This window comes from Hermetia illucens, chromosome 4 (genome assembly GCF_905115235.1).
Source record: "Hermetia illucens chromosome 4, iHerIll2.2.curated.20191125, whole genome shotgun sequence".
In the NCBI taxonomy this organism is placed as follows: Eukaryota; Metazoa; Arthropoda; class Insecta; order Diptera; family Stratiomyidae; genus Hermetia; species Hermetia illucens.
The window spans coordinates 80,282,007-80,405,252 of NC_051852.1; the positions used below are offsets into that span (position 1 = coordinate 80,282,007).

The 123,246-nt window shown below is 42.5% G+C and overlaps 1 protein-coding gene across 2 annotated transcripts; it reads left to right on the top strand.

Moving 5' to 3' along the window:
• Nucleotides 1-35,592: 35,592 nt before the first annotated feature.
• On the top strand, nucleotides 35,593-117,692 carry LOC119656117 (integrin alpha-PS2-like). 2 transcript variants are annotated; one of them, XM_038062441.1, is made up of 15 exons: nucleotides 35,593-35,861; nucleotides 48,777-48,895; nucleotides 70,023-70,114; nucleotides 70,175-70,295; nucleotides 83,930-84,000; nucleotides 84,088-84,142; nucleotides 84,303-84,682; nucleotides 84,807-85,147; nucleotides 85,213-85,376; nucleotides 91,886-92,234; nucleotides 100,078-100,312; nucleotides 100,391-100,560; nucleotides 100,698-100,876; nucleotides 116,962-117,500; nucleotides 117,565-117,692. In XM_038062441.1, exons 1-15 carry the CDS (start codon nucleotides 35,695-35,697, stop codon nucleotides 117,631-117,633), a joined length of 3,051 nt encoding a protein of 1,016 aa, XP_037918369.1. In that variant the 5' UTR covers nucleotides 35,593-35,694; the 3' UTR covers nucleotides 117,634-117,692. The 2 variants fall into 2 exon arrangements, with proteins under 2 accessions (XP_037918369.1, XP_037918370.1); XM_038062442.1 differs by having other exon boundaries at nucleotides 83,945-84,000.
• Nucleotides 117,693-123,246: the final 5,554 nt, after the last annotated feature.

Sequence of the window (123,246 nt, forward strand, 5' to 3'; positions counted from 1 at the left end):
ATTATATTTTTTATTTTTCTTGAACAAAATTTAATGGAATTAAAGTTTTACTTGTAGATGAATACATAAAACACCATCAAAGAGCATTTGACTTAACAACGTGCACCGTTGTTCCTGTGAGTCCGCGCTCTATCAGATGCAAGTCCAAGCTTCGCTGGACTGTGTGGTAATTTTCTTCAAGTAAATGAACAAACCCAAAAGCAACGGTTTTTTTTTTGTAACCAGTAAGTTAACATTAGCAAGGATGGCCGCTATTGAAGCTTGTGCAACGAAATGAACTTAAACTATTGATTAGTATTCTTTTGAGGAAGAAATTAAAGTGAAACGTGCAATCTAATTGCATTTGTATTCATATCATCATCGACGGCGCAACAACCGATATCCGGTCTAGGCCTGCCTTAATAAGGAACTCCAGACATCCCGGTTTTGCGCCGAGGTCCACCAATTCGATATCCCTAAAAGCTGTCTGGCGTTCTGGTCTACGCCATCGCTCCATCTTAGGCAGGGTCTGCCTCGTTTTCTTTTTCTACCATAGATATTGCCCTTATAGACTTTCCGGGTGGGATCATCCTCATCCATACGGATTAAGTGACCCGCTCACCGTAAACTATTGAGCCGGATTTTATCCACAACCGGACGGTCATGGTATCTCTCATAGATTTCGTCATTGTGTAGGCTACGGAATCGTCCATCCTCATGTAGGGGACCAAAAATTCTTCGGAGGATTCTTCTCTCGAACGTGGCTAAGAGTTCGCAATTTTTTTTGCTAAGAACCCAAGTTTCCGAGGAATATATGAGGACTGGCAAGATCATAGTCTTGTACAATAAGAGCTTTGACCTTATGGGGAACGTTTCCAGCGCAACAGTTTTTGTAAGCTGAAATAGGCTCTGTTGGCTGCCAACAACCGTGCGCGGATTTCATCATCGTAACTGTTATCGGTTGTGATTTTCCCTAGATAGGAGAAATTGTCAACGGTCTCAAAGTTGTATTCTCCTATCTTTATTCTTCCTGTTTGACCAGTGTGGTTTGATGTTGTTGGTTGGCTCGTCTTCGGTGCTGACGTTGCCACCATATATTTTGTCTTGCCTTCATTGGTGTGCAGCCCAAGATCTCGCCTCAATCGCCGCCTGCTCGATCTGGATGAAGGCAGTTTGTACGTCTCGGGGAGTTCTTCGCATGATGTCGATATCGTCAGCATAGGCCAGTAGTTGGGTGGACTTAAAGAGGATCGTACCTCTTGCATTTACCTCAGCATCACGGATCACTTTCTCGATGGCCAGGTTAAAGAGGACGCATGATAGGGCATCCCTTTGTCTTAGACCGTTGTTGATGTCATGATTGATGGTTGGTTGATGGTTTTGAGAGTGATCCTGCTGCTTTTATCTGGCCTCGGACATTGGTCAGGGTCAGCCTAGTCAGTCTTATCAATTTCGTCGGGATACCGAATTCTCTCATGGTCGTGTACAGTTTTACCCTGGCTGTGTTATCATAGGCGGCTTTAAAGTCGATGAATAGATGGTACAACTGTTATCCATATTCCAACAGTTTTTCCATCGCTTACCGAAGAGAGAAAATCTGATCTGTTGCTGATTTGCCTGGCGTGAAGTCTCTTTGGTATGGGCCAATGATTTCTGGGCGTATGGGGCTATCCGGCCTAGCAAGATAGCGGAGAATATCTTATAGATGGTACTTAGCAACGTGATACCTCTATAATTGCTGCACTGTGGGATATCTCCCTTTTTATGTATGACACAGATAATGCCTCGTTGCCAATCGTCAGGCATTGATTCGCTGTCCCATACCTTGAGCACAAGTTGATGAAGCACTTGGTGTAATTGGTCGCCTCCATATTTAACGAATTCGGCTGTAATTCCGACTCCTGGCGACTTCTGATTTTTTAGCCGATGAACTGTACGGACTGTTTTTTCTAAACTTAGTGGTGGCAGTATTTGTCCGTCGTCTTCAGTTGGCGGGACCTCCAACTCGCCGATGTTCTCGTTATTCAGTAGCTCATCAAAGTACTCGACCCATTGCTCCAATATGCCCATTCTGTCGAAAATCAGATTTCCCTTTTTGTCTCCGCAGGATGAGCATCGAGGTGTATAAGACTTCATCCTGCTGACTTGTTGGTAAAACTTGCGCGCCTGGTGCGGTTGCATCCTGTACTTTCATTCATATACATCATTTAAATACAAAGACAATATACATCATTTAAATACAAAGACAAACTACCACATAGTACTTGAAATTTCAAGATAATGTTGCCTATCTTGTTGTTGACATACCATGTGCTTAAACCCAAGAATAATTTTTAACTTACAACTAAACAAACATAACACAAAATAATACTCCGTACTAGAAAACGAGAAAAAGGGAGTTTTTAGGCACCGGTGGACAGGGTCGACGGATTTGGAGTAAAGCGCAATCCTTTCTCAATCTGAGAAAGGGCTACTTTTTACTCGATTTGGAACTGTGCAAGGACAGTGACCCAAGGCGGGAGGAATGAAGAGGACTGTGAGATTGGGGGGCATGTATTGAGGAGCCTAATTGGTAGAAGGAGGGACCTTAATTTAGGGAAGAAGTTAATATTTGCAGATACCACATATTGTACAGGCTAATTAATGTCTATTGTTTTCATCTGATGATGAAAGGTGATCTACACCTGCGCCGGGATTGACTGCTTGAATTTTGAACTTACGTGGTTAGACTCCGTGAAAGTTTGGGGAGGAGCTTTGATAAAAGGAGGGGATGAAGGAGGAAAGGGAGCCGTGATGGTTAAGAGGAGAATTACTGTCCGAGAGGAGAGCCAGCCCTGACAAGTAGTACATCTGCTCGCGTAATAATGCATTGCGTTTAGTGAGATTTTTTATCAGCGGGTTAGTGTGGGACAGCCACTTTTTCAGTCTGACGCGCGAAAACTTGACCATGTGCGGAATTATGGGGCAAACCCCGAAAAGGTCGTACAGGAGAGAGTTTTGGTGAAATTTTAGGTTTGGGCTTCTGTATTTGGCCGTGCATTTCCTGAGTATCGTCCTTTCAAAGCGTTGGAGGGCTTTTGCTACGTTCGGTGACATGGTAGCCCATGCTGAGAAACCGTAGGCCAGGATTCGAGGAATAAGAGTTTTGTATAAATGGGTTTTGGTGGCAGAGAATAGGGCCCGGGATGAGAGGAGGCCACAACTTTGAGACCGTTGATAATTTCTCCTATTTAGGGTCGAAAATCACAACCGATAACAGTTACGATGAGGAAATCCGCGCACGGTTGTTGGCAGCCAACAGAGCCTATTTCAGCTTACAAAAACTGTTGCGCTCGAAACGTCTCACCATAGGGTCAAAGCTCTTACTGTACAAGACAATGATCTTACCAGTCCTCATGTATTCCTCGGAGACTTGGGTTCTTAGCAAGAAGAATTGCGAACTCTTAGTCGCGTTCGAGAGAAGAATCCTCCGAAGAATTTTTGACCCCCTACATGAGGATGGACGATTCCGTAGCCTACATAATGACGAAATCTATGAGCGATACCATGACCGTGAGGTTGTGGATAAAATCCGGCTCAATAGGTTACGGTGAGCGGGTCACTTAATCTTTATGGATGAGGATGATCCAGCCCGAAAAGTCTATAAGGGCAATATACATGGTAGAAAAAAAAGACGAGGCAGACCCTGCCTAAGATGGAGCGATGGCGTAGACCAGGACGTCATACTGCTTTTAGGGATATCGAATTGGTGAACCTCGGCGCAAAACCGGGATGTCTGGAGTTCCTTATTAAGGCAGGCCTAGACCGGATACCGGTTGTTGCGCCGTTGATGATGAGGCTTTAGAGGCATTGGCAATAGCAGATATGACGTGAGGGTTGGATTTAAGTTGTTGTTGAGGGAGATTCTTAAGTATTTAATGTTTGGTTTCGGCTTGAGTGTGTGGTTGGCAATGCGTAAATGCAGGTTTTAGCTTTCTGGCACTGTGCGGCAGTGGCACTTCCCACTGGGGTTTCTGAAGCAAATAAGCTCAGACTTAAGGGTAACGGTAAGGGCCCACCAGTCGAAATAAGCGGTGACCCTATTGGTTAGGAGATTGACAGAGAGGGAGGCTAGTGAGGGCCTGAGACCACTCGCGTATAGGATGGTGTTATTAGTGAAGAGGATTCCTCTTGACGCGCATTGTCGTTGGAGGAAAAGGGCGGATGAAGGGCTACCTGAGTTGCCGTTGGCGTGGGGAATAAGTTTACTGGAAGGGGGGGAATATTGTGGAGGAAGATGTTTAAAAGTTTGGCACCTAGAATAGATCCTCGAGAGGCTCCTGAGTTTATCGGGAAGTCGATGGAGCGAAATCCACCGAAGCGCACGTGGCAAGTTCTGTTGAAATGAAGTCTGCGAGGATTCTGAATAAGGGGAGGGGGCAATTGGACTGAATGTGTTTGCAAAGCAATCCCTCTTTCCAAACTGAATTAAATGCCTTTTCGAGATCTAAGGCGCAGGCTGTGGTGCAATGCATGTTTTCCAGTTGATTGAGGATATGGTCTTGCAGGTACAAGATTGCCTGCTCGGTGGATCTGAGGTTTTCGAAGACGAATTGATTAAGCGGAATGATAGTGGACTAGTATCTATTGAGGTGACTTAGTAGGATACGTTCGAAGATTTTCGAATATTGGAAAGAAGAGAGATAGGCCTCATATCTTTGAGATCGTCCTTCTTAGGGATAGGTATGAGGAGGGCTGATTACCAAGATACCGGGAAGTGGCCGTTGTTAGGCAGTTGTTGAAGAGGATGGCGAGACGTTCACTAATCGTAGGCGCACACTTCCGCAGAGCAAAGTTAGAGATGCCATCGGGGGCCGAAGATTTTTTTATTGTTGCACCGGGAGATTGCAAGTTCGACTTCTTCTAGGCAGGTAAAGAAGGAGGCGAACGGGCCTGTTCTGACTATATCAGCCGAGCATCTAGGAGAAAATGGGCAAAGGTAAGACCCTTCCAAGCTCAACCTTTTATCGCTGACAGTATTGGCGACTACCGAGTTCCAGATGGGGTCCGCTGGCGATTTGGCTCTGAATAATTGGCTAAAATAGTCTACGCAGGCGAATATTTTTTCCTCAGGGGAGTGACACTGGAGGTTACCTATTTTTATCGGGATTTGGCTAAAGTTAATAGGAGATTTTTTTCTTCCAGCCAATCGATTAATTATTGAGAAAACTTGTGGGCCAGCTTTGAGGGATTTGAGGAGTTTCTTGTAAGATGCATTCAATTCGGACCGAATAGCTCCACTGATTTTGATGGATAGGTGTTTGATGATCTCGGAGAGGAGACGGTAGTCAGCGTTGTATCTGTTAAGTAACCGGTGAAATAATCCTTTCCTGCGCTGCAGTAGTCTGTTTCTATCGCGGACTAAGAGGAGGGTTGAGAGAGAAAGGTTCTTGAACTGGAGCTTGTTTATCAATTGTAGTTTCGAAGGCAGAATTCACTTTCCGGATTTATGTATCTAGCTCAACATTAGAGTGGATGCGGGATTTGTCCAGGGGAAGGCCCAGGGTTGGAAATCGTCTTAGTTTGTGGGATTGAAGGATCCCCATTTATACGGATGGTGGAGTGAAGGGAGAATTTGCTGTAGATGTAGAGAGAGACTAAGGGCATGATGGCCCGAGTGGGCTGCTAAAGAGGAGCAGCTAGTGACCCATGCTGAAGGATTGGACGAGATTATGAAGCCGTCTAGGAAAGAAGACCCACGAGGAAAGGATGGCACTCCCGCCTTAATGATGTCCGCGCTAGGGAATGGGTCTGACTGGAACCAATTGAAAAGCACTTTGCTGTTTTTATTGTTAACTGAGTCTCCCCAAGATACGTGCCTCGCGTTGAGGTCACCGCTGAGAATGAAGGCATTGAAACTGGTTTGCGATTTCCCAGAGTTCGGCCCGAATGGGAGTGAGGTGACGACCTGTGCCGCTCGGGAAGTGGAAAGAGCCGATTATGACTCAGAGGACGCCACCATCCCTGACAGGAAGTCTGACTACTGCTAACAGGCAGTTTGATGCCAGTGCGCCGATGGGATTCTATTTGCCCTTAGTCCCGCTTTGACTAGTATGGCGGTGCCTCTACCCGCGTCGTAGCGGAAAGTACTATAACTGGGACCATGTAATTTTATGTTGGGGCCCTTCCCCCAGTCTGGTTTCGTTTAGGAGGGCGAGGTTAGGATCGAAATCCTCGAGGAGCTTGTGGAGAGGGAAACGTTTGTCGTTAGAAATGAGCGAATTAGTGTTGAGTGTGAGCACCTTCATTTTGGTTGTCTAGCAATTTAAAGAGGAATTGTAAGTACGGTTTGGGTTTGTCTTCAGGGGGGAAACGGGGATAGTTGCGATAGAAGCCGAAGATTGTGTTCCACAGCGTGGAGAAATACATATTGGAAAAACTTTAACCTATTATTAATAATAATAATCGTTGGCACAACAATCCATAGTGGATCAGGGCCTTGAAGTGTCTTAGAGCACTTCATTCAAGACCGTAACGGTACACTACAGAACACTGTAGGAGGCAATGTGGTCAGTATTACGCTCGCCCGAGATTATTACCCTGATTTGACTGATTTGACTCAGCTGAGTGGACTGGTATTACGAAAATAATTCTGGAGTTCAGAAAGTACAGATAAAGCTTCACCATATGCAGGAGTTAATTTTATATTTTCAACGCCTGGTGTTGCATTCCACTGCTACAATTTCTTCATCTCTCCATAGCACTCAACATTTGTATCGCACAGAAGGTATTCTCTAAATTCATATCCGAAATTAGCAAATCAACAACTTCTTTATTGACAAGGACAGTTTTGTATTGCGGTGGGCGAAACTAACCATCAAAATCTTTTAGCAAACTTTACAGCTTCTAAGATGGAAGTTGTTTTTGCAAAAATTGACAAATGTTCTGTTTATTTTGCTGCGTTGACCACCATAAGCAATTTAATTATAATATGGTACAGGGAACGTCTACTTCTACAGAACTGAAATTGTTTTGCACGGTAGTGCAACAGTAAGGGTAGTCTCTGCATACACATTTTTATCCATCCATACATTGTTGTATTTTGTCGCGCTGTAGTTTAATCTTAGTTTAAGAATATGAGGCCAGACACTACTACAACGCTCACTCTACGAAAAAAACCAGTAAATAAACAAGTCGGAATACCGGGAGCTCGCGCTTCGGGTGTAAATGTTTTGTTTTCATCTTATGTAAAAAACTTCAACGCACATTTTTTTATCCGTATATAGCTACAAATCCAGCATATTCCCTCATATTTTTCCAAACTACAAGCCATACGTACATATTACAGCCATACATAATAACCTTACCCTAAACAAACTGCCTATTTCTGAATCATCATCAACGGCGCAACAACCGGTATCCGGTGTAAGCCTGCCTTAATAAAGAACTCCAGACATCCTGGTTTTGCGCCAAGGTCCACCAATTCGATATCCGTAAAAGTTGTCTGGCATCCTGACCTACGCCATCGCTCCATCTTAGGCAGGGTCTGCCTCGTATTTTTTTTTCTACCATAGATATTGTCCTTATAGACTTTCCGGACTGGATGATCCTCTTCCATACGGATTAAGTGACCCGCCCACCGTAACCTATTGAGCCGAATTTTGCCCACAACCTCACGGTCATGATATCGCTTATAGATTTCGTCGTTATGTAGACTGCGGAATCGTCCATCCTCATGTAGGGTGCCAAAAATTCTTCGGAGGATTCTTCTCTCGAACACGGCCAAGAGTTCGCAATTCTTCTTGCTAAGAACCCAAGTCTCCGAGGAATACATGAGGACTGGCAAGATCATTGTTTTGTACAGTAGAAGCTTTGACCCTATGGTGAGACATTTCGAGCGGAACAGTTTTTGTAAGCTGAAATAGGCTCTGTTGGCTGCCAACAACCGTGCGCGGATGTCATCATCGTAGCTGTTATCCGTTGTGATTTTCGACCCTAGTGTGGTTTGATGTTGTTGGTTGGTAGGTTTTTGGTGCTGGCGTTGCCACCATATATTTTGGCTTGCCTTCATTGATGTGGAGCCCAAGATCTCGCGCCGCCTACTCGATCTGGATGAAGGCAGTTTGTATGTCTCGGGTTGTTCTTCCCATGATATCGATATCGTCAGCAAAGGCCAATAGTTGGGTGGACTTAAAGTGGATCATACCTCTTGCATTTACATCAGCATCACGGATCACTTTCTCCAGGGCCAGGTTAAAGAGGACCCATGATAGGGCATCCGTTTGTCGTATACCGTTGTTGATGTTGCATGGTCTTGAGAGTGATCTTGTTGCCTTTATCTGACCTCGCACATTAGTCAGGGTCAGCCTAGTCAGCCTTATCAATTTCGTCGGAATACCGAATTCTCCCATGGCCTTGTACAGTTTTACTCTGGCTATGCTATCACAGGCGGCTTTAGAGTTGATGAAAAAATGGTTTAATTGATGTCCATATTCCAACAGTTTTACCATCGCTTGTCGAAGAGAGAAAATCTGATCTGTTGCTGACTTATCTGGAGTGAAGTCTCTTTGGTATGGGCCAATGATGTTCTAGGCGTATGGGGCTATCCGGCCTAGGAAGATAGAGGTAGATGGTACTCAGCAACGTAGTACCTCTATAATTGCTGCACTGTGGGATATCTTCCTTTTTATGTATGACACAGATAATGCCTCGTCAGGCATTGATTCGCTGTCCCATACCTTGAGCACAAGTTGATGAACCACTTGGTGTAACTGGTTGCTTCCTTATTTAACCAATTCGCCTGTAATTCCATCTGCTCCTGGCGACTTCTGATTTTTTAGCCGATGAATTGCACGGGCTGCTTCTTCTATACTTGGTGGTGGCAGTATTTCTCCGTGACTTCAGTTGGCGGGACCTCCAGCTCGCCGATGTTCTGGTTGTTCAGTACCTCATCAAAGTACTCAACCCATTGCTCCAATATGCCCATTCTGTCGGAAATTAGATTTCCTTCTTTGTTTCGGCCTCCCCCTCGGACACCACCTTGTCGTGGTGGGGGAGCTTGTGGTAGTTTACTACTACACTAAGAGTCTCCAAAAACACATGAACAAATGGAAACAAAGGAAATCTGTGGAAGACAGGCTCTCCACTTCAGTGGAAAACCTACACCTGGTGTCTACGACGCTGGGAGGGCTTCTAGCCGACGACAACGGAAGGCACTGCGAAAAAAGGCGAAGTTTCTGGCGAATGAGGACATGGCCGTTGCTACCCCACCAAGCGTGGCGATATCCAGAGAAATCGGATATAAGAAAGTGGAACTTTCGGTGGAAGGTGAGGACAAGCTGGTAACCCCGGTGAGATCCACACTGAACGCAGTAGACTTTTCAGTTAGCGGCGGTTTTCATAGTAGACTGCACTTACGGCTACAAACATAAGAGTTAGTCGAATCAACCCGCAGCATACCAAAGCTTCTTCCTATCTACTGCCGGCAAAGCTGGCAAAGTTGCAGGACTGTCCTTATATATTTCTGGTTCAAGAGCCATGGGTTCGTTTTAACAGAATCTGTGGCATTGGATCGGTCATGGGGACCAAGATCTTCTTCAACGAAAGATCTTCGAGACCGAGGGGCTGCGTTCTGATATCAAAATTGTTAGAGGAAACCGTGCTGGGACAATTCTGTTCACAGGATCAGCGGTCAACGTACAATACCAGGTTAATGGTAAGAGGAGAAATGTTATAGTTGCCTCTGCCTATTTACGCTATGATTATTAGTGCCCTCCGCCGAAGCAAGAGTTAAGGGATAGTGTATGCGGAATCAAGTGGTCTTGAACTTCTAATAGGTTGTGATGCGAACGCTCAGCATATTTGTTGGGCCAGTAGCAAATTCAATCCTAGAGGAGAGAAGCTATTTGATTTTATCACTTCAGCTGGTCTGATGACCGCGAACGTAGAGTGGGGCCAAAAAGAAGTGAAGTAATTGACCTAACAATGTGCACTTAAAAATTGTTAGAGTTGATTAGAAACTGGCGAGTACTAGATGAAGTCTCACTCGCAGATCTCCGTTACTTAGAATTTAGTCTAACTATTGCAGACGAACAGTCCGTAATACAAAGACGGAATCCTAGGAAAACGGATTGGACAAAGTTCGATGTACTTCTTGGCGACAAATTTGAGCTCTCTAGGCGACTAAGAACTCCTTTGGAGATAGAAGATCAATTGAAAACTCTGAATCTCACACTTTGGAGATAGAAGATCAATTGAAAACTCTGAATCGCACACTTTTAGAAGAGGCTTGTCCTATTTCCCGAGGCCAAAGTGGTAAAACGGTTCCGGTAGAACTGCAGAGACTCAGGAAATCAACCAGACGACTTCTAAATCGTGCTTGTAAAAGAAATAAAGATTTACCTGGCCTCGCACATTGGAGAGTATCCCATCGGAGAAACTTCTACCCGTCGGACGCAGTTCGTACGAAATGAAATTATAGCGGAGTGGCATGATAAAAAGGCGGCTTGAACCACAGTTCGGAGATAGATCGAACGATCATACGGCCAAGTAGTTATCGACTTAACACAGGTTTTGAGCGGACATGGGAGTTGTCGAGCATATCTCTATCGATTCGGCCATGACTATTCGTCACATTGCCCAGGAAGAAGGAACTACGGAACGAAGCGGATTATGACCCATCCCCGCGATTTATAGGAATCTCCCGGTCAGAGTGGAAGGAGAATGAGTTGGTTTTAGTGGGTTCCACATAACCGTCTTGCAGGAGTTAAGAATAACTTTTGAAGCTTACCGATTTTAGCACGGGTTTTACTTCACACAAAACCCTAAACAGTTTGTGTTATTGAAAATAGATACAAAGACGGACAGTGATTATTTTTTCTTAATTAATCGATTACTCCGTTTGTAATTGGTAAGAAAGTGAATATTAATGAACTCGAAAATGAAAAATGAACTCGTCCAACTTAACAATGAATACCGGTATTTAGAAGCATGCGACAGTAGTTTCATGTGTTGTAGCAATTCATGGTTTGCATATTGTTCGTGGCACAGTGCGGAATTAATTTATCGGACAAAGGGAAAATTTTGGATAAAATAATAATACTTTAGAATTTTTTTGTATTAAATTTGGTAAATGAGAAAAATTGAAAAGATTTTTCTATTTCCCAGTATTAACGAACCCACTTCTACAATAAAAAACATTTCAGAAGAGATTCAGAGATTATTTTGATCAATCGATGCTAAAGGACTTGCCAGTGTCACGTGCAATATACTAAAATTGACGTTGATTGATTGAAAGTGCAAATTAAAACAAATTACACAATTAGGAAGGGCAACTGAACAAACTAAGATAACTGAAAAACTGGTAAAAATTGTACTTGTGATCAGTAAAATCAAAATTGACTAAAACATACATTTCAGATTACTATTCACCAATCTTAATGGTGGCTCCAAACAAAGTCTAGGCACCATAGGCAGTAACTGCGGGAGTGTGTGCTTATCAGTCGTCAGGTCTCGATCCATCGCAAATGCAAAGCTCTGTTTACAAATTTTATCTGCTTCTTTGCATCGCAATATGGCTTCATTAAAAAAGTCTAGTCTCGGATACTCACCAACTTAGTGCAAACCAAGAAACAATACCGGGACAAAGTATTCCAAAACTAAAACCGCCGCCAATATATCTGAGGCAAAAAAAATCCAGTGAACTTGTCGGTAATCTTACAAGATTAATTGGTAAAAACACTTCCACTCGTCAAAGGCATCAAACAAAAATTGCAAATATACGACTAAAATAACTACAGAGGTAATAGCCAGCTTTGACAAATAATGTAAATGAAATGTGATGAAATAAATTTAAACAAGTCGGGAAACCGGAAACTGGACGCTTCAGGTATGAAAGGTTTTGTGTATTTCTTTTATAAAGAGATTTGAGTGTGTATTTGCCAGATTAGCATATAGCACGTAAAATATGCATATATTATGTGAAAATAGCCACTTTCAAGTGATATTGATATTCATAGTCTTGAATTTGCAGAGGAGCGACAGTTTTGACCTAGTATAACTTTGTTAGTAATAGTGCGATTTTCACCAAATTTGGCAGGATCATGCTCTATAGTGTAGCCAACGTTGCTGCAAAATTCTGTGATTCTAGAGTGAACTTCAGGGGGGTTTTCCTGTCAATTACTGAAAATTATAGTGATGTACTATTATTAACCTTATTTGAAGAGGTATCAGTATGGAGAGTATTTCGGAGCCTAGGGACCATATAGTGGCAGCCCCCTGATTTTTTTCAGTTTTTTCGGTTGGGTAGTTTCTGAGAATGGGTTCGTTAAACAAAATGACCACTTTCACCCCCCGCACTCCCCACCTTGTCAACAAATGTCAAAACTAAGACTGGCTTCGAAAAGTACTAACCGAGACCTTTAATTTGATACCCCACATGACTATATTTGATGAAAAAAAATTTACACCCCCCTTTTGTATGTATGGGGACCTCCCACTAAATTCATCGTAAAATGATGTAACTCACTATATGCGTGAGTGTTCACAGTTCCCACCCTTCTACCAAATTTGGTGTCAATCGCTATAACCGTCTCCGAGAAGCAGACAGACAGACGGACAGACAGACAGACGGTAAACCGATTTTAATAAGGTTTTGTGTTTACACAAAACCTTAAAAAGAGTGAAACGCATCCAATATATATAACATAACACAAAAACATACTGCAATCTACCCAGTGTTTGCGTCAACTAGGGAGGATGTTATTGCTAAAAACTGGGGCGATTGTGTAATAGACCACACACAGTTGACTGCCCAGTTCATGCTGAAATTAAGCAAAATTCGCAACCAGTTACTCCCACTAACATATCTGCCGTCGAAGGCTCTAAGGACAGCTCGAAAAGCCGTGAGCTATAATCATCATCAGCGGCGCAACAACCGGTATTCGGTCTAGGCCTTCCTTAATAAGGAACTCCAGACATCCCGGTTTAGCGCCGAGGTCCACCAATTTGCTATCCCTAAAAGCTGTCTGGCGTCCTGACCTATGCTATTGTTCCACATCAGGCAGAGTTTGCCCCGCTTTCTTTTTCTACCATAGATATTTCCCTTATAGACTTTCCGGGCTGGATCCCACCGTAACCTATTAAGCCGGATTTTATCCACAACCTGACGGTCATGGTATCGCTCATAGATTTCGTCGTTATGTAGGCTGCGGAATCGTCCATCTTCATGTAGGGTGCCAAAAATTCTTCGGAGGATTCTTCTCTCGAACGCGGCTAAGAGTTCTTCTTGCTAAGAACCCAAGTTTTCGAGGAGTACATAAGGACTGACAAGATCATTGTCTTGTACAGTAAGAGCTTTGACCCTATGGTGAAACGTTTCGAGTGAAACAGTTTTTGTAAGCTGAAATAGGCTCTGTTGGCTGCCAACAACCGCGCGTGGATTTCATCATCGTAACTGTTATCGGTTGTGATTTTCGACCCTAGATAGGAGAAATTATCAACGGTATCAAAGTTGTATTCTCCTGTCTTTATTCTTTCCGTTTGACCAGTGCGGTTTGATGTTGTTGGTTGGTTGGTTTTTGGTGCTAACGTTGCCACCATATATTGGGTTGGGGAAAAAGAAATGTCGTATTTTGTCAATAGATGGCGACACTTAAACATATCTTGTGTTGTACTAATCGCACCGCGTCACACTATACGACCATTCAAAGACGACAATCTGTACTACAGTCTGTTACATAAGAGCGTGGTCACTGTTACACGTAGATAAAAAATCAGAGCGTCCTGTTTCTTTTTCTATGACATAGAGGGCACCTCAGTCCTTCATGCTTCTTGTAAAAAGTCAGCTCTCTGTCAAATTTAGTCTTCAATTGAGTGGCTTTTCGAAATGAGTGCTGTTTACGCCTCTCGCTTTGAGGCATTTTTTCTATGTTTGCATGAAAAAGGACCCAAATTAACGCAAACTGCTGCTGCGAAATATATGGGAAAGTCGAAGCAGTTCGTTAGCAAGTGGATAAATCGCTATAAAACGGTCGGTAACGTTCATGATTTTGCTGATCGCGGAAGTGCAAGCAAAGTCTCAAGAAAAGACGAAAAAAGATTCTTGTATTGTTCTCGAAAGATCCAACTTTGACTTTACGTGGAGCTGCTGTGAAATTGAAAGCAAAAGGTGTTGACATATCTTACGGAACGATTCGCAGGCACTTGCTTGCCAATAAACTGAAATATCGCAGTACTTTGGAAAAACCAATGTTGAGTGCAAAACACGTTGAAAAACGAATGGAATGGGCGAAGGAAAACTTGGACCGCGATTGGAGCAACGAAATTTTTTCTGATGAATCCTCCTTCTGGACATTTCCGAGCATCAAACACGCCTGGACAACCTCCACCAGTAGGATGCTTCAACGGACTGTTAAACACTCCGTCAAGGTCCATGTTTGAGGGTGCTTCTCAAACAAAGGTTTCGGTACTTTGTTCTTATTTACCGAGAATTTAAATGCCTAAAAAAATGAATAAAATACATCAAAAGGCTTTGTTACCATCTGCTAAGCAATGGTGTATCAAGAAAAATGAAGGCTGGATCCTTCAAGAGGACAACGATCCGAAACATCGGAGTCGAGCGTGTAGCGAGTGGAAGGCACAAAACGGAGTTGTCACTTTAGATTAGCCATCTCAGTCACCGGATGCAAATCGCATGGAAAATGTGTGGGCTCTGATGAAAATGCAGCTTCGCAGACGCAAGCCATGTAATTTAGATAAACTTTCTCGACAAATTCGGAAAATTTGGAGGTCTTTTCCGGTAGAATATGCAGAAAAACTACTGGAAAGTATGCCCCGACGGTGCCAGGCCATAATTGACAATGCAGGAGATTGACTCGCTACTGAGTATTTGCATTGAGTATTGGCAACCAAATTATCAATAAATTTACGAATTTTCGAAAAATCAATTGTTGTTATTATTTAACAGTGACCACGCTCTTATGTAACAGACTATACAAGTGTCTTTTTGACAGTGTTGTGATCTTACGTTTCAGTCTCAAGTTGTAGTGCGTCAAAGATCGAGTCCACCAAGCAAGAAATTCGTCATATTTTACGTTTTTAGTACCTGAGAGGTAAAAATGCAACGAAGGCGGCCGAAAAAGTTTGTGAAGTTTATGGGCCCGATACTGTAACGATTCGCACAGCACAGCGTTGGTTCGATCGATTTCGTTCTGTTGTAGTGCATGTCGAAGATACACCTCGTACTGGTAGGTCAATCGTCGTAGAAACCGATAAAATCGTCGAAATTATCCAAGTAGACCGGTATGTGAGCATTCGCTCCATTGGCCAGGAACTGGATATAGACCATAAAACCGTTTGGAACCATTTGCAGAAGATTGGATTCCAAAAAAAGCTAGATGTTTGGGTGCCACACGAGTTGACGCAAAAAATTCGACCCATTTTTGAAACGGATGGTGAAAAGTCGATGAAAAGTGGATCACCTGAGACAACCTGTGTAACAACGAACGTCTCAAATCTAAAATTTACCGCAATGTCGTCCGTCCAGTCGCTCTCTATGGTTCTGAATGTTGGCCGACCATAAAAGACAATGAACAGTGTCTTGCGGTAATGGAGACGAAGATGCTACGTTGGACTAGTGGCGTGACACGTTTAGATCACATCCGAAATGAGGATATCCGCGATCGTTATGGGGTTGCACCGATCGTGGAAAAGTTGCGAGAGAGGCGTCTTCGATGGTATGGTCACGCAATTCGTGCAAACGAGAATTCACTTGCCAAGATTGGTCTGAACATCGAAGTCGATGGTAAACGACCAAAAGGCAGACCTAAGCAACGGTGGCTTGATACGCTGGATGGGGATTTGAAAGCCTCGAGATTGCACCCAGATCAGGCATCCGATAGAGCCAAATGGCGAAGCTTATCACGACGAGCCGACCCCGCTTGTGAACGGGACAAAGGCTGAAGAAAAAGAAGAATATGCATGGGACAGATAATGCCTGGTTGTCAGTCGTCAGGCATTGATTTGCTGTTTTACACCTTGAGCATAAGTTGATGAACTGCTTGGTGTAATTGATCGCCTTCATATTTAACCGATTCGACTGTAATGCCATCGGTTCCTAGCGACTTACGATTTTTACGCTGATGAATTGCACTGACTGTTTCTTCTATACTTGGTGGTGGCAGTATTTGTCCGTCTCTTCAGTTGGCGGGACCTCAAACTCGCTGATATTCTGGTTGTTGTACAGTTCATCAAAGTACTTAACCCATTGCTCCAATATGCCCAATCTGTCGGAAATCAGATTTCCCTCTTTATCTCGGCAGTGTAAGGCTTCATACTGCTGACTTGCTGGTAAAACTTCCGCGCCTGATGCGGTTGGTCCCTGTACTCTTCGAGTTCACAAACTTGTTGGTTCTCCCAGGCTTCCTTTTTCCATTCGCGATAAGTCCCCGCGCGTACACGCGTCCTTTGAGAATGCAACATTACTCGGTATGCAGCGTTCTTCCGTTCCGTTGCCAGTTTACATTCATCGTCAACCGTTCCGAATTTTTTCGCGGATAACATTGTTCTGGTTCTCTGTTGACTACAGTTATTGCGGGATTATTACCCCTGTGGTTGTGCTGTGTTGGGGATGGTTTCAGTGTTAACTCTCACCTGATTGTCAGAGGAGATTCTGGGCGGTGTTGTTATTTGAGCCTCCTCCCTCCCTATATGTTTTGACATTCATCAAGGTTGAGAGGTGTCGGTGATCGATCAACTCGTAGTCAATTTGGCTGAAAGTGGTCCTGTCTAGAGAGGCCTACGTTTATTTGTGGACCGCTTTCCGCGCAAACCCGGTACTTTCAGCAACTATTTCGTGCGACACTGTCATCATTTGTATGCTATGGGAGCCGACGTATCGTCTGAATAAGGGCTCTGTGCTACTTGACTGTTAAAATCCCCAAGTATAATTTTGATATCATACCTTGGACAGACTTCGACAGGGTTCGTTCTAATGCCCTTCTCCGATTATGCAGTCTCGTCTATAGGGGCGTGAATGTTAACGGGGCTTATAGTTCTACTTTTACCTCGCAGGCGCAGAGTGCATAGCCGTTTGCTTATATTTTCAAAACCGAGCAGGTTTCATTTTTTGGCTGATTAAGAAACCTACTTCCAGCACATGATTTACTGGATGGCCACTATAATATGTGGTGGAGCGACTCTTCTCCTGGGAACCGGTCCCTGTCCAATGCATCTCCTGCAACGCTGTTACATCAGCTTTATAATGGGTATCGGCTAGCTGCTTGGCAGCTACATCTCTGAACAGGGAGTGCACGTTCCATGCTAAAATGCGCAAATCGCTATTCTGTTGTCGTTGCCGGGTTCGTCGTTGTAAAGTCCATCTTGTCCGAGGCTCCTTCTGTGGCTTCGTAACGTCGGTTTTTAGTGTAGGGTTGTCAGCTACGATTCCGCAATTCAAAGCCAAGAAAAAGCAAGTACCCCATCCGACAATCTGAAAGAGCTTCTCCTTACACTGACTCAAACGATGAACCAGTTTATGGTCTCAATGCAAAATATGATGCATAAGCAGACAGGTGCTTCTTAGAAACAAATAAACCAGCTTGAAATATGTCTCTGGAATGCAAACTGTGTCAGCCAGCATAGGAATCGACATAATGCTTATATCTGAAACGCTTCTGACAATTTTCAAATTGATGGGTATTGCTTCTATGACACCGAGCATTCCGAAGGAAAAGTCCTTGGCGTACCAGAGTAGTACAGATCTTGTATTAAACACATCTTTTAGAAGAATACTGCGATCCGGCTAATGGTGTAGACCAGCGAAATAGTCATCACTTCGATCTACTGTTCTCCAAAACTTAAACTGATTTCTCAAGTGAAGTGAAGAATTTTTTTAATACACTGAGGAAATTGGATGAAAAGATGACCGTGGCAGCACAGCTCTCCACCACACGCCCATGCATCTGAGCAATTTAAATATCTCTACATTACTCTTCTCTTCACATAGGGAAACACAAAACCTTTTATACCTGAAGCGTCAAGCTTCCGGTTTCCCGAATTGTTTAATAATGTACTTTGCAGCACTGGCGAGGAATACATCTGAAGTTTAGCTCGAAGATTTAATGCTTATTATTCGTTTCTGTTCTAGAAAAATTCAATAAAACAAATATTATTCAAGGTAGGGTTGAAGGGATATTCAAGCATCACATCAAATATAAAATGAGGTCTTCAGGGCCTCACCATTTAGTCCGTCAAAAATTAAGCAGATTGAGGCATGAAATACGATACTCTGGGAAGTTTAAAGGACTTAACTAGTGTGCTTGCCTTAAAAAAGGTAATTTTTTGAAATTGTTAAAAAAAAAATAATAATGGATGGAATGTTCTGAAATTTTGAGGCTTTATTTCTGGATAAAAAATGTGTAAATTGCGATATTTTGGAAAGGAAGGAAGGGTTCGGAGCCTTCGATAAAAGTTCCCCCACTGCTGTAATGATTGTGGTTGTGGTTAGTTGAGGGAGAGGGGCAACTTTGATTTACTATAACTTTGTTAGTAATTCTATCAAACTTTCCAGTATGATGCTGCCGAATAAAACTTTATTGCTAAATTTCGCAGAACTGGAACGAACTTAAGGGCAGACCAGACTCAAAAATGACCAAAAATTTGATTTTTTTTAATGCGTTGAAAAATTTATCTTTTTTTTTCTGCAAATTTTGACTTAAGTATTGTAAAGATCATAAAACTGGAACGGCTTCAAAAAAATTATTGGTCGCCCCATTCCACCAAACAGAAATAAACAAGTCGGAATACCAGAAGCTCGCGCTTCGGGTATAAAGGTTTTGTGTTCATCTTATGTAAGAAACTTCAACGCACATTTTTTTATCCGTATATAGTTACAAATCCAGGATATTCATTCAGATTTTTCCAAACTACAAGGCGTACGTATATGAAACAGTCATAGATATTATGCTCACCTTAAACAAACAAACTGCCTACTTCCGAACACTCTACATATACATGCACGTAAATAAATTGATCGTATTCATATTTCCTATGTACTTCGTGCACAAAAGCATACATATGTACACATATAGTACGTATATTAGATGCGGCTGGTTTAATGTAGAGATATATCTATCTGAACTAGATACTACCCGCAAGCTTTATTAGCACGCATATACTATATACCTACATACACACATCTCTGTTTGAAGTAATTGTGACTAAAAAACTAAAACAAAATAATTCTTTGCGACCCCATTATTATTATTATTCTGTTAAGGGAAAGTCGCACCGCGTCCTTGAAGAACTATTGTGCCCCTTTTACTGGTTATAGTGTACCTATTGATCGTAGTATCTCAAGCAGGCCTATAATCGTCAGGAAATTTTGTATGTTCCCTACTTCCAGATCTTTCAGCTTTGCATCTGGTATTAAATGTTCTCCCAGATGCCTCGACCTACTTTGCACAAGTGCCGGACACTGTCCCAGGACGTGTATAGAGGTTTCGTCCTCCTCCTCACAAAACCTGCAGGCAGTGTCCGTAGATATCCATAGCTTCCCTAGGTGATAGTTCAGCCGACAATGACCAGTGAGAATTCCCACTATGATTCGGAGGTTCTTTTTGGTGAGGTTTAAGCAATCCTTTGTGCGTATGCGTTCGGATCCCCCAATAAACACCCTGAACTGCTCCATCCCGGGTAGGCCCGCCCAATATAGTTCCCTCAACCGTTCCTCTTCATTTCTTAGAGTCATAGCCATGAAACCGTTTCCAATTCCACAGAAGGGTTCTGGCCCGTGTAAGGCCGTCCGTGCTCCTTTCTTGGCTAGTTCGTCCGCTGCCTCGTTGCCTTCCAACTCAGCATGGCCTGGAACCCAAAGTACCCAGACCTTGTTGGACGAGCCGAGTGTATTCAGTCTTTCAAGGCATTCCCATACCAGTTTAGAGTTCACCTAGTTGGACCTAAGTGCCTTGATCGCTGTTTGGCTATAGGTGAGAATAGCTATGTTCTGCCCCCTGCAGTTCCTTTGCAGATTAAAGGAAGCACATTTGTCTATGGCGTAAATTTCCGCCTGAAATAGGCTAGTGTACCTGCCCATTGGCTCGAAGTACATTTTCCTTGGACCAATGACACCGGCACCCGCTCCCTCTGCTGTGAGGGATCCATCAGTGTACCAAGTAATCAGTTGCTGGTTTAAGCCGTATGTCGCAGCCACGCTCTCCAAGTTTGCCTTGTTACTCCAACGTGTTTCAAACTTCTTATGGAAGTGAAACCCCGTTGTCATGTTATCCCTTTGTGTCCGTAATTCGAGATACCGCCTAGAAAGAATATCAATCTTCCTTCGATTTAGGCAGCTCCCCGCCTCACTCATACTACCGGCCATTCTGAATATTGCCCTCCTTGCCTGCATCTGTATGTGCAGATGGAGAGGGGTTAATCCCAGGAGGACCTCCAGGGATGCCGTTGGGCATGTCCTCATTGCCCCACTGATACACACGCAAGCCAGCCTTTGGAGCTTCGGTTCTTTCTGCCCAGATTACCGCTCCATAGGTAATCATTGGCCTTACTATTGCAGTATATATCCAAAGTAGTATCTTCGGGTTGCAACCCCATTTTTTTCCTGCTATGGATCTACAAGTCATCAGAGCCCTCATGGTTTTCCGACATGTGTCTTCCAGAGTAATTTTTGGTCTAGCGTGATTCCCAAATATTTGACCTCTGTTTCTCGTTTCACCTCCATATCATGTAATGTTATGGCTTTCAGGTGATCCGGCTTACGCCTCCTAGTGAATGGTACTATAGTGGTTTTGATTGGGTTGATCCGCAGTCTCACCTTCCTGCACCAGGCACTAGTAACCCTTAGTCCAGTTTGGATTCTATCACATAGGGTATCTTCATATTTGCCCCTACAGATTAGAACAATGTCGTCCGCGTAGCGCTGGACTTGTATTCCAGTATTTGTTAACACGTCCAGGAGTTCATCCACTACCATACTCCACATCAGCGGCGATAGTACTCCACCCTGTGGACAGCCTTGAGTGGTGTTCATGATAATGGAATTTGTACCTGTTTGTACCTCTATTTGTCTGCTTTCTAGCATTTTACCCATCCAGAGTGCCAGGGTGTTTCCCACTCCTTTGCGGCTCAGGGCATCCTGTATCTCTGTGTGCGATGTGTTGACCAATGCTCCTTCGATATCCAAAAACGCGCACAGTGCAATTTCTTTTGTTTCTATGGCGTCTCGTAGTACCTCTGTCAGCTGATACATAGCAGTTTCAGTTGATCGTTCTGCCCGGTAAGCGTGTTGACAGTGATGTAGGGGATTACGCTTTAGAACGTTAGTTCTAATGTAGTTGTCTATGACCTTCTCCACCGTTTTGAGTACGAACGATGTTAGGCAGATTGGTCTGAAAGATTTAGGGTGAAAAGGATCCTTTTTACCGCTTTCGGAATAAAGACCACTTTTGCCCTTCTCCATGCCCTTGGTATGTAACCCAGTGCTATGCTCCCCTTACCACCCTCAGAAGAGACTCTAAGATAATACCTAGGCCTCTCTGGATAAGTGTTGGAAAAATGCCATCTACTCCGGGAGATTTCATTGGTTTAAAAGTTCCCGCTGCCCATCTTAGCCTAGCTTCTGAGCATACCTCTTTTGCTAGTTTCCAGCTCTCTTTCCTTCCCCTTTTATTCGTTGTTGGGGTGTCAGGCAGATTGTTGTCGCCTGCCGCCGAGGGGAAGGACCCCGGGAAATGAGTTCTAAGAAGCAGGTGTACCCTGTTCTCCTCATTCTCGGTGAATGTCCCATCTTCCTTTTTCAAGCAGACAGAGGATATTCCCCCGTCTTTGGCTACAGCCTTGTACAGCCTGGTTGCCTCTGCGATCTGTTCAATCCCTTCACAGAATTCCCTAAAGCTGTTCCGTTTCGCTTCCCTGATCGCGTTGCTATACGCAGTCAGTGCATTTTTATACCTCCGCCAGTCCCCGGTTTGTTTTGCCTGGTTAAAGAGTTTTCGTACCTCTGGTCTCATTCTGGCTAGGTTGTTCCACCATGGTACATTCCTTGATGACTTGACTGTCTTAGCCGGACAGCTGGCCTCATATGCGTCAATGACGATTGTGTTGAGGTTTTCCACCAACGCTTCTAATTCCAGTTCGTTCCTGATGTCACCGCCCCCTTAAAGGTGGGCAATGTTGTTGCTCAGGTGCGTTGTGTAGGATTCCCAATCCGTTCTCTTGGGATTCCTTATTATTCTTGTTATTTCGGAGTTACCCTCAATGTCGAATCTGATTATCCTGTGATCAGACATTGAGGGTTCATCCGACACCCTCCAATTCCTGACTATCCCGTTCATTAGGGTATTTCCTAGAGTTATATCTAGTACCTCTTGTCTGGTGCTGGTCACAAATGTTGGAGTGTTCCCTACGTTGTATATTTCTAACTTATTGCTAAGAATAAATTCGAGCAGGTACTCACCTCTACGATTAGTGTCACTGCTTCCCCAGACTTCGTGGTGGGCGTTGGCATCTCAGCCGAGAAGAAGTGGTAACGCCCTCTCCTCGCAATACTTCGTCAGCTTTGAGACTTGTTCCGGTGGAGCCCGGCTCTCGTCTCCTGGGAAGTACCCCGATGCTACAACTGCCTCTCGAGTGCTCCTCCCGGCTTCCAATGAGACTTGGATAGCCACAAGGTTAAGAACTTTGAAAGACATATGTATTTTAAATTACGTTTGAGAATTATGCAAGCTCTTGGTTTTTCACAAGAGGAGTCCCAAATTACCTGCATGTCTCCTCCTTGCAGACCGCGAATCTGCCCCCGGTACACCCAGGGCTCCTGCGCCAGCAGTATTCCAATGTTCTCCTTGGAATTTGCCCTTGCAATCACTGCAGATGCAGCTCTCGCATGGTGGATGTTTATCTGGGCTATCTTAGTGCTAGCCATTGGCTCCGTTATTGTTTGGAGCTCTTCTCCACTGTCGGAGTTCACCCTCCTCCTCCGACATGGCGCTTTCCTGCGCGTCGCTGTCCACCCCGAGCTCTAGGAGTCCTAGGTCTAGGTCGTCCGGCTTCTGCTCTTCACTGGGCAGCAGGTCTATTTCCCTGGTTGATCCAGTTCTTTTCGCGTCGATGGCTTCCGCGACTTCTTCAGGGACCTCGGTAAGTTTTCCACCCGATGCCTCCTCCGTTGGATCCGTTATTGTTTGGAGCTCTTCTCCACTGTCGGAGTTCACCCTCCTCCTCCGACATGGCGCTTTCCTGCGCGTCGCTGTCCACCCCGAGCCCTAGGAGTCCTAGGTCTAGGTCGTCCGGCTTCTGCTCTTCACTGGGCAGCAGGTCTATTTCCCTGGTTGATCCAGTTCTTTTCGCGTCGATGGCTTCCGCGACTTCTTCAGGGACCTCGGTAAGTTTTCCACCCGATGCCCCTCCGAGGTCTCTTTCCTTGGCTTTTCCTTGTGCACATGCACGGGTATGTTGCCAAATCGGTAGTTGATATGACAACTTCGACGTTTAATGGCCTCCAGGGATCGGTCATCTACCCCGATCGTGAAGAGTTTACCCTTGCCCTCCACCTTGCTTCTGAAGACTCTCCATAGTCGAGTATCATCTTCATTCTGAGCAATTAGGAGTCTCATAAAGTCTTCCGTTTCTATTGCCGCGGCCTTTAGCAGAAAAACTGTCACCATGTGACAGTATATCATCCCCAGCTCCTGGTATATCATCCCCAGCAGATGTTGACAGTTCTATCCCTTCCCAGATACCAGGAGCCCGCATGGTGACGGTTTTTCTCCCAAAGGCCGCGGCAATAGTAACAGAAGACCTCATGAGACTCCTAATTGCTCAGAACGAAGATCTCCATACTCGACTATGGAGAGTCTTCAGAAGCAAGGTGGAGGGAAAGGGTAAACTCCTCACGATCGGGGTAGATGACCGATCCCTAGAGGCAATTAAACGTCGGAGTTGTCATATCAACTACCGATTTGGCAACATACCCGTGCATGTGCACAAGGAAAAGCCAAGGAAAGAAACCTCGGAGGAGGCATCGGGTGGAAAACTTACCGAGGTCCCTGAAGAAGTCGCGGAAGCCATAGAGGCGGAAAGAACGGGATCAACCAGGGAAATAGACCTGCTGCCCAGTGAAGAACAGAAGCTGGACGACCTAGACCTAGCACTGCTAGGGCTCGGGGTGGACAGCGACGCGCAGGAAAGCGCCATGTCGGAGGAGGAGGGTGACACTCCGACAGTGGAGAAGAGCTCCAAACAATAACGGAGCCAATGGCCAGCACTAGGATAGCCCAGATAAACCTCCACCATGCGAGAGCTGCATCTGCAGTGATTGCAAGGGCAAATTCCAAGGAGAACATTGGAATAGTGCTGGCTCAGGAGCCCTGGGTGTACCGGGGGCAGATTCGCGGTCTGCAAGGAGGAGACATGCAGGTAATTTGGGACTCGTCTTGTGAAAAACCAAGAGCTTGCATAATTCTCAAACGTAATCTAAAATACATATGTCTTTCAGAGTTCTTAACCGGGGACCTTGTGGCTATCCAAGTCTCATTGGAAGCCGGGAGGAGCACTCGAAAGGTAGTGGTAGCATCGGGATACTTCCCAGGAGACGAGAGCCGGGCTCCACCGGAACAAGTCGCAAAGCTGACGGAGTATTGCGAGGAGAGGGCGTTACCACTTCTTCTCGGCTGCGATGCCAACGCCCACCACGTAGTGTGGGGAAGCAGTGACACTAATCGTAGAGGTGAGTACCTTCTCGAATTTATTCTTAGTAATAAGTTAGAAATATACAACGTAGGGAACACTCCAACATTTGTGACCAGCACCAGACAAGAGGTACTAGATATAACTCTAGGAAATACCCTAATGAACGGGATGGTCAGGAATTGGAGGGTGTCGGATGAACCCTCAATGTCTGATCACAGGATAATCAGATTCGACATTGAGGGTAACTCCGAAATAAAAAGAATAATAAGGAATCCCAAGAGAACGGATTGGGAATCCTACACAATGCACCTGAGCAACAACATTGCCCACCTTCAAGGGAGCGGTGACATCAGGAGCGAATTAGAATTAGAAACGGTGGTGGAAGACCTCAACACAATCGTCATTGACGCATATGAGGCCAGCTGTCCGGCCAAGACAGTCAAGTCATCAAGGGATGTACCATGGTGGAACAGAAACTTAGCCAGAATGAGAACGGAGGTACGAAAACTCTTTAACCGGGCAAAACGAACCGGGGACTGGCGGAGGTATAAAAATGCACTGACTGCGTATAGCAACGCCATCAGGGAAGCGAAACGGAACAGCTTTAGGGAATTCTGTGAAGGGATTGAACAGATCACAGAAGCAACTAGGCTGTACAAGGCTGTAGCCAAAGACGGGAGAATATCCTCTGTCTGCTTGAAAAAGGAAGATGGGACATTCACCGAGAATGAGGAGGACAGGGTACACCTGCTTCTCAGAACTCATTTCCCGGGGTCCTACCCCTCGGCGGCAGGCGACAATAATCTGCCTGACACCCCAACAACGAATAAAAGGGGAAGGAAAGAGAGCTGGAAACTAGCAAAAGAGGTATGCTCGGAAGCTAGGCTAAGATGGGCAGTGGGAACCTTTCAACCAATGAAATCTCCCGGAGCAGATGGCATTTTCCCTGCACTTATCCAGAGGGGCCTAGGAATTATCCTAGAGTCTCTTCTGAGGGTGGTAAGGGGGAGCATAGCACTGGGTTACATACCAAGGGCATGGAGACGGGCAAAAGTGGTCTTTATTCCGAAGGCGGGTAAAAAGGATCCTTTTCACCCTAAATCTTTCAGACCAATCTGCCTAACATCGTTCGTACTCAAAACGGTGGAGAAGGTCATAGACAACTATATTAGAACTAACGTTCTAAAGCGTAATCCCTTACATCACTGTCAACACGCTTACCGGGCAGGAAGGTCAACTGAAACTGCTCTGTATCAGCTGACAGAGGTACTACGGGACGCCATTGAAACAAAAGAAATTGCACTGTGCGCGTTTTTGGATATCGAAGGAGCATTCGACAACACATCGCACACAGAGATACAGGATGCCCTGAGCCGCAAAGGAGTGGGAAACACCCTGGCACTCTGGATGGGCAAAATGCTAGAAAGCAGACAAATAGAGGTACAAACAGGTACAAATTCTATTATCATGAACACCACTCAAGGCTGTCCACAGGGCGGAGTACTATCGCCGCTGATGTGGAGTATGGTAGTGGATGAACTCCTGGACGTGTTAACTAATACTGGAATACAAGTCCAGGGCTACGCGGACGACATTGTTCTAATCTGTAGGGGCAAATATGAAGATACCCTATGTGATAGAATCCAAACTGGATTAAGGGTTACTAGTGCCTGGTGCAGGAAGGTGGGACTGCGGATCAACCCAACCAAAACCACCATAGTACCATTCACTAGGAGGCGTAAGCTGGATCACCTGAAAGCCATAACATTACATGATATGGAGGTGAAACGAGAAACAGAGGTCAAATACTTGGGAATCACGCTAGACCAAAAATTACTCTGGAAGACACATGTCGGAAACACTTGTCGGAAAGCCACGAGGGCTCTGATGACTTGCAGATCCATAGCAGGAAAAAAATGGGGTTGTAGCCCGAAGATACTACTTTGGATATATACTGCAATAGTAAGACCAATGATTACCTATGGAGCGGTAATCTGGGCAGAAAGAACCCAACTCAGCACACAAGCCAGGGAATTACATAAGCTCCAAAGGCTGGCTTGCGTGTGTATCAGTGGGGCAATGAGGACATGCCCAACGGCATCCCTGGAGGTCCTTCTGGGATTAACCCCTCTCTATCTGCACATACAGATGCAGGCAAGGAGATCAATATTCAGGATGGCCGGTAGCATGAGTGAGGCGGGGAGCTGCCTAAATCGAAGGAAGATTGATATCCTTTCTAGGCGGTATCCCGAATTACTGATACCGAGGGACAACATGACAACGAGGTTTCACTTCGATAAGAAGTTTGAAACACGTTGGAGTAACAAGACAAACTGGGAAAGCGTGGCTGTGACATACGGCTTAAACCAGCAACTGATTACTTGGTACACTGACGGATCCCTCACAGCAGAGGGAGCGGGTGCCAGTGTCATTGGTCCAAGGAAAATGTACTTTGAGCCAATGGGCAGGTACACTAGCATATTCCAGGCGGAAATTTACGCCATAGACAAATGTGCCTCCTTTAATCTGCAAAGGAACTACAGGGGGCAGAACATAGCTATTCTCACCGATAGCCAAGCAGCGATCAAGGCACTTAGGTCCAACCAGGTGAACTCTAAACTGGTATGGGAATGCCTTGAGAGACTGAATACACTCGGCTCGTCCAACAAGGTCTGGATACTTTGGGTTCCAGGCCATGCTGGGCTGGAAGGCAATGAGGCAGCGGATGAACTAGCCAAGAAGGGAGCAGGGATGCCTTTATACGGGCCAGAACCCTTCTGTGGAATCGGAAACGGTTTCATGGCTATGAATCTAAGAAACGAAGAAAAACGGTTGAGGGAACTATATTGGGCGGGCCTACCAGGGATGGAGCAGTCCAGGGTGCTTATTGGGGGATACGAACCCATGCGCACAAAGGATTGCTTAAACCTCACCAAAAAGAACCTCCGAATCATAGTGGGAATTCTCACTGGTCATTGTCGGCTGAACTACCACCTAGGGAAGCTAGGGATATCTACGGACACTGCCTGCAGGTTCTGTGAGGAGGAGGACGAAACCTCTATGCACGTCCTGGGACAGTGTCCAGCACTTGTGCAAAGCAGGTCGATACATCTGGGAGAACACTTAATACCAGATGCAAAGCTGAAACTTCTGGAAGTGGGGAACATACTAAAGTTCCTAACGGTTACTGGCCTGCTTGAGATACTATGATCAACAGGTACACTATAACCAGTAAAAGGGGCACAATAGTTCTTCAAGGACGCGGTGCGACTTTCCCTTAACAAAATAATAATAATAATCCCTTCCCAGCCTGGCAATTTAGGAACTATGGTTCTAACCCATTCTGCGGTGCCTTCCGTCGCGCAGTCCACCAGTATAAGGCCTGGTCGAAAGCGTATCCCGATGAATATCAGTTTCGACGTCCAACACTTGATCATCTGTTTGACGACAAGTTCCTCAATGATTTCCTGTTCCTCCCGAGTGAGTATTTGCTCGGGAATCCTTTTTGACAGTATGCCAGTCGAATGCCCTTGACCGCACTAGCATAGCTAATGGCGGGCTTTCTGGGCCCTGCCTTCACTCCTGACCTGCCCGGGTTTTCTTGTCCCTTGGGTCCAGGTCTGGATTTTTTGGGAGCATTCCCTTCATGCGGGCTGATCCCTGCTGCTCCCTGCTTTCTCGGCTCCGGTCGAGATGGTCCTGAGCCTTCTTAAGGGCCTCTTCTGGCTTCAGGCCTTCCTTCAGATAGCGCAGGTACCATTTAACCCCGGCGCCACTGAGACCTGTCTCCTTCCTGACGTTTGTTATATTTATCTCAGACGTGCTTTTGCTGGTCCCTGCTCTTTGAGCAGTGGTGTTCGTTGGCTGTAGTCCACGCAGTATACCACTGCTCACCTTGGATCCACTGCTTGACGTCCCAACTTCTCCCTTCTTGGGTGCAGTCACCTGGCTCTCAGTAATTCGGAGACGTGCCTCCGCCTGATTAACCAGTTTTGGTACGGTACGGGGCCCCGCTTGTTTGGTTTTCGTTTTCGTTTCTTGTTTTGTACTCATTTTATTCCCACGAGTATGGGGGTTAAGAGGTCCGCCGTACCATAGCCCCCCGTAGCACGGTAAGGTCTAACTTACTCACTGAGGCGACCAGGTATCAGTGAGGCTCCGTTCGAATACAGTCAGTTACCCCCGACTGCAAACTATCCAATGGGCACGGTTCGTATGACACCCTGGATTGGGGGAGGTGTTTTTCGACACCCTAGTCTAGATCCGTAGCGTTTTGTAAATAGTAGGGTCACCTCGTACAGGGTGTGGCTATCACCACTCACTAACGGTCTTGGTAGACGAGAGGCTTGGCCCCTGAAAAGGCACACACCGTCCCAGAGGAGAGACAGCTCATCCTTAGAGAGAAATAGGTTGGCCTCAGGGAGCTATGTTCCGCATCAGTCTATCCTGCAGTGCACTGCTTGACCCCCTTGCGACCCCATTGGTAAGAACTCATTTCGATGTGGTATTGATGAATTGATATGTGATGATGACGTCATACAGGCTGCAGAGTGCAGGAAATTCACAAAAAATGGCAAAGTTTCACACCCTACAACTTTGTTAAGTTTGATTTTCAAACTTTACCAACTTGTCCATTATGTTCTTCGTTACACCCATGCCAAATTTTATAATTCTGGGATGAACATAAGGGGGGTTGCCGGGTAAATTTCTAAAATGTGAAAATATACTATTATTAACTTTCTTTGTGCAGATATCGGAACCGGATATTTTGAAGCCTAGATTTCGTAGAGATGCACCACTGTGATTTTTTTTCAGATTTTTCGGTTGGATAGGTTCTGAGAACGAGACCTGTTACACTTTTTGGGGGTCACATTGTGAACCCTCACTCCCCTATGTTTCACCTAATATCAAATATGGAACCAGTTTCGAAAATTCCCAATTGAGACCTTTAATTTGATACCCCACATGGCTACATTTAATGAAAAAAAAAATTTGCACCCTCCATTAACATGTATGGGGAGCCCCCCCCCCTTAAACTTGACACAAAATGGCGCTACATGCTGCATGTAAAGGAAACAACAGATCACATACTCTTACCAATTTTCGTGACAATCGGTCCAGCCGTTTCCGAATTAATCAGCTGTAACAGACAGACTGACAGACAGACATCGACTCGATTCTAATAAGGTTTTGTTTCACACTAAACCTTAAAAAGACTGTAGAAAGCGGAAGACAAAAAAAACGAGAAAAAATTTTTTTTCCGAAAACGTTAAAGAATATTTTTCGTTATAACGCCACATAAAACAACTGTAAAGTGAAGATAATGTGAAGGCTACACCGAGGGTGAGTAGTAAATTACATATAGAAGTAACTCGAAGACGTAAAATATCGATTTCAGAAAATTGGCCATCCTGAAAAATCGTCTTTTCTCAGAAACGGCTGCATGAATTCAATGAAATTTTGATGGTACATAATATGAATCAACAGGATACTACAGAAATCTCGGCGATGCCAATAGCTGAAAGTGGTTTATGGAAAAAAATAATAATTCTCCTTTTTCTTCAACCTTTGTCCTGTTCACAAGCGGGGTCGGCTCGTCGTGATCGGTTTCGCCATGTGGCTCTATCGAATGCCTGATCTGGGTGCAATCTCGAGGCTTTCAAATCCCTATCCAGCGTATCAAGCCACCGTTGTTTAGGCCTGCCTTTTGGTCGTTTACCATCGACTTTGATGTTAATATGTTTTTTTTTGTTGAGGATGTTGGGAGTCCTGAGTCCGCAGCTACTTAGTGACGGACCGAGCCACTTGGGAAGCAACTTACTTCCTCTTTTGCAGTTCACGGACTCCTCTTTTTTGAGTTAAACCCAAGTTTTCAAAAAAGCAAAAAAGTTGACTGACGGTTTTCTTATGGTTTGGTCCGTCACTAAGTGGATGCGGACTCAGGACTCCCAGCATCCTCAACAAAAAAAAAATATATCTACTTCGGCCTGGTTTAGGTCAACCATTGGTTAATAGCATTGACTGGAGATATTTAAATCGCTCAGTTCTGTCAGCGGCAGTGACCTGCCCAGAACTGAGCGATTTAAACATCTCGTGTCAATACTATCGGCCAATGGAGAACTGCGTAATGAAATTGCTTCGCACATTGCCGCAACGTGGATGAAGTGACGTTCCACAACTGGTGTTCTTTGTGATCGACGTATCAGCGAACGTCTCAAATCTAAAATTTACCGCGATCGATATGGGGTTGCACCAATCGTGGACTAAATTGCGTGAGAGGCGTTTTCGATGGTATGGTCATGTAATTCGAGCTAACGAGAATTCGCTTGCCCATATTGGTCTGAACATCGAAGTCAATGGTAAGCGATCAAAAGGCTGGCCGAAACAACGTGGCTCGATACGCTAGATGGGGATTTGAAAGTCTCGTGATTACATCCAGATCAGCCATTTGATAAAATAAAATGGAGAAACCGATCACGACGAGTCGACCCCGCTTGTAAACGATACAAAGGCTGCAGAAAAAGAAGAAAATGTGAGGAGCGATGAGTGCCTGACAGTTCCGTGTCACTTAATTAAAAATTCTATTGGCCTCTATTTTTTAGAAATCGATTTTAATAAATCATTTAATGGAAAGCACTGTATTGATAATAGTCAACCTTATACGCTTCTCACTCGGAATTTAATATTATTAGCAAATGTGAAGAACTTAACCCACGACAAATACTGGTCTGGAGAGAACTAGTTTCTTCATGAGTGGAATTTTAATATTTCTCTCGAATATCAATTATTCTCGTTAATTATGCCGTCAGCATCTTATTTGTATGGGTTGAGATGCTGTTGATATGCACGAAATTGATAAGTTTGAATTTCTATAAGTTTGACACTAATTCTTGGATTTTCATGAGGACAGTATCATACTTGGCATGCGTATGCTCGATAATATCCTCTTTGTCGGTGCAAAATTTAGTACTCCTAGGATGAACTTAAGGAGAGTTTTTCAGTCAATTTTTAAAAGTTGGTAATATACTATTGATAAATTTATTTGAGCAGATATCGGAATGGAACATAGTTTGAGGCCTAGATTTCATCTAAGTACATCACCCTGTTTTTTTTCGGATTTTTGGGTTGGGTCGTTTTCGAAAATGAGTCCTGCCTCACTTTAAATGTGTACATGTTGACTCCTTACTAGTGCACTTTACAATCCACGTCAAAACTAATATCAGGTTCGGAAAGTACTAATTAAGACCTTTCATTCGATACATTTTCACATCCCCCCTCTACATGTATGGGGACCGCCCCTTTAAACTCAACTTAAATTTATGTCACTCACTGTATGCATGGGAGTTCATAATTTCCGTATGTTCACCAAATTTCGTTTGGATCGGTTTAGTCGTTTTGGAGAAAAATGTGCGTGACAGACAGAAAGAGAGACAGTGAACCGATTTTAATAAAATTTGATTTTCAACAAAAACTAGTTTTGTGGTTAAAAATGTGGTTTTGAGAAAAACGCGATTAAAGATGATTTCATTGTTGTAACTCGATAAATTTAATAAGTAATATAAACAATGTGCAAAAAATGCCTTACATTGTGATCTACTGATACATATCTCTGATTATTTACAACGCCCATATAGCCCGAGCGATAAGTTAGGGACAGCCTGCTATGGTAGGGTGACTGTTACGGGGCGGACGGAGAGGGTGATGGTATTCGTGGAAAATTTGCATACCAGGGCAGAGAAATAGGGTGTTTGTCAAACATTCAAAGTATTCCAAAGCAGTGACTCGAAACATACAGTGGATGACAAAATTATTAGAGCCGTCTCTGGAAAAATAGATAATTTTAGTTTATATGCAAGAAAAGGTAAGAAAGATCATACCAATTTTTACAAATTATTTATGTTGCCAAGCAGTATTGAGTAGACATTTCAAATATACTTGAAATAGTCCCATAACGTTAAAAATAAAAAAAGTTAATAATTATTCACGCCGCTTTTACTGGATTCATAAGTTTTACTCTTCATGGCATACTTTCAACATATTTGATGCAGTTTCTTTTTATTTCATCGCTTTTATGCTTAACCAGTTAATTTTTGTGTTTTCCTTTGATCTCCAAAGGCTTTTAGTGGGGTTAAGTTCCGGTGAATTACCATGTAAGTTAAGTGCTCTTGTTTAGCATGTTTCTAAAAGATATGTCTTTTTGGCCTTTCAGCATGGAGCAGAGTCATACACAAATATAAAGTTGCCATTTGATAATCAATCGTGAATTTCGACTATCATTCTGGTTTCCAAGACCTTTATATATTGGTTCTACCTCATTGCCTTTAAGGCAATTCATAGCCGCCCTGCACTTTTGTTGACAATCATTGATCAGGCTATAATACTGAATGTATTGTTGACTCTTTTTATGATGGAATCTCCTTTCAATTTTCAACCACGTCTTCTTCTCACAATACCTGAGCTATCATTTGATGCATATGCCGATGATTCGTCTGAATGGCAAGCTCGGAAAAGATTATTGAATTTGGACTTTCCAAAACGGATACTACATGGAAGCTAAATGGGTGACTATTTTTATTAAAAGGAAGCTTAGCTTAGTGTTATTAGCATCTATTGAGCCACTTCATCGTCATCGCGGGGATAAGAAGTGATTTCTTTAATGAATATCGACATGAAAAAACCCAATTGCTTTACTCGACATTGAGCTGACCTGACTGATATTGCAATGCTGGTATCCTGAATCTGCACCATTATGGCCACTTAAGAAGACTTTCTATTTTCAATGCAAATATTCTTCATTTTTCACTCATTTCTAGGCGCGGTTAAACTTTTATAACCACACTTGCCATTCCATTTCTAATTTTGCATCAACTTTCTGTTTAATTCTGTCTACACCTCGGCCGCAAAACATTTGATATCAACTCAATTGAGTTGTCAGTATAGGTTATGAACTTTTTTATCTCAAAAATCAACGTTCACATCTCAGACATTTTCCGTGGGAGAAATCTTAATTTGTCTTCATAATAAAAACTCATAAAATAAAAAATATATACCTAACTGTGTCATACATAAAATAATTCTAAAAAATTATTAACTAACAGAATAAATAGGTACTTACCACGGCGTAAAACCACAAAACTTAATTAAAAACAACATAAATAATCTTAAAATCAATGTAGAACAGGTGCACGCCCAAACAACTATTATATCACAAAATAGCCGTGGTCACTATAAACTATATTCAAAAATGGATTGTCACCAGAACATTGAAAAAATATGACAAAGTACAGTAGAAACACATATCCTGCAGAAACAATAATAATAGCAACTGAATAATGCGTACTTATTGGGTATAAATATCATGTTCTTAAAATTAGATGGAAATGTGTGTGGCTCTAATAATTTGGCCACCCTCTGTAAAGCGTAAAAAATACGCATGGGGTAGTGTTCAAATATACGAAGCAATCCATGAAGTGCAATATGATTGAGAACCTGCAAGATTATGTCAACGGTGGGCTTCGCGGAAGTCCCATTTCGAACAAAAAGCGCTTAATGGAGAAAATTAGCCGAATATAGCCAACATTTGGTTAAATCCATGTCACTACCCAGTGAAGGATCTATATGAGGCTAAAAGCCTCCATACGGGGTATTAACAAGTCATTTTTTGGGTTTGTAAATTCATTATTATGATTTTTGTCACTGTGCGGATTTCAATTTTGCATACGAAAATAGAGTTTCTTTTGTTTTACGCTGTTAACAAGGGTTTTATTTTATCATTTTTCGTTGATTCATTTTGCATTGTATCCAACAAACTGTACGAAACGTTCCTGTAAAAAACAAAACGCGTACGGTGTCGGCATTTCACTTTTGCTCACTGTAAGTATTCAGAAAGGGGGTTAAAAGTTGATTTTTTTTTCAAGAACGTAAAGTGCAGTCTGTTGGATATCATACTAAGAAAATTCACGAAAATGGATCAAATAAAATCCTTGCTAAGAAAAGAAACTCTATTTTCTTAGGTAAAATTGAAATCTGGACAGAGCTAAAAAAATCGTAATAGAGACATTAAAACTCAAAAAAAAATGATTATGGAGGCTTTTAGCATATATCGATCACTGGCCAGAATTCGACCAAACGTTGAACATATTCATATTCCGCTGGAATTTTTCTCCATCAGTCGAGAGGACGTTCCATCACATGCTATTTTTTGTTCGAAATGGGACTTTTTCGAAGCGTATCCTGCAGTTTCTCACTAAAATGGCGGTCCGAGGATTGTGGAGAGGTTTGTAGTAGCTTCGAGCAATTGGACACTACCACGCTATATGTTTCGGGCATATCTTGATTGTTTGACAAGTACCAAATTTCTGTGCGGTGACAAGCATTTCATAAACATGGAAAACACCTATGTGGTAGTGTTGAATTGTCCGAAGCTAATCAAAACCTCTCGACAATCCTCGGCTGAAGAAAGAGAGAGTTTCTTCGGTTATTCGCCCTCAGCAAGGGTTTAATTTGATCCCTTTTCGTGAATTTTCTTTGCATTTTATCCAACAGACTGTACATTACGTTTTTATAAAAAAAACATACAACTCCTTTTACGCACTGTCTAAACACTTTGTTTTTCCCACGACGGTGTCCGGGTTTCAATTTTGCTCACTGTATTAATATGACCTCACATATGTGCACGATGCTACTTACGTATCTGAGCCTAAATTAGTATTTCTTCTGAAATTCTTGATATTGATAAGCTTTCATATTGGAGGCATATCTTACATTCTGCTTCATAGTGTGAAGCTAGATATTATTTTAAGGGAAAAACAAATGTTTCTTATATGCGGAATACGGGGTTTTTACTCATATAAATATGAATAGGAAGTACATACCATTTACTCATATTCTGGGTATGTTGATAGAAGCATTGTTCATTATATTTAATTTCAATTGTTCAGTTCAATTCAGAAGCTCTGAGTAATTAGGTGGAATCATTGAAATTGCAGTCGATTTATAAGAACTAAAGCATTTTTAGTGTGTGGCTCGTGAGCAATTATGAATCCTTCGCGAGAGTGGTTATTTTTGATTTTTGGTTGGTTTCAGTATGTGAATATTTCTAACGGGTTTAACATAGATAAAGATATCTATACAGTTCATCATGGTCCCAAAAATACAATGTTTGGATACAGTGTCGCCTTGCATATCGCTAATAATCAAAGTTGGTAAGATCCAAAATAATTGGAAACATGTAATCAAATTCCCTTTCAGTCAAAGCGATTTTTTTTTCCGCCGTCGCTCTTTTGCTTTGTCATCACTTCTTCGGACAGCCCTAATGAAGTAAATATTCAATAAAATCAACATACACACTATTACCAACAGCAACTATCTCGATGGTTTAGGTCCACCAATAATTACTGTTCGAAGTTCAGTCGGTGATCTTAGATCATACCAGGGGTTCAAGCTCAGCGGTTTGTTCACTTTCTGGCTGCTCACTAGCAAGGTCTCTATCTTATACTCCGCCACCTCCAGTTCATGTGGCCCTAGTCATCCTGATAATAATAATTATGGAAGCTGCATTGCGTCCTAAAAGAACTGTTGTTCCCCTTTTCTTGTTATAGTGTATCTGTTAATCGCAGTATGCAGATGAAACCCATAAACGACAAAAATTTTGACATGTTTCCTACTCCTATGGGGTCTTGGCCTAGATTCGCGACATTATCTCAGAATATGTGTGGAGGTTTCATCACTTTCCCCACAGAATCTACAACACTTACCGCAGGTGTCCTTAGCTTCCTCAGGAGGTAATTTAACATAGCTTCCAGAGACATGTGAGATTTCCCAGTACGATCCTAAGGCGTTTCTTGGTGAGGTTTAACCTCACACTCCCATACCAATTTAGAGTTTCAAGTGCCTTAATGGCCACTTGGCTGTCTGTTGGAGTCGCAATATGCTGCCCATCTCTCGTGTATATATCCGCCTAAAATATTCCGGTGTACGCACATTGGTTCGAAGTACGATTGCTTTGGGAAGGACCCGTCAATATACCAAGTAATCGGCTGGTAGTTTAAACCGAAAGTCACTGTCAGAGCGTCTTGATCCTCCACCCTGTTTCTAATTTCTTATCGGATATTTGGATACTGCCTACAAAGAATGTCGATATTCTTTCGATTTAGGTATCACTCCGCCTTGCTGATATCCCCAGACATTCTGAAGTTTATGTGAAAATTCCTTCTGTCTGTTATCCGGATATCAGAGAGAATATTATTATTTTCTACCCTAGGAAACAACCCCATTAAATGAGTTTTGAGAAGTAGACATAACCTATCCTCTCCATTCTCGGTAAATTTCCTTTTCCAGATAGACGGAGGATATTGCCATATCCTTGGCTTTAGCTTTGTATAGCTTGCATGATTCTGTGGTTTGTTTACAGAATGTTTTGAAGCTCTGCTTAGGACTTCCACCACGGCTTCTAGTTTCAGTTCATTTTTGATATCAGAGACCATCTCTACGTGACATTGTTCAGGTGCCTTATATAGGAATCTCACTTTGTTCTCCTAAGATATTTTACTATTTCCGCTACTTCGGGATTGTCCTCAATGTCAAATCTTATTACTCAGTGATCCGACATTGAGGGTTTATCCGACGTGCGCCAATTCCAAACTTGCCCATTCATAAAAGTATTTCGCAGGTCTAGTTGAGGACCTCTTGCTCGGTGCTGGTCACCAATGTTGGCTTATATAATTCCAATCTATTGCTAAGAGTGTACCCAAAAGATATTGACCTCTTCGGTTGGTGTTACTGCTTCACCAGATATCATTATATGTGTTGGCATCACATACGAGCAGAAGTGGTAGCGTCTTCCTCTCGCAGTATTTGTTAACGACTAATTCACGCCAAAATTCAATGGAACTTGGAAAGCGACGAGATCTCCAGCCAGAAACTCTGAAGGTAGGTTGGTAGGCATCAGTGCCACTCCTGCAGGGTATGCCGGGGCTGGCAGCATAACCCATGTAGGCCAGCGCCCTGAACAGACTGCCGTAATCTGGTACGCATCGGGTCTTGTTGTCGGCGGGCAAATGTTTTTTATCAAAAATAACCATGGGGGTATCAAATGAAAGGTCTTGACTAGTACTTTTCGAAGCAGATATTAGTTTTAATATTGGTTTAAAAGAAGAGGAGTGCTTGGATCGGAAGGACGCGTTTTCAGAAATTACCCAACCGAAAAATCTGAAAAAAATTATGGTGGGTCGTATCTAGGCTTCAAAATATCCTACGTTACGATAAATAAAGTTATAATACTATGTTGCTATATTTTCAAAATACATTGCGAACTCATGTTAACTTTATTTTAGGTACGTACATGCAATAAAATAGTTTCTAATAGAAAGCATCATTCTGGCGAGTTTGGTAGAAATTCATTTATTATTAACGTCAGTACCACATCGAATTGATTATCGAGCATATTCAATGTATATACAGTACGACCAAGGTATAAGTGGAACCTTCGTGCACCCAAATATTCTTACATAAGAAATCAACAAATCTCTCATATCTGAAGCACGCAGCTTCCGGTTTTCGATTTGTTTGCAAAAGGAATCCCAAATTAACTCAAACTTCAAATTACCTGCAAACTTCCTCTGTGGACATAAAGAATGTGTACTCAGTACATCTAGAGCTTTCAAGTTTTCACTATGTTAATAATAATCGTTGGCAATGTGGTCAGCATTGCGTTTGTTCGAGGTTATTACTCTGATTTGACTCATGTACTCATTCACAGCTGAGTCAACTGATATTCGACATCCAGTTACGATAACGAATTCCTCTGCTACCAGTAGGATTTGAACTGTGACCTTCCGCTATGGCAGCCTACCGCTCTAACCTTGAGCCTGAAGAGATCCAGGTCTAGGTCGTCCAGTTCTTCTTCCCAATAGACAGCAGGTCCACTTCCATGCTCGATTTTACCTATGACACATAGGATACCAGTTATGGAACGTCATTTCACCCAAGTTGCGCTGTTGCCTGAAGTATTTAAATCGTTTAGTTGTAGGCAGGTCACTGCCACTGACAGTGATAGTGCCTGTTTCATGAGGATCAGTGATCAAAAACCTATATTTATATTCAGTCTGAGGCCGTGTTGCATGAGGCGATCGTTCTATTTGTGAATAAGTTGCGTGGGACACTAGGAAAAGATCATCTGCATAAAGCAATGCATAGGGCGCTGGACGTCGAATCTCCCGTGTGACAATGTCCATAACAAAAACAAACAGGAATTGTGGGAGAACGCTTCCTTGATTAATACCGACAGGAAGCGAAGCCGTTTTGATATGCCTGCCTCACTTCGAAATTTACTTTTCGCATCATGGTAGAGTAATTTCACCCAGCGCACCAGATCTCTTGGCATTAGGTTTGCCGCAGAACATACCAGAGGAGTTCGTGTGGTGCATAGGCAAATCTTTTCTCTAGATTCCAGAAATGCAATGTACAGTATGCAAAATTCGTATTGGAACACCTATGATTTTACAGAAAAATGGTTTATTCTACGAGAAAATTAAATGATTTTAGCACAATTATATTTCTAATTATTTGCATTTGAGTTAAGACACTTTTAACACATAAAAGTTTTTAAAATAACAAAACCGGTTTTTCATAATGGGCTATAGATCATTATTGTCGAAGCAAAATTCGTATTAGAACACTAATGGTGCGACACTGTACGCTTCCAGGAAATGCACAATTTGCACAGATTGTGATGTTTTAGTTAATGATCGGCTGTGTATCGAGTTAGAGAATAGTTTTAAGTATAAAAATTACATTTATTTTCCATAATTAGTTATACTATTCAAAATTTATCAAAATGGGTCGGAAGTCAACAGAGTTATCAAACGATGTTCGAAAATTAATCGTTAATTTGCATGAAAATGGGAAATCGCTCCGGGAAATAGCAACAATCGTTCAAAGAAGTCATACGACGGTTTACAACATAATCAAAATATACAAATCAAGCGGCAGGATCAATAAGAAATCGCATAATCCGAATCGAATGCTTCTGACTCGCAGACATCAGTCCTTTCTTCTCCGTCAAATTCGAAAGGATAATGCCGTAAGTGCTGTAAAGCTAGCTGCCCTCCTAGAGAAATATTGTGGAGTAAGTGTAACAGCTCAAACGATTCGAAATTACATTCGCCGGCTTCAATTTCGGAGCAACGTAAGTGCAAGAAAACCTTTTATAAATACAGTAAATCGGAAAAAGCGAATTACATTCGCAAAAAGGTATTTAAATAAAAACTTCCGATTTTGGAAAAATGTAATTTTTACCGACGAATGTAAATTTAATGTTAAGTCGTCGGATGGTCGCATACGAATTTGGCGTGAACGAAATACTCGCCTCCATCCGAGAAATCTGAGACCAACCTTTAAACATGGGTACTGCTCATTAATGGTTTGGGGTTCTTTCGCTGCATCCGGCGTTGGAGAGCTCCACTTTATCGAAGGAAATATGAATGCCGCGCAGTATATCGACATTTTAAAAAAAAATCTGCATAAAAGTGCGAGAAACTTGGGCATTGAGGACCGCTACATATTTCAGCAAGACAATGACCCCAAGCATACCGCTTTAAATACTCGCTTGTGGTTATTGTACAATTGTAGAAAATATTTAAAAACCCCTCCTCAGAGCCCAGACATTAACCCTATTGAAAATTTGTGGTCAATTTTTAAACAGAGGTTAAGATATCATAGCATAAGAAACATCAGTGACCTTAAAACTGCATTACAGGAAGAATGGAAAAAATTCCGAGAAACTTGACTGAAAAATTGGTGCAGTCGATGCCAAAACGACTAAGGGCTGTTATAAAGCAAAAAGGCTACCCAACTAAATATTAGATGTGTTTAAGAAAATGAATTTTTGTAATCCATTTTAGTGTTCCAATACGAATTTTGTTTTTGTTAAAGTATGAAATTATTATTATTTTTTTTTTGTTACCAAAATTTTTAGTTATTTTTATACAATTGAATAAATATTTTGCTTTAAAATCCAAAACACATTTTAATTTTTCAAAATTCGTGCGAATTTCGAAGATTTAAGCAAAAAACTGTTAAAAACCTATGTGTTCCAATACGAATTTTGCATACTGTACATAATGTATTAACGGCACAGCGTGCATTGTGTCAGTAGCTCTGCAGTTCTAGATAAACGCGGTTTAATTGACGGCTATTTGAAAAATGTTGCGAATACGGTTGTTAAAGATGGGGGCAAAAGTCTTCATGCTATGGGACAGCAACTGGATCGGATGATAATTTGAACATTCTGCTGGAGTAGCTTTCTTTTTCCATATTGGAACGGTAGTGATTTCTTGCCCGTCAGATAATGTTCTACCCTCCTCAATAAACTGATTGGGGAAATCATTGAACCCCGGTGTTGGATCCCAGCTTTTCGCTTTTCAGAACTTAGATGGGATGTTGTCAGTTTCTTTGCTTGGTTTCATTCGATCTATTGCTTCCTGAACTTTAGTGGCGGCGACAGTTAAGTACGGGTGGTTTAAACCAAGGTTTTGACAAACTCAACAGTATCAGCTTATACTGACTACAGGCAGCATTCATACTGGTGAATGCAGTTGTACAGCCTAATTCCACCATTAAAGCCCGAAGGTCTCTATCTGTGATTTGGACGTAACCACAACCCTCATGGAACTTCCACTCGGAAGTCAACCGCAAATAATCGGGCCGAGAACACACAGAAGGTTCCCATGGTACGGACCTTCATTTGGGCATCGTTGTTCTAAAGCCAAGTATCCCGGGTGACGAACTACTTATCTAGCTTGGCGACCCCGAGCATTGCATACGCTGTGTGGATTGTGTTTTCAAGTGGGTTTCACCATTCTTTGACAACCATAATGGTTGGTAATCGAGTAAGTGGTATCGTTTGTTGTTTTTTTTTAACGAAATCTTCGCCATTTAATTTACAGCAGGCCAGGGCTCACGCTGTTTAATCGGTGGCTTAATTCACAGGACAGTAATCAAGTCGATGCTGAAGTGCGATGGTCTCATAGGGAACAGCTTTGAAGTGACGGTGTCTTATGAGGATATAGTTGATTTGCATTTTACTGTTTCCATTATAAAATATAGGAAGATGAGACAATCTTTTGATAAACCATGTATTAACAAGTACAAAGCCATGAGGGTCCGTATAATCGACTATGCGCTCACCGCCCTCATTGGGTGCCCTAAATCCTTTTCCCCCATGGCACCCGTTGTCGTTTGCCTTGTCATCCCCATGACCATTAAGATCATCCGCCATGAAGAAATAGTCACAAATCTTTGTTCGCGAAGCTGCCAAAAGGCATCTTTCTCGGCATCAAGATGACCTGTCTATGATGTGTATACGTTGAAAAAGTGAATAGTGCGATCAGCTGATATAATGGCGAGCTTCATCACCAGTCTTCAAATCGCTCGACTTCTTTAATGGCATCACGGAAATCTTCATAAATGTCGACGCCAACACCATATTGAGTGTGTGGGCAATCCTCCGTCTTCCAGTAAGGCTGCCAATATTTATGACCGCAATCCACGGTCAGTTCGACCTGTCAGTTATGCTGAAAACGCTCACAGTGCACCTGGTTGCCAGTTTAACTAAAAGCACCACCCACGTACCGGCAAGCCAAGCGGCATCATTACTTCAACTTTGGACGCAGAAGGCGTTGAACCGCAAATTTGAGATATGTTGGTGTGTGAGTATTTATGAACAATGTTTACCATTCTACCCACGTTCTAGCCGTCGTTCGACTGCGGACTGCTCAAGCGCAACTAACAGGCCCAACTAATCGTGGATGTGTCGCCCCCTTCTATTTCACCTAACATCATTTTCGAAAAATACTAATTGATTCCTGTCATCTATCTCGGGTATCAAACCCGAGATGGCTATATTTAGTGAAAAAAATGAAACGCCCTCTTCCACATATTGCGCCACACGATCTCTGTGAAGCGATGCATGGACCACATATTCCCACCAAATTTCGTAATGATAGCTTTAGCCATTTCCGAGTAACTTCCATGTGGCCGAAAGACATTGAATCCATTTTAATAAACTTTTGCTTCACACAAAACCTGAAAAGCACTGGTGAACCAGCACCAGAGTGGTAAACTTTTCAATAATACAATGTTTCGCTCCAATGGAGATTTTCGATACAGAGGAGAAAAAGCTTTTCTATGAGCAGTTAAATGTTCCCCAGGAAAGGTTCCTAAAGATGACATTGCGAACGTGATATATGATCTGATTACCAAGGTGGAAAGACAGCTGTAATGACAATGGTTGGAGGTTTGCGGCTTTCTGCAGCTCCTACCGCCTCTTCATTGGCGGAATATTCTTCGAGCATAGGGCCTATTGAGTTTTAACTGATCTATCTATATCTAATCAGATCGCAATCAGCAGTGACTTTAAGAGTTGACTTCAGGATGTGCAAAACAAGAGAGGCACTGATATCATCACTTGATGGTTGCTTGCCTTTGTGTCCGTATTGCATCCGTATCTATTCACAGGCTTGAATTGCCCCGCCTAGCCCGTTTGCGTATCGTCGCTCGGCGATAGAAGAATTACTTTTTTGACAATAGAATAACAATGAATAGCTGTCGGAGAGTATAGATGAGCATAGTGTTGCAGTACGTTACGTGTATATTTTGCATAATGAAAAAGCCTTTCGAGGGTCGTGTCAAGGATGTTAATGGTAGGCTTCTTAGGAGACGCAAGGAACACTTTACTTTGGTTCTCAGCCGTTTAACATCCACTGGTCAATTGGCAAATTTCCAAGATTGTCAACCGGCAAGCAAAAAAGGTGATCGTTTTCACCCGAACGGTCCATTGCAAAGATAAACACTCGAACACTCGGAATGGTGAGAGAGATCTGTATTGACTTGTCAAAAGCCGACATGGCGAGAATATTTCGAGAAGATTTCAATGAAAGAATTTGTTCATCCTCCCCTTCAGCTTGGATCATGCCCCAGCCATCGACAGCCTTCCAGTATCGCCAATACTTCCATTTGGAGTACACTGACCAAAACTGGGCGACCATCCGACTCGGATTCACTGTGTGTATTCGAGAAAACCCCCGCACAGACTCTACAGACCATTTTTGAGCCGTCGGTGAAGAATATTGTGTCGTAGCCTCGCAATACGTCGCCGGTCTTCCATTCTGCCATGGTTGGAAAGTCCACAGCAAAGTTTCTTGTGAAATTCAGCTGGCGCGTGGCATAGTCCGGAGGGATGCCCATATTTCACGAGGTACCTCGTCTAGGATGTTACTGTGGCCGTAGCGCTTCGGTGTCCAGCATCCGGACTCACGTGGTCTGACGGCACTGCACGCCACAACGTATTTAATGTGGTGGTCTAGGTGGAAGAGATGCAGCAGCAGCGCATGCGGTTCTTTGAATCCTATTAAGTTTCGTTCTATGCTACTTTTTGCTTAAAGCCTGCAACCGTACAATAGAGCCGTACGTTAGGATTGGACGCGCCACAGAGAACCATACTCGACTGGACACCCAATTTCTTTGCAAAGTTGAACCAGAAGATTCCATTCAGGAGCCTTCCAACTTTTCAAGAAAGGATGGGCTTCTATGTTCCTTGAACAGCATCTTACTGAGCCGTTTTGAAAACCGCCCAACCAAGACCGCCTCTTGGCGATCATTGTAACCGACTTGTACTTATTCAGGTAGTCCTTATATGGCTGGCAATATTTATGCCTGTAGCAGATGTTGAAGATTTCCCGGTTCAGGTTCCTGAGGCTGAAGAAATCTTCATTCCATCACGGTGGTAGTGTTTTCATACTATATTTAGCACGCCACGAGACTTTATAGGCGGTATTGAATACTTTTTCCAGAGCCCTGACCTCCAGTTTGTCTGCCGTGCCAATCTTGCCAATTTGCACACCGGATAGTTTGTTCCGGATAATTTGACCAAACTTCCTCCAGTTTATCTTCCTGGGGTCTCTGCGGGGTTTGGAGACCTCTGCGGGGAGATCTAGACTGAAACCATCCAGCTTTGATCTGAGATCGACCTCTGGTCAGAGATTCTCCATTTCTCCACCCTAAGAATCCCATTGACGGTTAGTAGAGTGATATCAAGTACCTCTTCCTAACCGTCACAGTTCTCCGAGCTTAGGAAATAGAATGTTGGTGTATTGCCCCTGTTACACACCGATAGATTTGTATTTATAAATAAAATAATGGCTCATATATTTTGTTGATTTCCGAGCAGCCCCAAAGCGTATGCCTTGCATTAGCGTCAAAGCCTGCCAACAAGTTAGCCTTCTTTGTTGCTATGGTGGTCGTAAAATGTCGTGAGCCATATAAGCCGAGGAAACATATACCTTCCCTGCCCCCGCCTACTTAAGTTTGACCACGACGGAATAAATTACAATATTTGCCTTGGAGCCCTTTTATGGTTCGGTCGCCTCCGACTCAAAGCTCCTATACCAATGAGGTGTCGATGTCTTCTCTCTCTCTTTCTAGGAGGAGGAGAAGGAGGTTAGCCAAGGCGAACTTCGGGTGCTGCAGATTTATCTGCGTTATCCTCAGCATGATCTAGTTCCCTGGCGGGTTCGTCAGTCTCCGTGTAATCGTCGATCCTCATCTCCTCCAACAGCTCGTTGACGGCGTCGATTGGGAACACTTTCACCTTTGCGCTCCTGACTCCAAACCGTAGTCTACCTTTTCCAGTGCCTTTGGTGTCTATAAGATGTTCAATGGCCATCTTCGACGGTCTGTCCTCAACATTGGCCCACACCTCCGGCGCTAGTTTGTCGCTAGCGCAATTGCCATACGGCAGCGCCACACGTAAATGGCTCTTGGCCACTGAAGGGTCGCTGAAGGGTTTCGCATTTCTTGGCTCGTTGGCTGGCTGTTGCTGCCTACTTTTCTCCAGAGTTTGCCTAGCGTTCGAATCTACTCTGCCCTTTGTGTTTTTGTTCGACTTCGTCTTGAGATCGATTACATTTGAGAGCAGTGGGCTTCGCCTCCTCCAACAATTGCCTGGTATTTAGCGAGGTCCTTTTCATCCCACTCGTTAACAGTATCGGCCTCTTTATTCTTAGTAATCTTGTTAAGAATATACATAGCCTTCTGGTATTGGTTCTTGAGGAGGAGTTCACTGGACCTTTGCTTCTTAGCCGATTTCCGGTGGCCGAAGTTCTTGTCGGTCTTTACTTTTGAGAGATTCCCGACGTCGGCGGTTTTGGGTTAGGAGTACTATGTCTGGTCTCGCTACACCCATCCCCGTCCACCGTTGATGCTGCTGATATCATCACCTTTTCTTCTCTCGTCAGTTTATTTTGTTTTTTGTTGATTGAGTCCATGTTTTAGCCCGAATAGCCCGGGAAGAATGTCCACTCTGGCTAGCCCGGCCACTAGGGTAAGGGTCTTATTTCAAACTGAAACTGCCCAAGGTATTCAGAGTTCGTACACTAAAGACCAAGCTCCCCGCTAGCCACGCAGCCCTCGGCGTATGCTGTTCCACCTTAGCTTGGGATCATATTAGCACCTTCGAAGGACGGTTCCCGCGCTGTTGCTTCGGCTCATTCCCCTGCCAGATCCACTTGTCCTTAACACATGACCAGCAAGCCAGCCGATGCTCGTCAATTGGAGAAGCCTATTCCCAGCCCGGCCATACACATTGTTTGCCCATCTTAAGACGGTTTCCAGCGGCCGCCGCGAGGAGGTGGTGTGAGGACTTGCCGAACTATACAACTTTAACCTGACGCACAATCAGACCAGGCCGCCAACAATTCAATTCAATTCCAGTATGGAAAAAGAAAGGTAATCTAGCGGAATGTTCACATTACCGTCCAATCCGATCGCTGTCCCATACCATTAAGCTTTTTGAACGCATTTTGGGCAACCGTATTCGCCGTATTAGTCGGGTTTGTCAGGAACTGCGGAACTACTGACGCAATACACGCTGCGAAGTTATTCATGGAGGAACACTGTGAGAAGCAGCGCCCCCTTTACATTGCATTCCTACATCTGGAGGAAGTGTTTGATCGTGTGCCACATGAACTCATTTGGTACGCTCCATGACAACACCTAGTGTCGGAAGAACTTGTGAACCACGATTCGAAAAGTAAAACTCGAAGTGTGGTGGGCATATCAAAACCGCTTCGTGTCTCTGTCGATCCCTATGAAACAACTAGTATCACGGTCAATGGCAGTGACCTGCCCAGAACTGAGCGATTGAAATACCTCGGGTCAATTCTGTCAGCCAATGGAGAACTCCGTTATGAAATTGCTTCACACATCCGCCCTGTCGCCTTCTATTGTTCTGAGTGTTGGCCGACTATAAAAGACAATGAACTGCGTCTCACGGTAACGAAGATGAAGATGTTCCGTTGAACTAGTGGTGCGATATAGGGTTGCGCCGATTGCAATAGAGGCGACTTCGATAGTATGATCACATTCGCGCTAACGAGAATTCACTTGCCAAGATTGGTTTGAACATCGAAGTCAATGGTAAGCGACCAAAAGGCTGGCTGAAACAACGGTGGCTTGGTACACTGGGTGATGACTTGAAAGCCTCGCGGTTGCATCTAGGTCAGGCCTTTCATAGAAAAAATGGTGCAACCGATCACGACGAGCCGACCCCGCTTGTGAACGGGACAAAGGCTAAACAAAATGCATAAGAATTGCAAATACTGACAGGGCTGAGCCGTTGGGCTAGACGATCTCCTGTCGAAATGTATCTTGCATATATTCGTGATTTATGTGCACGATCCTTCACAAAGAGTGGAAAAAATGGGTTGATCATTAAAATTCTGAAACACCTGCTTTGAGTGTGACAATAAACTCCCCGCCTCATTTGCACTAATGGCGGATATGATGTCAATGGTGTAATCTAGCAAAACTCTCAAAGGCCTTTTTTGGAAGAAAACTGTATTTTTTTAAAAATTATATGCATTTCAAATTAAAAAAAAAAACATACACTGTAAAGTCCGCGCCTAAATCGTCAGTAGACCGACAAGTGGAAGTTGTTTACCAAAATATCAAAGTATTAAACTTTATTTAGTTTCCGCTGAAAGCTTTTTAGCTGTCTCGAAAGGAAATATTGCTATATAGTTTGTTACCGCTACTGTCGAAACATAAGGTAAATTGAAGGACTGTCCTTTTACGCAATAATTTCGTACTTTTTTTATTGAATACTTGAAAAGTGTGTGTGTGTTTTTGATTTATCCCGCGTTGTCCCGGCAGGCTAACGATGTATGACACCAGATACCACCTACGATGACTCCGGGACTAGACTGTTGTCTATGTTGCCAGTATGGCTACGAAAAATAGCAAGTAACAAACACTAAATCGTACGCTTTCACGTAGATAAGATTCAAATTGCTCACTCCTGACGTCACATGAAGTGTCAGCTAATTAACGCGTTTTCTTTTCCGTCTTGTGAGAATTCAGGCTGATTTCCATTCTTGACTCTCATGTATCGACCATATTAACACCTTTTGGGATCATTGCGGAGCAGTGTGCGGAGTTTAGATCTTGATCTGCTCTTTCTTAATTTCATGAAGGCTTTTGACAGCATCAAAAGGAACTGTAACTAGAATATTTTGTTCAGTAGGAACGTCATCGTCACCTAGGCGTAATATATCAGATGCAGCATTGGGGTAAAACTTCAGAGAAAAAAATTGAAGTCTAGCCCTTCCATTTTCTACATAAGAATGAAATGAATGGGTACTTCAAGCCTTCGTTAGCACTTCGCTTTGCAGTGTCTGGGGGGTACTCTGGAGCGACATAATCTTGAACGAAGAACTGTCAGGGTATGCGCCGGCTGCCTGTAAAGGTGTTGATAAGAAGATGGAACTGGGTGTCGACAACCACTTGAATACAGTCCGATCAAATCTCTGCTATACATATAGCCTTTAAACAAAACGGAAACCGAAAGCTGGACGTTTAATTTATTTAAGGGTAGACAGAATTATTTTTTACTTTGTATATTTTAACACATCTTATTCACCGATTGTCTGGCACCGAATCCATACATATGTAATTAAAATTGTCTTTTTCATTTATTCGATTTTGAAGGCTAGGTACCCCTCTCTTTTTTTGTATTCTAGTAAATCATATATACATATTTTTTCATATACGATTTTATCTTGCAGGGCTATTGTTGGTGCCCCAGCTGGAAACCTGCCAAAAAATAGGAATCGAACTGAAGGAGCAGTTTATAGATGCAATGTCGATGAGCCCACTTGCGAACGAATCGACGTTAACGTCAACCGTAAGCCTATTCAGATTTAGAAAGTACTTTCAATACATTAAATCTATTGAGATTCTATTGATAACTCGTAACCGAGTAGATATTTGGGAAGTTTTCGTGTTTATAATAAAGCTTAGTGATACAACCGAACATTTTACAAATTGATCATTGGTCCTCAGCTACTGGGTAAACCTGAAATTGTATATGAGCCAAATTCATACTAAGGCTAGAGTTAACGCTTCGGTGTAAGAAGGTCATCAAAGACTTGACTGGATATATATATATCAGTGGCTTGGTGTCATTGAAAGCGAGGGAAGCAATGCTTGCTAATAGTGTAGGTTTCTCGGGAAGGCCTGGGGAGATATTTCGCGCATAGGAATGGTTGATGAGTTAAATCTCATTTATGGGATTATGGCTACCACATAATATTCCTTAAGAAGTAGTGACTTTCCGGGCTGCATCGCCGCAATTTATTGAGCGACGCGATATTTTTATTTCCGAGTTATCACAATCTCGGCAGATGCCGGATTTTACCTAATACTAGCACTAAGTGCCAAGCATTTAGGCTCGGACGATCCTACCTACTTAAAAACTAAAGGGGCACTGATGGTGGTGGCCGATGGTAGCTCAGTGGGAGAATCCGTCGAGTACTCCCCGCAACATCGAGCACGTATGCAGAATGGTGTACTTCTGCATGGTTTGAACCAGACTGTGCGAAAGTCCCAGGACATCAAGGGAAGCCGTGAGGGATTTAGGTACAATACCTGTAGCTGACAATATTTTGGGAACTACAACCACCCGGTCGAAACGCCAAATTTCTTTGATTTGCCGAGTTCATAGTCATAGTTCAGCTTCTTCCTACATAGTTCCGCTATTATGAGGGATAGCAACATCAATAATATACGCGGAGCGACCCGTCTTGTCAACTAACAGTACATCAGCCTTGTTGTGTGGAGTATGGCAATCAGTCAGGACTTGCCGGTCCTAATACATGCTGTAATCAGAACTATCAAGTACTGCTTGCGGTTCATATCGGTAAACCGGACATGTTCTCGTGATCAGCCCATGCTTGTATGCAAGGTTTTGATGGATAACCTTACATACAGCATTATGCCTGGTGATGTATTGCACCGGTGCCATAACAGTACAGCCAGAAATGAGATGGTCTAACGTCTCGAACGCCGAACCACACATTCTGCACTGGTCGTTCTCCACCGGTTCTTTCAAGATGAGTTTTTTATGAGCTCGGTTGGCGACCACGCCGTCCTGAATGGCACATATGAACCCCTCCGTCTCAGCAAAGAGCTTCCCAGCACACACCCATCTGTTCGACAAATGCAAATCGACAAATGGCTGCCAAAGACAATTCACGTGTTTACCGTGCATTGCCTTCGATTTTCATTCATCGATCCGTTCTTGGTCCGACTTCACCCCACTCAGAGGATTGAAAGATCGATCCTTCAAGTTAAGTGGAGTCAGTCCACAGTCTACCTTACTGACAGCCGAATGCAAGGGACTCGCCTGCTTTTTGCTGTAAAAATAAGCGCACAGCGAGTCGACTTGGCGATGATGTAGTGTCGCTACGTTAACCACGCCCCTACCTCCGACGTTACGAGGTAGGTTCATCCGCTCCACAGCAGACTTTGGATGATGCATTCCAGATCGGTTTTCGTCCACGGCAATATTCCGAGTGCATAAGCCAGTGGAAGGATAGCGAATACATTGAACGCGCTTATTTTATTCTTCCCCGAAAGATGCGATTTCAGCACCAGCTTTACACGTCGCAGGAATTCGGACAGCAGAGCATCCTTCAGATCACCAACTCGAGCATGGGTTCCTTGCAGAATTCCTAGGTACTTGTAGAAGTCTGTCTCGGTCATAGCTTCGATGTGGAGGTCACCAATGCTATGTCCGACATGCGGCTCGTGATGACCTTTGCGGATGGCTTGGATTCGACAGTTGTCCAATCCAAACTCCATCCGAATATCACGGCTGAACATGTCTATTATTCACAACAGACTTCTAAGATGGTTGTCAGTACCAGCATACAGTTTGATGTCAGCTAGGTACATCAAGTGTGTCAGTTCGCACTTAGCACGTAGGCCATACTTTATTGCAAAACCATGCCCTCTAGCATCATTCAGTAGCCGTGAAAGGGGGTTCAGTGCCATACAAAACCAAAGGGGACTCAACGAATCCCCTGGAAGATGCCCCTCCGTATACGGATGGGCTCTGAGGTATTAGTACCCTCAGATGTACGGACTGACAAGATGGTATTCCACCCTTTCATTACTGTCGCCAAAAACTTTATTAGTTTCGGATCAATGCGATACAGATGTAGGATATCGATTAGCCAGGTATGCGGAACGCTGAAGAGGTTTCTTTGGTCTTTAGTTGCTTGTCCTACAACTACCGAGTTGATAATGAGTTCCTCTTTGCAACCCCTTGACCCAACTCGGCAGCCCTTTTGCTCCTCGGACAGAATGTTGTTGGTCTCGAGGTGCGCGTTGATCCTTCCACTAATAATGGACGTGATGAATTTGTAGAGCGTTGATAAGCAAGTGATCGGTCTTGTGTCTGCGGGGTCCTGCACCGTGTCCTTCTAAGGGATAAGGTAGGTAATCCCCGCAGTGAGGAAAGCTGGAAATTCCTCCGGCCGACTTATGACCTCATTTATACTGCGTGCCAAACCGACTGTGTACGCTGGTAAATTTCTTATAGACGAAATTCTGCACCCGATCCAGACCTGGGCCCCTCCAGTTCTTCGCGATGTTTAGGGCTCGTCGAACTTCCTCTTCGGTAACATCCGCGAAATTCATGCCAGGTGTATTGGCATGGCGGGTGCCTTCGGCGGTGATCCACTCAGCATGCTGGGCAGGTAACCCCCAAAGTCCACCCCAATACTCTTTCGCTTCCGTCACCGAGAACTGTATTGTCTGAGCGCTCTGTTGGGATTCGTTAAGAGATCTGAAAAAACTCCGCTGGTTCCTCGCGTATGTTGCATTCTGGACACATCTGGAATAACTTTGGCCATACCGTCGTAACCGACTGCATATGACAGAAAGTTTCTGTTTTAGTGTATCCAGAATTTCAACAACGAGTGTCTCACAGGGGATGGCATAGTTCCCGTAAACCCTCTGCATTTTATTTCTCACCCATCGGCTGGCATCGCCAGTGTTGATCTGAATCAGTCTAGCAATGTCGTGCCTTAGTGAGTCCCGCCGACGTTCCAGACGAATTTTCCATGGTGGATCTCTTTTGTCACTCAAACCAATAACACGAAAGCGAATCTTCTGACCGTGTAATCTGATAGCCGCAACTGCACCACAATACACAAGTGATTGTAGTTGCAGCAGCGACATATCAGCACACAGTCGAGATGCAATCTCGTCATTGATTTGAGATAGAATTCCAGGAGTTGGAGTAGGTTCATTTCTTCAGTCCATTTCATCCGCTTCCTACGCGAACCTGCTGAAGTGGTCACCTCAGATTGTGGTGAAACAGCTGCAGCAGGCGGAGCTGTGCTCCTGGTCGTCGTGGCGCCTAGACGTCGAACCGCCCCACGACCAGCGGTTTCGACGCCGTGCTGTCCATTACGAGAGCCCGACCCAGTCACCAAGTCAGACGACTCCCGCCGGTTATCCGTACCGGACCTTAAATTTCTCCTTCTTCTCATTTTTGGTGGTGCATTTTATCCCTAGCTGCCAGGTGTTGAGATAGCTTCCTTAGTGAGTAATCTGCAAGACTGCAAAGTTCCTGCACTTTCCTCACCTACCCCCTGAGACGCTGCGGTGGCATACAGCCATTCAGACTGAAGCTATCCATCCCTCCTCCTTTCACAACCGGGCTTGGGACCGGCTGCGGCGGAGTTTTATAATTATTGTGTTGTTTAATATGCCCTTTTTATGTATTGGACAAATAATGCCCCGTTGCCAGCCATCAGGCATTGCCTCCAATGCTCTACCTAAAAGGAAGAATGCGATGACCGATTAGAATAAGAACCTTGGTTTTATTGGTGTTTATCTTAAGGGGAAAACATATTAGGAGATCATCAAAATTGCATTATTTTTATTGCATAGATCGGTAAAATTTTCATATCCGAGAGGCGACTTCAAATAATTTTTTCTTTAAACACCTTTTTCTCAAAATGATTTTTTTTCACACTTACGGCATTTCTAACTCAAAAAGTAATCAAACGAACAATGTGAAATTTGGGGCTATGATTCTATATAAAATAACTAAGAATATGAACCAACATTTGGGGTGATATCATATTTTTAAGGGTGCCTTTTTGCATAACTAGTGAAAAAAATGGAGAAAATTGAATTTTTTTTCCAACAACTGCGAAGTTTTTAATTTTGATTATTTCCACTTACATTGAGGTTCACACTGTTAGGAAATAAATAAGTAATGAAAAGTTAAAGACTTTTTGTTTTCAAATAAAGTTTGAACTCGCAACATGTGTACAGTTGGAGAGTTTTAGTTATAATACAACCTTCAGAAAACTGATGCATCGTAACTTTGTTATTTGTAGCTAAAATTTTCAAATATTTCGCAAACTATGAACATAATGTCCAATGTTTCATTGGATTCCTATTAATTCTTCCCACTAAAAAAAAACCCAAAAAGTACGTGAAAATAAGCCTTCTAATGTGATTTCCCCCTTTAAATCCGACTACTCCATGTACACTTTCCGTCGACACTATCGAAGACCTTCTCGAAGTCGCAAAGAAGAGTCCAGCCCCTTAGAATCTTAGCGAGCCTTCCTCTCTTTCGCTCCTGAGGCACATCAGGGATTCTGAGGATTGCCACTCTCTCATTGCCACCCATATTCGCAACGAGTGCCCTTGTTTCGGAGCTTAAAAATCATCCCCCATCCCTCCCTTCCAATCAATAGGAAAGATTTCAAATTTCTAAAATTTTGGGATGAGTGGAAGTAGTAACCTCGCAGAAACTGCGATGAACAATCACGCAGGGAAACAATCAAGCCCAGCATTTACTTCGTTTAAGTGCATTTTTCGATGAATTTCAATTCAATTTGGCGGACGTATTCTACGCTGACTAGTCATTTCATTCACTGGGTACTTTGAGTAACATGGTAAAATGTTTTCCCCACCTCTTGGGATGTATTTCGTGATGAATGAGGAATCGACCAGTAACCAGACCAGTAACCCTCGGAGTTAGTTTCTGCTTCTCGCGCAATAGCAAATTCCGTTTGTTACGGTGCGCGAGTTACATCCGGCGTAACAACCTAAACCCACATCCGACGTAAATGCCCAACATAACATTTTGTCCCATATCAATTTTGCAAATTACGTAAAATAATCTGAATTTAATACTGCTTCATGAAACGTTGCACTTCGTGCAACCAACCTAAATATTGCATCCGGCACATGCCGCAACGTAAACAGAAATTCTTAAATAAATTGGACGATTAACTGTAAGCTTTGCGAGTAATTCTTGTGATTTGTCCAGAAATAAACGTCTTTATAAATTTAATTCGTTTTTTTTTTTAATATTCCTATTTCTGGATGTCGTAATTGGCGCAGTCGCAGTGATTTCGTGAACGTGGAAAAAGCGCAAATAGTTAGTGCGACGGATTATCGCGAAAAAATGACTATTTTTATGAGAAAACGAAGTGCAAATAGTTAGTGCGACGGGCTATCGAAAAAACATTAACTATTTTCCGGATTAAGTGCGAATAGTCAGTGCGACGGTTCATCGCGAAGGACTTTGGTAACTTAAATTGGTGCACAATTTGGACTCAGTGCGACGGATTATCACAGAAATAGTAGAATTGTGATCCAGAAGGACAAACACGGCATGTGGTAAGTCTTTCCTTCTTTTTCTCCATTTTCCACCCTTTTTTCCCTTTCCATGTTCAGGAAGAAATCGCTTGTCCCAAAACCGTATCAAATCCCACGCTCTAGACAGGCTAGGAATCTAGATAGTAAGCTAGAAGATACGAAAAATAATATAAGTGAAGTGAATTTGGAAAGTTCGTTGAATATAGAAAGTATATTGAATTTAGGAACCTTAGGAAGTTAAGGATCTTCAGTAGAAATCGAACTGAATATGACGACCGGACACACAGTGACATCAGTAGATATTTTTAATTCCTTGAGAATTCCGGCCGCGATTAAAGATCGCCCTCATTTTGACGGTAATCCGCGGTTATTATTCGATTTTATTGACAACGTAGATGAGGTGCTATCTTTGATATCGGTTACAAGCTTATAGCAGAAAAATAATTCGGTTTAAAAGACAGTGAGGTGATCGATATCGTCTCAAGTTTGAATAACCACACTAATTTGCACGAAGCAGATACTAACATTAAAAGTGCCATGAAAACTTTACATGCTAGTTTAGGGTTGAAAGTGTTTCTGTCAGGACTAAAGGAACCGCTAGGTGGAATTATAAGAGCAATGAGACCAAAAAATTTATCAGAAGCATTCTCTTATTGTATCGATGAGCAGAACATCGCATACAGTAAATTAGGGAACCAAAAACTGATTCCATCTCCTTTAGGAGCGGTAGACAAAACCCCTGCATATCCATCATATTCTAAACCAGTACTTAGGCCGCAGCAGCACACCTTAACTGGCCGCAACCTTCCCAATTACCAAAACCTCCGCAATTGTTACCTAATTTTAACTCATATCGATGGCCAACGGCGAACTTTCCCAACAATAATAATTTCTTCCAACTCCGTCCACCCCAACATTTAACACAACCCTTTCAAAGACCCAATAATTCTCAGCCACTATTTCAAAAACCCCAGCTACCATACCAAAGGCCAAATAATTTCCAGCCATATTTTCAACGGTTTCCTAACCCAACAATGAACAGACATGAACCAATGGATACATCCTCAGGACAGTTTCAACCCACTCAATCTAGGCCTAACAATAACCAAAACATAAATCAAAATTCCTTCAGACCAAGTAATCTACCAAGGTTCACAAGTAAAGGATTATTTAGCGTCACCGAAGATTTTATGAACCCATTAAATATTCCTGATTACACACTAAATAATCAAGATTTGAGTTCATAATATGTACGATGATACATACACTACGTACCCAACAGAATATTGTAATGATTTATCTTACCCTACGGAGGTGCTGAGAATTCCGGAAAAAGAAGAGGTGCGGGAGATTGAAACAGTCGTCAATGAAATTGAAGACACAAATTTTACTTCAAGTGCCTCAAACCACCAACCGGCTACATAGACTTGAATAAGCATGGATCCAATCTTCCCTACATAAATATAACTTCTCCTTTCGGTAAACCATTCAAATTTCTAATAGATACTGGAGCATCAGCTTCATTTATAAATCCCGAAATTATTGACCCGAACTTCATAAATTCAATTACACCCGTAACAATTACCAGAGCTCTAAAAACGCGCAAGTTGGACAAATTCATCTACCAATTTTTGAGGAATTCAATCATTTTGGCCAACTAAAGTTTCTACTGTTCAGATTCCATGGGTATTTTGATGGCCTATTGGGTTTAGATGCCCTTACGGAATTAGGAGCAAAAATTGATCTTGTAAATAATGCCCTTATAACAACTAATTCTGTACTCCCTCTTGACTCAAAGCCAAATCTAACTTCAGGAAAATACGTTATTCCGGCGAAGTCAAAATTAATAATAAAAGTGCCAGTGGAAAATTACGAAGGTGATATATATATCGGAACGACTGAAATCGAACCAGAAGTCGTAATTCCAGAAGGAATCTATTCATCAAAGAATTGGTTTAGTGTAATGGAAGTTATCAACCTCTCAAACTCCGACAAACCCATCCTAATTGAACAACCTATCAAAGTTACAAAATTCTCTTCAAATACATATGCGGAAGTGAATCTTCAATACATATGCGGAACATATGATTAGAACATTTGATGAAATGCCAGTGTATACAAAATCCTACAGATATCCCTATATTCATAAAGAGGAAGTAAAGAACCAAATTAAACAAATGTTAGATCAAGGGATCATCAGACCAAGCTTCTTTCCATGGAGTTCACCCGTTGGGATCGTACCGAAGAAGTCAGATGCCAGCGGGAAACAAAAGTGGCGTTTAGTAATAGACTTTCGGAAACTAAACGAGAAAACGATCGGAGATAAATACCCATTACCCAATATTACTGACATCTTGGACAAGTTAGGAAAATGTATGTACTTTTCCACACTTGATTTAGCCAGTGGTTTCCACCAAATTGAGATGGACCCAGTCGACATTCAGAAAACGGCTTTTACTGTGGAAGGGGGGCATTATGAATTCATTCGCATGCCTTTCGGGCTTAAAAATGCTCCATCCACTTTCCAGAGGGTTATGGACAACATACTAGGTGATCTAATTGGGACAGTCTGTCTGGTTTATCTGGACGATATAATCATATACTCAACTTCGCTTCAAGAACACATCGAAAACCTAAAACAAGTTTTCAACAAACTTTGAGAAGCAAATTTTAAAATCCAACCAGATAAGTCGAAATTCCTTCATAAGGAAGTAGCTTTCCTCGGACATATCGTAACAAGAGATGGTGTTAGACCTAACCCCGATAAAATAAAAGCTATCAGGGATTTTCCTATTCCAAGAACACAGAAGGAAATAAAGTCTTTCTTGGGACTTCTCGGATATTATAGGAAATTCATCAAAGATTTTGCTAAGTTAACTAAACCATTAACTGAATGCTTAAAAAAGGACAACAAAGTTGTTTTAGACGAAAACTATACCTGGACCTTCAAACTGTGTAAAGAACTCTTGATGAACGATCCAATCCTTCAATACCCTGACTTCACTAAACCATTTGTACTTACCACAGACGCCAGCAATTTTGCTATAAGTGCAGTGCTATCACAGGGACCTATAGGGCTATGCTAGTAGAACTCCGACCAGTTCAGAAATTAACTACTCAACCATCGAGAAAGAATTCCTGGCGATAGTATGGGCAACCAAATATTTTAGACCGTATTTATTTGGCAGAAGGTTTAAGATAGTCACTGATCATAAACCACTATTATGGATCATGAGTTTGAAGGATCCTAACTCGAAACTAATTCGATGGAGGTTAAAATTAGAGGAGTTTGATTAGGAAATCGTGTATAAGAAAGGTCGCTTGAACAGTAATGCCGACGCACTTAGTCGCATTAAACCCTTCCCTCAAAACAATCCACATGAGGTCCATAGTAATGAAAGTCAAATAGATGTTCCAGGTACATTTCGCATGTCTATACAAGGTACTTCCGGTTCAACAATCCACTCTGCAGACGAAGATAACCTCGATGGAATCCCAATTTCAGAAAGACCACTCAATGAATTCAACATTCAAATAATATTAGAGACTTCAGAGAAACGACCTCCAATTAACCAACAAGCTCTTTTTAGAAATATACAAAGGTGCACCATTCGTATCCAAATGTTTACCGAAGATAATGTACTCGGAATTTTTAAAAAAACATTTTGCACCTAATAAACTCAACGCAATCCATACAGACGACGAAACTTTTAAAATAGTCCAGGAGGTGTACTCCAAATATTTCTCACGAAGTAAAGTCCTGAAGTTAATACGTTGCACTGAGATACTCCAGGATATAACTGAAGACGATGATCGGGACAAAATTATTAGAGACTACCACATTCATAATAATCACCGCGGCATCAACGAAACCGTTTTACATCTGAAAAGACGATATTACTTCCCCTTTTTGAAACAAAAAGTAACCGAAGTCATCAACAATTGCGACAAATGTCAAACTTTGAAATACGACAGAAATCCTTCTCGAATAGAATTTCAAGTTCCGGAAACTCCAAATAAACCTCTCGATATACTTCATCTAGATACTTATACTATCAATGGGAGACAAATTCTGACAATAATTGATAAGTTTTCAAAATTCGGTGCCGCCTATACACTTCTTTCTAGAACTAGCATTCTCATAACTAAAGCTCTGAAAAATTTTATTAGTACACATGGTATTCCCAAGAAAATTATTACAGACCAGGGAACAGAATATACAATATATTTGTAGACTTCTGCAAACAGTATGGCATTTTTCACCATATCACCTCATTTCAACAATCTTCCAGCAATTCACCCGTCGAAAGATTGCATTCAAGTCTAACCGAAATCTACCGAATTATATACGACAAATACAAGAATATGGACAGAGATCATGACGAAATACTTGCCGAAACTCTGATTACGTATAACAATGCTATCCATTCCGCTACGAATTTGACACCCTTTGAAGTATTCAATGGACGGACATATAAATTTAATGATCAACTACAACAAAATAGTGTGCACGAATATCTTAATAAGCTTAACTCCTTTCAATCAGAACTATTTCCAAAAATCAAGCAAAATCTGGAAACTCAGGCAATCAAACATATTAGCAATCTTAAGGGGGTCATCCCGTGTGAAGGCCGTTTTTTTTTGCCTTCTTTTGAAAAATTATTTTGAAGGACTGGATAAAGATAGAAACGTAATTTTTTCACCATATGTTTATTGATGTCTCTCGTATATGTGATAAATTTTTGAGCTTGATATCGTAGCTAGTTTTCGGAATACGTGTCAATTTATGCACCCATCTCCAAAAAAGGTGTTTTTCTGCTGCCACGTTGGAGGGCGCTGTGTTCATCTGAGGAAAAAAAACTAAACGGCATTTTAATGTGGACAATATTCCACGGTCCGCAAACTAGGATAATTAGAAAATATTAAAAGGTAAATTTTTGGTGTTTTTTTACGGCTTTTTTATGGATAAAAAAACGACCCGTCCGATTCCAATTATCCTAGTTTGCGGACCGTAGAAATATGTATTAAAAATGTCGTGAAAATTTCAAAGAATTTGGTTGGATAGATTTTGAGCTATGATGGCAGCCGATTTTCAAGATGCAGTTTCGAGAAAAACGCATTTGAAAATTTAAATGTGATTATCAACAGTAAAATGTTAACTCACCATTAATCTGCTATACCTGGTCCATAGAGAGTACCTTCCGTTTCTTCAAAAAAGTCTTATAAGGCCGATTGTTGCTCTCTGGTTTCAATTCTGGCTCTTTTAGCGAGGTTAGTCGATCGTCGTTCGGACCGCCAAATTCGCGCTTAATTACGGCGGTCGACGTAAACCTCACATATGTGACCAACTTGACATCCCATTGTCACTAGGATTTTGAGAATGCCATTGAATCCTTCATTGAAAATAATTATAACCAGAAAAGTGGCTATTTCTACGACCTTGGCCCCAAAATGAAGGTGTTTAGGAACGAAAGTCCAGATCAATGCATTTAACGACTCATTGTTATTCTGGGTCTCTGCTCCTAAATATCTGTTCAAGAAATCATCTCATGACAAATCTTCGTAGATTGGTTTGATTACTGTTTGAACTTCTTCAGTCAAAGGTGCCTTCTCGTGGTGGAAACTATCCAGTCCTCCTTTAGCTTCCGCTCTGCGCCATTTGCACCAACTGTCCTCGCCTGCTGGACAATTTTGATGCTGAGGATTTTCGTCTGTAGAACATTTATGGAAGAAAGTTGCCCAAATTTCTTGCTTTATTCCTTCTATCGAATTTGCGTGTCGACGAATAGCTAGCCCAAAAAATGTAGTGAGGTCCTTCATAACCTTATCAGTAAGTTTTCCAGCCCCTTTTCCACCAATGCCTTTGTGATTCTTCTTTGAATTTCTAGGCCGCGTTCCCATTCTTTTCTCGACATGTCCTACGCATTCCTTTTTTATTACTACGTATATTTTATTATTTACAGAAATAGCGGAGAAAACTCCAGCGAAATCCAATACACAATATACAAAACTTGTCGCAATTGGAACATCCATGTTCATGCTTGCTAAAAGTTTCTTTGCTGATGTTGATGCGAAGTCCTTTTTCGTCTCTGATAAGTATCGATTCCCATGAAATACTCGTTTTTTAGTGCGAGCATGACGTTGAACGTTAAAGCGATCTCCTTTCGAATGATCCATTTAAAAAAATCACTGAACACACAAACAGCACAATACTTACAACAAAATATAACCGAGTATAGCTTGGAAGCCTTTCAGTGCTCACTCTAGACTGGATTATCCTTTTTATTCTAAACAGCAAATAAGTTTAGACAATTGATTGGTGTTCCATCTTTTTATATTTATACCTGTGTTCGAATTTATGAAGCTCAGTTAAAAAACTAACAGGTAAAAAAAGATTCGATGCTCTTTCTAATCGAGTACTCTAGCCGCGGCTGCAAACTCCTTACCTGTTTAACACTGTAATTTCTGAACGACTCGAAATATCGGAAAATCCCTTTGCCCACATATTCTCCACTATATATAGATACAATTCATGCAAAAAAAAAATTGATTTCTCCAACCTGACACACGGGATGACCCCCCTTAATATGAATAGAGATAAACCCGATAAAATGAATACAGACTCTATTATATTTAGAAAGGAATCACGCAGAAATAAACTAAACCCTAGGTTTACCAAGCACAAAGTTAAACATGATAATAACATAACCTTAATCACTAACAAAAATCAGAAATTACATAAATCAAAAATAAAGAAAAAACGTAAATTCCAGGCTCCTACTGATAATAATACCTCCGATAACCGGGCAGGAAATTGAGGTACAGGACTTAACGAACAGCAAAGGCTTGCTACCACTTAAAATCGGAAATGCAAGATTGATTCAATCATACAAAAACTTGTTGCGACTAAATCAATATGAAAATATCATAGTATAAACGAAATCAATAATTCACTACAACATTTTGAAAATCTAGAAAACATAAAAAACACTTTGACAATAACTAAGAGAAAACTAACCGATGTGCAACAAAAACTAACTACATTACAACCGGTTCGAAGAACTAAAAGAGGGCTAATCAATGGATTATGGAGTATAATTAAAACCATTACGGGAAATTTAGACGCAAATTACGCTATACGAATAAATAACGAAATAAACAAAATACTAACCAACGAAAACAGTATAAAACAAAATGTAATAGCTAACTCCGAAATGAATAAACAAATGATAGAGCGATTCAGTAATATTACCAACCATATTAACAACCAGCAAAGAGCGATAATCAACACAAGAATCAGTCCAGAACAGGATCAATACTGAAGATGCTACACTACATTACCTTCAAGACCTCAGTCAAATAAATTATAATATAGATCTTCTTCATAATCATTTAACAAGTATTACAGAAGCAATAGTTTTTGCTAAATTAAACGTAATTCCAAAACAAATACTAGATCCAACTGAACTCTCCAACATTCTGGAAATATTGAAAGCTCAATCTATGGACTTAATATCCAATGAAAATATATATGAACTATTAGAACTACAAGCTTATTATAATGATACTAACATCATATTTAATATAAAGATTCCTATAATGTAAGCAGAGAAAAATCCGAATCAAGCTGTGTCGCGAGAATTATTTATAATAAGCCAGCTCAGTGTGTTACACATGATCGAGAGATGACGGCCGACACCATTTTAGTTGAACCTAATCACCTGCTATTCATAAATACTCCGAAAGTATCAATAAATACAACCTGCGGTCCAGAAAATATAACAATTCAGGGAACAATGCTAATTAAATTTCGAAATTGTGAAATTTCAGTCAACAGCATCACTTACTCCTCAATAGACTTGGAGCATTTGGATCAAATTACTATATACCCAACGAATTTCAACGAAATCAACGCAACGTCTCACAACCAAATTAATCACGATAGAAATCTACAAATAGAAAGTTTGCAACAGTACCAGTTCACCAGAAAGCCATCAATAAACATCCCAACCGAATTTTGGAATCCCTTAAACGAAATACCAACCTCTGTTATTTCCATTGTTGCCGTTGTCATCATCACCATAGGAATCCTGATCATCTCATCATCATGTTCCAGACAAAAGACAATAGTCGCTCCTGTCCAGGAAGAACCTGTACGATTCTTCTGGCCATCGCTTCTATCTAAAGGGGGAGGAGTTACATCCGGCGTAACAACCTAAACCCACTTCCGGCGTAAATGGCCAACATAACATTTTGTCCCATATCAATTTTGCAAATTACGTAAAATAATCTGAATTTAATACTGCTTCATGAAACGTTGCACTTCGTGCAACCAACCTAAATATTGCATCCGGCACATGCCGCAACGTAAACAGAAATTCTTAAATAAATTGGACGATTAACTGTAAGCTTTGCGAGTAATTCGTGTGATTTGTCCAGAAATAAATGTCTTTATAAATTTAATTCGTTTTTTTTTAATATTCCTATTTCTGGATGTCGTAATTCGCGCTATGCTACTCTTGTCGGGTTCATGACGTTTGCTCCCTCTCACAGCGGCAATAAGAGCCTTCAATTCCACACACTCATCGATCCGTTTCCAAGGCCCGCCAACCACCCAGACCTTTTAGCATGTCTCTAGAACATGACTAACTACTTGACTTAGCGGAAGAGCGATTTTAATGGCGGCGCAATGCTCATCAATATTTGTCAATGAGCCGTTCAAGGTGATTCTGAATGCAAGCCTAGAAGAATGTGCGAACGCAATACGTAAGTGAAGGCAAGCAACCATGAATTGATGATCTCTACTGTTTCGCACATCCAGAAGATAACTCCTAAATCTACTGCTGACTGCGATGTGGTCAGTCTGATTAAATGTATCTTGCCGTCAGTTAAAAACGAACTGACTTTATGGAAGGATCTGTGCTTGAACAGTGTGCCACCAATGATGGGTAGTTGGAAGTTGCAGAAAACGGTAGACGTTTCATCATTATCGTTACCGTCCCCAAGGCCGCGTTTCCCCATCACGTTCCCAGCAAGATGTTATCAGAGCCCATCTTGGCATTCAGATCGTAAAGTCACATCTACCTTACCTGAGTTGTTCATTTCTCCTCTGTATTATTATTCTGTTAAGGGAAAGTCGGACCGCGTCCTTAAAGAACTATTGTGCCCCTTTTACTAGTTATAGTGTACCTATTGATCATAGTATCTCAAGCAGGCCTATAACCGTCAGGAACTTTTGTATGTTCCCTATTTCCAGATCTTTCAGCTTTGCATCTGGTATTAAATGTTCTCCCAGATGCCTCGACCTACTTTGCACAAGTGCCAGACACTATCTCAGGACGTGTATAGAGGTTGTGTCATACTTCTCACAAAACCTGCAGGTAGTGTCCGCAGATATCCATAACTTCCCTAGGTGATAGTTCAGCCGACAATGACCAGTGAGAATTCCCACTCAACCGTTCCTCTTCATTTCTTAGAGTCATAGCCATGAAACCGTTTCCGATTCCACAGAAGGGTTCTAGCCCGCGTAAGGCCGTCCGTGCTCCTTTCTTGGCTAGTTCGTCCGCTGCCTCGTTGCCTTCCAACTCAGCATGGCCTGGAATCCAAAGTATCCAGACCTTGTTGGACGAGTCGAGTGTATTCAATCTCTCAAGGCATTCCCACACCAGTTTAGAGTTCACCTGGTTTGACCTAAGTGCCTTGATCGCTGCTTGGCTATAGGTGAGAATAGCTATGTTCTGCCCCCTGTAGTTCCTTTGCAGATTAAAGGAAGCACATTTGCCTATGGCATATATTTCCGCCTGAAATATGCTAGTGTACCTGCCCATTGGCTCGAAGTACATTTTCCTTGGACCAACCATACGGGCACCCGCTCCCTCTGCTGTGAGGGATCCGTCAGTGTACCAAGTAATCAGTTGCTGGTTTAAGCCGTATGTCGCAGCCACGCTCTCCAAGTTTGCCTTGTTACTCCAAAGTGTTTCAAACTTCTTATCGAAGTGAAACCCCGTTGTCATGTTATCCCTTTGTGTCCGTAATTCGAGATACCGCCTAGAAAGAATATCAATCTTCCTTCGATTTAGGCAGCTCCCCGCCTCACTCATACTACCCGCCATCCTGAATATTGCCCTCCTTGCCTGCATCTGTATGTGCAGATGGAGAGGGGTTAATCCCAGGAGGACCAATAGCGACGCCGTTGAGCATGTCCTCATTGCCCCATTGATACAGACGCAAGCCAGCCTTTGGAGCTTATGTAATTCCCTGGCTTGTGTGCTGAGTTCGGTTCTTTCTGCCCAGATTACCGCTCCATAGGTAATCATTGGCCTTACTATTGCAGTATATATCCAAAGTAGTATCTTCGGGTTGCAACCCCATTTTTTTCCTGCTATGGATCTACAAGTCATCAGAGCCCTCATGGTTTTCCGACATGTGTCTTCCAGAGTAATTTTTGGTCTAGCGTGATTCCCAAATATTTGACCTCTGTTTCTCGTTTCACCTCCATATCATGTAATGTTATGGCTTTCAGGTGATCAAGCTTACGCCTTCTAGTGAATGGTACTATGGTGGTTTTGGTTGGGTTGATCCGCAGTCCCACCTTCCTGCACCAGGCACTAGTAACCCTTAGTCCAGTTTGGATTCTATCACATAGGGTATCTTCATACCTGCCCCTACAGATTAAAACAATGTCGTCCGCTTAACCCTACAGTGGAGAGAGAATCCCTCCCTGTGGGCAGCTCCTAAGACATTCTGCTTCAATAGCCTTCTGGCCGACCAATATGTGGATTTTTCCCCACTCTAGCATGTGAAGCATCCAACTGATACCAGCGGTTCGATTCCATGCTGTCTTTCCGCATCACAAATTGCCGCGAACGAGGCATAATTGAAGGCACCTTCGATGTTCATAAATGCGCCTAAGGCGTATTCGTTTTGCGACTTCGCCTTTTCAATTTTTGCCGTGAGTTCATGGAGTGCTGTCTCCGTGGATTTGCCTTTCTGGTAGGCGTGTTCCTTATGGTGAAGTGGCCACTTAGGAATGTGTGTAACCGATCTACTACTCTTTCTAGTCCTTTTAGTAGAAAAGACATTAGACTGATCGGTTGGAAGTTTTTTGCGTGTGTGTGTAAGTGGTTTGGGAATGAATAACACCTTCAGATCACGCCAGTTAATTGGAATATAAGCGTGTGCTAGGCATGCGTGATATATATTCCAAATACGTAGACCCATCACATCCATTCCCTCTATTACTAGCGCAGGAATGATGCCATCCGGACCTGCAGACTTGTCTCTATGGAACGAATTAAATGCCCATTTTACTCACTACTTTGCATGCCAGATTCCAGTCTCTCGGTTGAGAGCTCTTTGCGCCTATTGGCCCCGAGATTAGATTTTGAATGCTGCCTGAGAAGTGCGGTTGCAGCGAATGGTTTGCCGTTTTTTCATCGCTTTCTGTACACCTCCCGTTCTGTAAACGTAAATAACCCAACTTCTGGCAACGTTCTTTAAACGAAATCCGCTTCAGCTTTGAGTTTGCCTCAAGCGAGTTAGTCTCTTCGTAAAAGCGTCTCCATGATCCTTTAGCCGATCTTATGCTCTTCTTTAGAGACTTCTGTGTCTCCTTATAGCGATTCCAGCCAGCGTCTGAATCACACTTCAGAGCTTAATTGAGGGGCATCCTTGTCGTTCTCCTCTGCTTTGCCAAATCCGAATTCCACCATGGTGTTTTACCCTTCTTTGGCATCTTGAGTGGACAGCTTTCTTCGAAAACTTCTCTCATGCTAGTTGTGATTATCTGGGTTGTCTTCTCAATTCCAGCAATGGATTTGATGCGCGTCGCAGGGATCGTGACTCGGGCGCTCAATTCTATTTATAAGTTACCCAATCTGCCTTCCGCGGATTCCGAAATGGAGTGGGTGGAGGTGGATCCATGCCCATTACGAAATCAATGCGTCTGTGATCCGAGAGTGTGATATCGTTTGATACTCTTCACTCTCCGAGCAGAGCCGCGATGTCAGAGGATGCCATCGTGATGTCGATGACCTGTCGCCTGACCACGTTGAAGAAAGTGGGTTCATTACCCAAATTAAGGATCTAGAAATCGGTTGCTACTAGATACTCCAGTAGTTTCGATCCTCTTGCATTGATGTTGGAACTTCCCCAGCATATGTGGTGAGCGTTGACATCGCATTCTGCTATTACTCCCATGCCTCTACTTTTGGCATATTGGAAAGCTCTGATGAATGTTCCACTGGGAACATCTTCTACGTCATAGGGGATCAATGCAGAACACCATAATATCTCTTTATCTCCCTGTTGAATTTTTATGGTTAGTTTAGCCGATGTGGTGTTGCCATCACATAGGTCGTTAACCAAATTAGCCTGGAAGTCTTTTGAAACAACCATGAAAGAGCGGGATCGATCACTTCTTTTGGCATACAACAGGTCAGCATGTTGGAAGTTTAGGCCCTTAACTACCTCATCAACAATCCACGGTTCTTGTATGAGGTATATAAATGTCTTTTAGCTAATGATTCGACGACCGATAAGTGCAGTCGCTGCTTTACAATGTTGCAAATTTATTTGGGAAATGTAGCACCTCATCTACGCTTCAGATGAAGATGCCGAAAGCTGCACGTCCCCTTTAATGATTTTAGGAGCCGACATTTGTAACGTGACAGTCCCTAGCCCGAAGTAGAGTCGGCAGCCCGATGTTTCCCGAAACTTCTTAACATCGGGTTCGGGAACGCCGATAGTGAGAAAAATTCCCGGCCTATCGGCTCTCTCTCCTGTTTTGCTGCTTAGCAGCATCCAGGTGGAAGTGTTGAGGTTATTCTGCACACCAAGTTGTTCCAGAAACCCAGCACCATTCCGCTTTTCTTCTGGAAGCCAGAGGAAGCATATTTTTAACGATGGCATCTCAGAGACCCTTTTCAGGATTAGTCGCGCACTCTCCCACACGTCGTTGAGGGAGGAGCAATACTGCTTAAGCCAGTTGTTCGTGTCTTCGTCGGAGAATTTTAGTTGTAACATTTTACGGTGTACAGCTAACGACTCAAAGCAAACCTTAATGTCTTGCGAGGATGCAGTCCTTACAGCTTGAAGAAGTTTCCTCCTAAGCTATTCGCACTGCTCAGTATCGTAACCGGATGAATTAGAGTCGTCATATAAGACCCATCCATCGGCTTCGATAGCCTTGGCTGCAAATGAAAGCGTTGCGCCCTCTTTGCTACCTTTTGTGTGGAAGAGTTAGGATCGTCCGGGGACCGCTGCCGCTTTGGTTTCCCCTTAGCCACAGGTGCTCCGAACGATTTCCCCTCAACCTTGGCACAGCCCGTGGGTTGTGATTTGCCCGGAGGCGGTATGTCCGAAGGTGGTTTGTCCGAAGGCTCTTTGCTCTCCGTGGACAGATGCTTACCCATGGGCAAGACTTTAACCTCGGCAGGTGCTTCGGCTCGTCCGTTAAGGACTAGGTCCCAATTAGATTGGTTCCCACCAGAATAAGTGGGGAATCTGAGTCTAGACTCAGGTTCTTCATCGATGAGCACAGGAGTGGCCCCTTCACGGTCACATAGATAATAACGTCCTCTTTTGCATTCAGATTTTGCCATGACACCCACACTTAGATATTCTGCTGTAAAGTTTTCGGCCTATTTCGTGTGCTCTAAGAAGTTTTCTATTCTTTTTTTAAAATCACTAAAACTTTACCGAGCATTTAATATGTTCTTCGTAAACAAATGGTGTCAGCAAATCGATGTATATATTTAAAATTGATATATTGATTGAGATTGATTAGAAGCTTTTTACAAAACTAACCATTTGCATCAATTCTTGCCTCGAATATACCCTATACCGACTGCACTTATTATTTCCCCTTTCCCCGGAGCTCATCGTATTGTAAAAGCTATCCACATGGATAATTATTTTACACCGTCTTCCGGAAGCTGAACACTTCGGATATAAAGGTTTTGTATTCATCTTGTGTGAAACATTTCCTGTTCATCATTCGCATATACCTATTCGAAATATTCCTTGACATACTTATGTATTTCCAAATTCAAACTCCGCCGCTCATATGAATTCACTTTATTTAATGATGACGTCATACACGCCCTAAAGTACGATAGAGACGGAGTGCGAATTCACGGGGAATACAAAACTTTGATCTTCCACAACTTTGTTAATAATAGTTGGATTTTTGTCAAAATTTCAAAATTATGCATTATAATGACACCAAATTTTGTACTTCTAGCATGAACCTAAGAAGAGTTTTCGGGTAAATTTCTAAAATGTGATAATATATTATTATTAACTTTATTTAAGCAGATATCGGAATGGAATGTATTTTGATGCCCAGATTTTGCACGGCGCACCATTGTGATTTTTTGTCAGATTTTCCGGTTAGATAGATTCCGAGAAGGAGATCTGTTACACTTTTGGGGCACACATTTTGAGCCCTCACGCCCCTATGTTTCACCCAGTATCAAAAACATCATCAGAAAAGTACTAATTGTGCCCTTTCATTTAGCAACTCATACGACCATATTCTGTGAAAAAAATGAAACCCTCCTTCTCATGTATACCTTAAACCCAGTCCAAAATGATGCCACCCGTTATACGTAAAGGGACAAAGACAGTATAAGACAGACAGGCAGATATCGAATCGATCCTAATGAGGTTTTGTGTTACACAAAACCTTAAAAACATACATAACTGGTGTCGTTGGTCGATTTGGACCCCAAGCCATTTGTATTTCCGCTTCGGTAACCACCGCAACAAGGGACGTAATACGACTTGGATGAGCGTACGCATAAGTCATCATCAACGGTGCAATAACCGGTATCCGGTCTAGGCCTGCCTTAATAAGGAACTCCAGATATCCCGGTTTTGCGCCAAGGTCCACCAATTCGATATCCCTAAAAGCTGTTTGGCGTCCTGACCTACGCCATCGCTCCATCTTAGGTAGGGTCTGCCTCGTCTTCTTTTTCTACCATAGATATTGCCCTTATAGACTTTCCGGGTGGGATCATCCTCATCCATACGGATTAAGTGACCCACTCACCGTAACCTATTGAGCCGGATTTTATCCCCAATCGGACGGTCAGGGTATCGCTCATAGATTTCGTCGTTATGTAGGTTACGGAATCGTCCATCCTCATGTAGGGGGCCAAAAATTCCATTTTGACCCCACGAATCCAGTTAAGGGTTAAGTTTCACCCAATAAGGCTTCAGTTGTAATAAATATATGTAATACACCTTCAAAATGCGACAGATGTCGCTGTTAGAAACCATCTAAAGAAAAACACTTGAAAACATCTTGAACATTGATTCTATGCCTTTTAATTTTTCAGATATTTCAAGAAAACAACCGATATCGTATAAGACCACTGATTCATGGTTTGGTGCTCGAGTTGAAAGTTTGGGAAAGGAGAAACCAATTGTGGTATGTGGACTTTTGTAATATGAAATAATAGTCCCTTTACAGATAATAATATCATTTCAGATTTGTGCTCCTAGACTTGTACATCGAAGTTCCGACCTAGAGATACCCATAGGAAGCTGCATTTTATTAAATCATTTGAATAGTTCTGAATTAACAGTCATGAATCCATGTGAAACCAGCCGTAAGTTTTGATCTATAAGGGGCGCATAAATTTCTAGACCTTCGCTTTTTGTACGAAATTTAAAGGAACAGGGGAAAGTTATTTTTTATAATTTTACTATTAGGTTATGACATAAATACTGTTACAAAATTGAACAATTGAGTTATTATCAATTGGCTTATGAAATATTACCTGTAAAGCGAAAATCTGTATCGGAAATTCTGAACTGTTTCAACTTTCACCATGATTAGATAGCGAGAACCCTATCGCTGTTATAGCTCTCTTTAAGTGTGAAATGAAAAAAGTGGTATTTTCAAAACAAAATCCCTGACTCGAATTATTTACAAGTCGGAAACGGGAAGTTCGGCGCTTCATGCATAACAGGTTTTGTTAATTTTTTTATGTAGGAGTATTTGAGTACACCACGGTTCCCTTTATATATACAATTAGTACTGTATATATATTGAACATACCTAATATTCAATTCGACGTGGTGCCTTGTGTATGGACCACCATAATTTCTGATTACTCCCTTGGGTAATTTTTGAGAACGGACCCCTGAAGTAATTGTCCCCTGTACTCCTCCCATTTGCAACCCATGACGAAACTAATACCTGCTTCGGTTAGTACTAATCAAGACCTTCGGTTTGATAGACCACACGGCTATATTCGGTGAAAAAAATGTTACACCCCTCCTTTAGATGTATGGGGACTCCCCTTAAGTTTAATAAAATCTTAAAAGGGTTGGGATTTTTGAACGAGCTACCGGGCATTTGTTGACTGCAGCTTCGAACACAATAAGATAGAATACTGCAAACATCTTTTAATGAAGCGCATTAGCAGTTTGCACGAAAAACTCTTGTTTAAATTTTTGCCCTGCAAGAAAAATGATCATCTAAGGAAGCATCTGAACTGATTCGACAGGTCGAAAAAATTTTCAGTCATGGTTTGGTGAGGTGTCTCTTATAATGGAATCATTGATTTGAATTTCTGCGCAAGTTTTCCAAGAAGCCGACACTGTTGCAAAATCAGTTAGTCATTCCATGTTCCAAAACCAGTCGTAAATTTTCCAGCAAGACTCTGCGTCGGTCTATAAAGACAAAACGACCCAAAACAGTTTACCAGCGTTTATTACCTCTGAAAAATCGCTCTCTGGCAGTCCTAATTTTAAGTCACTGGATTATGAATTGTGGACACTTTTAGAGGACATGGTTTACCACAGAAAATACCCCAACATTGATTCTCTTAAGACAGTTTTGACATGTGTTGTGGTAAATGAACGAGGTTTGTGGAGCTATTGATGTTTGATCAAACCGACTTGAGGCGTGCGTGAAGGCCAAAGGCGGACATTTCTAATGATTATTTGCTTTTTGTAGACAATATGTATCAATAAATATGTAAAACAAGTTGGGAAACCGGAAGCTGGACGCTTCAGATATGAAGATGTGAATGTGCATTTGCCCCATTAGTAAGTAGCATATAATATATGCATATATTAGTGAGAATATCCGCTTTTAGTCTTGAATTTACAAGGAAGCGACAACTTTGATCTATTATAACTTTGGCAGTAATAGTACGATTTCCACCAAACTGGAACGGGATCATGGTTTATGTTATACCCTATATCGTTGTAAAATTTGGTGGTCCTAGAATGAACTTAAGAGGGGTTTCGCAGCCAATTATTAAAAACTATAGTACTATACTATTATTAACTTTATTTAGACAGCTATATCTGTACCTATGTATGTATGGAGCTTAGGCACCATAAGGTGGCAGCCTTTTGATTTTTTCAGATTTTTGGCTTGGGTAATTTCTGCGAATGGGTCCCTTACAGAAATGATCACTTTCGACCCCCCGCACCTCCTTCTTTCCAACAAATGTCAAAACTAAACCTGGTTCCGGTAATTACTAACCGAGACCTTGCATGTAATACCCCACGTGACTATATTTGATGAAAAAAAAAGTACACACCCCTTTTGCATATATGGGGATCCCCCCTTAAATTCGATGTAGAATTATGTAACTGACCGTATGCGTGAGCGTTCACAGGTCCCACCTTTCCACAATATTTGGTGTGAATGGCTACAACCGTCTCCGAGAAAAATGCGTACACAAAACCTTAAAAATGGTCGAAAAACATTCATTATGATTAGATTTATTGCATAAAATATGTGGAACATTACTTATGTCCCTACTAGATATAATAAGCAAATAATAAGACGTGTACTTTCCTTTGTTCTTTTATGAAGTCCAAAATTCACTGTTTGAAATTCACGTACAAACTTTTCAAATCCACTCACCAAATTGAATCCCACTCATCATGTATGCGTTCAATCAATGGCTGGCTAATTTGGATTTAGGCTCCGTAAATACACCTTCAACCTGGACCCCACTATTCTTATATATAAAAATGAATTGCTGTTCGTTAGTCTCGCTAAAACTCGAGAACGGCTGAACGGATTTATCTTATCTTGGTTTTGAAATGTCCGTGGAGGTCAAGGGAAGGTTTAAAAGGTGAGAAAAATGCAAATAATTGCCGGTGCGAATAAGTGACTGAAAAATTTTCTCACTTTGATTATTTACAGATTACGATACCGAGGAGAAGATGACTTAGGTCGTCGCAGTCAATCAAATGTGCGAAGAGCTACCTCACGTGCTAACCGCACTGATGACCAGAGAGAGATAGATCAAGAAAATAGTGGTATTGCTATGTCAGAATTGCGTTATTTAGTGAGTGATAATGAAGTAGATGGGTTTAGAATGCAACGAGTTCGTGCACATCAAACACAAGAACAGCAATCACGACATAATGAAGTTGATCGAATCCGCAGACGGAATGCTTCACAATATGCTTTTTTATTAAAAACGGATTCGTTTTGTTTGTTTTAAAATTATTTTATACAAAAGTTTAGGTCTTTTATTTATCGATTGAGGCAGTACGAAGTCTGTCGGGTCAGCTAGTCGCAAATAAAAATAGTTTGTATTCACTTTCGTACGTGAAAATACAGTCGTATTCGTATTCACTTGTGTAAATACCAAAATATTCACTTTTTCGAATACGAATGTATTGGTATTCATGAAAAATTTTTCCACAAATTTATTTGTATTTACGAATAAAAAAATGCCCAACACTGTAGCCCACTACGTGAAAATTTACATGACTCATTGCACCGGGGAAGCAATAGCCGAAGAGTAAGAAGGCCTGCTCAGCTAGGCTAGGACTCCACTCTAGAACACAAAAGTTTCTTTGTGAAAATAGAGTAAGTTTTGTAAAAGCAACTCCTTTCCAAATGCAAAAATTCTGTTTTTCTCCCCCAAAATGTTGTTGTTTAACCCAAATTTTCTCAAATTTTAACATACATAACGAACTAATTATCTTAAAAAAATAATTGAATGATTCAGGTTCGCACCCGATTTTCAGTTTCATTCATTCTGCCAGCTATCATGGGTTTTCCGACGAATGTCGTATCTTTCTTTTCGCTCCTGCGAAAAGTATCCTTGCTTCACTATTTCGCTTGTTATCCTCCACATTTTCCCCTTCTGAAGGAATCCATTTTTGCGTGGGGTCTTTGTGGACTTCTAATATTTCAGAGATGTAGCCTTTGCTGTAGTCAAGCCAATGCAATTTACTGAATTTTTCCTCGTCTTTGAAAACAAGTATTCATCATTGCTGACGTCCAGAAATTTCATATAATATATAAACTTAATGTTGTAACAAAACGATGGCAAAAATCGCGGTGTTTGTCTGAACGTGCAATGTTGAAATTAACATGATAATTAACTGACGATATCTTATTGAAGAAATGTTTTGAAGTCTCCTTATGTTGTCTTGGAATTAGTGGCTGAAGCTTATAAACAAGTCGGGAGACCGGAAGCTGGACGCTTCAGGTACGAAAGATTTTGTGTATTTCTTAGCGCGTAGCACGTAAAATATGCATATATTATGTGGGAGTATCCACTTTCGGATGATATTGACATTCATAGTCTTGAATTTTCAAAGAACCAACAACTTTGACGTATTATAACTTTGTTAGTAATAATACGATTTGTGTTTACACAAAACCTTAAAAAGTACCAAGGTTCTGCGGTTTCTGCGATTTGTGTTTACACAATACCTTAAAAAATATCCAGGTACACATCTCCCTCCACAAACTTCAATAAACTGTCCAAAATTCGATCGTGTAGATAGGGTATTTGTGTAGGTTTGCAAGGGCTGCAGTCAATTCCATCGAGTGTCGGTCGACTTCTTGGCACAAATCAAAGGGAGTTTTCCGCAAGAGCTTGCGATTTTTTGCCGATGCGTGCAGTCGCTTTAACAAAACTGGTCCGTTATAGTTGACTGCTCAGAACACACTAACGCACTTCCAAGTGAGTGGATGGTGATGTGAAAAACAATTTTTTGCGAAAAACAACAATTTTTATTTAACCTATAAACATATAATTCTAAATTAACCTAACTTATGTACCTTAACAGCCTAGCTTAATCTAAGGTACAATCTATGGCTTAAACTAACTTATCACTAAAGAATAAATGAAAAAATATATGTCATGTTGGCTTGGAGGAAAAGTCGAAAAAAACCTCCATTAGTTGAATTTTTTTATAAAAGCGGGCGGGCGGGCGGGGAAGGAATTAGGATGTGGGTTGGGATGGGGGGCATGCGGGAGGGGTTTGGGAAAGGAAGCTAGGAGTGGCGCTAAGGATGGGTAGGTTTTGTAAACTGGAATGAGGAGTAGTTATCGTTGTAGAAGATTACTCTACCGCCGGGGTCGAAAAGAAGGTTACGGGCCTGAAGAGATACGAGGATTTGCGGGAACAGATGAGTTCGTAGAAGATTCTCTTCGACGATCTCGATCTGCATGGCCTGGGAGATGAGTGGATTTGGGTGAGATATGGATTTTTCCAAGAATTTGAGGGCATGACGGGCTAGGACGGCGTCAATGCGGACGTTTGAGAGGAGTCGTAGAGGATCTGGTTGGAGATGTATTTGGAGCGGTCTTCGTTCTTGTATATGTTGGTGCAGTGGCGGAGGATTCTGCGTTCTTTGAGGCGGATTCGTTCGATTTGGTGAGGGGAAGCGTCGGACCAGAAGATGAAGCCGAAAACGAGGAGGGGACGGATAAGCTGTTTGTAGCAAAACAGCTTGACTTTCTGAGGAGTTGGACTGGTGTATTTTAGGATTGGGTAGAGGGATTTGAAGGCACCTGTTGCACGGTTCAGTGCCTTCGTGATGTGTGGGACGTGGGATAGGCGGGAATTGATTGTCACCCCAAGGTAGGTGACTTCTTTGACGGTTGGGATGGTGTCGTGTTGTTGAAATGTCGTTCCTCATTTTCGGCGTCATCCTAGCGGTACCATAGAATACGATGGTTTCGCATTTTTGTGGATTTAGGGACAGTTTCCAGCGGGTGAAATACCGGTAGAGCTCGTCCAAATAGGAATTCAGGCGGGCTTCACCGGCAGGGATGTTTCTGGTGGAGGTGTAGAGGATGAGATCATCCGCGTATTGAAGGATTCGGATTGGATTTGGGTGTGGAGTTGGTTTAGGAAGGTCTGCGGTAAACAGGGAAAAGAGGGTAGCGGAGAGGACTGACCCCTGAGGGATGCCAGCCGGGCTAGAATATGGGGAGGAGAGGTGTTCACGGAGTTGGACTTGGGATTTCCGCCCATCAAGAAAGCTAAGAATTAGCTTGCAAAGGATGGAACTGGAGGACTTCAGAAAGCTTGTATGCGAGTCCGTATTGCCATACGGAGTCGAAAGCCTTCTTTATGTGAAGGAGACAGGCTATGGTCGGAGCGTTCCGGTTGAGACCGAGGAGGACGTCCGAGCACGAGCAGCGCATGCTCGACTGAGTGTTTGGGACGGTTGGCGAATTGAAATTGTGGGATTGAATGATTGGAGTCACAGTGCTCGTCGATAGTGACTTTGATGATCCGCTTGAAAATCTTGGCGGAGGATGAAAGGATTGAGATAGGCCTGTAGCTATCGGGATTTAGTGGGTTTTGGTTTTTCTTGGGGATAGGAACAATTCGAGCACTCTTCCAATCTGTTGGGAAGTGGGCGTTGATAAGGCAGTGGTTGATGATGGAGGACATAATGGGGGCGATGCTTGAGGCGCATTTCTTAAGGACGATGGAGGGGATTTTGTCAAGCCCAACCGATTTCTTGTTTTTGGAGGCGGCGATGGCCGCCCTGACGGAGTCTGGACTGACAAAGTGGATGGGGAGGATATTGTCTCGCTGACTTGGGTCGGCAAGAGCATGGTTGAAGGGGTTTTGTGTGGGTTGGGGAATGAGGTAGGAAGGGTTGGTTAGGAGTTGGGAGATCTTTCCATTTACCTCGTTATCAAAACTTGGTTCACGGAAGTGGAGGGTGCAGTGGTGGGCTTGCAGGAAGTGGTCAGCGAGGACTTTCACTTTTTCTGTGGCTGGGATGTTTTGGGGAAGGATCGCGTTTTGTTGAACTGATTTGCCCAAACGCGGGCAGGTCTTTCTGAGTTCCCTGTATGTACCAGGGTTCAGTTCAGTGTTGGAGAGACGGTTGTGGAGATATTGGGTATATAGGGTGAGGATTCGTTCGCGAATGGACTTGTCCAGTTCGCGGATTCCGGTGAGGAGGTGAGAGGATTGCGGAGAGTATCTGTTCCTAAATAATCTCCGCCTGAGGGTCTTTTTATATTGGATGTCGGATAGGATATCGTCGGGCGGGGTGGTCGTTGCCCCCGCAGTTGACGCACTTCGGTGCCTCCTCAACAGTTTTGGCGCATTCGCCGGGGCCGTGAAGTTGGTCACACTTGACACACCTGTAGGTGAGGTGGCAGTTGGTTGCCGTGTGCCCGATACGCTGGCAGTTCTTGCACTGCAGCACTTGCTTATTGTGTATTTGTTCGAATCGAACAACCATGTGCTGTACGGCTTTCACTTCGCGCAGCTGCTCCTCGTTGAAGGTTGCATAAAAGGTGACCAACCATAAGTCGAGGTTCACATTGTTAGTCTTTGCCTAGGTGGTGGCAAAGGGTTTCGCGCTCAGGGTGCTTGAGACTCCCTGAGCTTTCAATTCATCGTAACCGGATGTATTTTGAGGCTTAGGTTTCGTATAGAGCTGTTACACTCTTTGAGGGTCATATTTTGAGCCCTCACTCCCATATATTTCGCCCGATAACTAATATGGAACCAGTTTCGTTTGCTACCCCACATGGCCACATTTTATGAAAAAAAGTTTTGCACCCTCCATTCACATGTATGGGGAGCCCCCCTTAAACTTAACACAAAATGACGCATGCTGCATGTAAAGGGAACAACAGATCACATCATCTTACCAATTTTCGTGACAATCGGTTGAGCCGTTTCCGAAGAAATCGGGTGTGACAGACATACAGACAGACAGCGGAGTAAGAGGGAATGTTCGAAGGAGCTCTGTTCGGAAGCGGACATGAATCCGTGATGTAGCGCCTATAAAATCGTGACAGGACACTTCAGAGGCCGATCACCTCCGCAGATCACGTGCCCCATACTCTTACTGAAAATAATCCAGGGGTTATTTTCCCAGCAAGAGGGGGGTACTGACAGTACAGTAAAGCCCCGAGTCTTGACGTCATACCGAATAAGGTCCTCAAACTTGCCGTCAAAAGTAGACCGGATATGTTTGCGGAACTGTTCGAAACGTGCATGTCGGAGGATGTCTTTCCTGCACCATGGAAACGGCAGAAGCTGGTGTTGTTGCCTAAGACTGGCAAACCTCCAGGGGAACGGTCCTCCTATAGAGCCATATGTCTTCTAATCACTATGGGGAAAATGTTGGAGCGGGTTATTTATAATAGATTACTTCCAGTCGTCGAGAGCCAAGGGGGCCTTTCAGATAGGCATTATGCGTTCCGTAAAACTATATCAATCATTGATGCCATCAAAATGGTTCCTGGCTTGGCCGAAAATACAATTCACGGAAGGGGTTGTACCAGCAAATATTGTGTGATGGTGACCCTGGATGTGAGGAATGCATTTTATTCGGCCAATTGGAACCTTATACGCAAGTCTCTGGCGACGATTGGTGTTCCCACCTACCTCGCCGCTATTATCGATAGCTATTAGGTTGTTGCACATGAAATGGCCGAGTTGGTACTAAAATTTGAAACTACTGTAAAGCTTACAAATATTTATTTAATTAATCAAAATAGGTGCCAGTCGATTCAAAACACTTCTCCCAACGAGATACAAGAGCATGTATGCCAGTTTCGTAGAAGTCCAATTTTCGAACGTTGATAAACTCGTCGAAGGCAATTTTGATTGCCTCTTCATTCCTAAACTGTTTTTCCGCCAAAAAATGATCCAAATGCTTAAAAAAGTGGTAGTCGATTGGCAAAACGTCCGGTGAATATGGTGGATGAGGCAGAGTCTCATACTGCAATTCGTTCAACTTTTGAACCGTTGTTCTGAATACATGAGGTCGTGCATTGTCGTGAAGGAGTATCACACCATCTCTGTTGACTAATCTCGGCTGTCGAATACTCAATTTTTGGTGCATTTCCTCGAGTTGGGCACAGTATTTCTGTGCATTTATTATTTCTCCAGGTACTAAAAAAGAATAGTGGATTCGGATGGAGGCTCGGTTTCGGCATATGCTTTGGTGGCTCATCAGCTTCTAGTCATTGTACTGATCGACGACGATTGTCGTATAAATTCGAAGCGCCATGTTTTGCTCCGTAAGGGCATGCGGAATCTATTTGTCAAGTTTTTTCACCTTTCCAAATTGTTGCAAGTGCCGGGAAACTATCGAATGATGTACGCCCAGTTTCTCTGCAATGTCTCTCACAGACTGACGTGTGTCGGATTCGACTAGCAAACGCAGCTCGTCGTTGTCAATCGATGGTTTACGTCGCCTTACAGGAATTTTTCGAACGACCGCCATGTGGTTCGTTCACTTACCGTGTTCCTGGTCGCCTCCGCTGCTTTATGACCGAGTTTGAACTCATACAGAACAATTATACGTTCTTGGTTCTTTTCCATCCTTTTTTCCTTTTTATTCACTGTTATCACCACGATGGTCAAAACTGAAATAACTCCTTTATTAAATGTAAGAGGATTTATACTTCATTATCCGGCACCAACAGCGCCAACTGGTGGTGGTTTGCTACAGGGAAATCGCAACTAACTTCACTTGGTTACCAAATCGGCCATTTCATGTGCAACAACCTAATACTTGAAAGAGACACTCTGGTATAATACCGATGATGGATCCAAAGAGTACGTTGTCTCCGCAGGTGTCCCACAGGGGTCTGTACTGGGCCCACTACTGTGGAACATCATGTATAATGATGTACTTAACTTTCCGGTTCCGGAGGAGGCCACGGTAGTGGGTTACGCCGATGATATAGCACTGGTTGTGATCGCAAAGTATCTCGAGGATGCTTAGTTGTATTCAAGCGAAGCAATCAGTGTTGTTAAGGCTTGGCTGGAGAGTACTGGACTGACATTCGCGAAGGAAAAGACGGAAGCGGTCCTTATCAATAAGCGCTGCAAAAGAAATTACGCCTGCATTAAAATCGGGAATCGATGATTGCTTCCAAGTCGGCCATCAAATACGTGGAGGTGATGATAGACGGTGGTCAAAGGGTAGTATAGGTCCCGGGGCGAAACGTGGATTGGCACCCACGATGGAGCATAAAACCTGGGAAATGCCTGCTGAACCAACACCAACAGCTCTACTACCAAACCCTATCTCCACCTCCACGTGGTGACCGCTGGGAGCTCTTTCTTGACGAAAAGCTGCAGACGGAGAAGGATGAAGGCGAGTCTCCCGCGCCTAAAAACGGGACAAATTGTACCAACTGGTCCTCCAGGTTGGGGGTTGGGTAGGGCTGACAACCCTACACGGAAAACAACCTGTTACGAAGCCACAACAGGAGCCTCGGATAGGACGGATTTTAAAACGATGGACCCGGCAACGACAAAGGAACAACGATTTGCGCATTTTCTCATGGAACGTTCGCTCCCTGTACAGAGATGAAGCTGATAAGCAGCTAGCCGATACCCTGTCCCAATATAGGGCTGATGTAACAGCGTTGCAAGAGATGCGATGGACAAGGACCGGTTTCCTGGAGAAGAGTCACTACACCATATATTATAGCGGCCATCCAGTAAACCATGTGCTCGGAGTAGGTTTCTTAGTTAGCCAAAAAATGAAACCTCCTGTTATCGGCTTTGAAAGTATAAGCGAACGGCTATGCACTCTGCGCTTGCGAGGCAAGTTTAGAAATATAATCCTCATAAACGTTCACGCCCCTACAGAGGAGACTGCAGAGTCGGAGAAGGATACCTTCTACGAGGCAGTAGAAAGAACCCTCGAAGCCTGTCCCAGATATGATATCAAAATCATACTTGGGGATTTGAACAGCCAAGTAGGGAAGGAGCCCGTATTCAGGCGATACGTTGGCTCCCATAGCTTACACGAAAAAACAAATGATAACGGACTGCGGACTATTCAATTAGCAGGGTCACACGAAATGGTTGTTGGAAGTACCTGGTTTGCGCGGAAAGCGGTCCACAAACATACGTGGGCCTCTCCAGACGGGACCACTTTCAACCAAATTGACCATGTGTTGATCGAACGCCGCCACCTCTCAGCCTTGATGAATGTCAGAACATATAGGGGGGCCAATATAGACTCGGATCACTATCTCGTTGGCATGGTGCTCCGAGCTCGAATAACAATACCACCTAGAATCCCCTCTGACAATCAGGTGAGAGTAAACACTGAAGCCATCCACAACACAACCCTCCGCGACACCTATAAGAGGGAAATGGATGCCGCAATAACCGCAGTCAATAGAGGACCTGGAGATGAAGCATCAGCTAATGATCTTCACAACCACCTGAAGAACGTTATCATGGATACGGCCACAAATATACTTGGCCCCAGCCGCAAAAGGAGTCGGAACGGCTGGTTTGACGATGAATGTAAGCTAGCAACGGAACGGAAGAATGCCGCATAACGAGTAATGTTGCATTCTCAAAGAACGCGGGCACGCGCAGAGACTTATCACGAACTCCGTCGAGCGGAGAAGCGACTTCACAGACGGAAAAAGGAAGCCTGGGAGAACCAACAAGTCTGTGAACTAGAAAAGTACAGGGAGCAACCGCACCAGGCGCGGAAGTTTTACCAACAAGTCAGCAGAATGAAGCCTTATACACCTCGATGCTCATCCTGCCGAGACAAAGAGGGAAATCTGATTTCCGACAGAATGGGCATATTAGAGCGATGGGTTGAGTACTTTGATGAGCTACTGAACAACCAGAACATCGGCGAGTTGGAGGTCCCGCCAACTGAAGACGACGGACAAATACTGCCACCACCAAGTTTAGGAGAAACTGTCCGTGCAATTCATCGGTTAAAAAATCATAAGTCGCCAGGAGCCGATGGAATTACAGCCGAATTGGTTAAATATGGAGGCGACCAGTTACACCAAATGGTTCATCAACTTGTGCTCAAGGTATGGGACAGCGAATCAATGCCTGACGATTGGCAGCGAGGAATAATCTGTCTCATACATAAAAAGGGAGATATCACACAATGCAGCAATTATAGAGGTATCACCTTGCTGAGTACCATCTATAAGATATTCTCCACTATCTTGCTAGGCCGGATAGCCCCATACGCCCAGAACATCATTGGCCCATACCAAAGAGGCTTCACTCCAGGCAAATCAGCAACAGATCAGATTTTCTCTCTGCGGCAGGCGATGGAAAAACTGTTGGAATATGGACAACAGTTGCACCATCTATTCATCGACTTTAAAGCCGCCTATGATAGCATAGCCAGGGTAAAACTGTACACGGCCATGAGGGAATTCGGTATCCCGACGAAACTAATAAGACTGACTAGGCTGACCCTGACCAATGTGCGAGGCCAGATAAAAGCAGCAGGATCACTCTCAAGACCATTCGACATCAACAACGGTCTACGACAAGGGGATGCGCTATCATGCGTCCTCTTTAACCTGGCCCTCGAGAAAGTGATCCGTGATGCTGAGGTGAATGCAAGAGGTACGATCCTCTTCAAGTCCACCCAACTACTGGCCTATGTTGACGATATCGACATCATGGGAAGAACCACCCGAGATGTTCAAACTGCCTTCATCCAGATCGAGCAGGCGGCGCGAGATCTTGGGCTGCACATCAATGAAGGCAAGACAAAATACATGGTGGCAACGTCAGCACCGAAGAAGAATCAACCAACAACATCAAACCGCACTGGTCAAACACAAGCACGAACAAGAATAAGGATAGGGGAATACAACTTTGAGACCGTTGACAATTTCTCCTATCTAGGGTCGAAAATCACAACCGATAACAACTATGTATGGATGAGGATGATCCCACCCGGAAAGTCTATAAGGGCAATATCCATGGTAGAAAAAGAAGACGAGGCAGACCCTGCCTAAGATGGAGCGATGGCGTGGGCCAGGACGCCAGACAGCTTTTAGGGATATCGAATTGGTGGACCTCGGCGCAAAACCGGGATGTCTGGAGTTCCTTATTAAGGCAGGCCTAGACCGGATACCGGTTGTTGCGCCGTTGATGATGATGATGATAGACGGAGGACTTAATTTTAAGCAGCACATAGAGCATACTTGTAAAAGAGCATCCACCACGAGTATGGCTTTGGTCAGGATGATGCCGAACGTAGAAGGCCCGCGGCATACTTGCAAGCTGCTCATAGCCAGGGTGGTAAGCTCTATCATGCTGTATGCAGTCCCAGCTTGGGGAAAGGTACTGAGTACGGTTTACAGAAGAACATCCTTAAGGGTGTGTTCTGCCTTCAGGACCGTCTCAGATGATGCAGCATTCGTCATCTCGGGAATGATGCCGATCGACATCCTGGCAACCGAAATGATGAACATTTATAACACCAGGTCCATTTCTCCCTTATCTCAGGTGAAAAAGGCGGAAAAGGAGAGATTCATAAGCAGATGGCAACAGTGATGGGACCAGCCAGAAAAGGGTCGTTGGACTTACAGGTTGATCCCTTCCATCGGAGAGTGGCTGGAGAGAAAGCATGGGGAGATCAATTATAATCTCACCCACTTTCTCACTGGCAATGGAGGATACCGTCAATACCTGTACATGTTTAAATTGGATACCTCGCCTAATTGTCCAAACTGCGACGAGGTCCCAGTGGACCCAGCGATGCGATCAATTCCATGATCGCTGTAATTCAGGATAAACTGCGAAAAGCAGAAGAAGTGAGGAAGGCGCGGTTACGAACCCCGCGGGTAGACGAAAGGAGGCCTGGCTAAAGTAAGCTAACTCCACCCGGTGATGTAATGCCTAAAAAGGTGGTTGCACGTGGTAGGCGGGGAGTCGGGAGTGGTTTCGTGGATAAAAATCCCACACTCTGGCGTGCCCAAGCCAGAGTCTTTTGAAGATTTCCACCTCCAAAAAGACAGACGGACAGAGAGACGGACAGACAGACATTTTTGTTTAAGTTTTGTTTCACACAAAACCTTAAAAAGTATAGAGAGTTAACAGATTTTCTAAGGCAGTTTTTTGCCCGGTACACTCATTCAGGCAATTTTTTTAACATCGGGGTCTAGAAACTTTTGCGGCACCATGTGCGGAGATTAAGCCAATGGAACTAATAGCATTTTATTTTTTTATTCAGCAAAGCGGGAGCTAGCCGTGGAAGATCAATACTGTCAAGCTGGGTTCAGTACAACATTTTCAAGAGAGAAGGTGAAGCCCCGTTACTGCTGCCCGCCTTTTTATTTAAAGTAGCTAAGATAAAAAAACTTTAGTTAATGGAAAATATTCTTCTTCCAGGATAGGGAATATTTATATATTGGCTCTCCAAGTCATGCCGTGTACCCCCGTTCGTGTGAGTATATATTTGTGTGTAATAATTTTATAAAAATGAATTACTCTGTATTCAAAAATTTTATAAAAAAAATCGGAAGAGAACGGCTAAAAAATTGTTTTATTTTGCAAATCACTTATTTCATTGCATTATCTTTATACCAATTGTTCATTCACCTTAGCGTATATTTACCCGATCGACCTGAAAACATACCGTGAGCGAACTGGGATGAGGACCACAGTGATTGAAAAAACATTTTCGTCTTACTTTCAATACTCTATAGCAGCGTTGAAATTTGGCTTACACGGCGTCCTGGCTGCTAGTTTACCACGGGGTGCCAGATATCTGGGGGAGGTCATTATTTTCAATGCTGCTGGTGGTGTTGTAAAACGCATTTCTGGTGCCCAACTGGGAGCATATTTTGGATATGCTTTATGTTCCGTAGATGTCAATGGAGACTCGAACGACGATTTGATTGTAAGTGCTCCTATGTACGCCCAAATGGATTCTGGAACCTTTGATACTGGACGAATATATGTTTTCATACAGAATCGGCAGAAGGTAAGTAATCTTATTGAATGGGATTAAGTTAATCCCGTAGAAGAGTAAATTCTAGCTCTCTATTATTCAAAAATAAATGTTAGCAGTTACCAGAAGTAGAATAGAACTCGAGAAATCTTTCCAGAGTGATTTTTTTAAACCCATAATAATCGATGGAATGAAATCATCTGGCCGTTTTGGAATGTCTTTAGCCTCACTCGGAGACATTGACTTAGATGGATATGAAGATTTCGCTGTTGGAGCACCTTATGATGGTGTCAATAATCGGGGAGCCATCTATATTTATCGAGGATCTGTTGTTGGTCCATCTTTAAAATATAGTCAGGTTCTATATGCGGAAGATTTTCCTGAGCCATTTTCTAGCACTTTTGGTTTCTCGCTAGCTAGTGGAATAGATGCAGATGGAAATGGATACCCAGATCTTATCGTTGGAGCATATGAATCGGATACGGTGGTAATTTTGAAGTAGGATTCAATGCAAGGACGTATTCATGAACATATTTTTTACAAAGATTTCCTTTTATTTTCAGAGCTCGCCCTGTGATACTCATAAATGCATCTCTAAGTTTTGAAATTAACCCAAAAATTATTTCATTAGATGAAAGACTCTGTAAGGAAAATGGAACTGAAGTAGCTTGCGTTACGCAAAATTCATGTTTTAGTTTCACGGGAGAAAGGCTGCCACTAGAAATAGGTAAGTGGAGGAAAACCAATAAGTTCAGGTCAAGTTTCTGGTTCAAAATGATCTATGTATGTATTTGACAGTTAGACTCCAGTATATAAGAATAAGTGAAACTACATAGATGTTGGCATTTAGAGTATTAGTCGACGTCAGGTTTTCTCAATTCAAATTCAATTATTGAGGGATTGAAAATTTCATATAAATGTTTTTCAGTTTTCAAGAAAAAATTTCGAGCATACTTTTTCTGACTCTGAAACAACAGAAAGTGTAGAAAAGATACAAAAACGCTGGAAGTATAACGCGTTTATAAACATCATGATTTGGCTTTCTTATACACGGAAAGATATGTTGTAATCAAGAAGAAACAAATCGGAAACCAGAAGCTGGATACTGTCGGTTTTGTGATTTTCAACTAAAAGATCGAAATATTTCCCTATGTATTCCAAAACTCTAAGATATGCAAGTCATTTACACTGATGTCAAATTTCGCACGTTTAGTATTTATTCAAGGGTTGTTTTTTTTTTTAAATCGAAATATATGTTCAAAATATAATAATATTCCATTATTAATTTTGTTTAAGTAGATACCGGATAGCTGAGTGGTTAGAGCACAAGGCTGTTGTACGGAAGGTCGCGATTCCAACCTCACTGGTGGCAGTAGGATTTGAATGGTGATTTGACGTCGGATACCAGTCGACTTAGCTGTGAATGAGTACCTGAGTCAAATCAGGATAATAATCTCGGGCGAGCGGAATGCTGACCACATTGCCTCCTACAGTGTACTGTAGTGTACCGTTACATACTTCAAGGCCCTGATCCAATATGGATTGTTGCGCCAATGATTATTATTATTATTAGATATCGAAATAGGATGTATTTTGAAGCCTAGATTCTACATAGGTACACCTCTGGGTTTCTTTTTAAGGTTTAGTGTAAACACAAAACCTTATTAAAATCGGTTTACTGTCTGTCTGTCTGTCCGTCTGTCCGTCTGTCCGTCTGTCCGTCTGTCCGTCTGTCCGTCTGTCCGTCTGTCCGTCTGTCCGTCTGTCCGTCTGTCCGTCTGTCCGTCTGTTCGTCTGTCCGTCTGTCCGTCTGTCCGTCTGTCTGTCCGTCCGTCACACGCATTTTTCTCGGAGACGGTTATATCGGTTGATACCAAATTTGGTAGATAGGTGGGAACTGTGAACGCTCACGCATACAGTGAGTTACATCCTTTTACGTCGAATTTAAGGTAGTCCCCATACATGCAAAAGGGGGTGTAAATTTTTTTTCATCAAATATAGTCATGTGGGGTATCAAATGAAAGGTCTCGATTAGTACTTTTTGAAGCCGGTTAGTTTTGGGATTTGTTAGAAGTGATCATTTCATTAAGGCGGCCATTCTCAGAAATTACCAAACCGAAAAACCTGAAGAACATCAGGAGGCTGCCACTATATGATGCCTGGGCTCCGAAATACCTTCCATACCGACATCTCTTCAAATAAAGTTAATAATAGTATATTAACATAATTTTTAGTAATTGGCTGCAAAAACCCCCTTAAGTTCATCCTAGTACCACGAAATTCCAGTGATATAGGCTATAATATAGAGCACGATCTTATTTAGTTTGATGAAAATCGTACTATTGCTAACGAAGTTATAATACGTCAAAGTTGTTGCATCTTTGAAAATTGAAGACTAACCATCATATAGTAGCAACCTCTTGATTTTTTTCAGATTTTTCGGTTGAGTAGTTTCTGAGAATGGGTTCGTTAAAGAGATGATCGAATGTCAAAACTAAGACCGGCTTCGAAAAGTACTCACTCAGACTTTTAATTTGATATTCCATATGACTATATCATGAAGGTCCGCCCGGAAACATTGATGATCCGCCGAAGTGGTATACACTGAAGATCCGCCCGTAAATATTTAAGCTCCACCGAAGTGCGGATCTTCACACGTACGGACACTTCTTCTTCTTCTTCTTCTTTTTCTTCAACCTTTGTCCCGTTCACAAGCGGGGTCGGCTCGTCATGATCGGCTTCACCATTTGGCTCTATCGAATGCCTGATCTGGGTGCAATCTCGAGGCTTTCAAATCCCCATCGAGCTTATCAAGCCACCGTTGCTTAAGTCTGCTTTTTGGTCGTTTACCATCGACTTCGATGTTCAGACCAATCTTGGCACGTGAATTTTCGTTTGCACGAATTGCGTGACCATACCATCGAAGACGCCTCTCTCGCAACTTTTCCACGATCGGTGCAACCCCATAACGATCGCGGATATCCTCATTTCGGATGTGATCTAAACGTGTCACGCCACTAGTCCAACGTAGCATCTTCGTCTCCATTACCGCAAGACGCCGTTCATTGTCTTTTTTGGTCGGCCAACACTCAGAACCATAGAGAGCGACTGGATGGACGACATTGCGTTAAATTTTAGATTTGAGACGTTCGTTGATACGTGGATCACAAAGGACACCAGTGGTGGAACGCCACTTCATCCAGGTTGCGTTAATGCGTGAAGCAATTTCATAACGCAGCTCTCCATTGGCTGATAGCGTTGACCCGAGGTATTTAAATCGCTCAGTTCTGGGCAGATCACTGCCGCTGACAGTGATTGTGCCTGTTTCATGGGGATCGGTTGTTAAAAATTCAGTTTTGTTTAAATTCAATCTAAGACCGTGTTGCATGGGGCGATCATTCCATTTTTGAACAAGTTGCTCGAGATCATTTTTGCTATCAGATGCAAGGAAAACATCATCTGCATAAAGCAGTGTGTAGGGCGCTGGACGTTGGATATCCCGTGTGACGGTGTCCATAACAAGGACAAAGAGGAGTGGTGAGAGGGCACTTCCTTGATGAACACCAACAAAGACACGAAGCGGATTTGATACACCCGCCATAATTCGAACTTTACTTTTCGGGTCGTGGTAGAGCAATTGAACACAGCGCACGAGTTCTTCTGGCACGAAGTGTTGTCGTAAAGCATACCAGATGAGTTCGTGTGGTACACGGTCACACGCTTTCTCTAGATCCAGAAAGGCAATGTAAAGAGGGCGATGCTTTCTCTATGAGTAACCGCGCAGCGTGTATTGCGTCAGTAATTCCGCAGATCTTGACAAATCCGGCTTGATTCACGGTTATTTCAACGATTTCGCGAATACGGTTGTGAAGAATGCGTTCAAACATCTTCATGGTAGGGGAAAGTAACCGGATCGGACGGTAATTTGAACATTCTGCTGGACTACCTTTCTTTTTCCATATTGGAACAGTGGTGCTTTCTTGCCAGTCAGATGGTGTTCTTCCTTCCTGAATAACCCGGTTAAAGAATTCACTGAGCCACAGTGTTGGGTCCCAGCTCTTCGCTTTCCAGAGCTCAGATGCGATGTCGTCAAGTCCTGTTGCTTTCCCCGATTTCATTTGTTTTATTGCCTCCTCGACTTCAGTTGCGCTGACTGGTGGAACTGCTCCAAATGTCGGCAATGATTGTGGAAGTGGAGGATGAGCAAATTCTTCAGTTGAAATCTGCTCGAAGTATTCTCGCCATCTATCCGTTGCGGCTCGACGGTTGGTAAGCAAAGTACCGTTCTTGTCATTAACACAAAAGAAGTGTTCGATATCCTGTGTGCGTTCATCACGGCTTTTAGCAAGTCGATACAGATCTCTCTCGCCATTCAGAGTGTCCAGTTTATCGTAAAGATTTTTGAAATGGTTCGCTCGGGTGACAGCGACCGCTTTCTTTGCTTCCCGGTTGGCATTCTTATAAATTTGCCAATTACCAGGCGTTTTATCGTCGAGAAATTTGTGGTAGAGGCGTTTCTTTTCACGGACCTTCATTTCAACATCATCATTCCAAAGCCAAGTATTTCGGTTGATGTACCGCTTACCCGGCTTGGTGACCCCGAGGGTTGCAGAGGCCGCTTTGGTTCCATGTTTGTTCCACATTCGTAATGGTTGGCAATCGTATGAGTGAGACCGTTTCTTCTTTCTTCTCACCAAATCGCCACCATTTAATGCGCGGCGGGCCAGTGCGTTCCTCACGCTGTTTTATCGGTGGCTTAATTCGCAGGTCGGCAATCAACGGCCGATGTTGAGGTGCGATGGTCTCATAGGGAACGACTTTGTAATCAGTGGCAGTGGTAAAATGTTGGCGTCTTACGACAATCGTTTGATGAACCATGTATTCATAAGTACAAGGTCATGGGTGTCCGCAAAATCGATTATACGCTCGCCACCTTCATTGCGCGCTCCGAACCCCTTTCCCCCATGGCACCTGTTACCGTCTGCCTTTTCACCCACATGACCATTAAGGTCGCCGGCAATGATTATGTAATCGTCAGCAGGCACTTGACAAGTCTTTTCATCGAGAAGTTGCCAGAAGGCATCTTTCTTGGCATCAGGTCGACCTGTCTGTAGTACATACGCGGTGAAGAAGTGAATAGTGCGATCAACTGATATAATGGTGAGCTTCATCAGCCAATCATCAAATCGTTCGACTTCTTTAATGGCATCACGGAAACCCTCTGAGATGGCAACGCCAACACCATATTGAGTGTGTGGGTTACCAAAATAGAGAAGTTTGTAGCCATTTTTACCGCGTTCGCGTTCAATGTCGCAGCTTTTGGCACCAGACCATCGGGTTTCTTACAGAGCGCAGATATCAATGCACCTTTTCCGAAGGGCTCTTGCGAGTTCCTCGGTCTTTCCAGTTAGAGTACCAACATTTAGCGTGCAGATACGTATTTGTTTTGTTCGTTGTGTGCGGACTAACTTGCTTACGTCCTGACGCCGTCCATGCGTCAAGAACCCTTGCCCATTTCTCGACAGGACCGGGGCCCGTCCTGCCGCGTCGACTGAGGTGGACGCCCTAGCATTTCTTCGAGGCTTGTGACTCAATCCGATCATCATGTTTGTAACGACATTGTATGCATTTTCTTGGTCGACCTGTCGCGGGGCCTGTCACCAAGAGAGATCAGGTAGGATTTAGCATAGTAGAATAACTCCAACTATACTCTATTTATCTTTTTCCCTGATCTCAGCATTTTATTTTTGTTTTACTGAGGATAGTACAGCCAAGCTTAATGGCTTTATATTCTGCGTACAAAAGAAGTTAAAATAAGCAGTCCCATATTTTCACGAAGGAAAAGCGTATTCTGCAACAATTTTTCCTCACCGCCACCTTGTCCATCTCATGCCAAACTTAAGGAATATCTTTTGAATCTAATAATTAGATATGAGTTGCCAATTATTCGAAACTCAACCTGATCATAAAGATCCGCTTTATGAAAGGTGTGCATTCAATCCGACACCAAATTCACGGATCCAGTGCTGCTAGTGAATTATGCCCAGTCAAAATGTCCACAATACTTCTGCAAGTCTTTCGTGCTCTCTGGCAGGACGCCCCGCTCCCAATTGTTCTAGCGAATAACCCTGCAACTTGGTGTACTCAACAGCTTATTCCATTCTCTGGGAACGATCTCGGAATCATAGGATTCCCATATAAGCAAAAGTAGCAGCTGCAGGAGTAGCGATCAACCGAAGCGGGCAGTACATGCATGTTACAGAGACTATCCACTACATCCACGAGGGGCGAAACTTCACTGGATGTAATACTGTTGAAAACCGTGATATAAGGCTCCTTCCACCTCTTGAGTTGATTTGAATGAGGAGTCGACTGTTAATGCCACTCACAAGTCCATTGAAAAATTTGCAACCACCAACTATTTTTTTAGGATGCTGTGTATGGTTCTGAAACCATTACATTCTGCGGTAGCTTCTGTTTCCCTGATTAGTGAATAATATATTAAATTCCCTTTGTCACGACGCGTATTGCGCTTGTCGGGATTTCACACAATGTTGAAATGTTATGCTTATCAGCACTGACAGCGTTCAATAGAATCTACAACCTCTTACGCTCGTCAATCAGATTGCAAGATTCCGCAGTCAACCAAACCTTGGGACGGGGTGGGAGTAGCCCCGAGAAAAGAACATTTTGAATGGTGGTCTAATACTCAGCATTATTCTCAGACGGATTATTCTGAGTATTTGTCATCCCATTAGCAAGATACACCTTTCACTGTCGAACGACAGCCGATTCTCGACACGGTAATCGAATAACGTACACATTCTACTTCCCAACTCATATCCTGATACGATAATCAAAAGTCGTCCAATGTTAGGGTGAGGCGGAGATGATCATCATCGAGGGATCAATAAAAAATCTACATACTCTCTGCAAATTGCAGACATAAAGTAAGGCAGGACTAATCATCACAAACTCCTTAACAGAAAATTTGTGATGGTGGCATATGTACATACATATATACTACATTAAACAGGTCTTGAAGACCAGAATTTAACAACTGAATTCGTAAAATCGTGCAAATAAAATTTTTTCTTAAGAAATCCAAAAAGACTATTAAGCGCCCAAATTCTGGTTTCTGGCTTGCCCCATTTGGTCATTCAATCAAATTTAGAAATTCTTTAGGAAAATATTTTTATAGATCCATTTATTGAACAGCTCTTCCCTTTTCTTTAGATATTGTTGGCGTGTTGATGCTAGACGGAGAGATGAAAGGTGAAAAGCGAATGTTTTTCTCAGGCAGCAAGGATTACTCAAGAACTTTTATAAAACACCTTGTCTTTCGAAAGAGGAGTTGCATTTCATATTCCATCTACATCAATCCTCAGCTGGTGGACAAGCTATCACCTCTTATGGCTGAAATGGTATATCAACTACAGGAAGATAGAGATAAGGGAATGAAGAAATCAACCATTACTCCAATAGTCAACCCGGAATCTGAACAAACTATACGTGATGAAATGAGAATAATGACGAACTGTGGTTCAGATGAAGTCTGTGTACCTGATCTGCAGCTCACATTGAGGTAAATAAATACGTATTTATATTTATAGCCGTAGTAAGGATAATCACGCAATTGATAAAGCAAACTTACTACAACCCATATGACAATGATCACTTCAAAACGTAGGCAATCAATCACTCCGTCTGATATAATAAGTTGCCAATTTTTGGTGCTAGTATTATTATGTTATTTCTGTTTCATTCAAAGAATATTATTATATGGTTATCGTTCACAAGTTGGTGTGGCATAGCGTTTCACTACGTTTACGCACCATGTTTCCAGGTCTGCTGAAATGCACTTTAATTCCCTCCAAGATTTCCCTGAGATGACGCACTCGTAGGCCATCTCGGGAGAGTGAATGAATGAAGCGTCTCCCGATAACGTTCCTCATAAGACTGTCGGAAGATTTGAACGAAAACACAAGAGAACCTAAAAGTTCGGTATCTACAGCTTTATTGCACACGAAAGACACCACTCTTGATCAAGATTACCAACATGAAACCTAACAAAGTTCATTTGCCGCGATAATGCACAGATTCGCAATATTCATAAAATAGCCATCCGATCGACTCATCAACCAAAATTTAAGACCTATGCAATTCGATGTCAGCAATTATGATATCGGATTGCACGTATAAGAAATAAAAAGCTATGAGCTGATCAATAACCTGTTTTATAAAAAGTTGCACTTTGTACGCAAACAGACCTCATGCAGTTCGTGATATACGCGGTATACAGTTCTGAAATCGCTGCTATCTGTGGCATATCTCGCTTTGCTGACCAGCGTAGTAATATATTCTCTTTTGTTATGGCGTATACTACGTTGAACCTTCCGGGCTTTCGCACGGTATCAGAGCTCAATACAAGGTATGCGACCACTAGAGGCCGATGTCAACACCACTCTTATTATACACATTCAAAAGACAATTCCTAAATTTACTGCCGATTGAAAAGTGGTCAATGGTAAATTCTGTTGTAGAAATCTACAAACTTCCCGCATTTATCTTTAGTGACACGAAGACCGTGTTTCCAAATCAGATCACCCATTATGATCACAATGTCACCTTTAGAAAGCCTACCATGAACTGCGTTTAATTGCTCATAGAAAGCATCTTTTTCCACTATACCGGAAGTCTCCGTTGGCACGTAGCATTGGACAATTGTGAGTAGAAGTCTTTCAGAAACCGATGCCCGTCAGAAGCTGATGGTCAGAAGCAAACCGATACCTAATTCGCGTCTGATACCACTTGGCGTTCCAGAGTACAAAAGCACATTGTCGCAAGAGGGAAAGTAGTGCTCTCTTGAGTTTCACCATCTTACTTCGCTTAGACCCAGAATTTTCAGTTTAATCAATCAATCATAGTCCATTTTTGACAGCCAAAGGTCGTAGTCGTGAGGTCAGTCCCTTTCCGAGCTGTTGTTGATGTTTCAGTTGCAATAAAGTTTGAAAGTTTGCAGGTTGCTAGCCCAAAAATTTCTATTCTTTTTAGTCGTCTCTTACGACAAGCAGGGAAGACTTTAAGTGTATTTTATTATATTTAAGCCTCAACTCATAGGACTCACTAGACTTCAAACTATCCCTATTCCGAAATCTCCTTTAAGTTGATTCTACCACATTATATTAATCACAACAAGATACGTCTACGACTGGCTGGTCGCACATTTCGGCCACCTTATTGTTTCGTGAAACATCGATCTACGCTGCAAATCTTTTGGTCTCGGCTTCGTTGCTAAATGCTTTAATTTACGACAGGAAATACACGCTATTTATACTGATTGCAACAAAGCATTGGATGACCACAATGTGCTCTTCTCCAAACTATCTCTATTCACAGTCTAGCTTCCACAATATCTGGTTTTATCGTACGTCCTTCCTCTGGCTTTACCTTAATTTAGCGCTCCTTAACATTTTTCAATTCCCTTTGTTAAAAACACCCTTAAATATTGCTGTGTAGTCTGGTCCGTTTTCGGAAAAAGTGTCCTAAGTCATTCAATATCAATCAATATCACACTACATTGAATAGTCTCACATACAAATACATATATTCACTTTATTATTTTTTAAGGAGGTGGAAATCTTCAAAAGACACTGGCCTGGACACGCCAGCGTGTGGGATTCTTACCCACTAAAACCACCCCCGACTCCCTCCAAGCCCCGTGGAACCACCGTACGGGGCGGAGTCAGCGAATTTTAGCTTGGTCCCCTTTCGTCTCTACGCGGCGTACGTAACCACGCTTTTCTGGTCTCCTCTGCCTTTCGCAGTTTGCTCTGGATATGACCATGGAGTTGATCGCATCCCAGTCTTCCTGACATGCTAGCATTTTTCGCACCAGATTCTCTGGTATGAGCACCTCTCCTAGAGTCTCCTCTAGGTTCTTCCTTTCCTCAACAAACCTTGAACAGTGGAAGAATACATGCTGTGGGTCCGCAATTTGGACAGTCTGGTGAGGTCTCCAATTTAAACCTGCGCAGGTATTGGCGATATCCTCCATGTCCCATGAGAAACTGGGTGAGATTATAATTAATTGAGATTATAATTAATCTCACCGTTTCGTCTCTCCAACCACTCCTTGATGGCAGGAATGAGCCTGTGAGTTCACCGACTCTTTCCCGAGCGTTCCCAACGCTCTTGGCATCTATTTAGCGATCTCTCCCTTTCGGCGTTCTTAGTCTGCGATAAAGGGGAGATAGAATATATATACGTCATCTCATCTGCCAAGATGTCAATGGGCATCATTCCAGAAACGAATGCTGCATCATCTGAGACAGTCCTAAATGCCGAGCACACCCCTAAGGACTGTTCTTCTGTGGACTGAGCTCAGTTTGTTAGCGTTAAATGTAACCTGCAATGCCTTTCCCCAAACTGGAGCTGCATAGAGCAGGATCGAACTCACTATCCTAGCTATAAGCAACCTGGAAGCATGTCGTGGCCCTCCCACGTTCGGCATCATTCTTGCAAAGGGCCACACTCGCAGTGGATGCTATGTCATAGACATACTGCACGTGTGCCTTATAGCTAAGCTTCCCATCTATCATCACTCCCAAGTATTGGATCGCAGGCTTAGAAGTGATGATATGATTCCCAATTTGAATACGGGCAAAATTTCTTTTACGGCACTTGGTGATTAGGACCGCTTCTGTTTTTTTCTCCACAAGTGTCAGACCAGAACTCTCTAGCCAACCCTTAACAGCACTGATCGCTTCGCATGAGTATAACTCAGCATCTTCGAGATGCTTTGCGACAACAACCAGCACTATATCATCGGCGTAGCCCACCACCGTGGGTTCCTTCGGAAGGGGAAGATTAAAAACATCGTTGTACATGATGTTCCACAGCAGTGGGCCCAGTACGGAGCCCTGTGGGACACCCACGGAGACAACATACTCCTGGGGTCCGTCATCGGTGTCATACCAAAGCCTCCGTTCTTGTAAATAGCTGTTGACAAGAGCTGCAAGATAAGCGGAAATACCAATCTTCGCCAGAAATTCCCGTACTAGGTTCCAATTGGCCGAATTGAATGCATTTCTCACATCCAGGGTCACTACTATGCAATATTTGCTAGTACTGCCCTTTCCGTGGATTGCATCTTCGGCCAAGCCAGTAACCATTTTGATGGCATCAATGGTTGATCTGGCTTTACGGAACCCATGCTGCCGATCTGAGAGACCTCCCTGGCAATCAACAACCGGGAGTAATCTATTATAGATTACTCGCTCTACCATTTTGCCCACAGTGTTCAAACGACAAATAGGTCTGTAGGAGGTTGGCTCACCTGAAGGTTTGCCAGCCTTAGGCAGTAGCACCAACTTCTGTCGTTTCCATGATGCAGGAAATATCCCTTTGGACATGCACGCTTCGAACAACTCAGCGAACCTGTCCGGCCTGGATTTCACGACAAGCTTGAGGGCCTTATTCGGCACGCCATCCAGACCCGGAGCTTTGTTATCTCCTATCCTAGCGCAGATCTCCAGCAGCTCGTCACTGGTGACTGGCGGTATTGCCGTGTCGTTCAGAGGTCGCTGGAAGCTGTCTATGCCCTCCTCTTGCTGAGGGAATAACCGCTGGATAATTTTTAACAAAAGTGAAAGACACGTGATCTGCGGAGATGATCGGACTCCGCTTCTAAATAGAGCTCCTTAAAGTATTCCCTTTTGCTCTGTTGGATGACGAGCTTCAGGGTTTTGTGAGCTTCCTTATAGGCGCGCTCTTTTTGCCCTTGGTCGATTCTGCCTACCGCTCTTTGAGCCGCTCTTCTGGCTCGGTGACAGGCTGATCGAGGGCTGGCCAGTTCAGCATTCCACCAATAGTATGGTCTTCTACTGGGGAAAAAGCACCTTCTCGGCATGAACGTGTCACACGCTTTCGCGATGCATTGGGCCACATGGGCAGCTCTTTCGGTTAGGTATACGATTGAGGTAGACCCCCCTTTCTGAAAAGTGTTTACATATCCTTCGTTGACCAGAACGACATCCAACTGTGCGAAAGCGTCTAATAGACTGCGGCCCCTTGCATTTGTCTCTTTGCTACCCCACTCACGGGTCCAAGCATTGAAGTCACCAGCAATCACCCTTGGACTACGACCCCTTGCGTCGAGAACTAGACTGTCAAACATTTCCTCGAATTCGGGCAGTGTCAGGCTTGGTGGGACGTAACAACTGTACACATACACCCTGTTTATTTTCGCCGTTCTGTCTGTCTGTCTGTCCGTCTGTCCCTCTGTCCATCTGTCCGTCTGTCTGTCTGTCCGTCACACGCATTTTTCTCGGAGACGGTTATAATGATTGACACCAAATTTGGTAGAAAGGTGGGAACTGTGAACGCTCACATATACAGTGAGTTACATCCTTTTACGTTACATGCAAAAAGGAGGCGTAAAATTTTTTTTCATCAAATCTAGTTATGTGGGGTATCAAATCAAAGGTCTCGGCTAGTACTTTTCGAAGCCGGTCTTAGTTTTAACATTTGTTGGAAAGGTGGGGAGTGCAGGGGGTTGAAAGTGATCACTTCTTTACGGGGGCCATTCTCAGAAACTACCAAACCGGAAAATCTGAAAAAAATCAGGAGGCTGCCACTATATGGTGCCTGGGCTCCGAAACACCTTCCATACCGATTTCTGTTCAAATAAAGTTAATAATAGTATATTACTATAATTTTTTGTAATTGGCCTGAAACCCCTCTTAAATTCATCCCAGTACCACGAAATTTTGCAGTGATGTGGGCTATAATGTAGAGCATGATATTACCAAGCTTGGTGTAAATCGCAATATTACTAACAAAGTTATTATATAATACGTCAAAATTGTTGCCTATTTGAAAATTGAAACCTGTGAATGTCAATATCACCCGAAAGTGGATACCCTCACATAATATATGGATAAATTACGTGAAATACACAAAACCATTCGTACCTAAAGCATCCAGCTTCCGGTTTCCGGACTTGTTCTTAGATCCATACGCTAATAATTAAATTTTTTTCACAATTGAACTTTAAATTTTGAGCATTCAATCACTCTATGAATAAGTACACAATTTTTAAACTTTATTTCAGTTTGGACCCATGTTAATTGTGCCAAATTCCGTATGGTTACCATAAGTCCCAATGCGAAGCACAGTGCGTCAACCACTTTTATCGCCATCGTTAACGGCTTTTGGAAATGTGATTTAGCTAATTTTCAGTTTTCAATGTCTATCTGTCTCTCGGTCACACCCGATTTACTCGAAAACGGTTGAATCTCTTGTCACGAAATTTGAGAAGAATATGCGGTCTGTGGGTCCCTTTACATTCCATTTCGATATCTGCTTAGATAAAGTCAATAATAGCATAGTATGATATTCAAGAAATTTACACGAAAACTTGCTTTTCGTCCTAGAAGTTCAAAATCAGTATAAGTGATATTGTAAGACACAATTCTTCAAGACAATCCAACTATTAGTAACAAAGGTATAGCAGGTATAGCAGATGTATTCCACGTGAATTTATTGTACTTCCAAGACGTGTACGGCGCTTTTTAGTTTTCCTTTTTGGCTCTTTTTAGTTATTAGTTTTTTAGTTATTATCAGCATCAATTACTCGAGACCGACCTATGCACATATATGTTATATATGATCCTTTCTTATCATACCTAAATTCCACTCGAGACCTAGGAGTCACTTTCGACAAAAAGCTCCGGTTTGACATCCATTGCCTCGAGCAGCAGAACTGTCAGGCTTAATACTTCGCTCCATCTCTGATTTTGACTCCATCCCGCCCTCCTTCAGTTCCTTCGTGATCTGGTCTTGAAAATGTGCAACGTAAATTCACCCGTTGCCTCTAATTTAAGAAAAGCGTTCCTTCTGTGCTTTCTCCTCCTCCTGAGGCCAATAAGTATTTGAAGTTTACTCTGTTAAATAAATAAATAAATATCTAAATAATACCAGCGGTATTCAACTTACATATTTATAAATGTATATATCTATACTTTGTGTCCGGATAGCTGAGTGGTTAGAGTACAAGGCTGTCGTACGGAAGGTCGCGGTTCAAATCTCGCTGGCGGCAGTGGGATTTGTATCGTGATTTGACGTCGGATACCAGTCGACTCACCTGTGAATGAGTACCTGAGTCAAATCAGGGTAATAATCTAGGGCGAGCGTAATGCTGACCACATTGCCTCCTACAGTGCTCTGTAGTGTACCGTTACGGTCTTGAATGAAGTGCTCTAACACACTTCAAGGCCCTGATCCAATATGGATTGTTGTGCCAGCGATTATTATTATTATATATCTATACTTTGTCTCATGGAGTAATGTGGAGATATTCTAACTTCATTTAGTTATGTAAGGACGTGTATCCATATACGCATTCTTTTTTTCTTCAGCCTTTGTCCCGTTCACAAGCGGGGTCGGGTCGTCGTGATCAGTTTCGCCATTTGGCTCTATCAAATGCCTGATCTGGATGCAATCTCGAGGCTTTTAAATCCCCACCCAGCGTATTAAGCGTCCCTTATTTCGGCCGGCCTTTTGCTCGTTTACCATCGACTTCGAATTTCACACCAATCTTGGCAAGTGAATTCTCGTTAGCGCGAATTACGTGACCATGCCATCCAAGACCCCTCTCTCGCATATTTTCCACGATCGGTGCAACCCCTTATCAATCGCGGATATTCTCATTATATGTACTTACATACATTCTATGTGTCCATATGTACGCATTAGTACGCGGTAATAGGCGAGGTTTGTTTAGGATGAAGAAGACTATTCACGAGAAGCAAATCCAGCGGCAAAGGGACACGGAATCGCATTGTTTATCTTTGGCCCATGTGGCTAATGTATTTATTCTTGTTAACATTTCCCCATCTTATGTGACAAGCCATAAACAGCTGTGCAATACCACATGCCCGCATTGGCACACACCAATGTGCTTCATCATATACACGCCATTGACACCAGACCTTATCCGCGGAACTTGTCCCACGCAGTTATTTTTCTGCCTGTAAAATTTCGAAGAATGCGCTGGGAGTTGAATATCCTGTATATAGCGTTCTTGGGATGAGAGCAATATTTATGTCATCAATATGTATACAAATATCTGAAAATTTGGAAATATATGAAGGAATATTTTGAGTTTTTAGTAACGTCCGAAACGAAAAAAACATGAAACCTTTATACCCAAAGCATCCGGTATTCCGACTTGTTTCTATTTTATTTTGTACATAATTTATTAAAATGACTAACTTTTCTTTATCGGAGGCTCTCTTAGCAACTGAATGAAAAAGCATTATTCACTTTGTAGTATAATGTGAACTTCATCATAAATTGATCATTTGATACTGAAATTTTAGGCACTTTATTTTTATCAAATTCATCTCAATCTTCTTATTGCAAAGCACTGAAGACAGCCATACTCTTGGATTCTCGGACCGAGTGAAAGTAAATGTTTCAGTCTCGAATCAAGGGGAAGATGCCTATGAATCTAGGTTTTTTATGACCTTTAAAAATAAACTATACTTCCGAAAGATTGAGTCAACATCCTCATCTGCAGTGACTTGTTCAACGGTTTCTCGAGGAGATGATACCACAATAAAATGTGATATTGGCAATCCACTTCTTGCAAAAAAGTTTGTAAGTAATACCCATCCTTGCAAGTCGGCTATTACTGAGGCAATACATATTCGAATGCTTACATTTGTATATTTTCAGGTCAACTTCAATATTATTTTGACTCCTTCAGGAATATTTGACAATGTTCCTGAATATCGATTTTATTGTGAAGTCAATTCAACAAATACGGAAGATATGGCTACTAAATCAGATAATATTATTGTCAAATCGATAAAGATAGAAGTGAAAGCAAGTTTGACAATTATTGGGTAAGATGATATTTAAAGAAAATTTTCCGCAGGTTATATTAAAAGGCTCGTTAGTGAGATTTGTCAAAAATACACAGGAATATATAGTTTACTTGAGAATATACATTAACAGTTAACTTAATTCATATGTTTCCTAGCAATGTCCATGATAACGATATATTGTACGACGTATCAGAATTCCTCCCAACGCAGTTTGCAAAACAGGAGAGTGAACTTGGTCCTGAAGTTATTCAAAGATATAATTTCCGAAACGAAGGGCCTGCACCAATCTTAAAAGCAAATGTTTATATAGTATGGCCTTATAAGACCTTTGCAGGTAAGTCGTTATTTTCAAAGCTATTACATACCTAACATTCACAGATTTTTGGTCCAGATATGCTGCGTTCATGTTCTTTTCGCCCAGTGCACACATTAACTTCTTACTAGCAAATGTAAATTTTGACGAAAAGTCAATAATTATGTCAATCACCATCTGTCAATACTTAACGGGGTTAAAAGAGATTGTCCATTAGTTTACATATATATTGCCATTCAACTCTTGTGGTATATAGCGCACCTACGTACCATCGTTAACGGTTCGCTGCAATGCGCTTGAACTCCAGGACTTCCCGAGACCTGAGCACTCCTCTACTGTTTTACGCCAACTGCTCTTGGACGATTCACCCGTCGGCGATCTTGGTGGAGCCAGCAATGTTGCCTCTTCTCAATATGTGACCTACCCATTGGTACTTTCGCCTTCCGATTACATCGCCCTCGGGTGACAGACCTGTACACCGCTCAACTTATTTGTTTGAAATAGTAACTCAGCGTGCTCCGATGATACGGCGCAGACAGGTGTTCACGAATGCTTGGAGCTTTGGAATGAACTCCCGTATAGTAACACGGAAAGAACACTAGCACGGAATATTCTCATCATGATGTTGTTGAGATAACTGATTTCTCGATCTTAGACAAGGTAGTGAAAGCGGATCTAGCTTTGTTAATATGTCGGGCCACATCTATCATAGTTCGGCGCCACTGTTGGCAGAAACTTGATCAACAACGCACGATACAACTCTAGCCGGCTACGCTTTGGATCAGAATAATTTTAAGATTTTACCGGGATGCAGCACTTGACACTTGTACCATCATATGTCACTCTAGTGATAACTATTTGTTTTTCCAGAATGCACCTCAAGCATAGAGTACGCCAGATACAATCCCTGTTCATACAATCGAAAGCTTTCTCGAAATCGATGAACAACAGGTGAAGTGAAGATCTAAACTCCACGTACTGTTCCAAAATGATCCGTAGAATGTTAATGTGGTCAATGCAAACAGAACGGAAACTATCCTGATCTTTGTCGATAAAACTTTCGAGATGTTATCTAATACGTTCTAGGATTATCTTAGCCATTATCTTTGCAACGGCAGGGAGCAAGCAGATACTCCTCCAATTGTCACATTCAAAACGGGTACCCTTTTTTGGCATCTTAATTATCTTCCCTTCTCCCAGCCTTTGAGAAAGGCCTCGGATTCCCAGGATTTCCGTATAAATGTAAATAGCAATTCTGCGATCCACATGTTACGGTGACTAGCCATTTCATCCAAAAGAGACGAAGCTTCAATGAATGTGAAACGGAATTATTTAAAATGCCACCCAACAAATTGAACTTTGGAAAATCAACCAGACATACACAGAAACTCTCAGCCCGTACAGCAACTCGAGCATCAGAACAGTGAGATTTAACAACCTGCAAGTACGAGTTTCGAAGAAGAGCGTTCACTTTGAAAATTGCTGCAATCAGCGAAGTGCGAGACGCAGCGTGAAACTGAAAACTCACTACAGGATCGATTAAGAATAAGAATCAATCTCAATACATTGCCGCGGAAGAAACGTACCGTTGGTATGGTTCCACTGGCACACGCTAATCTCGTGTCGGGTTGCTTCTGGCAGCTACTGCAAGGCGCGATCTCTTGATCTGGGAACCGGTTTCTGACAAGCTTCTAACTGCAAGATTCCGATCCAGGTTAAGGAGCATCACAATTTTACAATGCTACGCATCAACGATATAGTAGAGGAAGATGGAGGGGTTCAGGGAGGTGTCATTGCGATTGTGATGGGTAATATGAATGTCAAGGTGGACTCTAACAATACCTTGCTCGGACATGTGAGTGCAAGCGGAAGATGTCGTAGAACGCAATGATTTCAGAATCATATACCACATCACGAAAGAACTTGAAAGTGCTCGCAAATCTTTCCTTGGGGAGGACGTTAACGGCCGACTTCTTACCCATGATGACGTGGAAAGAATACTTCATCACGATTCTTAACTGTATTACACCTGGAGAGGTTCCTTCTCTTGTGGATGAAATAATGGCTAGTCACCGTAGCATGCGGGTACAGATTATTCCTCCATGCAGCAGAGAAATTATTTCGGCTGTCAATGACTTCAAACAGAGTAAAGCCGTGGGGCTTGACGGTCTTCCCACAGAGTTGTTTATCACTGCACCTGTCGTTACTGCTACTTCCACTCGTACGGAAATCCTGGGAATCCGAGACCTTTCCCAGAAAGTGGAAGAAGAGGACCTCTTTTGAGGGTGACAATAATCCTGGAATGCATGAAGGAACATCTCGAAATCTTGATCAACAGAGAGCAGGCTGGTTTCCACTCCAGACCCTGTTGCATTGATCACATCAATCTACGGAGCATTTTGGAATAGTGCATTGAGTTTTGAACTTCGCTTTACCTGCTCTTCCTCGATTTCAAGAAAGCTTTCGATATTGTGAAGAAGGAGGAATGCTCAACGGAGGAGGGAAATGTTGGAGAAACTAGTGGCCATTATCAGAACAACACAGGATTGCGCAAAATGTCACGTACATTATCGAGGTGAAATCTCGGAGGATTTTGAGGTCCAAAGCGAAGTTGGCAAGGTTTCATCTTGCCATCGATATTATTCCTTCTTGTTATCGGCGACGTTCTTCGGGCACAGCATCAAAAATCAAAGAACCAACAACATCAAATCGCACTGGTCAAACTGGGACTACAACTTTGAGACCGTTGAAAATTTCTCCTACCTAGGGTCCAAAATCACAACCGATAACAGCTATGACGATGAAATCCGCGCCCCGTTCTTGGCTGCCAACAGAGCCTATTTCAGCTTACAAAAACTTTTTCGCTCGAAACGTCTCACCATAGGGTCAAAGCCCTTACTTTACAAGGCTATCACCTTGCCAGGCCTTATGTATTCCTTGGAGCTTGGGTTCTTAGCAAAAAAAGTTGTGAACTATTGGCCACATTCGAGAGAAAAATCCTCCGAAGAATTTTTGGCCCCCTACATGAGGATGGACGATACCGTAGCCTAAATAATGACGACATCTATGAGCGATACCACGGCCGCCCGGTTGTGGATAAAATCCGGCTTAACAGGTTGGGGTGGGCGGTCCCTTAATCCGTATGGATGAGGATGACGCAGTCCGGAAAGTCTATAAGGGCAATATCTATGGTAGAAAAAGAAAACGAGGCAGACCCTGCCTGAGATGGAACGATGGCGTAGCTTTTAGGGATATCGAATTGGTGGACCTCGGCGCAAAACAGGGATGTCTGGAGTTGCTTACTAAGGCAGGCCTAGACCGGTTACCGGGTGTTGGTCGTTGATGATGATGTTGATCGAAGAAGTCGATCAATATATATCTAGGAAGCGTGCTTTCTGTTAACGCTAACACCGAAATAGATGTTGCCCGTCACATTACCAGCGCTAGATCCGCTTTCGTTGCTCAGTCTAAAATCTGGAAATGCAGTTATCTCATCACCAACATCAAATTTAGACTGTTCCGTGCTGATGTCCAATCGGTCTTGCTATATGGGTGTGGTATATGGAAAGTGAACTTCTCTGTTATCCAAAAGCCCCAAGCTTTCGTCAATGCCTGTCTGCGTCGTATCATCGGAATAAGTTGGTCTGACACTATCTCAAACGAAAACTTTGATAGATAGGAATATGTCAGCCAATTGTCACCCCCAACTTTCAACTAGTGCTGTAGAGGCTAAAGATGGGGCGAAAGTTCGTAGGGGAGGAAAATTGTAATGGAATTTACCCGCAATACTAGTTGTTGAAAACTTGTTCTTTTTGTCTTTTGTTAACTTTAGTCTTGTTGATTTGCAATTTACTTTCGTGTTGGCTATTTGGAACCCTGGTGAAAACCGACAGTATTGGCGACAGTTCATAGTAGATACATTACCCGTATTAGCCGTCTTCAGAAATACGCCTTCAACGGAATGTGGTGTGTATTAACATCAGCAAAAATACAAAATATGAACAATATTGAACAAAAGTACATTATCTACAAAAAAGTGTTACATTGTTGCACACGCGCTAGATTTGAGTTCAATGTAATGTGAAACCAAATCTTTTTTCAACGCAATAAGATGTTGTGTATTTATGGTATGAGATTAGGATGATTATATAGCAGTTGAACATCAGTGTCATCAGGGATATCGTACGTACACCATGGGAGCAATCAACTACTTGATATACTTGAGATATTGGTTGAAAATTAGTTGGTTAGGAGAAATAAATTCAATTTGTGCCCGACAGATGGTATCAAATATGGAAGCCAATATGATAATTCAAGTAGTTTTTGATATGATTTTAAGGTTTTTTCTGAAACAAAACTTTTAATAAAGTTTACCGTCTGTCTACCCGTCACTCGTACTTTTCTCTAAAATGAAATTTCGTGGACATATAGGAAGTATGAAATCCTACGCATACCCTGAGTAATGTAAATTTGCTCCCCATACATGCGACGGGGGTTATAAATTTCCCGGTTGGGGGTATTGAATGAAAGGTCCAAATTCTTTTTTATTTTCATGAATATACTTTAGTTTTGACCAAAAATTACAAAAAGAGAGAATGAGGGGTCAAATTATACATACTTGAAGTAAGACAGGACTAATTTCTGGAAACTATACAACTCTAAATTAGAAAACAATCAGGGTAATGCTCTTATATGGTATCAAGGGCTCGAAATACATCCCATTCCGATATCTTCTCAAATAAACTTAATAATAATACATTATAAGCTTTTTGACCTTTTTCCACCCGGAAAGCTCCGTGCATAATACTGAAGTTTCGTTGAAATCCTGTTATTGGTTTCAAAGTTATCAGCTTCACGCAAATTTACTGCATCTTAAGCCATAGAAATAAAATGCTGATGTCATAATTAACAAGAATAATGGACATACGCGTAAAATACTAAAGTCCCATATATGAAGAAGGATTCCTTTCTAAAAACACCTTGATTTCATCCTAGGTGGCAATCGCACTATTATTAATAAAGTTGTAATAGCTCAAAGTCGTCGCTTCGCTGTAAATTCTAGGACCTAGAATGACAGTATCACACTAAAGTGAATAATCTGACATAATATATAATTATTCATTACCACATGCTAAGTACAAATGGAACAAATGCTCACTCAAATATTTTTATATAAGAACTTTTCATACACGAAGTGTCCAGCTTCCAGTTTCCCAACTTGTTTGTATCTGTTTTCAGTGAACTTCTGCACACTTGTTAATAATATTGCACTCCTATTGCGAAGCGTATGAAGTTGACTTCCCTTAACTGCTCTTGAAAAATTGACCACAATTACAACAGAAAATCTTTTATTTCTGAAGCGTCCAGCTTCCGTTTTCCGGACTTGTTTTTCGAGTAAAACCGATTTGCAGAGGCTCAAGCAAAGATGAGTGACTAATGTATTTTAATGTCACGGTGTGGTCAATGTCTCCTAAATATATTAACGGTGACGAAATTGTTCTCGATATTCCGGCGAACCTGCAATTTATTTTAAGGATGCCTATAAAGGAATAATGCAAGTTATGGATCAACTTGGTATAACTATAGTTTGAACATTTTTAATTTATATTTGATAAATAATAGTAATAATCGTTGGCGCAACAATCCATATTGGGTCGGGGCCTTGAAGTGTGTTAGAACACTTCATTCAAGACCGTAACTGTACACTACAATACACTGTAGGAGGCAATGTGGTCAGCATTGCGCTCGACCGAGATTATTACCCTGATTTGACTCAGGTACTCATTCACAGCTGAGTCGACTGGTATCCGACGTCAAGTCACGATACAAATCCCACTGACACAGCGAGATTTGAACCGCGGCCTTCCGTATTATAACCCAGTGCTCTAACCGTTGAGCCATTCGGACAAATATAAGCTTTTATTAACTATGTAATACTTAGTAGCTTTTTGTCAACATCCGTTTTGTTATTCTGTCTGCTCCATAATATGTGTGTGTGTGTTTGAGGAGGGGAGAGGCGAAGCCTTCGAGCACGCAGACCTTAGTGGTCCATTGTCCTCGATTCCTTCATCTAACGGAGTATCCCGGATTCGTTTATGTATCGCAGGATTTCCGTTAGTGGATGTGATGCTGCCCGCTTCAGTTGGGGTACATCAGCCCTCAAAATCTGATGTATGATGCGTCCATAGGCGGGGCATTCAGTTTCCGGGGATTCCGCTTCCTCATTACAGGATGAACACGTATCATCTTGGATAATTCCTATTCTGAACATATGCCCAGCTAGTGAATTATGGTCATCAGTCAGAATGCCCACAATACCTCTGCAAGTCTTCCTGTTTTTCGACAGGATAAAGTTTGCAGTATGTTTCTTTGGTTCTAACAGGAAAAGTCTGGTATGTCTAGCAGCATTAAGGCTTCGCCATCTGTTATTATTATTCCCAGTTTTTGGTAGCAACATCAACCAATGCTACTGATACCCCAATTACTGGCTCTGGTCCGGGCACGGGGGAAGTTGAAACCGCTTTTGCCAAGGCATTCGAGATTTCATTTCCCTCTACGCCACAACGACCAGGACTCAGAGAAATTGCACCGTATTGAATCTAGAAACAGAATTCAATCGGTTTCTACATTCCTGAACGATTTTTGAAGTGATCAAAGTACTACTCAATGCAGCTTGACTATCGCTACAGATAACGTTACGCCTGCCCTTCAATCGCTCGACAATCATCCAGGTTGTCGCCCGTACGATCGCGTACACTTCAACCTGAAAGACCGTTGTTTATTGTCCCAAGTGAAAAGCCCACTTCTGCTTTTTATGCAAGAGGTAAACTCCTACTCCAGAATCATTTTCTGTTTTCTGCCGTCGGTGTTGAAGATGTCAGTATATCCTGATAGGCATTCTTCTGGTTTGTTCCAGTTTTTTCTTCGTTTCAAGATAACATCATCTTTTACCAAACATATGTATGGGGATCTGAGAATCAGAAGGCATTGCGAAAAATAGATTCAGTTCTCCCAATGACTCTTCCAATGCTCTATGGCATCTACGTCCATTGTTTCCCCATAGATCTAATCCAATTAGTCTATGAACCGCTCTCATTCCAGTGCTCGTGGCACCGGTGATACTCAGACACACAGTTGTTTGTAGTGTGGCTAGTTTACAGCAAAAACTCTTTTGTTTCACCTTAACCCATCACACTACGGATGCATAAGAGAACATGGGCCTAATGATAACAACATATATGCACATTACTACCTGAGGTCTAAGTCCCGATTCCCTTTGCAACACCTTCGTGTTGATGGGTTTGCAGAAATCGCAAATTCTGTTGTTCCTACTTCTGAGACTGTTCTCCCGGGTGGTATACTTCCAAGAGTCTATATAGACTCAATTCTGGAGTTCGTGAAAATACCGTCCGGTTTTCTAAGAAAGTCCAACTTGGCCGACTCATCCTTATTAAGGTCTGCACAACCTGGAAGTTTCCCTTTCATTTTTCAGTTCCTCACAGTTTGCTCTAAAAGAATCTCGTTTACGTTTTACGAGCCTCTTATATTCACGCTCTGAGTTCCAGAAGTTTAGCACGTCTTCATCTTTATTACTTTTGCAAGCACGATTTAGAAGTCGTCTGCTTGATTTCCTGAGTTTTTGCAATTCCCGGTTCCTCTGTGGAACCGTTTTACCTGGTTGGCCTCGCGAAATAGGACAAGCCTCTTCAAAACACTCTAAAAGTGTGCGATACAGAGTTTCCAATTGATCTTCTAGCTCAAGTTTGTCGCCAAGAAGTTCATTGAACTTTGTCCAATCCGTTTTCCTAGGATTCCGTCTTTGTATTACAGGCTGTTAGCCTGCAATAGTCAGACTAAATTCTAAGTAACGGTAATCTGATAGTGAGACTTCATCTAGCACTCGCTAGTTTCTAATCAACTCCAACAACTTTGAAGTGCACCTTGTTAGGTCAATTACTTCACTTCTTCTTGACCCCACGAATGTAGGTAGGTACCCTACGATCGCGGTCATCGCACCAGCTGAAGTGATAAAATCAGAGAGCTTCCCTCATTTAGGATTGGATTAGCTACTGCCCCAACTGCCCCCAACACAACCTATTAAAAGTGCAAGGCCACTTGATTCTGCATACACTAGCAGAAGAATCATACGGTAAGTAAGCAGTGGTACCTATGATGTTTCTCCTGTTACTATTAACCTGGTACGTTGACTGCAACAAGGTCTCGGGAATAAAATTGTCTCAGCATGGTTGCCTGTAACAATTTTGACATCAGAACACAGGCCCTCGGTCTCGAGGATCTTTCATCGAAGAACATCCTAGTCCCCTTGACTGATCCAATACCACAGGTTCTGTCAAAACCAACCCATGGTTCTCACAAAAATATATAACGACAGTCCTGCAACTTTGACAGCCTTTTCGCGAGTAGATAGGAAGAAGCTTTGGCAGGCTGCAGGTTAATTTGACAAACTCTTATATTTGTAGTCATAAGGGCAGTCTACTATAAAAACCGCCGCCAACTAAAAGGCCTGCCCCGTTCAGTGTGGATCTCATCAGGGTTACCAGCTTGTCCTCACCTCTTGCCGAAAGTTCCGCGTTCTTGCCTCCCATTTATCTGGAAACCGCCACACTTGGTGGTGTAACAACGTCCATGTCCTCATTCTCAAGAAACTTCGCCTTCTTTCCCAGGTTCACGGTGTCCAGGCTGGTGGATTCGAAGTCTGTGACTTTTTACCACTTGGAGAGTTACAATCCTTTCCATCTTCCATTTTCATGTGTTTTTTATGACACCCTTAGTGTAGTAGTAAACTACCACAAGCTCCCCCACCACGGCAAGGTGGTGCCCGAGGGAAAGCCCGGGGAAGTATGGCAAGTGAAACTAAAAGCAAAAAGTACCTACTGGCGAATTAACCGGAATTTTAGCTTATCACTTAACCACACATCTATAGACGTCGTTAGTTAAACCCATCTGGAGCTAAAGATAGGGATACGAAGAGCAACGAAAATCTCCAACATCAAATTGCTCCTACAAACTCAGTCGAAGATTCTTCCAATAATAGCAAATACATCTTGGTTTATCACAACATTTCATCGACGTTTTTTAAAATAAAAAATACCGAGAAAACTAAAAGATCATCCAAATATTGTTGCTTGGAAACTGTTACATGATCCTCATTAATATGACATAATTAATGCACCTTTCACACCAGTACTTTCCTAGAGATGTCTTGAAATACCGTCCAGGCTCATCTTAGAATTATCAAAAATTCCAAACATTACGGAGGAATTTATGCTGTTTTTAATCTGTAAGATTTTATGACATATTTTTAGTTCTGTAGGAGCTGAAGTGAAAATTGATACTATATTTAATTTTCTTAATCCTTCATGATCTTAATCGTAGCATGATCTATATTAGGCAAAATGCTCCAAGTTTTCTTAAGGACACATTTCACTCATAGGGCAATTAGTAGAGTGTTTTTAAAATTGTGATTTCTCAAAAATGAAATAACATATTGATATGCGAATATACTTAACGAATCTCGGAAATTCTAGTTCGGAATATAATGACGAGTGTTGTGATTATTTCCGTAAAAAAGTATAATATTAAAATCAATTTAGTGGTTCCTGAGAAAAAAGAGAAGTTTTTAAAACTGCTGAACTGCTGACCACATTGCCTCCTACCGTGTACTGCAGTGCACTTCAAGGCTCGTCCTTTCATAATGAGCTTTTTATAAACTTGTGTGGCGACCACGCCGTTCTGAATGGCACATACGAATCCTTCCGACTCAACAAAGAGCTCCCCAGCACGCAGCCATCTGTTCGACAAATGCAAATCGACAAATGACTGCCAAAAGCCAATTCATATGTTTACTGTGCATTGCCTTCAACTTCTATTCATCGATCCGCTCTTGGTCCGACTTCACCCCACTGAAAGGATTAATAGATTGAAAGTTAAGTGGAGTCAGTCAACAGTCTGCCTTACAGACAGCCGCATGCAAGGAACTCGCCTGCTCTTTGCTGTAAAAATAAGCGCGCAGCGAGTCGATTTGGCGATGATGTTGTGCCGTCACGTCAACCACGCCCCTACCTCCGATGTCACGAGGCAGGTTCATCCGCTCCACGACAGAGTTGATGCATTCGTAATTTGGACATAGTACATATCCGCTGCTGGACGCTTTCCAGATCGGTCTTCGCCCACGGTAATATTCCAAATGCATAAGCCAATGAAGGGCTAGCGAATTCATTCAATACGCTTATCTTATTCAGCACCAGCTTCACACGTCGCAGTAATTTAGACAGTAGAGCACCAGATCACCAACTTGAGCATGGGTTCCCTGTAGAATTCAAAGTACTTGTAGAAGTCTGTCTCGATCATAGCTTGTATGCCTCTCGATGTGGAGGTCAATAATGCTATGTCCGACATGCAGCCCGTGATGACCTTTGCGGTTGGCTTGGATTCGACACTTGTCTAATCCAAATTCCATCCGAATTTCACGGCTGAACATGTCTATTATTCGCAACAGATTTCTATGACCATCAGTATCAGCGTATAGCTTGATATCATCTAAGTACATCAAGTGTGTCAGCTCAGACTTAACACGTAGGCCATATTTGAATGCGAAACCATGCCCTTTAGTATGATCCAGTAGCCATAAAAGGGGGTTCAGTGCCATAGAAAACCAAAGGAGACTCAACAAACCCCCTGGAATATACCTCTCTGTATACGGATGGGCTCTGACGTATTGGCACCCTCAGATAAATACACTGATACGATGGTATGCCACCAGTTCATGTCGCCAAAAGCTTTATTAGTTTGGGATCAATGCGATACAGATGTAGGACATCGATTAGCCAGGCATGCGGTACGCTGTCGAAAGCCTTGGCATAATCGATATAGCAACTAAAGAGGTCTCTTTGGCGTCTAGTTGCTTGTCCTACAACTCCCGAGTCGATAATGAGTTGCTTTTTGCAACCAGCCCCTTTAGCCAACTCAGCAGCTCTTCTGCTCCTCGGTCAGAATGTTGTTGGTCTCGAGGTGCGCATTGACCCTTGCACTAATAATGGACGTTACCAATTTTTGGAGGGTTGGTAAGCAAGTGATCAGTCTTGTATCTGTGGGATCCTGCGCCGCATCCTTTTTCGGGACAACGTAGGTGCGTGTGTGTGTGATGGGGGAGCAGCTACAGCTTCTGAGCACTCAGGCCGTGTTGGCCCATTGTACTCGCCCCGCCCCCCCCCCCCCCCCCGTCTAACGGAATATTCCGGATTCGTTAACGTATCGCAGGATTTGCGTTAGTGGATGTGATGCTACCGGTCGCAATTGGAGGACATCGGCACCAAAGATCTGATGCCTGATGCGTCCATAGGCGGGGCATTCACATAGGAAATGCTCCGTGGATTCCGCTTCCTCATTACAGGAGGGACACGTATCATCTTCGGTAATTCCTATTCTGAACATATGCCCAGCTAGTGAATTATGGCCTGTCAGAATGCCCACAATACACCTGCAAGTCCTCCTGCTTTTCGACAGGATAAACTTTGCGGTACGTATGTTGGGTTCTGGCTGGAGAAGTTTGGTGTGTCGAGCAGCATTTAAGCTCTGCCACCTGTCATTATGGGAAACTTTTGTTCCCAGTTTTTGAAAACAGATTTAGCCAATGCTACTGATACCCCAATTGCTGGCTCCGGTCCAGGCATAGGGGAGATTGACCCCTCTTTCGCTAAAGCGTCCGAGATTTCATTTCCCTCTATGCCACAGTGACCAGGTACCCAGAGTAGTTCCACCGTATTGAATCTAGACATAGAGTTCAAACGGTTTCTGCATTCCTGAACGATTTTCGAGGTGATCAAAAGACTGCTCAATGCCCTCAGTGCAGCTTGACTGTCACTGCAGATTGCGATGCGCCTGGCCTTCAACCGCTCGTCAATCACCCAGTTTGCCACCCTTAGGATCGCATAAACTTCGGCTTGAAAAACTGGTGCATATTATCCCAAAGGAAAAGCCCACTTCTCGTTTTTATTGGAGAGGTAGACTCCGGCTCCAGAACCCTCTTCTGTTTTTGAGCCATCGGTGGAGAAGACTTCCGTATATCCCTTTACGCATTCCTCTGGGTCTTCCCAGTCCTCTCTACGCTTCAGGGTAACTACATATCTTCTACCAAACAGATGTATGGGGACACGAGAATCGAAAGGCATTGTAAGAACTGGATTTAGTCCTCCCAGTAACTCTTCCAATGCTCTGTGCCCCCCCCCCCATTCCGTTGTTTTCCCATAGATCTAATCGAATTAGCCTATGAGCTGCTGTCATTGCAGTGCTTTGAATAAATATATCCAGGGGCTGCAAATTGAGTAGTGCATTCAGAGCTGCGCCAGATGTCGTGCTCATGGCGCCAGTGATACCCAGCCAAACAATTCTTTGCAGGGCGGCTACTTTACGGTGAAAACCTTTTTGTCTCACCTTAACCAACCACACTACGGATGCATATACGAACATCGGCCTAATGATGGCAACGTATATCCACATTACCACATGAGGCCTGAGTCCCCATGTCGAGGCAAAGGTCCGTCTGTACAGCCCATAAGCTGTGAGAGCTCATTTCATCTTTACCTCTACATGTTTGTTCCAAAGAAGTTTTTTATCTAGAATGACCCCCAGATATTTCACTTCTTCGGAGAGTTGAAGGGTAGTACCCCTCATCTCAGGGAGACAAAGTCCATCCAGTTTTCTTCTTTTTGTGAACAAACGTAGGTAATTCCCGCAGTGAGGAAGGGTAGAAATTCCTGCGGCCGACTAATGACCTGATTTATGCTGTGTGCCAACCAACCGTGTACACTGCTAAATTTCTTATACCAGAAATTCTGCACCGGATCCAGATCAGGGCCCCTCCAGTTCTTCAAGCTGAACTGTTTATGGATCGTCAAACTTCCCCTTAGGTAACATCCGGCAAATTCATGCCAGGCGTATTGGCATAGCAGGTGCTTTCGCCGGTGATCTACTCAACATGCTGAGCATGCTGGCCGGGTAACCCCTCAAGCTCACTCCAACGTTCCCTCGCTTCCGTAACCGAAAACTGTACTGTCTAGACGTACTGTTGGGATTCGTTGAGTGATATGAAAAAACTCCACTGGTTTCTCGCGTAAGTTGCACAAGTCTGGAGTGACTTTCGCCATACCTTCGTAACGGACTACATATGACAGAAAGTTTTTGCTTTATTGGGTCCAGAATTCCAACTACAGGTGTTTCACTGGGGATGGTATAGTTTCTGTAAACCCCCTGAACTTTACTTCTCACCCGTCTGCTGGCATTTCCAGTGCTAATCTGAATCAGTCTAGCAATGCCCTGCCTAAGTGAATCCCGCCGACGTTCCAGACGAATTTTCTAAGGTGGATCTCTCCGGTCACTCAAAGCAATAATACGCAAGCGAATCTTCTGACCGTGCAATCTGACAGCCGTAACTGCACCACAATACACAAGTGATTGTAGTTGCAGAAGTGACATATCAACACAAAGCCGAGATGTAATCTCATAATTGTTTTGAGATAGCATTGCCGGAGTTACTGGAGATGCATAGAGCCTAGGAATACCTAATCTATGCAAAAGATTCATTTCCGAGAATTCTATACACGCTCTTTGGAATTCGTTCCGAACCTCAGTGAAATGTTGTTGATGCCGCCGCCTTTGCCGCCATCGACTCTCGGTCACCAGTTTCCGCGATAATCGCAAGCCGAACACGTTCCCTGATGATGGCCGGGATTATGTCGCTGCGAGTAATATAGCGGTACTGGTCTGCGACTAGCCCCACAGTGACATGCGCGAATTACGGAAAACGCTCGACGAACCTTTGGTGCAAGAAGAGGCAATAAGATGTTGTACGCGCCGCTGCCATTATTTCGTAGTAGGAGCGGATGATGAAGAGGTTCATTTCCTTAGTCTGCCTACGCAAACCTGCTGAAGTGGTCGCCACATCGTGGCGCCTAGACGTCGAACCGCCCCACGGCTAGCGGTTTCGACCCCGTCCTGTCCATTACGGGAGCCCGACCCAGCTACCAAGTCAGACGACTCCCGCCGGCTGTCCGTACCGGACCTTAAATTCCTTCTTCTTCTCATATATTGATTTGCATTTTACACCTAACTGCCAAGTGTGGTGATAAATTCCTCAGTGAGTAATCTGCAGGACTGCAGGACCAGCTACGGCGGTTATTATTATTATATTTATAGTTTATAGTGACTTGTAAAAAATTTTGCTGACTTGCCTGCAAAAACAAAAAAAAAGAAAATTTGCGAATTTCGGCTTAAAATTTTGAGGTATGTTGCTTGAAACTAAATTTTGTCGAATTAGCAAACAAAAAAAAAATTTGTAAAGTCCCCATAAAGGGTTTCACGATTTTTCTATGAGTATATTTTGAAATTATAATCCAGAATATACCAGCATTATAATATTAGATTGATTTTGTCCCTACCAGAGCTACATAACGCCGAACTTTCTGCTGCTACGGAGCGCTATTCGTGGAGGGAAATAATTATGGGAATATGTACATCGATGATCACAAAAATCCCGGTGCAAAAAAAACAATATTCGTCAAACATTCAAGATGTACTGAGATGATGACCTGAAACAGCGTTCAAAACACGCATTAGGTTATTGTTCAATTGGTTGAAGGTAACTCAAATACTTCCACGCTTCTCAGATTGTAATATTTTTGAGAACCTGTGGTATTATGTCAATGGTTGACTTCGCACACGTCCCACTTCGAACAAAAGACAATCAAATATATCCAGCGTTTGGTCATATCCATGCATCGTATAATGAAGGCTGCATATGAATCTAAAATTCTTCATATGAAGTGTTTACAAGTCATTTTTAAGGTTTTGCGTAAAACAAAACCTTATTAAAATCGGTTTATTGTCTGTCTGTCTGTCCGTCACATGCATTTTTCTCGGAGACTGTAGCAGCGATTGACACCAAATTTGGTGGGAACTGTGAACACTCACACATACAGTGAGTTACATTCTTTTACGTTGAATTTAAGGGGAGGGGGTGTAAATTTTTTTTCACTAAATATAGTTTTAGCTGATCTTCTTCGCTCCGCAACTAGTTTTGGGACCCGGCTCGTTCAACTCCAACGTTATTATGCAAAAGGAATATCACCAATTAGTATTCGTTCGCTGGCCGTTCGGCAGCTCATACAAAGAATCAAATTCCAAAATGCGTTGTGTCACCTCACTGCAACAATTCCACTTTCGCATCAAGCGCAGCTGGCAATTTCACCACTTTGGTCGTAGTTTCCAAAATATCTTTCATGAACCTTTACGGTTAATGCTAGGCAGAACAAAGTTTCACGTTGTCTGCTTAGTTACAGTTGGGATCAATTGTTAAACAATTTCAATTTAGTTCTACGACTTTTTTTCCCCGGTTTAAATAAAACGATACACCGAATTTAGCTACTTACTAACTTGAACTTGATTTTATAAAACCACTACACATTAAAAGAATACTTTAATTTGGATAATCGATGAATTTTGTTCAAAAAGAAAACGTGCTGTGTGCACTTGCCGGTGGTCAAGACAAGAGAGAGCGGATCATCTCCATGCGGTCTTTTCCTGCCCCAACCAACAGCACCTTCTCACCGCTAGTTCTAAATAGTGGAGAGTTCGGCGCGCCATCTATTTGCTCGCATTCGCAACATTCGAAATAAATTTCGAATGCCGCGAATCCTGTTGCGCCACATAGTCATATGGGGTATCAAATGAAAGGTCTCGGTTAGTACTTTCCAAAGCTTAGTTTTGACATTTGTTGGAAATGCTGGGAGTGCGGGGATCGAAAGTGATCATTTAAGGGGCCATTCTCAGAAACTGCCCAACCCAAAAATCTGAAAAAAATTGAGATGCTGCCACTATACGGTGGCTAGGCTCTGAAGTACCTTCCATACCGACATCCCTTCAAATAAAGTTAATAATAGTATATTACTATAATTTTCACGAAATTTTTCAGCAATGTAGGCTATAATATAGAGCTTGATCCTACCAAGCTTATTATATACATATGAATATTTACATACACTCATCCATGTATTTACTTAAGTGCTGCTAATATACTTATCTAATTCCAGGAGATTATGTGCTGTATCTACTTGACCCACCAACAAGCACTGAAAACGTGCAATGCTCAAAGGTCGAATATAATGAACTCAATATAAATGTGAAGCAGAGATTATTCCACCAAGAGTTTGGGACTACATTAAACATCTCATTCAGTGAAGACCTGGGGGCGACAATTGTACCGGAGAATAAACAACTGGAAGAACTGCTCTCCTGTGAAAATTTCTATTGCATGGTGCTCAATTGTACAATAAACTCTCTTGAAAGGAATGAGGATGCTTTCCTTATTATACGGAGCAGATTAGTTGCCTACACGGTTAATCGTTTAGTACCAAGGTTTCCTGCAATGCTTTCAAATAGAGTAGCAGCTATCATTACTAAGCGCCCATATTTTGAATCGCCGGCTGACCCGGTTTACTCTTATGAGATTCAATATATGGTTACTCCAGTGAAGGAAGTGAAAATACACCTCGTTCCTCTGTGGATTATTGTAATATCCTCAGCATTCGGTTCCTTAATTTTTCTAGCACTGGTCTATTCTTTGTGCAAGGTATGGATTTTTGCTCGGAATAAATAATATGTACTTATTTTGTTAAATATTGAATATTTTTCAGTGTGGGTTCTTCGAACGAAAGAAAATACCAATATCAGACGAAGTAAACTTAATCAAAGAAGAGGATTAATATTATTATTATGTCAAAATATGTGCATTATTATATATATATGTAGATTTTTCATAATTGTCATAATTTGCGTATTATTTAATAAAATTTTCATAGATTTATATGGTTGCCATTCGCCACTCGCTAGGGTATAGTGCGCCAACCACACATATATGCCATTGTACACCAGTAGTTCCCGAAACGCCCGCAATCCTCTCTACTGTTCTGTGCCAAGTGTGCTCTTGGAGCGACATACTTGTGAGCCAACTTGGCCTTCATAACGTAATCAGTAATAGAATTGACTCCCCCTCCTAAATGGGTGACCTATCGATTGCCACTTCCACCTTTCGATCGCGTCCTTCACTGATAACTGGCTTGTGCAGTAGTATCAGCACAGTTAGATACTGGACAGCTACCACACTCCCCCTTGCCCCTCAAGGGGGGAAATCAGTGCGAGTACGCACGACTTCAAATTGTTTTGCCCTTGAGCATGAGCGAGATGTAACGAAAATCCGATCAGCTGTGTTTGACATACCGCCCGGACTTGCCAATGTATTGGTGAGATCGGCAAGTTTTTGCTTATGCATAAGTGAATACGTGAAACAACTTTTTGCTTTTGGTGAGCACGGCAGTAGTACCAGAATAGCAAAAGCTCACCGATCTCTCTCTTACCAATACGATTTGACGAAGATTATGCCTTTTCCTTGTTTAGCGTTTCTGATGTGTACAGATAAGCTTCTGCAGCACATTCGCAAGTTGGATCATTTTAGTGTGTGTACTGCCTATATTAGAGCTACTGTGGTATCAGGTTAGTGTCCCCTACGACACACTGCGGACAGGCATCGATAAAGGCTTGGAGTTTTTTTAATAACAGGCAGACTCTGCTGAGTAGAGCACATCGGATACACTTCCTGCTTACAGTGTAGACAGCTTTCTCTAAATAAAGAGCAGGTGAAGCGGAGATATAAATTCCGCACACAGTTCCACACTGATCTGTAGGGTGTTGATATGGTTGGTGCAAGAGGATCCATTCAGATCACCGACCACGATCTCAACGTCGCCTTAAAAGATCCTCTCCGGAACTGCGCATAATTGCTCAAATTTTTCATATTCATATTTTCCAGTATATCGGGGTCGGTTTGTCGTGATCACTTACATCATTTTGCTCAGTCAAAGGCCTGATCTGGATGCAGTCGTATCCATTATATCAAGCCAACGTCGTTGCCACGGTCATTTCCCATCGACTTCGATTTGAGATCAATCTTGGCAAGTGAATTCTCGTTAGCACAGCGTGTATTGCCTCAGCAGTACCGCAGTTGTTGACAAAGCTTAAAAACTGTTCAGCAGAGATGGTAAATGACGAAGGACACAGAAATTTTGGCAGGTTCACCCCATTCTACTATGCATATAGGTGTGGCTTGTATATAGTCCTTGGCAAAATGTTCCACGACGTAGTGCTTTATGGGAGTCATCCAATGTGTCGGATATGAGAAATCGATTTTTTTTGTATCAATTGTATCTATAATAGATATAGTTTAGAATATATGTGCAAAGTGATTTTTTGAGATTCGTAGTCGTTCGGAAATTACAGTGTTAAACTAGTAAAATGTCACATGCCAGATTTATGTCGATCCCCGTTATAGGTCCGAATGACTTTGCTAAAATCATATGAATGTGTTTCTTCAAGAAGCCTAAGGTTTATGGTCTAGGTATAACAGATTAATGGTCAGTTAAGGTTTTATCATTTGTCATACGGAAGGTCGCGGTTCAAATCTCACTGGTGGCAGTGGAATTTGCATCGTGATTTGACGTCGGATACCAGTCGACTCAGCTGTGAATGAGTACCTGAGTCAAATCAGGGTAAAAATCTCGGGCGAGCGCAATGCTGACCACATTGCCTCCTAGTGTACCGTTACGGTCTTGAATGAAGTGCTCTAACACACTTCAAGGCCCTGATCCAATATGTATTGTTGCGCCAACGATTATTATTATTATAAGGCTTTATCGCTAAAAATCGCATTCTACTTTTTAAGTGCGTTTTTCTCGAAACTGCATGTTGAAAATCTGCTGCCACCATAGCCCAAAATCTGTCCAACGGAATTCTTTGAAATTTTCACAATTTATTCAGAACATATTTCTACGGTCCGCAAACTAGGATAATTGCGTATCATTCGGGAATTTTTTTATTCATTAAAGAAGCGTTGAAAAAACACCACAATTTACAAAAAAGTTTAACAGGACACCAAGAATTTAGTTTTTAATATTTTTTGATAATCCTAGTTTGCGGACTGTGGTTAAGTCCGCACTTTAAAATGGCGTTTACATTTTTTCTTTAAGGTGATCACAGTGCCCTCTAGCGTGGCAGTAGAAAAACACGTTTTTTGGAGATATAATTTTTTTGGAGGTATAATTTTAATAAATGTATGGTGAAAAATTTGTATTTGTATCTTTATCCAGTTCTTCACAAAAAATTTCTAAAAATAGCGAAATGAAACGGCCTTCACACGGGATGACCCCCTGATACGATTTTTAATAAGGATTCATGCATGTTCTTTTCCAACAGAGTGTTAAGTATCGTCGAATTTTTGGGCGAGTATCATAACATTATATTTGTCGGTGAGATGAGTCTCCGATAAAAGGAAAATGTCGATTCCATTGCTACAAGAAATGCTTCTAATTCCATTTTATGTTAGCTAATACCACTTGCATTCCAGTGCAGAGGTATTTTTTTGAGAGAAGGGTTTGGAGACTTAACGTCTATTTTCGCATCAGTTCTGGCATCATGTTTTCCATTGTTGCCGTATATTGATCCATGCTTTGAAAAAGGTTGAAAATAGACCATTATAGATTCTAGATTAGTTGCGGATTGTGGGGGGTGAATTCTCTAACCAAAATTCTCCCACTATTGGTGACGTTCTCCATGTTGCCTTGGCTCAAGGGCGTGGAAGGATTCAGTGAACTATGTGGCATTAAACTTGATGTCGCTCAATGTATTACCAACGGTAAATTCGTGTTCGCCTTTTTGTATAAAGTCTAGAAATGTAGCTACTCGTGTATCAATACTCAAAAACAACTTGATTGTTTCGCGCCAATATTTTCTCTGTGCTGCTATGTGCTAAGACATTAGCAAATGAAGAACTTCGTCGAGGTGGAGGGCAATCATATATACATTTTAAAACGAAGTGAAAAATTACGTCTAAAAATAGTGAAATGAGTGGTAAAGAGCAACGAGAAAACCATAGACAAACTTACCAGTATTGACAAACAAGAGATGTCGAAATAATGATCTGTTTCAATATAGAAGCGCTGATTCGAGGGCATCAATGAAGGAAGCCTTAAACTTATTTGAAGAGCCGAAAAATTTGGGGAATTTACTGAGTTTAGAAAAAAACGTAAATTATGCAAGGAATTCGACAATTTGGCAAAGCAATAAGGGGTTCCCATGGATAACCAATTCTCACTTCTCTCATATGAAGCCTTGAAATCGAAATCCTGGTTATGATGTGCTGATGCTCATGGAGGATGGTACAGTCGGAGGTTCTCAGGATTGCGCTCGTCCGTGATTATTACCCTTGTTTGCTCCCCCTTATACATCATCTTGTTGTAGCAGGAGAGCCTGTGGTAGTTAACTGCTACATTATGGGTGTCCAAAAACACATTAAGATGGAAGCAATGGATTGTAACTCTTCAAGTGGTAAGGAAGCACAGACTTCGAATCCACCAGGTTGCGGTCGAAACACAGATTTTGAAGGTCTCACCAGATTAATGTTCCCCGTGGAGAAATCTATGGAAGACAGGCTCTTTACTTCAGTGAAAAACCTCACCCAGTGTCTACGGCGCAGTCAGTCAGAAAGTATAGTACAGTAACTCCATTAATGAGAGGAACTGGAAACCTGGCTACCGTCAGGCTGTCGGTGACACTGTTGTCTAACTCTTCCAGAAAACGGGAGAGGAGGGCTCGACAGAAGGAAACTTCAGCCGCAAAGGAAAACCTTTTCTTCTGCCTCTACCAAAAAAAGCGGAAAAAAAGGGAAGCTCGTGATGTGGACGCAACTAGCCTAATTCCGGTGTGTGGGAACAGATTCATGCAGCCCGAGCACCGTAAACCTGGGAGAGTTCCCTGCCGACGACAACAAAGACACTGCGAAAGAAGGCGAAGTTCCTTGAGAATGAGGACATTGATGTTGCTGCACCACCAAATGTGACGATATTTAGAGAAATCGGAACTTTCGGCGAAAATGATGACAAGCTGGTAACTCAGGTGAGATCCACACTAGACGCAGTAGACTATTTAGTTAGGAGCGGTTTTCACAACTAGACTACAATTATGCCTACAAACATAGGTGTTAGTCAAATTAACCTGCAGTATGCCAAAGTCTCTTCCTATCTATGACAGCAAGGTTGGCAAATTTACAGGACTGTTTTGATATATTTCTAATGTGAGAGTCATGGGTTCGTTCTAACAAAATCTGTGGTATTGGATCAGTAAAGAGAATTATGATCTTCTTCGATGGGAGATCCTCGAGACCGAGAGTCTGCATCCTGATGTCAAAATTGTTAGCCTCAAAGGGATCATCACCATTGTTTGCCAATGTCATTATGTCATACAATGGAAACCACTATCATAGGACGGGCGACGTGCAATTTACCATAGAGCTAACAGGCGTAAGAGACTAGATGCTGAGCGCAAACTTGTCAAAAAGGCAAGCAAGGGGAGCGGAACGATTGAAGAAACCGCCAACGATGGCGCGTAGCCATTTCTGGTAACAGGCAATTTGAAGTAATTAAGATGGGACCAAATTAGAGTAATGTAAAAAAGTTTTACTTACTTAAAGATTGAATGATTAAGTTAAATAAGTAAAACAAATGTTTTAGGTCATTTTTAATCATGAGAAAAAAAGTTTAATCTGGATGAACCGTCGAGGAGGGATTTAAGAGATATCAAGAGGTTCGTCAGAGAGAGAGAGAGAGAGAGATTTTGGAGGTGGTCCTCTTACGGTCTCTACCTTAAAGCTTAAATAATTTGACTAACAGTAACTTTGACTTCTTTGAACAAACTGTTAATAATCATGGTAGCTAAGAATGATTACACTTTTTGATTTATTAATTAGTGATTACGTTTTATTGAGAAAAACTGAAATTTCTAATAATGAGGTTATAATTATGAAACGGCTAAAATTTCGGTTTCCCTATTTTATTTAGGACATAATTTCTTAAAATGGCTAACTTTACTAGCTGAGAAGTTCTTTTAGTAGCAGTACGCAGTAGTATTATTCAGTATTATTCACTTTGAAGTACGATGGAAATTTAATCATAAAATGATTAATTTTATAATGAGGTTATACTTATGAAACGCAGTCCGGCGTAGAACAGTGGAGGAGGAGTGCAAGCTTCTGCAATCGTAGAGGCAGCGGAAGCTCATTGCGAGGAACTGATGTGGGTGTAATTGACGCGTTGTGGGGTTATGGTAATCATATACTTAGTGTAACTTGTCATGGTACTTTTGAATTCATCATGAACAATCGTTCAATTAGTCAAGAAAAATAAGTATAACTTATGGTTTATCCACACTTTTATATAAACTCTAGCGTCTGTCAATAGACATGTATATTACTGTCTACAGGCATGTATCCA

Excerpts from the sequence above, each read along its gene's own strand:
- LOC119656117 (XM_038062441.1), top strand. The coding sequence starts at position 35,695 with ATGAATCCTTCGCGAGAGTGGTTATTTTTGATTTTTGGTTGGTTTCAG. Across the intron at positions 70,296-83,929 it reads GAATCCATGTGAAACCAGCC|CAAAGCGGGAGCTAGCCGTG; the intron begins GTAAGTTTTGAT and ends TTTTTTATTCAG. Across the intron at positions 100,877-116,961 it reads GCCTTATAAGACCTTTGCAG|GAGATTATGTGCTGTATCTA; the intron begins GTAAGTCGTTAT and ends ATCTAATTCCAG.